The sequence below is a fragment of the Dermacentor albipictus genome, chromosome 2 (assembly GCF_038994185.2).
Source record: "Dermacentor albipictus isolate Rhodes 1998 colony chromosome 2, USDA_Dalb.pri_finalv2, whole genome shotgun sequence".
NCBI lineage: Eukaryota > Metazoa > Arthropoda > Arachnida > Ixodida > Ixodidae > Dermacentor > Dermacentor albipictus.
The window spans coordinates 90,483,382-90,627,560 of NC_091822.1; the positions used below are offsets into that span (position 1 = coordinate 90,483,382).

Here is a 144,179-nt window from a genome sequence, read left to right on the forward strand (position 1 = left end):
TTTCTGATTGTGAGGTAGAATTTCTGGGTGTAAGAGTATGGCGGCAGTGGTTTTCGATAGCCTATCGGCATGATGACCTCATTTTCATCATAGTAATTATATATCATACTTCACGCTATGAGCCCCCCCCCCCCCCCCCCAGTATTACAATATGAACTTCAACCAACTAGGACAGCCCGATATTTAAGAATCATATATACGAAGCCAACAAGGACACCAAAGGCAACGCAGGGGAAATTACTTGTGCATTCTAATTGAAATAAAGGAATGATAAATTAACGTAATTGAAATGGAATGAGAGACCAATTTGCCGCAGGTGGGGAACAATCCCACGTCTTCGCATTAGGTGTGCTATGCTATACCAATTAAGCTACCACGGTGCCATTTTCCAATCGACTTTTTGGGGTACCTATGTGTTACTACTAGAACTGTTTCTTCATTCACTTTTAATTTCATTATTTATCATTTTTTTCAATTAGTGAGCACAAGTAATATCCCCTGTGTTGTTTTTCACGTGTTTGTTTGTTGGCTTCTTAGGATATGATTAATAAAAATTGCGCCTTCCGATGAACCCCTTTCTTCTCCTTCATTTCATAACGAGGGTCTCGAATCCAGCAACATTGTTACCTTCAGGTAGCACGTGTGAGTTTATTGACCAGCTGTCTTCACCCAAAGTGATCACGTACTGGTGACGCCTGTGGCAGAAAGGATGTTCTACACACGCCGCCAAGGTTTGTGACTGGTGGCGCTGGCTAGTTCTAGTAGTTCACATGTATACCCGAGAAATTGGATTGGAAAACGGTGCCGCGGTAGATCAATTGGTAGAGGAATGCACGCGGAATGTGAAGACGTCGGATTGTTCTCCACCTGCCCCAAGTTTTTTAATTCACTTTCAAATCCAATAATTTATCATTTCCTTGTTTCAGTTAGTAAGCACAAATAAATTCCCCTGTATTGGCCTTAGTGCCTTTGTTTGTTTGGCCTTTCATGATGTAACCGCAAGGCTTGGATGACGAGAGAAATTTTCGCTCAACGGTTGCGGAAGTGGGACGATCAGCTGGGCAAGCAGACGCGAAAAATAGGCCTCCACCTGAAAAACTACGCGGCTCACCACACTGCAGCTTGGCTCAAGAACATCGAGGCAGGCTTTTTGCCGCCAAACTGCAATGAAGGTATGCAACCCTTCGACCAAGGTGTTATCTTCGTTTAAACCGGGCTACCGCAAGTGTGTGATCGACCTAATTCTACTCAATATGAGCGTGAAGCGCAAGACCACGATATACTTGTACGTGGCGTTCTAGGTGCTACAGGCTGGCTTGAATGGCTGTACTGGCGGGTACGATCGCCGATTGCTTGCAACATGCATCATTTAGCGTCAGCAGTGGCGGTTACATCTATGATCTCGGTGTTGCCACCAATGAGGGTGCCGCGGGCGACCAATCCCTATAGCATTGTAGGATGCTCTATGTTACGGCGGCGTTGTGCCCCACTGCGACGCCTTCTGCACTACTTCAGTGCTGTGCCGGTGCTGACGCGGTGTTGACCGAAGAGCTAACGGAGGCGGAAATTGTACACGCTGTGACGGGGGTGCTTAATGACGCCTGTGATGAATGTGTCGACGACAGCCCGGAGCCTAATGTGGCAAATTCGAAGTATCGAAGCCCGCATAAGCGCTGCATGTGGCAGACCCGCTGCGTCACTTCATTGGTGCTGCCCATGGTGGCGAGGGCAGACTCGAAATAGTGGCTGAAGCCGCAAAAGCCATCATTCGCCTGAAGAAGACGCGGCAAAAATCTATCAAGGGCTTTTTCCTGCATCTGAGCCGCCATCTGGTGTGCGGTTGATCGATAAGGGAGGGGTGAGCCGTTCGGCGTGAATAAAGTAACAATACCGTGTTGTTGTTTTTTTAAATATTTTTTTTTCTCAGTGGGGGAGCCGTCCTTCTTCGCGTGGCAGGCTGCTGCGCTATTCGGTGGTGCGTGCATCCTCTCGCTTACCAGTTGTGGGTAGAAATAGATAGTAGCCATAACGAGCTAAGGGTTATAACGAAGTAATTATGAGCTCTCTTCTACGTCGCTTTACTGTATGCTGAATGGAAGATGTTCAGGAAGTATAATAGTTGTTCCTGCCCCTCAGTACCCAAGTAGTTTCATGTGGTATATCTTTAAATTGCTGGCAGGCCGAAGGTTTTTAGTAATAAGTACAGCACGTCCCGGCATTGTACATATAATAGCAAGTTTTGTGCTCAATTTCTTATGCATTATCGTATTTGCATGCGTACCTTGCGAGTATATTACAGCTAAGGTGTTAGCCTCTAGTTCTTCAGCATTTGTTGTGGCGTGCTCAGTCCAAAAAATGGCAGCTGGAAAAGGCTATGCAGTTCATTGTCCGCGTAACACGATTATGTTTTGTTGCATATTCGAATTACCATCCGACGCTATCTCGACTGCAGTTTCTGTATAAGTCGTCGTACCTTACGAATTTTCTGACACATGTTACCTGGATATATTCAATTAGTTCAGTAACGCACTTGCACAAGGCGGAGGGCAGAAAAGCAAAAGGCAGCTGGAAGGCTTTGTGTTTGAGTTTCCGCGTTACGGAATTATGCTTTCACGTATATTCGAATTACAATACGATGCACCTGGATAAAAGAATTGAATGTTGGGCTCGTTCGTACTTCGATAAGAGAACCATCTTGAAATACAGCGCAACAGGATGGCACAACAGAAAGGAAGACAAACACAGGTGCAGGTGCTAACAACTGATTTCATTGAAGCCAGATCCACCGGCACATATATGTCCACAAACTGTGCAGACGCACCGTTACAAGGAAAAATGGAATTCATCGACCAGGAAGTGATGCTACAAGTAGTGATAAAAATTATGTTAGATGCTATCCACCCCTATCTATATTGCAAGTTTTTTTTTTTTGAAAGGGTTAGAAAAAGTTATGCACCGTCAACTGTACCAATTTCTTGAAAAACATAATGTGATTTCGCATACTCAGGTTGGTTTCAGAGAGCACCGATCTGCAGAAATGGCTTTAATGCAGCAAAAAGAGTTTATTCTGTTCTAGTTTGAAAACAAACATGTCGTATGTATGTTTGTAGACTTTACTAAAGCGTTTGATAACATTCAGCCTTCTACGTTGTTTCAGAAATTACAATTCTATGGAATAATCGAAAAGCTATCTAAATATCGCGAACAATTATTCGAGATCGTTAGGAACTGCTCGGAGATCATGTCTATATCTAAGGGCGTAGCGCAGGGAAGCATTCTTGGGTCAGTTCAATATATAGCCAACATAAATGACTTAATTCGCATTTATTCCGACGCTGCACACGTTCTATTTGCCAACGATGTCAGCATATTTGTTTCGGCTGAAGACACTATAACAGTCGTGGAAATAATAAACTAGATTGTTGCGAAAATGTAGCATTTGCATTGTTTTAATATTTAGGCGTTAACACAAGTAAAACAAATCCGGTATTATTTAGACAAAAAGTAAGCCAATAAACGATAATTTGCAACTTACGTATGCTGAACAGAAATTGAGCTGGTCAATTATATAAAAATTCTGGGAGTTACATTTTTAAGCAATATGCTTTGGGACGACCATATCCACAAGATGCTGAACCAGGTATTGCGCGTTGTGCGTATGACATATCGCTGTAAAGCATTGTTGCCAATTAACGTAAAGCTTTTGCTTTATAAATCACTATTTTATTCACTGCTAACCTATTGCTTTTTGGTACGGGGCTCCACAACTTCTGCGAACTAGCAAAAGCTATACCTGATACAAAAGAAGTATATCAGAATACTTTTTAACTTACGGTATGATGCCCACACGGGTAAATTTTTTTCACCAGTTTGGAATTTTAGGAGTACACAACTTCTACACTTATAAGTTAACCATAGCGATTAGGCGCGAAATGAACGAAAATTGACATTCTCTACATGACCTTTCACATCTACAACAAAACATTACACCGCTTAATAAACCATATAAAAGGAATGTGGAAAATTATAGCCCCGCGAGATAATTATTACACAGATCAGGTAAACTACATAATGATTACACTACTTTACAAATATGTGAAAGCTAGTATAGATTTTACGCAGTGTACACCGGTCGAAGTGCGAAAACTGCATACGCTAGGTTTTTAAATTCCATTGCTTCTCTGGTCCCCCTTATACTTGTTCCTGTGCTTTGTCGGTTTATGAAACTAAGATATGTTCTTTATTTCTTTTTCTTTTCTTCCTGTATGTTGTATGGTATTGCAATTGCCACTGCTGAGTATTTTGTGCAAAGGTAACTGTAGTCCTTTGTCAAGCAGCCTCTACGGAGAGCACCTTTTACCTACAGCTTCCTTCATTAGTGTGATGATGAAAAATGAACACCAATGTCACGATTATTATTAATATTAAACCAGATGCGAAAACAATCTTATTTCTGCCTTGTATGGTGGAATCAAAGTTTCGCTTACGCAATCCTGACCGGGTTTTCTGTATAAAAATGCCTCTAACGTTTCACGAACGGTTTTTAGCTTGCTCTTTCCTAAATTTTCAGCCTACGCAAACGTAGTTCACAAGTGGGACAGCTGCAGCAGTGGTCAGCTAGATGTGTTTTGTGGCTGTTAGCTAGATACGATAGACCAAAGGGAAGAGGTACCACGTGATGTGAGGAGACGCATCAACGTGTACCCCATTCCGCGGAACATGCATCCCGTATATAACATCGAAAGGAGAAAAGCAAGACGGGAAGCCCTGCAGAAGAAATGGGACGAGCAACCTAACACCCTCTATGTGGACGCCGCAGGGCCAAAGAATGGAGTGATGACTATTGTGGTCTCAACGCCTTCAGGATCGATGGTGAATTGCGCCTCGATGAAAACTTCCAACACCACTCACGCAGAGGAAGCAGCTATTGCATTAGCTATAGCATCTAACCCCAACGCCGATGTGCTCACTGACTCCCAGGACGCCTGTCGCAACTTCAATAACGGATTAATTCACAGGTCAGGGTTGTCATTGCTGACTAAGCATCCACCCAGCCAAGCCTCAGTCATCTGGTTTGCCGGTCACCTGGAACTACCAGGAGGAAACGAAGCCGCTCAAAGGCATGCCCGAGCTCTTCTATACAGCGCGTCTCCCCCTGATGACCGTGAAGAGTGCCGGGACCTAACTGCTTTAGCAGTGTATGCTGACATTCTCGCACCATACAGAACAGCCAGGAAGAAGTACCCAACACCAGATAAATCCCTCAGTAAGTTGCAAGAGAACACTCTTAGGAGGCTACAAACTAATACATACCCAACGCCAGCTAAGTTACACCAGTGGTACCCTACACTATACTCCCCGCAATGCCCACACTGTGGAGCGGTAGCTAACATCTACCACATGGTGTGGGCTTGCCAGTTTAATCCCATAGTTGACCCCATCCCAAATCCCTCAAAAGAGCAGTGGGAGGCTATTCTGCTCAGCGATGATCCTGACCGTCAGCACTGGCTGGTGGGGAAGGCCAGCGCAGCAGCAGTAACCAGTGGGCTACCGGAATTGGCGGCCCACCCACGAGTTCTACGAATATCCTGCAAATAAAGATGTTTTCAATCGTCAAAATCTTGCCTGCTCCCTGAGTGCACCTGCGTTCGTCTTCCTTTCTGTTGTGGCGTCCCGTCGCGCTGTATTTCAAGGTAATGCTATCGTGTTTGCAGGTTGTTTGTGCGCCGTACTTTACGGATATTCTGGCTCATTTACATTGAGAAATTCAACTATTTCGACAACGCAGTTGCGCTATAGGCAGAGGGCGTACATGAGCCAGGATGTATGCTGTGCCAGCGGTGCCGCCGTCTAGCGGCCGCGGCCACTAATGCTGACCTAAAATGGCAGCTGGAAAACATCTTTGCCTCTCTGTTTCCGCGTAACAAAGTTGCGCTTTCTCTCGTATAACATAACAATCCGAAGCTATCACGTCTGCAGCTTGTGTGTAAGTCGTAGTTCAAACAATTTATGACGTATTTTACTTTCAAACATTACTTCAGTAGGGCACTTGCGCTTGACGGGAGGCTTAGACAAATGATGGCCTCTGCTGCGCTTCCGCGCACGCGCATGCTCGCGTCACGTACATACGTCGCTTGTAACGGTGGTGCTAGTGTAAAGTCGCCTAACTTTAGTTGGGGTCGTGGTACTTTTCTAAGGTGCACACCAGTTTCCCTGCACATCGACTGTCAAAGAGTGGAATGGAGGCGGATTTTCTTAGAGCGAAGCTGTAAGCATAGAGAAAAGATTTATACAAGAAGGGACACTCGGCGAAAAGTGACAACGAGAAATATGCCACGCTATTATCAACGCTGACCGTTTGCTGCCGCGAGCATCGAAAAAATAAAGAGACTGTGAAATGAAGTTAACATTGTTTCATTTTTTATTGTTTCCCGCAAAACTGAAAATATCTGCGTATAAATCAAAATATACTTTGCGGCTTACTTCCATGGCTTAGCGAGAAGCGAATGACGCTCCAGATGCATGCGTCATTCGTCAGACACGCCGCCGAACAGAGCCAGACCGGCTCTGCGTTGATATGTTGATATGATCTCAGCGTTGATATGTTCGGCGTCCCGTCGGCCTGTGTTTCTATTTTTGGATTTAGCCTGGTTTGCAGGGCTCCCGGCGAATTCTTGCATTCCTTCTGCACAGGAACATGGCACCACTGCACTATTGGACTATGGCAAGGTGAGAAATATTGTTCGACAGTCTGCGACGCATTTCAAGCCAGTAAGCTTATGGCAGTGAACCCATAGACCTGTGACGCAGTTAGCGAATAACTGCTCCGCCATCGTGGCACAGAGTTCAGTGGAAATAATGACTTGTAATGGGAGATGTTTCTGACGCTTGCTAAGAGCCCCAACATTATTTTAACTTAGTTCGGTACTTATTGGGCACGCTGGTCGCACAGGGCGCTGTCACGCAGTTTCGCGCGCACTGAATCTTACTGGGACAGGTTTTGGAGCTTTCTCTATCCCCCAACATTATTTTAACTAATTTCGTTACTTTTTGGGGCTCCTTTCAAGCGCGTTGTGACGCGTCAGCGAAAAGCAGCTTGGCCCTGGTACGCAGTCACGTTTCGCGCTTTAGTGCACTGACAAGACGAGTTTGCGACGCTTTCTCTGACGCCCGACATTGTTGAAAATTTCGGTACCTTTTTTTTGCGTGTTGACTGATGGGGCACGCTAGCCGCTTCTGGCCGTGTGACGCAGTTAGCGAAAAGCGGCTCGGCTGTGTTGCACAGTTTTTTTTTATTTTGCGTGTTATGGATCTTACTGGGGCAAATTTATGACGCTTTCTGTGACCCCCAACATGACTGTAATTAATTTGGTTGCATTTTGGGATAATTTTGAGGAACACTCGCCGCGCCTGTCATGACACAGTGAAAACCAGCTCGGCTACGCTGACAAAGTTAGTTTGGCGTGTACTGAATCTTACTGGGATACGTTTGTGACAATATTGTTGGCCACGCAACTATATAAGCCTTTTTTCGGTACTCACGCTTGTCGAAAACACGACGAGCAATTGCCAAGAGTGATAAAACGGGAGTGTGCTACTTGCGCCGGCACAACGCGCAAAAGATAACGTCAAGGAGCTCAAACACCAGGAACTTGTAACTCGAAAATTCATTCGCAACGACTGAAGACAGGCTTTGGACGCACGCAATTGTCTTGAGTGCGAGTAGAAGGAATTCTGCGAGCGTCCTGCATGGCCTGGTTGAGAGCCTGTGTTGTGGCCACCTCTGTGTATCCGTAGCGTACTATCGCGTCGATTGCAACCAAGTTTTGGAAACGTGCAGCAGCCAATGTATTCGTGCTCCTAAAATGATGGAAATACGTCCCGGGGAGAGGGGAATGCTTCGAAATAGGACGTTTTCGTGGTATGTATGGTAGTGTTTGGGATGAGCCGGGTATTTTATGCGCCGTGTATGTAAAAGCGAACCGCGTTCGTTTGTGGTGTAACCCATTCACCACTTTCGGACGCTTACACGCATTATTCGTATGTGTTAATACCAAAATGGCATATGCTTATAACTTACTTTTTTTTTTTCAGCTGACGTCATGCGGTGGAGCTTCGCATGGGAATTATTGCTCATTACCTGATGCCACAAAGTTGGATGAATGCATAAATTGCTCGCAACGAGCACTTACATAGAGTGAAATGAACATTTGCTACCCGCCGTGGTTGCTCAGTGGCTATGGTGTTGGGCTGCTGAGCACGAGGTCGCGGGATCGAATCCCGGCCACGGCGGCCGCATTTCGATGGGGGCGAAATGCGAAAACACCCGTGTACTTAGATTTAGGTGCACGTTAAAGATCCCCAGGTGGTCGAAATTTCCGGAGTCCTCCACTACGGCGTGCCTCATAATCAGAAAGTGGTTTTGGCACGTAAAATCCCAAATATTATTATTATGAACATTTGCTCCTTTGGTGTCTTGCGTCTTTATGAAATTGCATGTTGCACATATTCGATGGAGGCTTGTAAAGATCGTGCGCAATCGTTTTACCTAACAATAAAACAATTTCGCAGAAAGACCATGCGCGCTTGAGCTGTAGAAGCGAAACAAAAAAATGACCAGGCTTAGCTTGGTTAAGCCAAGAATGCCTTGCATATTGCGCGGCCGCGCAATATGCGGCCGCACGCGACCACGCCACTTGAGGCCCAGCTTTTCCTCCGTGACGTCACGCACCGGCGCAGCGCCCCTAGCGGGAGGAGCGGGAGTCAGGTGGTGGCTGCGCCCGCGCGCGACCGCGCGAGTTGGGGCCCAGCTTTTCCTCCGTGACGTGGATGGATGGATGGATGGATGGATGGATGGATGTTATGAGCGCCCCCTTTGGAACGGGGCGGTGGGTTGCGCCACCAAGCTCTTGCTACTATACTGCCTAATATTCTACCTAGGTTAAACAATGAAAAAAGACACAAAAAACACTATGAACTACAACGCCCAATTTTTCTGATCCCCTATTGCGAACTGTGCTTTTGTACGTCTCCGTCTTTTGTCGTTTCCCTACTTTTCTTCCACCAATCCTCCAGTCGTCTCTTACTAATGTCTATTGCGGACATGTTTGCTTCACCACTGCTCCCTCCGAACCCAAGGGCTTCAAGGAGGCCAGTGGTGCCTAAATCGACCGCTGGGTAGACGTCTTAACATTCTAATAAAACATGCTCCGTAGTTTCCCTAGCTTTACCACAGCAAGCACATGCTTCTTCTTCCTTCTTATATCTCGATTAATAGGTGCGTGTTCTAAGACATCCTGATCGCGCTTCGAAAAGTAATGAGCTTCCCTTTGAGTTATCATAAATGGTTTCTTTCCTGATTTCGTTTTTTCCTCTTAAGTAGTTACACATGGCAGGTTTCTTTTCCATTGCCACCACCCATGAGATTAATTCAGCTTCTCTGACTTTCCGCTTGACCTTTGGTGTTGTGTTGTCCACCCTACAGGCCGCATACTTGCTGGTAAGCTTCCTAGTTCTTTTCCTCCACTGTGTATCAATGTTTTTCCTGTACAGATACCTGAACACTCTCCCAGCCCATTTACTTTCTTCCATATTCCTCAGCCGTTCTTCATACTCAATTTTACTGCAAGCTTCCCTCACTTCAAAACTAGTGTAGCCCATATCACCCTGCACAGCTTCATTTGTAGTCTTCCCGTGAGCGCCCAATGCGAGGCGACCCGCTGACCTTTGGTTCCCGTCGAGTCCTGATTGTACCCCTGATTTATAGCAAACAACCGCATTTTCAAAAGTAAGTCCTGGAACCATTACACCTTTCCACATACCTCGGAGGACCTCGTACCTATTGTATCCCCATAGCTCTTTGTGCTTCATTATGGCTGCATTTCTCTTCCCCTTTACTGTTATGGTTTTTTCCTGTGTTTCCATATATCCATTGCCTCAGTTTATCCATAAACCAAGGTATTTATATTCTGTTACCCGAGGTATTTCTTGGCCCTGTATCTCCACTGTCTGTTCACTATTTTCATTGAATACCATAACACCTGATTTTCTAACACTAAACTTCAAGCCTAAATCGTTGCCTTCCTGTCCACAGATATTAGCCAGACGTTGCAAATCACTTTGCTTGTTAGCTAGCAACGCAATGTCGTCCGCATAAAATAAACCTGGGAGTTTCTGCTCTCTTACTGTACCCGCCTGTTTGTATGAGAGATTAAACCCGATATTACTTCCTTCTAGCGCCCTCTCCATCCTCACCATGTACATCATAAACAACAGCAGGGATAAAGGGCACCCCTGCCTCAGTCCCTTGTTGATATGAACTTTCTCCTCGCTCCTCATCCCTTCCCATTCAACGCAAACCGTATTTTCTAGGTAAATCTCTCTCAAAAGCTGTATACACGTCACGCGCCAGCGCAGCGCCCCTAGCGGGAGGAGCGCGAGTCAGGTGGTGGCTGCGGCCGCGCGCGACCGCGCGAGTTGGGGCCCAGCTTTTCCGCCGGCTGTCGTGACGTCACGTCACGTGTTTAAATGGTGGCTGCCCGGCCGCGCCCAAGGGCTGAACTGAGTGATTGCAATATGCAACGCATAAAAATAAATAAACGCGTCCATCAGCGCAGCCGGAGCAACAAGTACCAGCTAGGGTTCAAAACGCGCGCCCAAAACCGAAACCGGAAGTGTGGCTCAGGTGTCAACGCCGACGGACTGACGGGCTGCAGTCAATTCGGCCGCTGGGCTCCATGAGAGTGTCTGCTCTTGGTGGATCCTTGCTCTTTGTTGTTACCCCCCAGTTGATAGTTTTTTTTGCGTGGCCGCGCGCGCGGTGCTCACACAGAAATGTTGTCCTATTCTAGAGATAAGGCAAAGCAGCGGAAAGTGCAATGTGTTCTGCATCTCTGAAAGACAATACATGACGTTTTTAGGTAACATCATCACTTGACAAATATGTCAGCGGCCGTTTTCAAGATTTACGTGACGCCATCATCACTTGATATCGGGACGGGAGGATCCCTTAATTGCATAGCGTAACGCTTGACGTTAACATGTCATCTCGCCACCTTTGATGCGGGCCGTCATCACACTACGTTTGACACGAGACGTAATCACGTTACGTAGGTGTAGGTAGCTCCCGGAGATAGTGCAAAGAAGCGCGAAGCGCGCAGCGTGCTTCTCCAAGAGGTAGCATACGGTGTCATCGAATGACGTCCCATTCGACGTCATCGCATGACATCATCAGGCAGTATCGCGACGTGGCGATGCCCTTGTCACGCAACGTAACATTTGACGTGATGACGTGCGACAGCATCACGCGACATTTGAGGCAAAGAAAAAATCACATTGCGGAACGTCCCAACTTGGTCACATGGGTTTTGCTACCATCGGATGTTTTATTTCGTATCGATAACGATTGATAATGATTTCCTATTAATAAAGATACCATCCTCGACAATTGTAGCGTTGCTTTTCCAGAACGTCGCTGGAAATCCACTTTCGCAGGGCCGGGATGGCGAGTCATTTTTAACTGGGAAGCATTTCTTGGCGAACATCAGCAACTTTGACAGTATCTGTCTAGTTGCCCACGTCTTCGTACCCTCATGTTCGTTTGATTAACATGGTATGTACTAAAATTTGCAAACTATGAGAAGAGTCTACACGAACATAAATGATCGGTGATGACATGAATACTATGACATGTATGTCATGTATGCCGTGAAACAGCTGCCGATGTCTTGAGGCTCTTATGGTCGTCTTCTTAGTTTGGTGGGTGGTACGCTGCTTTGCATATCAACAATTCCCACAGGGCGTGAGATCTGCCCGATCTCTTTCTTTTCGTGTTTATGCTATTTTTTGTGCATTTTTAACGCTCCCAGCGTTATATTGGGTTGGTAACATGAATATAACGAAATTTATTCATTTTCACTTTCAGCTGCTCTCCGTGCTTTTCGTGCCTCATGCTTCCCGTTCCTCATAGATTATTGCTATTGCAGTAAAAACTAAAGTCCACCCTAGCGTAAGGCGCAAAGAAGCACATGGCACGAAACCGCCTATTATTTACAAAGCTTTCCCCGTCATGGGGACTTTTCGGTCCGATTTGTTTTGAAGAAAGAGCCATCCACACTCACCGTGCTAGTTCGTTTTCGCTCATTGTTGCACGAGAGCGGCATGATATTCTGGATTCCTTTCGTCAGGGCGTCCTTCCCCGTGAGCGAGTCGCCTCCCGCCGAGAACGCACACTCCGACTGCGCAGTAACCTCACTCTTGCGAGCCAATAACTGCGTCGTACGACATCCGGCTCTAGTCCAGTGATCCTTCTGCAAGTGACATGCTGGCGCTACAATGTGACGCTGTGCCTTTCTGTGCTGCACCTGTCAGGGGCCATTCGTAAGCTGCAATAAACCATGTCACAAGTGAGGGGAAACGATGCACGCTCTCTTAGTAACCTAGTTTTTGTTCGCTTTTAGGAGGTATTGGAAAAGTAGTAAGGGTGTGTTTGCTGCCTTCGTATAAACCGTTTACAGAGTGACTGCGAGATACCTTTATGATCGTACTTCAAATACGATAATAATTCACTCTATTTATGTGATCGCTCCGCCGCCTTCACGTTTGCAATTCCATGGTGATTTCGGTAAAAGCATTCCAGCAATCCTTTAAGCAAACAATGCCTACACGCGAAACGACGCATAAGAATATCGAATATGTTAAAAATTGGTGTGATTCAACCCAATTTTTATAGCAGCTAATGTGTGAACAGTCTAAGCAATTGCATTCTTTATCTTTTGGCAAGCATAGTGACATCGATTCCTCGAGTTTTTTTTTTCATATACCGATGCCGAGTACAGAGAGTGCCGAAAAGATATTAGTGCAGTTCAGGGGGCCTGCAAAGAAGCGCGAGGAGACTAAACATGCACCTCATGTATTGCTGATGGAGAATCATCACGCTTGGTGACGTTAAAACTCTCTGACAAAAACATTCTGTCTGCTAGATTTGACAGTACTTGAAAGCGTGCACCCCAAGTACTGGTTTATAGTTACTGCATTGCTAATATATACTACATCGAGTCGAGGATGGTAGAAAACTAGGTGGGGTGGTGAAATGAGGAAATTCGCAGACGCAAGCTGCAATCAGTTGGCACAGGACGGGGTTGATTGCAGATCGCAAGATCGCAGGGATAGGCCTTCATTCCACACTCTAAGAACAGTTTACACCCTTTGGCTTGCCCCTTCTGCCACACAAAAATAATCGTCATCTGCCTTGATGCGTTTCCTTTCTTTATCGCTGCAAGCCCGGAACTTTCCAGTGATGAACGGCACGCGCCTTATCAGAAGAGGCACTCCAATGGGTGTAAACTGTTCTATGCTGATAACGCGCGTGCCGTTCGTTACTGGAAAGTTCCGGGCTCGCAGCGATAAAGAAAGGAAACGCATCAAGGCAGATGACGATTATTTTTGTGTGGCAGAAGGGGCAAGCCAAAGGGTGTAAACTGTTCTTAGAATGTACAGTGGACATGAAATAGACTGATAATGATGTTAATGACTTCTCCGACGAGGATACCCATTCCACTCTCTTAGACTCTTTCAGTGAGTAGCATACTGCCTTTTGAGATTTTTTAGCGCGCATGATAGAGAGATTGCATCGCCAATGTATCTCGATAAGGCATACTTCTAAAGGTGCACATAGTATTTAGGAATCTAATCTTTTTAAACCAAGGCCATTACAGGGAAACACAAATATATTGTTGCAAAATATTGTACATTGCTACTCCACTTTATAAGGTGATTCAGAAGAGCTCTCTAACTACATTTACTAATTTAACAGAGGTCCTCAATAATCGCAGTGATTGATTCCCCACTGGTTGCATTAAGTTAAAAAAAAGGTAAATTATGGGGTTTCACGTGCCAGAACTACGATGTGTATACGAGGCACGCCGTAGGAGGACTCTGGAAGAATTTGGATCAGCAGGGCTTCTTCAACATGCACATAAATCGAAGTACACGGGTGTTTTCGCATTTCACCTACATCGAAATGAAGTGCGCGTGGCCGGACTACGTTAAGGAACTCTGGTAGTGTATAGTCTGCTGCTTACTGTTGGTGATGTACATAACATACCAGTTCTGGCACTAAAATTTCGACAGCCAAGAGACATGTCATGAGTGACGTAATTATGGAATTTCTGAAAAAGATGTTTTGTCACGCTTAGAATGTATCAACCTGCATGTCACCATCAGTACGTATGTGAAAAGGTGGTAATGTCGTGTCGTGGCACCCAGAATGCCTGGCCGGCGGCATTCTTTGTTCAACCGACCATTCAGGCCTCCCCAGTTGCTAAATAGTACAGGTACTACAGCCAGTGTCTCCTCCATGCTGGGCTCACGGTTTATCAGCTTTTATTCGAAACAAGCTTTCAACTCATTGTCCTTTTCTTCTGCTGTAACTATTCTGACGACCTGTTTTTAATGGACACATAGTTTTGATTAAAATGTCCTTCAATTTTCTTCCATATAAGCCAACATGACCTCTCGTGACGTGAAAGAGAAATATCCGCCAACTCACTCCATTGAGCGCGGTTGGTCAGCGAAGCTGCATACATGTTGCACGTAATGTAGGGCAGCTTGTCAAACACTGATCTCAAGATGTGCGCCCACTGCTCCATTACTCTTCAAACCAATATACAACGCAAACAGACGTCTCAATGCAGTGTAAAAACCTTTACGCTATTTATTACTTTGAAATTACTGCTTTAACTGCTTTGTGGCTCCTAGGATATACACAGATGTTTGACGTTCTTACTTGAGAAATGATATGGCCAAAGTTAAGTCGATGCTTGACCCGTCTACGGTATTTGGTTGAACCAGATTTTCGAAGTAATCGAAGGCAATGTGTTCCACGAAGTAAGGGAACCACTGCTTTATTTCCGGTTTCTATATGTCTCCGTTAATGTTTCCGACTACAACCGCCGGTAAGGGAGTGCCAGCAACGTACGTTGACGAATACGGTAGTACACGCGCCTCGCCACCAATCGTGTGGTTTGACGTTCTTGCTTTTTCTTATTTGCCCTTTAGCAGTGCAAAGAAACCTTGGCTGAATATTCGCTTCACGCCTCTGCCTTAGGGGGGTTTGAGCCTCTGCTCGTGGCCCTATACTGCCGCCGGGATCAGCCCACTGAGTTTCCTGTCGACGTGATGGACACGAAAGAAATACAAGATTCTAACCATACACAGCTTCATTATAATATGGAATGAGTATGCATATGGGCAGACGTGTGTACAGTGACTTGAAAAGTCACCTGTTAATGTTAAAAATTTGGTTACTCAGTGGACCAAATAAACTCAGTTGGAAAACAACATGAAGTGTGTTCCTATATCTCTCGATCATCTTCAATGTGTGCTAGGTACCTACATTTCTGTACACAGAAATGTATGTTGTCTAACGAACCAACCTTCAGGCTTTCAGAACCAACCTCATGGGCACGGTTAAGTGTAACGGTTTCAGCCAAATTTTGAGAATAGAACCAATAATAAAATGACCAAGCTAGAGAGAACTGATGCCGTGTTTGATTTCTGGTGTTGAGACTCGCGGTAGTGTTTAGGCCTGGAATCCTCACGCCGTAGGGATTAGTACGGCGGGAGTAAGAGTGAAAGATAAGGGGTTTATTTTACAATATTTATATATGAAAAGAGCTGACAGATTCCAGTCAGAACACACGTGTCTGCAGACGTCAAGAGACCTTAGCACATCTCTCAGTGCACCAAAGATCCGCTTTTAAAACATTATTCTTCCCTAGTTCCCTACACAAGGGAATTCGATGTCCTTGTTGTGGCCAATCAGAGGGTTGCTACAGTTCACAAAACGCCGCCTCTGTCATCCAACCTCCCAAGAAAAGCCGAAGCAATCCGGCAAGACATGAAATTCCCGCTCCTTCTGCGAAAGTCATCGAATGGGTTCCTTGCTCTCCCTGACGGTTGTCTTTGCAGGGTCAGGAGAATACACTTCGCTCTCATTACTGCTTGGATGGAAGGCAACAGGTGCGGTCGCTTCCACGTGAGTCGCTTCTTTTCCCGTCGCGGTCGGTGTGGTTCCCGGTCACCAGGTAGGCGGGCATCGATGCAGGGGGCTGCCTCGGGGAAAAGAATGCCGACTGTTTATTTGGGATGCAACAGATTCCTGCACCGCCGGAATATCCACAGGTTGCCCGAAGCTCCTGTGCTCTATCGCGATCTCAGCGGTTATTCATATCTGAATGCTGATGGCACACTGCAGCTTGCAGTCCCAGCAATCGCTTCATTGTTGGCTTATTCCAGGCGCAAGCACACACATAACCACAGGGCACATAAAAGCGCCGTGCTCGCATCCAGAGCCATCGGGTCTAGAGAATAAATCAACTCACCTGTCATAAGTAATTAATACCCAAACGCAGCCATCAAATTGCTAAACGTTCGCTGAAGTGTAAAGTTTTGTGATTAAACCAGGTATCACAATCTTCTCGCAACATATTATACGGAAAAGTCATCCCCCAAGGGCAAAGCGCTACATGGTGCGCAAGCGGGCGAAATTAGCTCAAATCCACCAGGCTTCGCTTGATGCATTATTTTGGGCACGGTTGCATCGATAAGAGCATGTGGCTGACAAACCCTTTTGCTCCAGGTCCTTCATGTTTTCCTGCTGGCTGGACCAAGTGTCTTCCTTGTCAACCTCTCAATCTACATCGACGAGCTTCACAGTGGTGGCCACGTGCTTACGGACGATTCCTGGGCTGTGCAGGACCGTTTGCGCAATGACATTCAGGTTTCCATTCCGGTGAGCATGGACCATTACTTTTTCGAAGCTGCACCGATATCGGCAACCTCATCGATATCAACCGCCTTAAATAGCGGCTGCTTTCACGACTGCAGCATTGTAGATGGTGGCATTGGAAAGAACATGTAGCTGACAAACCCTGTTGTCTTCATGCTCCGTGTGAACAAATATATTGTCAAATGTAAGGTAGTAATACCGTGATTCTACTTGTGCTGCCGTACCCAAGGCAAATGTGTTCTTTCCTTCGTAATTCCATAGTACTCTTAAGATAACTGTTGTTGCTGGGAAGGGATCACTGGACCCACCAGTCACGATCTTTCTGCCGAAATGAAAAAAATGGCTGCCGACATCAGTGCTATCAGAAACGAAAATGTTTCAAGTGAGTCGTTAACATATATTCACTCCAAACTAGTACGCTTAGAACAACTTTAAAGTCGTATGTCAACCATGGAGGAAAAGTGCAGGCAGCTGGAATAGAGCATGAAATCATTTTCACGGCAGATTTGTGATATAGAGAACCATGCAGACAGTCGAGCCTAATTAAATACGGTTGAACGAACCCGCAGAGGAAATACCAGAAAGCCTAGACCACGAGGAAAGCATTAAACTAATAAAATATGTGCTTGGTGTAACGCTTTCCGGTTTCGAGAGAATTCACCGCTTGGGTGTGAAAGAGGCTAACAAAACACGTCCTGTTATCTTCGAGTTCTTCGACTAGTGAGAAACTCACGATACCTAAGAAGTGTCTTATACTGAAGGGTTCCAAAACCTTTGTCAGCAAAGATTTTTCGCTGGTGCTACGCAACATAAGAAAAAAACATTGGGATAGTTGCAAACTTGATCGAGAAAGCATCAAAAGGTCAGACTCGTCTACGACAAGATCAATCTAACTGATGAACTTTTTGCATGGGTTGAAGAAATAAACGAGAAAATACCACTAAAAGACATCTCCGCACATTCGAACGGCAACATGCTAAGTTCAGGAAAAAACTAAATATTCATAATATTAACGCAAGGAGTACCGTTAATGAGACGGTAGAACTTGTGGTACTTTTTCTTGAACATGAACTTGATATCGTGACTATTAGTGAAACTTGGCTGTCATCTCATATCTTGACCCGCAATAGATTCCCCAGTGCTATGTATTTCCTCGTGAGGATAGATGTACAGGTGGCGGTGTCATCGCGTTTTTAGTACCAGACGACATTCAGTCTACACTTCTACTCCACATTACCGGCGCAGAAGCACTGTTTTGTAAAACCACGATTTGCTTATATTCCCTTTAGCTGGCGCAGTGAACAGAGCTCCGAGTTCTGGCCAATTCCCATTACATATCTGATTTCATGCACCGTCACCTTCAAGGGGATAGAAAGGTTGTCCTTACAGGATATTGCAATTCACCAGGTATAAAATGGGAATCATACTGTGTTGGTGTTGTCTATAAAGGCAGCGCTGAGGTTATACTTCATATGGCCTTCAATAATGGCTTAAAGCAAACAATTAGGCAACAAACACGTGTCACATCTATGAGCAGCAAAACACTAGATCTAAAGTTTGTCAGTGAAAACATTCTGGTAGAGAATTCATCATCATCATCATCATCATCATCATCATCATCATCATCATCATCATATCTTATGTTCAGTGCAGGAGGGAGGCATCTCCATGCGATCTTGTATTAGCCCTGTTCTGCGCCAAACGATTCCTTGTAGCGCCCGCGAATTTCCCAATTTCATCGCCCCACCTAGTCTTCTGCCGTTCTCGACTGCGCTTACCTTCTCGTGGTACCCATTCTGTAATCCTAATGGTCCAATGGTTATGTGACCTGCACATTACTTCACTTGGCCAGGTCATTTTTTTCCTCCTAATGCCAATAAGAATATTGGCTATACCCGTTTGCTCTCACATCCAAACCACTCTCTTTCTGTATCTTAACGTTATCCTAGCATTCTTCATCCCTCGCTCTTTGCGCGGTCTTAAATTTTTTCACAAGATTCTTTGTCAGTCTCCAACTGTCTGCGCCATATGTCAGCACCGGTAAAATGCACTGATTGTGACACCTTCCTTTTCAATGATAATGGTAATCCTCCAGTCAGAGGCTGACAGTGTCTGCCGTAGGAGCTCCAACTCATATTTATTCTTCTGTGAATTTCCTTCTCATGATAAGGCTTCCCTCTAATTAATTGACCTAGGCAAACGTACTCCTCACAGGATGTAGAGGTTCGCTGCCGACCCTGAACTCTTGTTCCCTTGCCCGGATATTCAGTGTTATCTTAGTCTCCTGCATATTAATCTTCAACCCAACTCTTACCCTCTCACTGCTGAGGCCCTCAATCATTAGTTGTAAATCGTCTGCAGTGCTGCTGAATAAAACAATATCTGCAAAGCGAAGGTAGCTCACATGTTCGCCCTCGATCCTTACTCTTAAGTCTTCCCGGTTTAATAGCTTCAATAATTCTTCTAAACATGCACTCAATAACATTGCACAGATTGTGTCTCCTGGTATCACCTCCATATTTATGGATAACTTCCTACTCTTACTGTGTAGAATTAAGGTAGCGGTGGAATCTGCAGATATTTTCCAATATATTTTTGTTAGCGGTCTGTACTCCTTGATTGCGTAATGCCTCTATGACTGCTGGTATCTCTACCGAATCAAATGCCTTTTTCGTAATCTATGAAAGCCATATAGAAAGGCTCATTGTACTCCGCGGATTTCTCGATTACCTGATTAATGACATGAAGGTCATCCATTATACAGTATCCCTTCCTATAGCCGGCATGTTCCCTTGGTTGACTAAAGTCCAATGTTGCCCTCATTCTATTGCAAATTACCTTGATAAATATTTTATATATTACTGGGAGTAAGCTAATTCGCGTATAATTTTTTATTCTGTAAGGTCTCCTTTTTGGTGGATTAGTATAATAGGGGCATTAGTCCAGTTTTCTTTGACCTTTGAAGCCGATAGACACATCCTATAAAGAGCTGACAGCTTTTCCAGCATTTTACCTTCTCTATCTTTCAATAAATCGACTGTTATTGCATTTTCTCTTGCTGTTTTTTTTTTCATTTCATGTCTTGCAAGGTCTTTGTGACCTCATTGCTAGTTATAGGAGGAGTTTCTGCAACTTGTTCATTACTGCTTCAAAGGGAGCTACCGTGAATCCTCTGGGTACTGTACAAGTTAATACAGAAGTCTTGCGCTGCTTTTACTATACATTCTAAGTTGCTGATGATATTACCCTGCTTCTCTTTCAGTACATACATCTTGGTTTTTCCTGTTCCAAGTTTTCTTACCTAGCACATTCGCAGATCTAGTAGCATAATAACCTCCACAAAAGCTCATCTTTCAGGTCGACAGCAATTCGTAGAAATAGAACATAAGCAATCCGATTTTGTAGAGCTGTCAACTGGCGAACCTCAAGAGACCGTCAATACAATACATCAATGACATGGTAGAAAACCTGAAATCCATGGTGCGCATGTTTGCAGAAGATATTATTATATATAGGAAAATTAGGAACCATACTGATCAGGTAGCACTAAATTACAAACTTGAGTAAATAGCAAATTGGTGTCACGCATGGCAACTGTAGATTAGTTTAGACACGACTGTGTTAATGGGAGTAAGCAGACAAAAAGAGCGTCTCTAGAATTTGCCTACGTGACCCAACAGCCAAAATAAAAATTTTCTATATTTTTTAAATACCTGGGCCTTATTCTGTCGTCAGATGTGAAATAGGACAAACATGTGTGATACATGTCTTCTAAAGCATTTCCAGCGCTTTCTTCGCTTAAACTATCTCTAAAGTCTGCCTCACCTGACACTTAGATGCTAGCCTACACCTCATTTGTTCGTCATGTACTAGACGAATTGTGCATGGCTCGGCTATCGCAAGCAACAGAGGCCAGTGGAACTGGGGGAAGGTCCGTAAAGTAGTGTGAAACCGCACACAATACACAAGCGCCGGCAACACGTCACTACGGCGTTCAACAAAGGCGTCTACTACGACGTCTGCGATTCACGTGGCCAATGCCGTGGTAGGGTTCTCTCCACTGTGTGCGGAGCGGCTGGTGAAGAGGACATCGAGGCACCCTAGCTGCCGGCGGAGAACACTCTTCTTCCGTCGCTTGAGCCAAGAAGTAAACACCAGAACACTAGAACTAAACACCCTATACATTACTATGAATTGAACCTCAAAAACAAGAAAGGGGCTGGCAGATGGAATGGCACACTGTGGTATAAAATTTTTTAAACAGGGTTGAAGTACCTCAGACAGGCTGGCCAACGTTTCGATAGGTGGACCTATCTTCGTCAAAGGCGGCCTCGTCATCCTCGGCGTGTTAGTTTTAAAGGGTTAGTGCAGTGACGTCACGTGCGGGTGTTGTCGCTGGCGGCTGGTTTTAAAGAGAGAGATTACAAGAGGGAACAGGCGCTGTCGTCCGACGTCTGTGAGCCTCATTCTCAAGACGAAGGGACAAGAGCGCGAGAGTGGGCACGCGGGGAGGAAAGAAAAGAAATAGAAGCAGAAAAAAGGGGAAAAAAGGGGAAAAAAAGGAGGGGGGAGCCAGGGCCGTACCAAGACACAACAAAAGGGGGGGGGTTAAAGAAAAAGAAAAAAAACGAAATCTTTAAGAAATACGGGGGCTTGGGAGCGTGTTGGGGATGCGAAAGGTTAGGAGGTGTTCAGGGGGAGACGTTGGCGGCATGTTTTTGAGGCATTAGAACGGCCGGTCAAGCAATAGGTCGAGTAATTTTGAAATAGTTAAGGTGGCGACGAGGAGTCTGCGGTGCAATGTGTGAGGTGACTGAAAGGCAGCGGCATGGTCTTTCAAGGGGCGCTGCCCCACGCGCTTAACGTAGGTGTCGTTACGGCGGCATCCAGAAGGCGAAAAAGGCATATTGACTTCGGAATGTGTTGTCGAGGGGGTTTCAAAAAAAGGACTAAAAAAGGGGGGCAGGGGGAAGGGGGGGGCGAAATCGGTATAGCAAACAGGAGGGTGACGCGTGCAGAAGCGGGCGCGGGCAAGTGTACATGGAAGAAGGGGATCGTACAGTTGGTATAGACGTAAAATCCTGAAAGAGTACATTAAATTGAGTAGTAGGCAGGAAATTTTTTCCCTTCCCTTTCCTTTTCCTCCGAAATGAAAGAGTAGGTGAGGTTGAAAATTAAAGTTGGCTGGTGGCCTAATGTGTTTTGTGTATTGGTTGGTGATATGAGAGTTTCAGATTTAAGTTACAGCTTTTAAAGATTCTAAGTTGCCGCGTGCCAAATTAATTCCTGTCGGGTGTAGGCAATTAAACTTGTGTATGAGGTATGATTCCGTGTACTTCCTTTCGCGAGGGGAACGGAAATGTGTTTGTAGTATATAGAGCCTTGCTTTGTCAAACATATGTCCATGTTCATTAAAGTGGCTGGCTACTGCTTTGGGTAAATTGTGTTTTGTGTCCGCGCGGTGACCATTGAGTCTTGTATTGATTTGTTGTCCGGTCTCACCTATGTATTGTTTGCTACAAGCGGCGCATTCTAGACAGTAGACTACATTGCTTGATGTGCAGGTGAAAGCCGAAGTTACCTTGTGTGTGTAATTCGACGCTGTACTTTTTACTGTAGTAGTGGATTGTATGTGTTTGCATGTAGAGCACCTGGGGCGACCACAGGGATTGGTTCCCAACTTCTTCTTTTTCTGTAGTTTGGCGTGCACAAGAACATCTTTAAAATTAGTGTTGCGTCTGTAGGCCACTCTGGGAGGGTCGGGAAAAATCTTCTTAAGTTTCTGGTTGCTGGTGAGAATCGGGTAGTATTTACTTAGGATGTTATTCACGTTTGGGAGTGCGTTTGAGAATTTAGTAGTAAGAAGAGGCGTTGTTGTTCTTGTGATCTTCGGGCGGGGCTTGAGGACCTCGGCTCGATCAAGTTTGGTTGCAGCGATGTAAGCTGTTTGAAGGTCACTGTTTGGGTGGTTCCTGTTTGATAGCGTTTCTTTAAGGTGATCGAGTCTATCTATGTAGTCTTGGTTTTCAACGCAAATGCGACGTAGTCGTGTGGCTTGGCCTTTAAAGATGCCTTGTTTGCAATGTCTGGGATGGTGGCTGGTATATTCTAGGTACTGTTGTTTGTCGAAAGGTTTCCTATACAGCGTTGTCTTTAGTTCACCATTGTCAATGTATATTGTTGTGTCCAGAAAGTTTATGCGCTCAGTTGAGGATTCTGATGCGAATTTTATTGTTGGATGAACCGAATTTAGAAAGGATACATATTTATCTAGACTGTCTTGGCCATGTCCCCAGATTATGAGTATGTCGTCTATGTATCGTAGGTATGTGTGGGGCTTGGTAGTGCAGCGCGATAGGAAATCTGTTTCTAGAATCCCCATAAATATGTTCGCGTAGGTTGGTGCAAAAGGCGTACCCATGCTTGTACCATGTATCTGTAGGTAGGAACTCTCTTCAAATTCGAAGTAGTTATGTGTGAGAACTAATTCAAGGAGAGACAGGTAAACTTCAGTAGAGTGTTGTGCACTGTGTTTAGACAGCGTTTGTTTTATCGAAGATAAACCATCAGGGATTGGAGTGCTGGTGTACAGCGCCGTGACGTCTAGTGTTGCGAGAATTGTGTTGTGGGGTAGTGTGCCTTTAGTATTAATGTCTTCTATAATTCTCAGCAGGTGGGGCGTATCTTGTACAAATGACGGAAGTGTTTTCGGCAAGTTACCAAGGTAGTGGTTAAGGAATGTGGAGATGCTCTCTGTCGGGGTGTTGTTGTTTGATACTATCGGACGGCCTGGGATAATAGCAGTGTATAGTTGAGCGGATGGAATTTTATGAATTTTCGGAAGGAGGTAAAAACGTTCGGCAGTTTCGTTGTTTGGTTTAAGAAATTTGTATTCTGATGGTGTTATCAATTCATCAGCCAAAAGTGATTTCAGCCTGTTGGTAATTGTCCCTGTATAGGACAATGTCGGATCGTTATCTAGTTTGCGGTAATGTTCTGGGTTGTTTAGTTGTCTGTAAGCCTCGTGCTTGTATTTTTCTATTGGCCAAATAACTATACTTCCACCTTTATCTGCTTCCTTAATAACAATGTCATTCCGGCAGCTCAGATTTGAAATGATATGACTCTCCAACGCAGTTATGTTTTTAGGTCGCTTAGATGTCTTGGATTGGCTTATAATTTCTTTAGTGATAGTTTTAAGGTATATGTCAAGTTCTATGGCTTGTTCTGGTTCGGGAGTCCAAGTGGATTGGGCTCTAAGTGGTGTCGTCCCGGTGTCTGGTGTGTCTGCAAAAAAGTGTCGGATACGCATTCGTCGGGAGAATTCTGAGAGGTCCTTGTGAAGCTCGAATTCATTTATTGTGTTGTTCGTGGGGCAAAAGTTTAAGCCCTTGCTGAGTACGGCTATTTCTTTTTGACTTAATGTTTTAGAAATGTCTATAACATTGGAGCGGTTTAGTTCTGTGCAAATTTCCTTACTGTCTGGTCCTTCTAAGCTCGAGGTCCCTCTTGTCTGGGTGTGGTGGCTGTTTGGCTGGAAGGTTGTTTTTTGATTAAAATTTGCTTTTTTCCTTTGTTTTTGAACCAATTTTCTAGATTGTTTTTGAGGCTCACAGACGTCGAACGACAGCGCCTGTTCCCTCTTGTAATCTCTCTCTTTAAAACCAGCCGCCAGCGACAAGACCCGCACGTGACGTCACTGCACTAACCCTTTAAAACTAACACGCCGCGGATGACGAGGCCGCCTTTGACGAAGATAGGTCCACCTATCGAAACGTTGGCCAGCCTGTCTGAGGTACTTCAACCCTGTTTAAAAAATTTTATACCACTATGAATTGAACCTGACACATTCAGGTATTCGTTCACCCCCTGAGAATGATTTATTGAAATTCCATACCCAGAAATATTATAATTTTCTCACCTGACAATTTTCATCCTATGCTCTAGCAATATGTCTATTATATGTATCGTGATTTTGAAGATCGCCTGTAGACATCGAATTTTCTTCCCGGTTGTTTTCTGTGGGCGTTTTGTTGTTCATTTTGTCCTTTATTGTTCAGTTTAAGGTCGGGTCCAGGGTGGTCTAAGCCTCTTACTTTACAGCTTAACTACGTATTCTTGTTGACTGCAATAGTAACAAATGTACAAGTTAGTTATTCATATTTTGGTGCAATATTTTTCCCATGTCCTGCAACGGCCTCCATGTGGAGGATATCAGTATCTATCAAATGAAATGAACATGTTAAAAATATATAATTTTGGCACAATATTTTCTGCCGCCAACGCTAGCTCTCATGTTCCTTTGAGTTCAACTAAGCCAGACAGTCGAGCTGGAAGAGAACAAAGGTAAGATAGACAATAATGCTCCAAAGAAATGATAACCAAAATATCATGCGCAGCACAAATCCATGAAAGCCATGTTCGTACTCTATTTCCGTTATCAACGCACGTGCTAGTGCCTCTGAAAGCCACGCTTGCTCCACGGATGAAATATCAGACTAGCTCTCACTTGCCAGTCAAAACTCACACGTGCGAATCACGCACTAACATTTGTTTGTCTTGCTCATAAACGACATACTCTAAAGAAACAACACAAATCTTGCGTAGATTACGCGCTCGAAACTACAACGCGAGTCTCACGTATTTCTTAATACCTCAAGAAATAAAAGAAACTCGAAATGCTTAGCGTGGAACCTTAGGCTTGTTGGTGAATAATTCGAAAAAGGACGCAGTGCAAAAAAGACAAGGACACGAGAGAGTGACATGCGCGCAGCGCTGACTTACAACAGTTTATTCACGAAGCCACGAAGGAATAAATATATAGGGTGCTACCATGCGCAGTATGTGAATGAGCAGCAAAAGAACATGGAACATGAATTGCAATGCTGATAATGATAGCACGTACCAACAGAGCAACATTGCTTGCCTTTCAAACCCTGTCAAAATACGCCATTTCCGGAGATGAAACTGTAATAAAAGGAGAACTTACGCTGAGCTATCAAACTTCCTAGTGAAATCTGCCTCAATGATTTCACGTGTCAGCTGTGAACTATGTTTAGCCAGCACTTCGCTTTTTTCCAAGTATGGCTTACAGCCGTTGACGCGGCAATGAATACCCAGATGGCCCTGTACCGCGTTGTACACATTGTTCTGGTTTTCATTGATACGATCATTTAAGCACCTTCCTGCTTGTCCCGCCTACTTTTTTCCACAAGAGAGGGAACTCACATACACCAAGCTCATGATTGAAGGCACTAGACTGTTCCAGTGTTTCACAGTACAGTGGCCGCACCTGGCTTGTGAAGCAAACTTGAAAAGCTTTGCTAGTTTTTCCGTAGTGGGAAAAAAAACACCGCACCACCAGCGCGTTGCCCTACCCCCTCCGTTTCTGGGACACATCATGTATATACGGAAGTACTAAAAGTTTCCTTTTTTCTTTTGCACTCGCAGACGCGGTGCCCGATCGGCTTCGGCGTGCTTGATTTGCTTAAAAATATTTCCCGCGACAGCTGATACTGAAGCCTTCGTGTGTTCGGCAGACAACAAGCGGTCAACCTGAGCATCATTACTTTTTTGCATAGAGTGCGAACATGAACTTCTGAAAGCGCTGACGAGGCACACATTAACGACTCCTCTTTTTACTAATTTCTGATGTGCTAAGTTGAAAGAGAGAAGTGGTGTCACGCTCTTTGATTCAAACGACGAGCACAAATGTCCACAGGACATGAACAGCCTGACGTCCAAAAACCTTAAACAGTTGTTTTCGGGTAGCTCAACCGGCAGCTATAACGGATGCATTTCTTTTCTGAATACATCTAACAATTTTCCTGCAGCCTGGCCAAACACCTCCTCCGGACATTCAATAAGAACTAAAATATTGTCTACATATTTTCACACTTTGTAACCAGGGTCATATCAACATTTTATGGGTGCGCCAACCACCTCTCTGACAGAAATCACCGCCCCTTCCAGTCCGTGATGATTGTCGAGAAGCGAAGGTGTGTTAGCTACACGGAGTATTCCAGCATGCAAGAAAAACTTTGCGAGCAGTCTATACTGTAAACCATTGTAGATAAAGCGATTGAGTGGGGTAGCAGGTCCTGAAAGTGTTACCAGGGATCGCAAGTCAAGGTATCACGTATGGTTTCCAATGACACGGCGGGTCGATGAATCACCGTCGATGCCGCCTGAGAGGCCCGTCGCGGTGACGCAAGAAGCGATCTTCTTCTGAAGGGTCGTCGTTGGGACCTCTTCTATGTTGTAGCCTTCCTTTAGACGGATGGCAGCCTTATAGGATCCAGGGGGGCTGTTATATGGGCCTACCGGGAGAGCGTCTAGTCAAACCACAGTCATCACGTAGTTGTCTCCGTTCCGTCATGCTCGTTCTATCTTCTCACTCCAGTTGCGTCATGCTGTCGTCGTCACACCACCGTTGTCATTACATCGCCGCAATAGCATGGTCATAATATTATGTCATCATGCGAGGGATCTATATCTTCGAGAGCCAGAACTTTACGTTGAGCTGGTGTGTCACAGTGAAATTGTGTCATAGTGGGTAACGTGGAAATGGCCTTTGAAAACAAGAGTCCTGGCAAATGAAAGCTTCGCCTGAGCCCCTTTCCACATTCTGCAAACCACGAAAGCGACGCTTATCTTTTTCCGAATCCACGAGGTCACTTATGACCGTTGCTGAGTACCGCTGCCTTGCCGAATACCTCACACGCAGGACAGCACTACCAATGGTACTACCTTTACTGATGTCCTTGCCGCTTTACATCGCTGTCTATCGAATTACTCGGTGATTCAGCATATCACATCAAAATATCCTCACTGCAATACATATACGTCGTAAAGAGCACACTTCCTTTGTAAGAATAAACATCTGATGCCTAGTTTGCTAGAGTTTGGGATCTGGCACGTCTGGTTTGTCGTTATTTCGCCCAGTAAAGTGCAGTTTACTATTCTTCTATTTCCAGAATTTGTCCACTCCCCAGGATACGTCGTCATAACGGGAGCTCCTCCCGGATACACTGCAATGTGAGTTCACGGGGCCATGTGTTGCGGGTCTCCGCGTCTTGCCTCCTCCATTGACAGAGAGTTAATTGTTCTGGTGAAAAACGCTGTGAAATATACAAGTAGCTGCATGCAATTCCCTTACAGGCTTCCTGAAAACTTCCGTTTCCAGATTCCAAAGTGTAGGTTTGAAATTGATATTTTTATCCAAGGTGTGCTTATTTTTTCCAATGCTATTGCCGGCCACCTGTTTAAAAGCCTCACATTTGCTCGCAAGCATAAAACAGTTCATTCACTTTGCGCCGTGCTGCTTGGAGATTTATTCTATGTGGTAAATTCTGCTCTTTCTGATTTCAACTTCAGAGCAATCTTGGTGAACACTAACATGCACTGCCTTGCCTAGGCACTTATGCCAAGTTCAGTATATTCTACTTATACACTCCAGGGACTACCAAATTCAAAGAATAGAAGGATCGGAAGTGGTTGTTAGAAAATTACAGTAGAAATGTTTTGAGGAAGGTAATCCACATCTTACAGCTATTACACAATGTGTGAAACAGGCAAGGGGCACGTCAAAAAGGACACTAAAAAGAAAACCGATTTCACCGGTGTTAGTGAATTACCTTTCCACATACGAAAAACCACATTCTTACCGAGACACGACTGTTGCTACGCCAGAGAAGACGCAACAACAAAATCCGCGACTTCAAATTGGTGACGCCACCTTTAGCTATCGGCACCAGCTACCCATCACGTCATCGCTTTTGACGCCATCTGCTCAGGCGTACCAAACTTGCATCAGAAAAAAAAATTAACTACATCGTATGCTAAAAAAGAAAACTGCTAAACTTACGATGTTTCAAGAACTTTTATTTAACCACAACCGCCGAAATTCGAAAAGGATACTTTCCAACCAGTGACTGGGCAATGAAGTATAGTCCCTGAGATTTCGGCGCGACATTTAAAGTTGGAACATTCACCACCTTTCTTGCTTATAATAATCAACCTGTTGCCGCAATATCAATCAAAGTACAGTCCTTCAAGAGTACCTCTTCAACCCAAACTACTTCAGTGTTCTTTTTCAATGTTTCTTCAAGCACTCCATCTTCTACGCAGGTATACATTTGAGAACATATACAAAATTCATGAGTCGCTCCACTCTGTGAAGGTGGTTGACCAGTAAAGCAGCTTTACACCTGACACGGAGGTAACTCATAATTTTGAAGAAAGGTAAGAATTCATTTATTTGATGGGTGGTCATCGTGATGAAAGCTACGCACACATTGTTTGATAATGTCACATCGATACACGAATTCTACTAGGTGGTCGATAGGGCCGGGTCGGTGTGGCGTCGGAATGGATGTGTCTCCAACACGGAACGAGTAAACTGCTCTATTTCCGCTACCGACACCGACACATGGAAATCACCGACAATGCCAACAGGGGTAGTGTCATCGCAGCTAACTTAAGCAAGGTCAGTAGCCATGAACCTTGCCGGACTATGAGTCAGTGAATTTTTTTTGTATATACGCATCTCTTCCTTATACCATCATCATTCATCCGCTCTTTCCCTCCCCATCCCTTTTCCCCAGCGTAGAGTAGCAGGCAAGAGCAAGTTATAGCGCAGGCCGACCGCTCTGCCTTTCTGTAAATAAATTTCTATCTCTCTCTCTCTTGCTTGCTGATGGGGGTGCCATTGATGATGCTGATGCTTGCTGATGGATGTGCCATTGCTCACGGGGTATGAGCCATTCACGATGACAGTTTTCGACATGCTCTTCTGTATGTTGTATGCATGATTAGAAAGAATATAGCACTCTTCGTTTAACTTTGCTGGGTGCTTGTAGCCTCTGCCTTACGCCGCTACTAGTATTGCATTTTTTTCCTTGCCTACGGGCGTATGAGCCATAGATGATGATAGTTTTTGTTCAAGTAGAGCAAAAAATAATGGAACCCTAGCCATATATAGCTTCAATGTAATATATTTTCATATTTACCACGACAGCATTGGCAATCCCAACTAAGTAGAAATTATTTTCTAGCAGCATGCTACGATGCAGTCCCACAAGTCCATAATAGGTGTAACACCCTATTTTATAGAACATTTTTAAATGCTCCCGCATTTAAAAATAAAAGCATCAAAAGTATTTACTAGTCTTACCATGAAAGCTCGGCAATAATTCATATTTTCTCAAATTATTACCCTATACTGCCATAGTTCGTCACGATTTTTGCTCCGAGCCCTCGTGCGCAATGTCTGGCTGCCACCTGCGAGCTCTCTTTCTATCGACCAAGGACACGAACGTCCACTGAACGCTCACAAAAAAGCTGAAGCCTCCAAGGACCCAGAACATCCCGTTGTACGAACCAAGGTCATCCCTGAAGAACCCTGAAAAAGAAAATGAGAAAGACATATGCGGTAGTCCAACAGAAACAGCTAGTTATTTTGGACTTGAATCAATACTATAGGCTCTACAAGAAATGAAATAACCTATGGGCAAGAATTGGAAGTTTCACATGAAAGGCACAGCACTGACTGCGAGAACAAGGTTCAGCGTAACGCATGACAACGTCGCCCAGTGTTGGAACAACACGTGGGTCAGACTAACGAAAAAGAGATACGCAGCTGCGCCAAAATTTGTGGCGCCCTTACGAGCTTTAATACGCCATGTACGACCTGTAATGCAATAGCACAGGCGTCACTACGTTGCCCGTAAGGAGCCGTTCCAGTAAAATTGCATAACGTTCAGGTTTGAGCACTCATATTGCTCTGCCATTTTATCATTTCAAATTCTGAGATGATTTAAAATAAAAGTCGTGCGCTGTAAATTGTATGTTTCATCAAGTGTGTTTAGCAAGTATAATTAGTGTTATTGTAATAGCAGTTATATGGACACCATAGGCGTACTTTTGCCGTCACCATCGCCGTGACCTTCCGGATAAAGTCGAAGGGCGATAACACCGCCGCGCGTCGTATGCTGTATGTGCAAGTGGAAGTACGCGAGGAAAGCCGACGATCACGGCACAATCTGGCGCGCGCGAAGGAAAATGTGGAGAGCAAACACGCCGTCTTCCATCGCGCCTAAGACCGCGGCGGGATCAGAGAGAGAGAGGTGGGCGCACTTGTGCTCCGGCAGCAGCTAAGGTCCTTGAATGAAACCAATAGGTACCGCCATACTTTTATGTTGCAGCTGCCGCTACTACGAGGAGCATGCAAGGAGCAGGAGAGAAGGTCTGCATCTCCGAATTGGTTGAGCGCCATCGCGTGGTATTTCTCGCGTGCTTTTCTCTATTTATTTCTTATTTTCCACTCCTTGCCGCAATCCCCACCTTGACAGTTGGCTGCCGTGTTTCCGCGGCAAGGCTTTCACAAAGTATATAAGATTTTTTCGCTAAGTTCCGTGGCTATCTTCGTCATTGAAGAACTCAGTTCTTGTTTTGATGTGTGTTAGGTATTTATTTTAAGAGTACCAGAAGTGCAAACGTGTATGAACGAAACTTTCTTCTTTGTTGAAGGGATACGGAGCTCACGCATGGGTTAAGCTTATCCGTGCCTGAGCTCCATACCGTTTCAACAATAGCAGGGGTCCTATTCTCGGTGCTCATTCAGAATTGTTTTCCTGCTCGCGCTGTCGTCAACAGGTGCATGAAGCTATGGGGTGCGTAGGCTCTGTAATGTCATAAATCGTGCTAGAAACGTAACGCGTATCATTGTTGTAGTACTGAAAGAGCGTAACTTTGTCAGTCCATGCCTTCGTTAGGCGCTGCGAATATATTTTGCGAGGAAAAGGTGTTCACTACCAGTGCAAGTGATTTTGATTGACTAATGTGCGTAGGCTTTCTCCGCTTCGCCGTCTCGGCAGGATAAAATGGCGCACGAATGCTTTGCTTCATATTGACTTGACACTTTGCAAAAGCGAAAAGTGATCATTGATGAAAACCATTTCTATGTGTAACTTTCGCCTCTGCATACGCTTTGATCACAAATAATGTACAAGTTCCGCTGTAATGTTTGCGCTTGAGAGACAATGGCACCAGTTTACCATAAAAGTGTAGGACCACTTTAACTGTATAATGAGATGCCAGCGTCATGACGAAACGACGACAATAGCTTAGATTCCCCCCGTTGACCGGGAACGTTTCTGCATGACGTTCACATTATCCAGGCGAATATGTCACGTGCCTTGTGTTCAGTGATCATGGCACTCAGATTATTTTTTTATTGCGAGGCTAAAAGCCTCAGGGAAGACAGGGATATGGGCTGGGGGTGAATAAGGATGACTAAATGAATAAAAAAAGATTAGCGGATCTAATGAAGCCTAAGAGGGATCGATAATGTGGTCCCTGCGTCCACGCAGTGTAATTATTGGATTATGCGGCGAAAGTCCCGCTACTGCGAGGTGCCGGAGCCTCTTCGGTTTGAGGGCAGGACAGACCCACAGCAGGTGGTGGATGTCGGCTTCAGCATTTCGCGACTTGCAGACTGAACTCTCAGGGCGAAGATACAACTGGCGAAAGTGCGGCCACTTCCATGTCACGGCAGGAGTGAGGGAAACCCCGACCCGGATCCTCCAATGCGCTACCTCCTCTGCACGTGTAAGAGCACGGGGGAGGTTTACAACACGGAGGTATGAGAGCACGTGTGCGGCGCGGGAGGTGCTCCTTTCTTGTTAAAAGGAGGGTGGCATCATTTAGGTGAAAGAGCTGAGGCAGTGACGATGGAGAGGTAGCTAGACGAGTGGAAGAATGCGCACGGCTTTGGAAGCTTAGACGGTTGCGTGGGATCCACTCTATAGATTTTGGCTGCGGGATGCGTGCCGCCAGAAGATCAATCTGCTGACATATTTCACGGCTGCGAGTGACGCGTCGCAGAAGCCGCGTCACGTGGAGGGTATCAGTGCGGATGACGATACAGGCCGTAGGGACCATGGGAAAGGCGGCCACAGAGCGCAACGCTTCTCGAACAGCAAGGAGCTCAGCACAAAAGGAAGTAAGAGGCTCTTGTATTTGAAACCGGAACGTCACGGGCAGGTGCGCAAGGGCAATGAAGTACGCTGGTCGTTTCACTATCCTAAATGCTTGCATCAACGTAAAGCACGATGGAACCAAGCGGCAGGTGGGCCTCTTGAGCTATAATTCGGTCACGAAGCGATGCCGCCGCGTGAGCGACGGCGTCGCATGGCTATACAGTGCAAGCTCGTTAATTCGAACTTCAATAATTCGAATTTACGGATAATTCGAACTGTACGATTTGGTCCGGCCAAGCTCCACAGAAGTCTGTGTATAAAAAAGTCCGTTAATTCGAACGCGAGAAGGTTCCCTCATGGATAATTCGAACTACGCTCGCCTGGCACACGTCTAAAGAAACGCGCCTACTGCCTACACACAAGGCTGTACTGCCTCCGAAACGGAGAGAACGGCGAGAGAAGGCAAAATCGGAAAAAAATCTAACCGACGCGGGGTCAGCCAGAAGGCAGCGGCGGCTGCCGCCTCTCCGTTCTACGTAACCTCCGAGACTTCTTGCCCATTGCGAATCTCGGAGGCTTTGCAAATCTTGTACAGCTGCTAATGTGCGGAGATGGCACGGCAAGCTCCAAAACACAGCGAATGAAGTACGTCGCAGCTGCGCTTGCAATCAAGAACCAAAGAATCCGGGCCTTCGCCACCTTCACATGTTCAGCGTCTTTGTCTCGGCAGTCTTCCTTGGTTGTGCACCTCTGTTTTCAGCTTAGGAGGTATCGGCCGTCGCGATTCATTGTGATGGTGTTAAGCTTCGCGGCTAACGTTCGTTTCGGCGGACATCGGTGGTGTGGCACAGTCGGACCCAGAGCTTCGACTTGAAGATGGCGTGTGCCCGCGGCACACGCCATCACTTTCTGACACGCCAAATTCCTGACATGCCCTACTGCTTCCAAATCGCAGTGTACTGTTGCCCTCCTTCACTTTCGTTAGTTCGAACTTTCGTTAATTCGAACTGAAGCGGCTTCCCCTTGCGGTTCGAATTAACGAGCTTTTACTGTATGTCAAGCGACGTATGTCGGTTGGCTTGTCATCGCTAAGCTGTACAAAACTCCAGGCAGGAAGAGCTGGCGATGGTGGTGGTAGAAGGGAGTGCGAGAAAGCGTAAGCTCTGAGAGCACACGTTGCGTGTGAAAGGCTGACCTTAAGCCTGCGAGCATCACATCGCTGTTTCACCAGCTCATCTAGTGTGTTCAGCTGTGCATTCTCTTGGAGAGCCACGATCGGGTTGATGCGGGGAAGGCAAGGGATGACCCTCATTGCCTTGCGATTAACAGCTTCAAGGCGATCCCATTGTGCCCTCGTAAAATGCTGGAATTTGGATTGATAGACAACGCGTGCTTGCGCTACCGCCTTCACCAACTGTCACGCCAGATATGAGCGGGCGCCGCCAGTTTTAGGAGCAATGCGCCTAATCAGACCCAATGTCTGAATCGCCTGCTTTTTAGCGCTGGAGAGCCAAGCAGTTCCGTCCGGTTCGCGACTCGTGGACCGTCAGACCCAGAATTTTTATATTGAACATTTTTGAAGTGACGTGGAAGTGCAGCGCAAACAACATCCGAGTTGTTGAATCGGCAGCTACATAGTGCTGCCCACACGCAAGCGCATCGAATTTGGCGTCTACCGGCGAAACCTTCATCACACCCCTTTCACTTCGAGCAAGTGTCATTAAAAATCAAAATAAAGAGTTTAATCAATGCCACAAAAATAGCTGGTGAAGCAGGTTGATCCGTGCAAGCAGCGACAGTGTTTTCGCCTACGAGTACAATGCATGGCCGTGGACGACATATATATACATTCAAACAAAGCTCTGGCATGTATGTAAAGACCATTTACATTACGTATACGTTATTGGGTAGACAAAGAAATATGATGTTTGTGTTGTACTCGACAGTAAAAGGAATTTGTCCAGCAAACTAGCCTCAAAAGCCTTCTAACTGAAATTAGGCAGCCAACCCCAAGCCACAAAAAAGGCGCGCAGTTACGCGCCGAAAAAACACAAAGGACGTCTGCTCTTGCCAGTGTCATGGCGTTCCATCATCGCTCTTTTCAGGGCACACATAATCACGTCCTAAATAGGGTAAAAATTCATGCGGAAACACCGAACAACAATTTTAATATTTCACCTCCTGTAACTCTATGAGCGGCTTCCGAGCGAACGACCAAACAGCGAGGGCAAGCTACGACAGAAAAAGCGAGCTGCGAGAAGGCCAGGGGGTGCAAGAGTAAGATTTTTTGTTTTGTGTTACAAAAGAGTTAGACAATCTAGGAAAAAAAGTCGCACTTTCGCACGACAGGCGATTCTTGATAGCGATAGCAAAGTATTTTACCTTTACATGTTGTATAGCTCTTAGTTTCATCTTCCTGGTAAACTGCACTAAGTATTCGCCTAATAGTTAAATTATCAAGCATGGTGGCAGGCTCTCACACGCAAACATATACGGATCTCACTCGACCACCCAAAACATTCGCTCTCACAACGCTGGTGTGATGAATAGCGCCGGCTGTGGGGATCGAACACTTCGGGCTTCTTCTCGCAACAATGCGTGCCGGAAAGTTGAGATTACGCGGCTTTCCACAGCACGCGCACGAGAACACAGCGCGCATGAAGCCACCGGCGCCCTCCCTTAACCTTCGCACCCGGCGCTGATAAAAACCCTGATACCGCCCGTAGAAAGTGTATGCCCTCAGCAGCCACGGCCGAGATCGACGAGACGGGCGTTCACACACACCCTGGATTGTGCCTGATCAAGTTACCGGGCGCACACTTACCCGCGCCCCCTAGCACACGCATGATCATGTGACCAAAAATTGAGCTCGCCGGAAGATGCGCGCATCAAAGCACCATCTTGCTCGGCTCACACTCGCACGCTTTTCCTCGCACCCACAGGGTGCGGCACGCTGGGAGTGTAAGGCTTTTATTCCACTTGGTATCTGCACGGAACGCCATGATGACGGGGAAGATTTGCCTCTAGTGCCCATAAAATTGATATCGCAATAAAAAAGACGCAGCTCGAAAAATTACAGGAACAGCGAACACACTGAGAACCAAGCTAGCAAACACAAGTGTCCAATATAGGTATTCAGTCCCGTAGCGATTTTCACGTGCATGCGCAATAAACATGTAAGCAGCAGATTTCGACAGCGTGTATAGCGGTGTTTCAGCAGAGCACTATGGCACGCCGACCGCAGTTGACCATTGTGCAAGGTTTTGTGCTCTACACAGACTCCCAGAACAATGGCGTCTGCGCGTGTTTTTAAGGGGCCACTGCAGGCAATACTGTAGAGGATGCGGATAACGTGCGCATCACATAAAAGCTGTCTTTGACAAAATGACGGTTCTACAGAGCACAATTCTCTGTCATCATGGTTATGGATAAAGCGTCGATGCTACGGAAAGGAACATACAAGAACGATCAACAAAGAAACGTGGCACATATCCACAATCGAGAAAGCGCCTAGAGTCGGACGGTCTGCGGAAAAGAAAGTCGAAAGCATCAACGGCGTCCCTCCAAGCAAGGCGTGACAACAAGAATGACATATAACTTTATTACGATTAGCATTCCTAGGGTACTTACCACACTTTCGGGTGGCTGATGATCTATCTATCTATCTATCTATCTATCTATCTATCTATCTATCTATCTATCTATCTATCTATCTATCTATCTATCTATCTATCTATCTATCTATCTATCTATCTATCTATCTATCTATCTATCTATCTATCTATCTATCTATCTATCTATCTATCTATCTATCTATCTATCTATCTATCTATCTATCTATCTATCTATCTATCTATCTATCTATCTATCTATCTATCTATCTATCTATCTATTTTTGTATGTACGCCTCAAACCCTTTTTCCGCCAAGCTATATCACCAGGCAGTCCATGGTCAAATGGATGGCACATCGGGCTACTGTACCGAGAGACGATAGATTGGGACCAACCATTGGACCAACCCAAGTCACTGCATATGTGGCAATATGCACCTAAGTGCCGCTCTTCAATGAACCTATTTGGCGCCGACATAGGTACATGGGGATGCGGCACTGGATATGAACCTCTTTGACGCCGTCATGGAGTACTGGGCACGTTCCGCACAGTCTGCACTGCTTTTAAATGAACATCTTTGGTACCAAATTGAATCACTCGCGATGTGCCAATAGGTATCTAGAGCTCTTCAATAAACATATTTGACGCCAGTTTAGGTAAGCCCGCATATGCCAGTGGATTATGTGCCGTTCTAGAACGGCAAAAAAGCATGCACTAATTTTCTTCGATGGTCCGAGGAATCGAACACATGACACGTGTGGACATTACGACGGTGCTGCTAGATGGAACAGCGAGTGCAGTGCGAGTTTACAGTGGGAACCAGCACTCGATTTAATGTTGATGAAAGCATCATACGATCAGCCGTCGAGATAAGCAAGAGTTAGAGTATGGGCGGAAAAAAAACAAAAAACCTGATTTGTTACTGGCATAGGCAGCGGTGAAAGGTAGATGGAGAAGTTACGAAGACGAGAAAACACTTTATGGAAATGTACACCAAAGTAGCAGAATGAAAAGCATGTATAGCATCCCCGATTAACTCAAGCAGCTAACTGACGATTTGTCATCGCAAAGATCCAAAAGACGTGCGAATAAATCGTCATCGTCATCATGATCATCATCATCGTCGAGTGCGCGAGAGAAGAACAAGGCTGCACAAACGTTTCATTGTTTCCATTACAGTACGTATCTTCACTGCTTCAGTGCTAATCACATTAGCGTCGACATTCTTCGTGAGGTGGCTTATGCCGATTTCTTAAAAATTAGAAGCATGTATTTGCGCAGTCAGAGGGAATGTCAAAGGAGAGGCCATCCGACCCAACTGGAAAATGCTATTTGTTTTCAAACACATCTCGTGAAGTAGGAATATAGAATGGGGCCCCGTTTGTACCAGGTGCTGTTTGTGTCACTTTCAACTCGTTAACTGCAGTCCCATTTGATCATGTTCAGTCTTGCCCTGTTTAACAGCGTTCTGTTTGATCTCGGTTAGTTCCGGCCTGTTAGCCCGTTTCAGACCTACTTATTCCCCAATTCCGACCACGTTTGTTCAGTATGCTTTGATGTCGCTTAAATAATTCCCTCTTCAAACCTATTTGCTGCACTTATGGAATTACGATCAGCCTTGAAGACAAATGGATCTGCAAGTTTACTCCAAGAATACCACTGCCACATATAGGTTTGCAGTTACGTTGCTTGATAGAAAGATGAACACGATTTCCGGCATACATTATATACCTTAAGCATCACTGGCGCGATACATCATGAACGAGTTTTGTGTAACCTATGAGTGCGTTCGCCATCGATGACCTGCGAGAGTGTGCACCCTGAAAAAAACTGGTGCCCCATATTGATATTTTCTACTAGTATTCAAATGTCATTCTTTTAAGTTTACTACATGCCTGATAATTCGTACTCATCTGATTGCTGTGTTGTGTTACTCTAGTGGTTAGTTGAAAAATCTAAAAGAAAGCGTAATTTTGAGGTGGAAAGACTAAAGGCTTGCACGTGTACATAGAAGAGATAATAGAAGTAATGGCTTGCACTCTTACATCATATAAATAAATGTACATTGCGTATGTGTTTTGTCCAACCACTTCAGCTTTCATTAATCCTCAAGTCTTCCGGTTGAAGCAAGAGCACGTCATACATCTCGCAAGCATTGTTTATTGGGCCTTCTAATGGTATTTAGATAAACGCAGTCTGCTGACAGAGACCATTGGAATGTGTGGCATTTTTTGAGAGCTTGCAGGGCACCTGAAAAAGTAAAGCCAAGAAATTATTTTCAGTAATCCAATAGGTGAACATAAATGCAAAAGCAGCATTGCCTATGTTCGCACAGGTGATGATGGTTCAGCATTCAGAATATAGGAGATATTGAAGATATCTTATCAAAATTAAGTGCTTTAATGCAATGCGGATTATCCATAAAGGAACCTTCACTACTGTGGTAGAGTTAGTGGTCGTAATTAGCGGGCAACTGAAACAAGAGTCCACTGGTAACCCGGGCGGCGCGTCACTATTACCACTGACGAAGCATGATAAGAAATGACATCGGAAATAGGCACTCCTACGAAATCACGGTCCTGAACTTGCTAATAGAAAAAGTTCCCGAAGCATAGCAAACATTAGGCGCAGCTGGCGAAGCGCGTGGCATTCTCTAGAGGGCAGACCTACATAGAAACGTAGAGCCGATCTCACAAGAAAGCTGACAGCTCTCTGCGCATACTTGAACACGCGTGTTGTGGAAGTTACGTCTACCTTCTCGTGCTCATCACGCCTTGTCATGGATCAGAGGGATATTCTACCAGGATTATCAATGAGATCGCAACCACCCATGAACAGTGGATAATAAGAGCGGCGTAGAATGAAGCGGAATCTGGTACAAACTTGCGGTCTTGTCGCTTTCTGGCAATATCGCAGATGCGCACAAAGTTTGGAAAGCTTTCGGTGATGACTGTTTCACGACTTCTTCACAGTCAAGATTTTGAGATATCAGGAACACAGCCCAAAGGCATCGCGTGATAAAATGCGAAATATACATACAGCTGACACCGAGTTAAACGATTTTCCTTGATATCAGAGGTTGAGTTAACCAGGGTTTACTGGGGAATCCGGAGTTCTCACTACAGCATTCATCGATAATTATATCATGGTTTTAGCATGTAAAACTCAATAATTTATTCTGTCAAACCAAACAGCATATGCATAAGACAAAATACTGATATTGACTAAGCTGACATCAGCTGCATTTCGCAAATTTCATACTTTCCAGGACATGAAATTGGTAAATGGTCTGAGCAATGATCTACTAATGCCCAGGTTATTGCCATCTGATATAAATAGCCTATTCTGCGTTACCTTCCTTACTTTAACGAAAATGATAGGTGCAGTGTGCATTCGTGGTGCTGACTACAGGAAACAATATTAAGGCATCATCCACGTTGCCGGTCACTCTCGGCAGGATCGGTTGAAACATCCTGCAGTGTTGCAGTTCAGTTGACAAAATGGCAGCTTCAGGCTTACAGGGCTTACAACACGGCAAGCTGAACATAACTTCTTGGTTTGAGCGCACTCTTTTAATTTCATTACATCAAACATTCTTGTGGCGCCCTGTACAGATGGTCTTTTAACGTCACCGCGAAGCTTATATGACATTGTACGACCCGGAAGATACGAACAATGTCCTGCTCTAGTTGGAATCCTGTGAATGATTCGTGAAGTTCCAAGCCCTTGATTTCCTGTCAATATCCTTGAACGCGTGCTTCGAGTAATTCCTTCCAGGCTAGCCAAATTATTTTAAAACCTCACATTAACGCTATACCTATGTCTTCACTGACAGACTTTTTGGGATAAGGTGCTCAGCTTTGCAAATCTGGTTGAAGGAAAGGTGGAACAAACAGGTGGCTATTCTGGACGCGAGTAAGACAAAGCAGCGAGCCTTAGTTAGAACGGGGTGGCCTTAGGTTGTATAGGAGAGTCTGTGAAAAGTTCGACTACAATTAATCTCATCAGGTTACATGATGATGGAAGTTGCAATCACTGACCATGTGACTATCATCTTACCAGTGAGATCAATCTCCTCAATCCTTGACTAACTGCTACAGAACTAGAGACAAGATGTAACCAATATTCATCACTTTGTCTCACTAATGTCTAGGATAGCTACTTGTAAGTGCCTCATTTGCTTCAACCACCCTTGCAAAGCAAAGAAACTTAACCTCAAAAGTCTCCACTTGAACAAATCAGTAACATTAGCGTGAGGCCTAAAGATAATTCGGCAAGCCGAGAAATTGATGAATTTGCTATGTTCAGGCGCGAGGGACAAGTATGGCCAAACGGCGCCAAAACAGTGCCAATGAGTTGGCAATATGGCGATAAAGTATGAGATAGACGTGGCGTGGCTGTATATCGAATCTTAGGAACAGTCATTTAGAAGTGCGTAAAATGGGCGGGTAATAAAATTATGGCAATGCCAGTCAAGTAGTATCAATAGAAAAGTGACACTGCTGATGGATATGATTAAGTAAAATATGTCAGTGCTGAAAATCTGTGAGAAGCACTACTGCATTAACAAAATCCTCGAATCTCAAGGATTTGCAGGCATGTGCTTTACGAAAATACTGTCAGCATCATCTGGTTAGAGGGTGTGCTACGATCGTGGTGGATGTTGTTTTTGGCGCAAGGGCCAGAAATGGCCAAATGGCGCCATGACACTTGTTGATGGAGCCGAAAAATTACTGACAGCATGAGTACTAGTATGCCAGCAGAAAATCAAGAGCTTGGCAGCCGATGCATTCTTCGCAAAGCGCGAGGTACAGCAGGTTATTGTTCAGGACTTCCCGGGTGCACAATTCTATGCCAACTCCACGCAGACACTGGAGAAACACCCCTGTAGACAGTTGCAAGATAAAAAGGTTGATTTTCCAAGACAACTGCGACCACTCAAACCATGAAAGTTATACTTAAATTGTCATCCTACAACTAGACTGAACCTAAACCTGTTATTTCGCGTAAAAGAAAAACATCAACACTGGTGCCTCGACCAGCTCGAGTGATACGCGCCGTGGAAGGCGCCGACACAGTTTCTTTCCGGATACGACACCCGCACCTGCATATTCCTGTGCTGTACAAATTGCAGAAGCACAGCCCAGAACCTTTTCTACCTTAGTGTGAGCAAGGAACATGTATGGGCTCCAAACCCCATCGAGACAATGAACCCAAAACCACGACCCAAGTTTGTTCCGCGCCGAGAAAAGTTTCTTATGTTGGCTTTTCCTACAATTATTTATCGTCAAAGAAAAAGCTTGTTTTTTTGTGTACGAACGTAAATAATGAAAAGCATGCACAACCACCCGCGAAAGAAAGCATGCAGTAAAAGCCCTATTAAGGATCGTTCACACAGGAGCGTGGAGTTAGCATGGGCCTGGCAGTATAGTGTTTGGCCAGCATGGAGGGGCACAGGCGGAGACGAAAGGCGACCCAGGTGGCGAGTAACAAAAAACGTTAAATAGGTCGTTATGGAGCGGTCAGCTCTACAAGCTCCTCACAGAGAGCGACACAGTCAACCTTGCTCAGTGAAGCCCGTTGGCGAGGGCATACTTTATACAGTGCGGAACGCCCTCACTCAGAAGAGTGAACGCTCTCCACGCTCGAGGCCGCCGCTCGGTCCACATACAACAGCTCAACGGCTCCTCTAAACAGCACTGACCCAACAGAGGGGAAAGTCACTGACGCGCACACAGACACCACTGGCGTCATCGTTGCGGATGAATGCAGGAATGAATGCACGCGCGTAGCCTGGCTGCCCCGCTCGCTGAACGGAGACAGCACTGCGCAGCCTCTGGGCAGATATCAGGGCGCCAAAGCGTCTCCCTAGCTCGGTCAATCCTGACACCATTCTATGTCATGCACCTTACAAAGGTTTGAATGTGTTCTGTAAGGATGGACATCCTGCGTGGAGTGCAAAATGACAGCGTCAATAAGGCTAATAACATTACATGATACCGCTAACCAATAAGTGTCCCCAGAATCATAACTTAGCATGTCTACCTGTACGCCATCATTACACTTAGAAAAGAATCCTCGTATTGTTTCTACCCAATTTTTTTCAATCTAGTACGAAGTTTAAGCATGTGCAGAAGCTTAATCAACCAGTGCGCCATAAAAATTACCCCTATAGATTCCTGTCCACTTCAGCCTTTAAAATAAATACTGCAAAGTTCATTGCCGCGTGTAGGACAAATTAGAGTGTTCTGGAATTGAATACGCCTTTTTCATAAATGCATAAATCACTTGCTCTGCGACTTGCATATGGGCCTTTTGTCGAGAAAGAATACCACTACAATAGTTGATGCTTGGGCAAGTTCGTAACAGTTTATTTCGATGGTGCTTGCAACGACTACATGCGAAGGAAATAAGCGACAGACAGACAGACAGTCAAAGAATGGTGCGCTCTTTCGCGCTTTGTCTGATCTTTAGCTGTTGGATATGTGTGCGCTGTGATTGCCATGTCGGTCTGTCCCTTATATCTTTAGTATGTGTGCACTGAGAATAACATTGTAAAGAACATTGTGAGCAGATACTGGTACAATAAAAACAATGAGCAAGAAACATGCCTTATGATGCAGTACATCACCTTTTTAACACAATACACACACAATAAACCCGCTACTGCACTGAAAAGGACTTATTAGAGTTGCTGTGCAAAGGAACAGCTTGATTTCACATAAAAACTAATGACATTTGTTCAATTATCTGGACGAACTCGAGGTTATGTAGTATTGTGAAGAGGTGTTATCCTTGAAAACGACCTTCATTTATTGTAAGAAATAATCATACCGTCCACTCCAAAGATCAGGCTATAGGTATAAATATGCAACAGCCAACATGGTGAACCAATATTTGGATGATTGTTGAAGTAAAACAAATGGCCGAAACATTCCCGACGAAATCAATATCTTTTGTAGACGACAGCATATGAGAGTTAAAAATGTTCAAAAGCAAAGGAGTGCTTTTCTGCTGCGATCGTTTGTCAATGCTTCAGAGAGCACAGTATGGTTGAGTTTACGGCGTAACATTATAGATGCATCCTCTTTATGGCTTCTCAGGGGCTGATTACAATGAGTAGTAAGTGACGTGACATGTCTGAGCAGTTGAAAGATAGTGCTGAAGATTACATAGCATAAGATATTGTTTAGATGCAAATGAACCTTCCGGCAGTATCATCTCATGCAACGTCACTCAGACAAACCTTTAAAGGTGCACTCAAGAGGAAAATAATCATTTGTGCTGCCCCATTAGTAACTTACTCTACTGCAATACAAAAAATTACCCACCCGACGATTACGGTAATCTCCAATATGAAATTTGAGCGCCGCTCTGTATGCGTTTTCGCGATATATTCGCTGGCCCCGACAATCTGTCGCATGCGGCACACTGCAAACGGAGTGAAGTGGGGCGCGATTACTTCGCTGGTCGGTAGACCGCAAGACGCAGCGCGTAGGTGACGCGTTGGCACGATTCACAGCAGCCGCCGCAGATAGAACTCCACTCTTGCAGTGCTTTGTTTCCATATATGATATTGGTGGACGAGCTCCCCGTATGCCATTGGCAAACAGACGACGGCGTGCTACTATGGCGCCATATCGTAGCGGTCGTCGCGATAAAGCCCATCCTGTGCGGCAATATGCTTTTCTTTCGCTTTCGCCATGCCTTCCTCCTACGCTTTCCGCCTCATGGTCCCGCACGACCCCTATCCCCTTTCGTCCTCGCGCTCTCTTTGCTAACGCCCTCTCTCCACCCCCACTGTGCTCTGTGTTCGCTTTTTCATCCTTCGCTGTGCTCGATCACTCGGTTACGCGCAGGGACAATGACTACGGGCAACGGAGGAACTGGCGTCTAAGCACTGTGCTCCAGAACCAACTGCACTTACAAAAAGACGAGGCCGAAGAATGAAAGATGGGTGATGAACCCACAATGAAGTCCACGCACCAGCTAACCGTGATGTTATGTATTTTGAAGCAGTGTGCTAGGGATGGTGCTAATTCGATTTTGGGAAGTATTGACTATATTGCATTTTAAATGAGCTGAGGAACTGAACTTAGCAATCTTTAAGCAAGCGAACTGAACCGCAATTGGCAGAATACAAGGAAGTATGGTGGAATGCATGATGCCCCCCTGACGTGCAGGCGGTGATGTTCTGGCACAAAATTCTAAAATTGAAATTTGACCTTTATTTGATCTAATAATTGAACTCTCATCAAAAAAACTTAACACAGCGAGAGTCCTCAAAGACTACTTAATCCGTCTAAACTGGTTTACTGTTTCGCTTTAGGGTTCATTTAATGCCATACCTCTAAGTGTAATCACCGAGTGATGTTTCCCGAGTCACCCACATTCACACCACTTATATTTGTTCCTTAACCACTACAACCACTACAAAACGCCTTTCAATTCAATGCAACAAGAAATGGAGCAACACGGGGTATTGTAAATGGAGAAACTATCGTGAGGCATTAGCGCAGGCTTAAATGGACTGACAACACATGTTTTAAGGACCAGTTTATTTAAGCCACATTGAAACGCTCATCCTCGGAAGTAGTTATACCTGCACCTGTTCCAAAAGCGTGTAGAAATTTTGCGCGAAAGAAATGTTGAATCAGAGCAATCTCACAAGAATTAAAAATCCCGGCGTCAGCAAAACTGAGAAGTCAGAGCTACTTGTAAGCCTACGTCACCAATCGGAAAAGCATAAGGATAGTTGGCGTCTGCGGAATTTCTGTCAACGTTAATTAACCATCCGCAAAGACGCTTTCCACAAATGAAATGCTGCTTTAACAACTTGCTGCACCTGTGGCGGTTGCGAATCCTTCTACTCGGTAATCATAATGTGTTGCTGTATTTTTGACATGGTTGCATGTTCTGGAAGCTCCACTATGGCCTCCGAGAATGGTCTACAGCGCACTGCTCGATCTCGGAGACCGTGGCGGCACTTTTCTACTCATAACTGAAGATTTAGATACGGATTACAATGTGCAGAAAATGTTATATAAGAAAAAAATTACTGCGTTTCATTATTAAACAACATTGCAGTGAGGACGTCGAAGGGACTTCGGCTGCATGACACACTCCTGTAACATGTGAAGGCCAAAGGCTGCTGCGCACGTGGTGAAGCATTAAGTTATCCGATCGGAGGGTTCGGACTTCTTGCAAGACATAGCGAGCTACAGTGTGAACTAGGCGTATCGCGTTGTCTTTCTTTCGGTCTTTCTCTTTTTTCTTTCCTGTCTTCATTCATTTCAATCATTGCATCTTGCTTGCGCGATTGTGAGACATTCCGGATTATGTTAATTTTTTTCAGGTATGATCCATTGTTGATGATATTTTTTGCACAACTCGTCAACTTTTTTCTATTACTGGACCAGACGCCGCTTTTTAAATATGAGCCATTGCAACGAGCCGCCTAAGCCCTTCTCCTTTAATAGACCAAGAGAAGCCGCATACATTAACAGAACGTCAAATAATAGGGTATCCTAATTTGTGTGACGATTTATGCCCACGCCGTTCCCAAAGGGGATGTCAATTAATAATAATCGTCACTATTTGTTGTGATGTAATAAAAAGGGAAATCCTCGTCCTATGATGAAAACAGGGCTCGTTTCAGTCAATACGAGACACAATCTTTCCATCAGCTAGGCTACCTCGATTTGCGTTCTCAAAGGTTGTCCATCCCTTTAGGATAAATGTCACTTCGTGGCTTAAATGGACAAAGGAAAGAGAGCTTTGTATCACGCTCATTATGGTGCTACCTAAAAAATTAAACCAGCTTCTGTTCAGCCTGTACTTATCCCAGAAGCTTGCTAACGACATATACCTCGCTTTGTGCCACAATGGCATATATGCGAAAATAGAGTCGAAGGCTAGAATTTGAGTGGTTGCACATATTTGAACCGTCAAGTTACGGTGTGGTATGATCTTTGTTACCCACTTTTAACAGTTTGTAACTTTATCGACATAACTTGCTATAATGTGATTCTTTAAAGAAAGCATGGCATGCCTAAACCACCTTTAGGTTAGAAAATATTGTTTCGGGTCCTCCTTAGGGGAGCTGTCCCCTGCGTGTTATTCACAACACAATACCTTGTTTCCGTGAGAATATCATAGAAAATTCCATATTTTCTATTGACCATATTAAAATGCACCCAAGGTAGAGCGTGACCACAACGCACCGCTATTCATTCCGGCATACACACATAAGCAAAGTTCAGCACTCTCCAGAAGTCATCCATGTTAACCAGTCGACAGAATAATAAAGGCTGGAAGGCGAGAGGGATTCTTCTGTGATAAGAGAAACAATAGCAGATTTCAAGCTTTATCCTGTGTCATATGCGGAAGAGCCGAGCGTGCCCAGCTTGCGGGTACACAATTTTTTGCGACCATTCCAACAGGCTGACCGAAATGCCTAACCGGAAATTTGTTAGACCACATTTGCAGGATATTTAATGAAGTTGTCACACACAAACTCACATTATTACAACCGACAATTTTTGTGGGATATGAGGAGACCAGCCTCAAGGTTGATAATGCACTGCACTCGGCAGGCCTTATAAACTTGCCACATTTAAATATTATGCTTTATGGTTTGTGGCCTGCTTCAGTAATATAAATATTTTTTGTACACGATCGCCATAGGCTCTAGCTAGAGTATTCCGTGCGGCGGTAGGAAAAAAATTCTGAAGAAGAACATTCTACAGAAGAAGTCAAACAAAAGAAGAAAAACAGTATATCCTCTGATATTGCGACAATGCATTCGGCAGCTAGCTTATAAAAACAAATCTTTTAATAAAGCGCGCATAAATGTAGTGGTTTACGAGATGGAATGCTGAATTGCAGGCTTGGTACACTTTTAAGCTACCTCTTGTGGCTTTTCGCTCTAAGGTTCCTTTGTCAGTATGTTGAGAATCAATAACCTTCGCCCCCCCCCCCTCCAAAATAGAAAGAAAGTAGTGTAATACGTATTTCTGACTACTTATGGCTATACAATTAAGAACAGAGGATCTGTGCCGGCGCAGATGTTTGAAAAGAAGTGTACAAAAAGCGTACTAATAAAGTTGAGCAAAGCGGTTCTGTTTATATCTCACAACAGAGCCCCTAAAAATTTTCGTCACAATACAGCCATTATGGAGCATATCATCGATATTCATTCTACCCCTAACTATGTTTAAATCAGAGTAGGCTACTTATGTAAACCAGTTAAAATGAACGTAGGCGAGACTTTAAAATAACGATTCGTGATGACCGAAAGGGGAATTTATGAATATGGCATCCAGAGCAAAAGTGTTGTACATTATGTCATAGCCGACAAACTGCCAACTTCATACTTGAGAAAAATGTTGCAGTCACGCAATTCTTTGTTGAGGGGATAGCCCTAGATTTCTGAAAGCTCACTTTCAGTGCCCACATGATAGAATACGTACCTTATTATTCATTATTTAACTTTATATGCAACACGCGGAACAACAGCGAACTTGAGAAACACGGGAAACTGACAACCACGTATTTAGATCACAGGGAGCCTCATTGCTTTTGCTCGTGCAAATTTAGACTGCTTCAAGAATTTATGCACATCAACCTGTCTAATAAATGTGCTCCCTGTAGTATGCTCGTTAGAGACTTCCCGGTGCCAGTAAGAAGGCAGGGCAATTACCGTCACAATTAATTTTACATGCAATTTAGCAACCTCATGTCACCCATCTCTTAACAGCTTTAAAGCATTTTAAAGGAACATAACTTCACTGTCGTAAAACTTAATGCAGCATTCGTAAAATTGTAGAATGTACCCAAATTAGTACACATCATCAAAAATTCAGGAGAGTTGCCTGGTAAAAAAGTTACAAAAAAGTCCCACAATTCGTGTAAGTGGCAGTGACCGCTTCGTACACACCTGGTCGCAGCATGCAGATCAGATGCTTTGTCGGGGTGTTCAGGTGGCAGAAGTGCTGCAAGTCCCTGCGGGATCGCATAGGAACCAAAGGCTCACAAGTGAGCCAAAATCGTGACACCCCTAGACAATAAGAAACGTTTAATATTTTTGTTGCCTCTGCTGAAACTGCAAACTTGTGATTTAACAAGATCGTGTTAGATTGTGAAAAGATCCTCAAAAAGTCAGCTGCATGAAGCTAGGTCTGATTTTAAAGCACAGGTATATGGAACTGGAAAATAACATGTATATGGAACTGCAGCAAACATCAGTCTGCTATCAAAAGCTTGACACTGATGTGCATGTGTAGTAACTGAAACGTGGATTGTACTATGAAGAAAATTCTTTAAAACATGAGAAGGGGCGTTCAAAAAGCTAATTTCTTGTGCGGTGCAACAAAGCACTGCCCCAAACTACGGTGCACTCAAAATTACAAAAACAGACTCCACCATTTTCAAGGCAGATTTAAATAGGAGGTTTCGTATAAAAAAAATAATATTGCTGCTTTAAACTCGGCTTTCTGGCTAAATCAGAAACCTTTACAAATGCACGACGATGCACAGGACACCTAACACAAGAATGGCAGGTTGTCTGCCGACACTGTATAAACGGAAGAATTTGCATACAAGCTAAAATCTGGCCATACATCAGGCAGTGCAATCTGGTCATCTCGCGCTGCCGTTCGCTGTGAAGACGGCACATCGACGTACCCCTGTAGGACCTATACGATTTGTCGCTGAGAAATAATACACACACACACAGTGACTTCCCTTGCTTAAATTTTTTGAGCCTATTCATCTCAAAGAATCATTCACGCTAGCATACCTCATAACTATAACAAATAAATGATAAATAAGGCTCTTCGCCAGATCAACACGTTCGAGGGCAATTTTTATATAACTGTTGGATAATGTGCAGTATAACATGAACAACGAACATTAGAAATGTAAATTAATTATTTTTCTCGCTTTACGAATCATCTTCTGATCCATACAACAAGGCGCACTTCACGAACGAGAGACTAAAGGAATGCGCTCAACCGCCACTTACCTTTCCAGGCGTACTGGGCAAACGTTCCTTCGTGTCCCAGGTAGACCGGCATAATACAGGTACCATGCAAAGGACTGTCGGTGCAGGATCCATCCGTCGTAAACATTGTAGAACTACGGATGAACTACAGTGCCTGATAGGACCACTTTCAACAAATCTTTCCGAGCACTCTGCCCCAAGGCTATCACTGTGAGAGTACCAGATACTTTTCATGAACCGGGAACAAAGAAAGCGCAAACGGGCCATGATTACGATGGTCGACACCGGGGACAAACATGAAAGATATGTTGCATGTGGTGCATGTGGTACCTCGTATCGAAAGATATGGCGAGCCATGTTATACAATCCCAGGGGTTTTATGGTCATCATTGCATGCAGAAAGCACCATATTTTTTCAGCACAGCGTACCCATAATTGAACTACCACATCGGCCGGCCTTAATGCAGCGCGCAAGCACAGTGACAGAGAGAGGTAACACAGAGATACACACAAAGAGAAAGGTAATTCCAATTGTAGCTTGACCACCATTCTGCAGTAATAATAATAATAATAATAATAATAATAATAATAATAATAATAATAATAATAATAATAATAATCCAGGCACGACCGAGTTGAGACATTAAAGAAAATCACGGCGTATTTTTTTGCGTAGTGTTATTCTCCGGGGGCGCCTCTATAGCTGCAGCTGGCTCTTATGCAAGACGAAAACGAAGTGATCTCAACAAGCGTAGCTCATTTACCTTGCGGCGATAGTTTTGTACTAGCGGAGGCCTAATTGTGCTTCTTGGAGGAGATGTCGTCCGAGGCGATGAAAGACGGTGTGCCATCACTTGCATCGAAGAGGCCTCTTCGCACTGTATCCCGCAAGGATATAGTGTAAGGCTTGCCACGTGGACATGGCGATGTCCGTTTCCTGTTTCTCCAACAGCGAGCCAATGGACTCCGACAACGACTACACCTTCGTGGAGGGCTAGCGACTGAAAAGAAAATACTGCAAGACAACCGAAGACGTGAGTGAGCAGGGCCACAACGGACCGCCAACCCCACCTCACAGGATTGCGTTTGTGCCTCTCGACGTCTCTAAGAATTTACATTCTGTACACGGACACGTTCTAATCAACTACTTTGGTAATGTGGCTGCAAAAGGAATTGACAAAGTGCGTTTGAGCACCAAGAAAAACGCAGTCACAGCGTAAGTTGCGCGACAGGCCGCCTTAGAAAAATTAGAAATCTGGTCGTTCATCGCACACAGTCGTAGATCTAGGGCAGATGTTATGTCCAATGTAGTGACTGACATCCACGTCGAAGAGCTACAAGGGCTTCTGTCTGCAACAGGGAAGGTCATCGATTTTCACCGCTTCGGTCGCTCGACGAGCGTCAAGCTTCCTTTCGAGGGAGATACACTACCTGATCATGTCAAGGTGGGATACGGCAGTCACCCTGTGCGTCCTTATGTGCTCACTGCAATGTCACAAGTGCCCGAAGATAGGCCATGTCAGTGCTGTCTGCACAGGCCAGACAGCATGCCTCCGCTGTGCCGGCAGTCATAACATATCTCCATGCACAATAAAAGAAATGAAGTGCTGGAATTGCGATGAATCTCACGAGGCCAATTCCAAGGATTGTCACAAAGAGAAAAAGGAGATCCTGACCCATATGAGCAAGACAAGTATTTTCTCCAATGAGGCGGCAGCGTCAGTGCAACACCGGCGGGGACGAACGCGTCGTCGCTGTGGACAAGCTGTAGGTCCAAATGAGAGCTCTCTGGCTCTAACCACGCAGGTCCTACAGAAGTTAGTTTAATCGGCATCGACAGATCTCTCTAAACTATTGTTTCAAGCCAGCCGCGCAAACTTGGTATCGAATGTATGGCCACGCTTGCCGATGCGCACACGGGCCTTAGATTGTCAGCGCGAGCCAGGACAGTGCACTTAGATCTCACTCTCAGGCTCTGTCCTCAAATCCATGCTGCGACAAATAACCGACGCCCTGCATCTGCTACTGTCTGGTTTAAATGCGCCAGTGGCGCTAACACCGACCAAATTATAAAAGCTATAGACAGTCTCCTAGCTACTCTGCACTAACTTCTACCTCTGCCCACGAAGAAAGCTGTGCTGCGCTGTGAAGCGTACACGTGCGCGTTGCAGAGAAACAGCATGTTGTACGGTCCTCATCATATTCATCATACCATCACCATCCTTCCTCTTCACATCATATCTCTGGTATTGCCCCGAAACCCTTTCCCAGCGTGGAGTAGCAGGCTAGAGGGACTTCCCTCAGGCCAATGTCTCCACCTTTCTGTCATTGAATATTCTCTCACTCTCTCTTATATTGACTGGCGGCCAAGTTCTGAAACGCGCGAGCATTCGCTTCGCAATGATTTGGGCGGCGGCTGCACTCAGTGGCAGAGCACACGAGCCGAGCTTTGCTCACGACATTTAGTGCTCTCGTGCGGTGTCGTCAAGTAGCCGACACCAGAGGACGAAGCGCTCTGTGGATCCGTTCCATATTGGACCAATTTGCGTACTATATTTTTGTTTCGGGTGACCGTTTCTCACAGGCTAACTGTTGCAATGTTATCACTCGGCGCAACGTACGCCTTTTTGTATTGTAACTATCTTGCATTCCGTAGCTGATTTCATAGCGGAGGAGTCTCGTCTAATCAAATTGCGTGCGCGACGCTAATAGTGGTCTATATTCTGCGACATACGCAAGCACCAGGAGTTCCGCTGGAATGTACGATAAATCATCGTTAAGTGGCCGACGCGCTCGACCCGTAGTTCATATTTCGACAAACGGCTACTGTGCTGACCGCTTTCATCACGCCTTTTATAGCGAAAGCCTTAGACGTGTATGCTGACGCTGCCCTTGGTGAAACTGCGCCGTGACGAAAAATGGCCGACGATGCAAAGAGTAAAAAAAAGAAAAAGAAATGTACTCGAATTCACCTGAAATTTGTCAGGGTTGTTCCCGGAGTGAAATAAATTAGTGTCTTCGAAAAGAAAATTTGATACACTTCGCTCTGGGCGGGAATAGAACCGCTGCCACTGGGGTGCGAGGTGAGGACACTGTTCTAGGTGTCTGGGGCACTAAAGGTGTGCCTAGTGTGTGCCTACCTGCTCAGGTCACGTCGCAGCCCTCTCACCGTCTAGGGCGTGTGTCATTGGGAGACGCACGCGACTGCGGAGGAGTTGACGCCACGTCATGAGTGTGTAGGATGAGCACGTTGATGACGTTTCGAGGTCCAAAAAACGGCATGTTTTCGCATTCCCATAGAGACGAACTCTTAAGTATCTGCCGAATTTCAGGTTTAGCAATTGCTCACGCGTAAAGTGTGCCACAGAAAATCAGTCGCGCGCATTCTGCGCATTGACGTCGCATTCGGAGTGGTGGCGGCTATCGGCGGCCGGCCATGGAGGAGCCTGCACGCTCTTGCTGCTCGCCGGGACAGCCGCGGAAGTAAGCAACTGTGGAGGAAGCGCGAGCTGCTGCGCCGTAGTTAAAAGATTGCCTTAGTTCGACACGTGTACTTCCCTATGCGGTTCCTTATATCTTGCAATAAATCTAGCCCCGATTGTACAACTTGATGCATTACCAATATGTCATACAAAGAAGTGTAACGTCGAGCGCATAACTGTGTGTATTACCGTGTGTGCATCAGGCTTTCGCCTTCCTTTGTTACAAGAGTGTAACAGCTTCCGAACGTTTAATGTTTCTTTTGCTGAGCACAAGTTCGCCCAATCAGGAGTTCAGTCTTGAACTAACCCTCCGGCAGTGGTATCGGAGGAGCAACCAGATAAGCGCTTCGTCCGTCTCAGTCACGCCCCGTTGTCAAGAGCTGCTACTCGTTTTCTTCACACAGGTACCAACCCAACCCAAGTCAGCGCGTTATTGCGTGATTAAAATGTACTGTGTAAGCCACTGCCGTGAGTCAATTTACAAGCGTGTTAGTAAGCAACACACAACGTTTCTCCACATTCCTTACAACTGCTCTTCGTTCGTCTGCACGGCAAGACAAGCTTTTCAGTCCTATTACCACCAATGCAAACTAAACAACACTCCCACATGTCGGTCGTTCACACTTTCCTAAACGGCATCAGTTATGCACTGTTCATGCAAGTAGCAACAAATGAGAAAATGACGCTCACCTACGAAAGGGGCATTTGCTAAGAGTGCTGGTCCACTTAGGGCGCTCAGAACGGTATACCCTGCTGCAAGTTTTTCGATTCCCAAATACTGGGCCATCAGAACGCTGTGCATGGTAATGGCACAGCCGAGGAATAAGGCCACGCCTAGACACGCCACAAGCAGGACCCAGTAGGAGTCGCAGAATGGCAGTGACACAGTGCACAAGCCAAGGAGAAAGTAGTTCAATACGATTAACGTCGACCGCTGCAGGAGCCCACGATCAGTGAAAATAGGAAGGACAACCCTTCCCACGAGATCCGTGATAGCCGTGTAGGCGATGAAAGACACGGTGTCCTCCAGGGGCATCCCTTTGTCCATGGCGAAGTCCACGATCGTGGAGAAGAAAATGCCGTAGTTGAAGCAGAACGCTAGCCACGTGGTCGTGAGAACGTACACCATGGGACACTTGAGCACTCCGAGAATGTTTCTTAGCATTATCACAGTGGCGGAAACGTTTTTCCCATGCTTTGAATCCGCTGTGAATATCGATGGCCTCCTTGTCCCCTGTGCGCCTTTTCTCCTCTTGATTCTGTCTCTCTTAACCCATGGTGGCTCTTGAAAAGCGAGACTCAAGGCGACCAAGTTCATGAGAACGGCACCAAACAGCAGCAGGCTGCCTCGGAAGCCGTAGGTGTCTCTAAAGTACAGCAGCATATGGGTGAAGATGAACGCAGAGGCAGTGGATCCGGCGAACATGATGCCGTTGGCGGCTCCACGGTACCGCTCGAAGTACATGCTGATGAGTACCTGCAGCATGGTTATCACCATGCCAAGGCCGAGACCTGCACATAGCGCGAGCAAAACAATGTCATGAAACCAATACGACACTATGAGAGAATCTGCAGCACAAATGATGTCTAGCTATACAAAAAACAGTTCCTTGTCTGTATGCGCGCAGAGAAGTCCTTCGCGGCATTATACGTTCAAATTTGCATTGACCAGCCTTGCTCACAGGCGTAGCTTTCTACAAGTCCAGAGACATGCAGGGTGGCATACTCAAGGTGGTTTATGTACGTCACTTGCTCCCCATTTTTAGAACTTCCGTAGCCACTCCTCTACCCTCATTTGGCATACCAGAACCTTATACAGGATGCGACCGACAGTACGATACACAAACCAATTGTGCGGGGACGAGGAGGCATTGTAAAAAGAACATGGAGGCAGAATAGAACAGAAAACAAAACTCAGTGAAGAGAACGGTTACAATGCAGAGGTTTAGCTTCACTCGTTTACGCGCATGTATTTACACGTTGCTAAATATAGTAATCACTCATTCACAGTCGCCCAATTTTGCTTTTTTTCTAGCAATGCACTAACTGGTCCTGACGCCGGTGTCCTGCCACTCATCAACGCTCACTTGTGCTCAGGAATACTTACTGAGACCAGCCGCAGTGGCCCAGTGGCTATGGAATTGCGCTGGTGAGCTCGAGTACGCGGGTTTTATCTAGTCCACTGCGGCTGCATTTCATTGGCGACGAAATGCGTAAACACCCCTAGTATCTAAAATAATTAACAACCTAGCTTTTAGGTAGCTTGCTTAACTTGTTTTTAGGTTTTGCGAGGTTATGCTAGGTTTTTCTAAGTTGTTGGTAGGCTTGGCTAAGTCGTGTCTAGGGTCTTCGAGGTAATAATAGATTGGCGAAGTTGTTTCTAGGTGTTGTGAGGTTAGTGTCTCGGCGGGCTTGAGGCTGAAAGTTTCCGAGCAGTCGCAGGCTGTGATCACTTTCTCGGCGACGCCGAGCGTTCAGGCGCAGATCCTTGCGTTCCCTTGACTGAAACTCGGGATCCTTGACTCGGCATCGCCTCTTCTCAGCCGCAGTTTTGGTGCAGTGTTCCGGATCGCTTTCGCAACGACGCGTCACTTCTTGCTTGGCAGTACGGGGCTCTTCCTGTTAAGCCGCTCCTTCGGGCGTCCGCGATTTGCTCCGTCTACCCATGGCAGCAGCACGTACGCACGGAGTAGTAGAGGAGAGAGGTGTGTCGCGTGCCGACATCCTTTTTATTGCGACAGCGTGCCTTTTGGCATAAAGAAACATTTAAACGTGCAGATACACGCCAAACTCTTGGAAGAAGTCCAGCAATGTCCGGTGATGGGGCCCCAAGATCCAACTGTCTACATCTGGCGGCCGGCCTGGGGGTGGTCCACATCGAACGAAGCAGGTGTTTCTGGCGGAGGGCATGTAGAGAGGAGCAAGTCCACAGGAGGTGCCCATTGTCCACCTCGCAGATGGGAGCGGGACAGAAGGGGCAGGAATCGCTGATGGAGGCACGGTACTGTGCCGACCACGACTAGGTTACCGCATATGTGAGGGCGACACGGAGACGTAACCTTCGTAGCAAGACCTCTCTCGAGCGCGCTAGGCCGCCAGGGAGGTCGGTGCCACACGGTGAGAGAAGTGCTCGCGTGGCGCGCTGAAGGTGTTCTTTTTCTGTGAGGAGCCTAGTCTGTGGAGAGGTGGGGGCTAATGGAAGTGGACGAGAAGTTTTGTTATGACTTGCTGCATCCACTAAGGCTTGTTTGGGATGTGCATTGCGACGTATCCATTGTACACGCACTGTAACGGGTAATTTCTCAACTGTGTCCTGAATCTCCTGCGCCAAAACGTCGCAATTCAGAACAAGCCGCAGGAAACGGATGGCAGCTGGGGTATCGGTGAAGATGTCAATGTGCCTACTAGACGGTGGAAGCAGCGGACAGGGGATGGATATTGCGTCTCAGATTGCCAAGAGCTCCGCCTGTCTCGACGGCCAGGCAGGGGAGCAAGCACACGAGCAGGTTGCTATTCATGACAATATTTCCGGGCTACCGATAACTCTGGTGACGCGATCATCACGCACGCTAGACTCGAGATACGCTACATGTCTGCAGGAAGAGCTCGCACTCGTAGTTGATGAGCTATTTGCTATTATACTTGACTCACTCAGGTGGCCAACGGATCGTGTGTGTATGGGAGTCAGAGGCCGATTGTTCCTAACTTGCTGATAAAGCCATGGTGGTCGTGCCAGGCAGGCATCGCAGGGAATCACTGAACCGTCCGCCATATTCTTCTCAAGAGTTGCGGCTTCAGCGATATCATAGAAATTTGCAGAACGATCTCGGCGACGTTGGCGGACCAGTTCATCTAGCGTATTTATGTGCGCTTCGGCCTCGAGTGCGTGAATAGGCGTAATTTGTGGGACGCCCGTAATAACCCGCATTGCGGCTCGATTGATAGATTCCAAGCAGACCCACTCTGCTCGTGTCATGTGGTGAAACTGGGCTTGGTATATCAATTTTGGCTGCAGCACAGTACGTATGAGGAGGCGGGCGATGGTGGTTGTGGCAGCACCCTACTTTTGAGAAATCCTACGGATAAGTTGCAGCATTTGGGATGTCTTCTGATATGCTGTGCGAATTCAGGGGCCGGCGGAGCCGGAATCGTACAGGTCCGGGCCGAGGACTCGGAGTGAGTTGATGACTGAAATTCTGCTTCCGTGCAAGCGAAGGGTGATATGGCTGGTGTTAAACGCACGGCGGCCGCGCGCATTCGCGAATGAAAGCAGAGCCGTCTTTTGAGGCGACAACGTGAGTCCAACAAAAGAACACCATCGATCTATGTAAAAGCGAGATGTAACCTTGTGGCTTGAATTTGGAGAGACGGGTGGACGGTCCAGACTGTGATGTCATCCGCATAAATGAGTGCGTGCAGGTCAGTAATGTCGCGCAATCGCCATGCCAAAGGTAGGAGGCTAAAGTTGAAAACTATGGGGGCCAACACTGACAGTTGCGGTACACCGCGATGTGGCGCAAAGGATCCCACATTGTCTTTGTTGATCCGGATGGCGAATTAACGAGATGTAAGAAAGGTATGAATAAACTTGCATATGTGGGCGGGTAAGAGAATCCAGCGTAGCACTTCATCGAGGGCAGCGTGGCTGACGTGGTCGTATACCTTGTGCACATCCACGTCAAGAATGGACCTCACTTGGGTCGATCGGCTTCCAATCAAAACTATAGAGGACAAGCGACCTAGGGTGCCTTCAGCACCAAGGTGGGGGCGGAAGCCAACTTGCGAGGAATGATACCAGTGATTTACGTCTTGCCACCACTGCAGATGGTTAGCCACCATGCGTTCCAACAATTTCCATAATGTACACATAAGGAGAAAGCGGTCGAAGATTTGATATGTTGTCGTGAGGTTTGCTGGGCTTTGGGATGGCGATTATAGCTGCTTGCAGCCAGGGCTCCGGTACTCTCTTGACAGCCACGCAGCGTTTATCGAGCTGAGAACAGCTTTCAAGGTGGCTTTTTATAAGTTTCTAAACGCTCCATAGGTCACGCCGTCAGGACCCGGCGCAGTCTTCAATTTGGCTTGGTCTATTGCAGCGAGATATTAAGCAACCGTGAACAGAGACTGTATCCCAGCCATAACATGAGCTGATGAGAGCGCCCTGTACTCGGCGGAAGCGTAAATCGGGCGGAGACCCCAGGTGGTTGCGTATCCTAACCGGGAAATAATGCCTGCGCCAAGTCAAATGCCAAGACGTCTGCGATTTTGCCAGACGCGAGGCACGCGCTGGAACCCGGGTCAGGAGATCATCCACCAACTTCCACTGCTCGGAACTTTCTCCAAATTGAGGTGGCGCTGGTGGTCGGATCTAGCGAAGAACACCACGCCAACCAGCGTTGACGTGAGAAGCGGAGTTCGTGGCATCTAGCTGCAGCGGTTAGCTGACGGTGGCGGCGTTGAGCCTCCACGGAATCTGGGTGTCGCCTGGCATGAACCTCTGCCTGGCGGCGTTGTGCTCAAAGCTGTAAGAGTCGAAGAACGGGTGCCGGACAAGATTCTTCAACCCATGACGTTAAAGCGGCTGGTTTGACCGCCGATTGTAACATTGGAATGGGGTCGCATAGAGGGGCGAGAGCGTCCCTTGATAAGGAAGCACGAAACGTGTCCCATTCGATCCCCCTACATTGGCGACGGAGGCGGTCGGTTTTCATAGGGGCTAGGCCGAGCCGAATGAGATGTTGATCACTCCCCCAGCAGTCTGGTTCCCGATGCCCGGTAACTGTCGGATGGCCCAACCACCCGGCCAGGTCTGGTGAATATGGTGGCATACATGGGTGGGTGCAACGCCTTGTAGGCACTGATACGTCATTAATCTGACTAAAATTGTTCTGGGTGAGAGTATCAACGATGACACGTCCACGTTTACTGGACACAGAGTACCCCCACTCACGGTGAGGAGCATTGAAATCTGAGAATACGATAGCCAAGATGATGCCGGCGAAGCCAGGTGATCCACCCTACACGAAGGCCTCTCCCGAGTGGACACGCACATAACCCGATACAAGCACTTTGGCAGACTGAGAGAGTTGCACCTCTGCAGCGACGACCTCTTGCCACGCAGTCCACCATGTCACCATAGTTATAGCCGTCTGAACGAGAGCGGTTCGAACATATATAGTTGATTTGCCAGGTTTATCACCTTACAGGCACGCACGGCGATCTGGAAAGGAAGGTCTTGCGTAGCTAGTAAACCCCGAGATTCGAGGAAGAGAATTCTGCTCCTGCAGGACGAACGCCCAAGCTCGAAGTGAGCCCAAGTGAATGCGTTCTCGGAGCTCACCAACGTTGTTAGCGAGACCCCGACAGTTTCATTGAACTACGTATGAAGGCGGGTTAGAGGCCATTGTGACAGCCATCATAATAAGTGCTCCGAAAGAGTGGCAGTTAGGGCCTGTAACTGTTGCACGACATAACGCAGACGCGATGCCGGGTCATAGGCGAGTTTAGGCGCAGGTTCACGCACAGACGCAGTACTTGACGCCGGCACTGTTGGAGGAGATTTATGAGGCATTTGCGCCGCCGATGACCTACTTGTTGTCGACGAAGTGCTCGCAGTGACAAGGCGGTTGCAGCGAGAGTTGAGTTCGGATAATTCCGTTTGCAATCTTTCAATGTTGCGATCGATGCCACCCAATTCCTTTAGAAGTTTCTCCTGGGCCGTTGTTGTAGACGGACGATATATGTGACCAGTCCGGCTAGCAACATCTCTGTATGTTGCCTGAGAGTAGATACCTCCTTAGGTTTTGAAGGGTCATCTTCCTCGATGGCTTCATCCTCTTCTGGTAGTGGAGCGAAGGGGTTGGGAGACACCAACAGGTCCTGGGTATGTGGAGTAGGGCGAAAAGTGCGAAATTTGCCTTTACTTTTCTGAGCCTTACGTTTCGTTGGGCAAGCGCGATTCCTTATTGAATGGTCATTGGATTTGAATAGACCACATCGAGAGGCTTGGGAGGTGTTTGGCTCATTTGTCGGCACTGGAGCCGGGTTACCGCACTATGCACGCATGTGGCGTTGTTGTAGGCACTGATAACAGTCTACTACGCTTGGGCGGTATGAACGAGGTCAAAAGACGCACCCATTGTAGATGAACCAGTTCGGTGTGGTAGCGGGTCCTGAAACTGTTACCAGGCATGTGCGACCACGCCCTAGTTTGCGAGATAGCAGCACATGATGAGTGTCACAAGTCAAAGCATCACATAGGGTTTCCGGCGATTCATCCGGATCGACCCCTGTTACCACGGAGCGACAGATGTCCGTGCCAAAGGGCAGGTATGCTTGAATGGGCAGGACGCGTCCATAGGGAAAGGTGATTGCTGTTAATGTGCACAAATGTGCGCTCATTTTTTCTAAGGACGGCACCCACACGGACGCCGTGTTAAAGGCTCGGTGATATGTGTAGCCTGAGAAGCCCGTCGCGGTGATGCAAGAAACGAGCGTCTTCTGAAGCGTCGTCATAGGAATCTCTTCTCTCTTGTAGCCTTCCTTTGGATGGATTGCAACATAGTACGATCTAGGGGGGCTGTTAGATGGGCGTTCCGGGAGAGCGTCAGCATTCAGCAGACACAGACGCTTTTGGGCAGGAGCAACTGACGAGGCAAGCATGGGAGACGCGCCCGGTGATGCAGCGTTGCACTGAGGCGCCGGTGTTCGCGGGTCTTCTACCTCGTCTTCCATGGTCTCTTCGTTGGTGGCGGTTATCATCTCAGCAGCAGGAATAGTCGCAATAATCTCCACAGGTAACTGCTGCCGCAGCTGCTGTTTCATGTGTGGCATTATTGCGCCTTGGCGGGATCGCTGTTCGCGCGATGAGATGACTAAGCCTAAAGAATTCTGACTCGCTTTAGGCGACGCTGTCTTGCCCTCGGGATGCTCCCGGATTCCTCCATGGCTCGGTTCGGTGCCACAGGTGGACTGGCTACGAGGAACGGCCAAAGGTGCCAGAATTCCACAGTTCAGTTCCAAAGGGAAAAAACACTTCAAAAGCCGGAGCTGCAGGAACGCACGTCCGACGAAATCAAGCGTTGCAGCTCCCTCACCGCGCCGGCTGTTCCGTGCGTTTATTCACCTGTGACGTCACGACTCCGCCCCACGCGCGTGGGTTGCGAGGAGGTTACGTCGCTTGGTGCTCTCGCAGGTGGTCGCTAGGCAACGAAGTCAGCCCACACCTGGGCCAAAGCCACCTGCCTGGGCTCAGTTTTGCGGTAACGCTCCACGGCGGAACTAAAGCTTAAACAGCTCCGCTGCTAAAATATAAATATATATTTATGTTAAAGAACCCTAGTTAGTCAAAAGTAAACCGGAGTATCCCACTGCGGCGTGCTTCATAAGCAGATCATGGTTTTAGCACGTAATGTCCCTGAATGTATTATTTACATCTCGGAATTACTCTTGTATTTACGTCCCCTATTTCGCACATACATTCAAACTCTTACTCGGACTTGCACTACAGTAGGAGAAATGTGTGTGAGTGAACATGAATAACGTCACTCATGTGAACATGGCGACCTCAGAGTATTTTACACAGCTCGTGACAATGGGCACGCATTAAGAATATCAGCAACGATTCAAGTGCACTCGTGCTGTTCTTCGTGTGGCGACGCCCAGGTTTTCTCATCTGGTTCGTTCCATTTATAAAAGTTTTTCGGAAATAAGCATACATCACTTACACTACGAATCACTATTGAAGAAAGTAAACGAGAAGAAAGGAGGTTAACTCAGGGGTCCGATTTTTATTAGTCATATCATGCGAACCCAACGAAGACTGACACCAAGGACATACCAAGGTCCTTGGTGTCAGTCTTTGTGAAGGACTGAGTCGTTGCTCTCATGGCAGTGCTTCCTTTTTCCAAGTGTTTCGTTTGTTCAATATACCTGACGCTGAAGGCCAACGGCATGCTTTAGCAGTTTTGAGACGTAAGCAGCAGACTGCATGGCAGTCTGACTTCCCTCGAACCAGAGCCATGTAACCAATTTACCAGACCACGTGAAGTGGCTCTCTATAGCGAAATAAAGTTCCCATTCCATGCGCATTGTTGTTACGACTGACGCGTGTGATGAACAAAACAATCTGTGTCACGCTGCCAATACCACGGCGAAATCCGCAATATTCCAAGTACGCCGAGCAGCGACAACTGTTGAAAAACGCCTAGAAGGCAACACCCGCCGTGCTTTCTTAGTGGCTGTGGTGTTCGGCTGCTAAGCACGAGGTCGCGGAAAGTCGCGGGCCCGGCAGCCGCATTTTGATGTGGGCGAAATGCAAAAATACCTGTGTACATAAATGTATGTGTGCGTTAAAAAAACACCAGGTGGTCCGAATTTCCGGTGTCCCCCATTACGGTGGGCCTCATAGTCAGATCATGGTTTTGGCACGTAGAACACCATATTTTATTTATTTATTTATTTAATAGGCTACAATGGCGAACAGACGTTCCTTAGCCATCGCGCGCATTCTCGCCTCCTTCCACTCGGCGCGCGCGACCCTCCTATGTCTGCGTCGGTTCGGCACTGTTTTCTCTTTTCAGCGACCGAGCGAGACGGTTAACGTATGCGCATTCGCTCCTTCCAAACAGTGGTCAAGAAAGCTTCTCAACTGAAGATGATATCCTAAAGGTGAAGCTAGCCGACTCCATCTTACCATGGGAGTCGATTAACATTTGGCAGAGAACAGAAAGCGTTTCCTGCCCGCATTCCATTATATTCACAAGGCCTGTTTTGCCGCACAGATCCTTCTCGATGTGTCTGTCTTTGCCGCTGGTTTTAGGTTGAAGCTTGAACGTCTTGGTAACTTGCACGGGAGATCATGTTGTCATGACGCAGCCTACGGCAATATTTTTGCCAGAGACATCATTCTGGTGTCTTCCAATTAGCCTAAAAGTTATATTACCAGATCAAGAGTGGTTTAACTGCGACTGTTCTCCGCGTAGTTAGGCACGCTTTCATGGGTGAAGTAACGAAAAGCGCTGGCTTCGCTTCTGATGGTAAGAATCTGTGAGGGCTGCCACTCCATAATTTATTTTGATAACCTCTTTTCTCCTTCTACTCGGCGAAGGAGACTCCCGCGGTGCATGAGTGTGCGTGTGTACGCGTCAGTGTCCTTCCTTCGGCCGCGCGAACGGTACTCGGAAAATATGTTGTGCTTAATAACTAAGATACCGAGTGGCAGCCGCAACTGTGGGTGTTCCCGAAAGGCTATAAAATATGTCGCCGCAAATCGACTTCAGCATTCAGCACAAGTTTATATAGTGTCTGTCGCTCTCCGTTACGAAGCTTGTAGGGCTTACCGCTCAGTAGTGATGTAATTAAAGTCCGTGTTACTCGTTACGTCGATCGTCTTGCGTTTCTCCCTGGGCCTAACGTCCTGGTCAAGCTCCAGACAGCTAGGACCGCGCTACCTCCATGGTACTGGGTGCACATGCGGTTGTAAAAACTGGTGCCAGCAGTGCGAATTGATATCCACTGGTTGTCTGCATGAGATGCAACAACACGTGTAACTACACGCGCTGGCTTGGTCTTGGCCGGATTTCCTGTGGCGAGGTTTAGTTAGCTCATTGCATTTGTCTGCAGAGTTTAACCGGTGGTTTCTCAGTGTGACAAAGTCGGTAAAAGCTGTCGTTTTCGCCTAGTTTGTGTGAGGATTGTCAGGAGCTCGGTTTAGCCGAATCAAGCAATGCACGTTTTGACAGCTTGAGAAAGGAGAGTCGCCTGGCTTTATTCAAAAGTAAAAGAGGGTTTGCCGAGTGGCACTGGTGGCGCTCTAGTTAGGCAGCCGCTTCAGTTCCAATAAAGAGCAAGAGACCATAATCCCCATGGCTAGGCACGGCGAGGTAAGCTGGATTTTCAGAGCGAGGGGCAATGGCCCCCATGGTGGGAACAATGACCTGACGGACGGTCGCTACAAGGGTTCGTTCGCCGTAGAATGACGGAGGCTTATGCGTGAATGGCGGAAGGAACCAAGAGGTAATGTTCAAGATACGCTGGTTGCACGCGGTCGCACCACAGTTTTCTTTGCCGTGAACGTCAACCTTCAAGGTTTTCTCTGAACGTGAAACCACACGAAAGGGGCCTTCGAAGGAAGGAGTCAATGGTGGCTTGATAGACTCGTGTCGCAGAAAGGCGTGCGTGGTTGTGTCCATTGTCAGGAAACTAAACACAGGTAGCCGGCGGGCGATATATTGGGTAGTCGGTCGAAGCTGGTTGATCAAGGAATACAGGCTTAATGCTGCGCGGCCGCTGGTGAAGTGCCTTGCTGGGCGCACAAAAACTGGCCTGGAACGCGGATTTCTGACCCATAGAGCATCTCGGCTGCGCTGACACCCAGGGTATGCTTGATTGTTGTTCTCAGACCCAGTAGTACTACAGATGGCCTTTCCACCCAGTGCTGTCTGTCGAGCGGGGCGGTCAATGACGCCTTCAGTTGTCGGTGGAGACGCTCGACCATGCCGTTGCTCTGTGGGTGGTAAGCCGAGGCGTTATGAAGGCACGTGCCATGCAGTCAATCGGATATTGGCGCCATATTTGATGGGGCACAAACGGACGAGGAGCTGCCTGCGATATGTCGCACTTGACCAATGTTGCGTAGGAAAGTGGCAACTCCACAGGCTGAAGAGACGAGGCTGTTTCCAGTAATTGTCGCAGCTGGGGGTCGTTTTCCTGGGCGGAGGCTAGAGCGTGAAAATCCGCAGAGCCAGTAGGCAGAGAGCCAAGCGGCGACAATTTCTCAGCTGCCTGATTTTCAGTTCCAGACATATGGCGTAGTATGGAGATAAAGCAAAGTTGCCGAAGCTCACGTTCTGAGTACGAGGAACTGTTGTTCTTAAAAATGAACGTTAATGGCTTGTGGTCGGTCAAAATATTAAAGCTATAGCCTTCAATAAAACACGGTAATTCTTGGCAGCGCAATAGGTGGCCAACATCTCCCTCCTGATAGTGCTGTAGCGAGATTCTATATGTTCGAGGCACATTAGGAAGAAACCCAGCAGCTTCCAGTCTGTACCATCGTGCTGCTGTAGTACTGCACCCACTGCCCTGGTCAACGCTTCTACCATAAGGCGAGCGGGCGCGTTGGGCAACGGATGAATCAGCAACACTGCAGTTGCCAACTATATTTTGGTTTCCTGGAAGGAGAGTTCGTGCTGGGAGGATAAGTGGAAGATAGGCATTTATTTATTTATTTATTTTTTATTTGTTTGTACTGGAGTCGCGACGCAGTAGATCAATTATTGGCTGGAGAACTTGCGCACAGGATGGTAAGAAGCCCTGTGAAAATTCGTGAGCCCCAGAAACTCCCGCAACTTTCGGAAGATGTTGGAAAGGGGAAGTCCTCGATTGCACGCACCCGTGATTCCAGTGGCTTCATGCCTTGGGGGGAAATGTGATGGTTGATGAAATCCATGGCTTAAACACCGACAATGAATTTCTGGGACTTTAGGACCAGGACGTGTTCATCCAGTCGCTCAAATAGAAGGCGAAGGTGCTCTTCGTGCTCTTCGTCCCTGTGACTTGCAACTGGAATGTGGTCAACGTAGAAGAAAATGGATGGGAGTCCGTGCGTAACCTCGTCCATGAGCCTTTGAGAAGTTTGCCCGCATTCACCAAACCGTAAGACACAAGGGCAAACTCAAGTAGGTAATTGGTTCCTTCGGAGTGTCGCTAGGCTCGACCGAAACCTGGTGCTACGCACTCATCAAATTGATCTTGCTGTAGATTTTGGTTCTTGCGAGACGGGTGCCGAAATCATGTATGTGGGGAAGCGGATATTGATTCTGAGTAGGGATGGCATTCAAAGCTCGGTAGTCACCTCAAGTGCACCTGTCGCCACTGTCCTTCTTTGGAACCAGATGTGGGGGTGAAGCCAATTGCTGTAGGACGACATTGCCAAACGCGTCATTGTGAGAATGGCGGTTGCTTAGGACATTCGATGGGGGGCGGTGTAGTGAGGTACGCCGACAAACTACGACACCACATTAGACCTAAGAATCATTATTTGCAGGAGCGTATCATAGACTCCACAGAATTCCTTGATGCGTGAAGTGATTTTTCAGTAGTTAATGCGGCGTAGCCAAGCACAATGAACATCTTTTATCTCACTGACGAGACGACATGTTTCCAGTCATCTGAGAAGAGCGAGGAGACCGAGTGAGCAGCTGCCGCTGAGTAACGCCGAGTCATCTGCGTATGTGAAGCCAGCGAACGACAACAGTGCCACTGCCTGCAGGTTTTGTTATTGGTGCAACCTGCTCAGCTGTGTAGCCACACAGTGAAGTGCATACACCTGTGCATGTCGATGGCGCGCTTACTAGCCTGTAGACAATGGTTGGGAAACGCCATGCCCTAGGATACGTTGGTGCTTGTTGAGTATAGTGACAGCCCAAGTACTTCAAAGCAACCAAGAAAGGGAAGTGTTGGCGTTTCAGATCCAAGAGGGCGGGTGCTCGTGCAAGATAGCCTTTGACCCGCTACATCTGACCACATTGAAGAATGAAACACTGTGTAGAGCCACCTTGGCGCCATCGTTACACGCCTCTGCAACTTAAAAGGAAGAGGTCTGGACACCGACCAAAAATGGTTTAAAAGAGTTATTTACGTTTCGGCTCCCCCGGCGCCCCCTCTGCAACCTCACGAGTTTAATTACAAAAGGTATCCATCGGCAACAGTTTCGTCATGCTGAGCGCTACACACCCAAAATGTTAAGCAGTGATGACTATAACAGGTTCGCCGTATTTTGTCACATTGGTTACAATCTGTAATGTCAACCCTAATTGGGTCTCTTCAAACGTAGGGAATAAGCGGCGGCTAAATACAAACTAACATCAATAAATTTCGGTACAATGTTTTATTTTCGCTCAAACTCTTCAAATCAACTCACGTTACTTCCAGAATACTTCGACAAAATATTTCATCGTGTCTCTAGACCATTTCTACTCAATCTTGCTGCTTTTTGGACGTACTGCTCCATGTAGTGGTATCGCCGAGAAAAGGAGTGTGGTGCGCCGATGGGTGAGAGCATTGAGAATTATTATCTAGCTTGTGGCCCACAGAGTCGCACTTACTCAGTGGCCGAAGTTCGCGAGAGACAAATGGAAGGGAGGCACATACCCTGGCAATTCATGTTGCAACTCGCTAAGGCATTGGTGTCAACGGCGTCCACTGGAAGGGGCACATAATCAGAAAACTTGTGGCACGGCCTCTTAATGCGTCGAGTTGCTCTCTTTGAGGGTAACTTGTGACGGGATTTCGATGCCGCTCATCATCCGAGAAATTAAAAGAATATGCTTCGCTATTGTAGAGCGACACATTTCTTGTGGCACATACCTAGTTACCCAAATTGGCGTCAAGTACGTTCATTGAAGAGCGGCACACACTTCCTCGCACAGGTCCAGTGACCAAAGCTGCCATCAGAGGTTTATTGAAAACCAGCACAGACCCATTGCCACGTAGCGAGTGCTCCAAGCCGTTGTCAGAGATTCTTCTAACAGCGGTACCTACAAAGATACACATCTACAGTGCCCCATGTCGCCGTAAAAGAGGTTCGTTGAAGTGCGGCACATATATGCACATTGCCGAATCCTTGTGAGCCAAGTTAGTCCGATGGTTGATTTCGTACCCTGTTCTCTCAGCACAGCAGCCAGATGCGCTACCCTTTTGGCCACTGACTGCTCAATGGACTAGGTAGCAGGGGAAACGGTTACAAACATACATGCGTCCAGAAATACATACACATCCCCCGGAATGTGCGTGAAGTAGCCTAACAACGCTAACGCAAATAAAGTCCAAGTCTGAGGTTTTAGCCATGGTGTTCTGCACCTACTCCGTTCAGTGGAACGAGGTAGTCTGTGGTGCCACGAAGGGGTCGTTGTACTCCATTAAATACACACATTTTCACAATATGGCAAAGGGAGGGATCCAAACTTGGAAAGTTGCGCAAAATTTCTTGCAAAGCCCACCCTTTGAATTGTTCTGAAGGTTAAGGCGTGCAGCTTGTTCTTGGCAATGCCTCCACATGTAGTATAAGTGATTCTCTATGCCGGATTCTCTGAGTGAACTTATGGAGCTATGAGTTCAGGTAATCTTTTCAGGCGGCTTAGTGCCGTTGGCTTGGGCTTAGCGCACCTAAACGTATGGCAACGGGTACCTAAAGTGTTCTTTCTTTTCGTGACGCTTTTCACTCAATAGTTCGAGCTTCCTTCTAGCTCAACTTGGTGCATGTTCTATCTAACATAGTAGTTCATGAAATTTTTCTTTGCAGCCAAGTCGTTGTGGGTTTATGAAGGAAGTGTACTTCTCCCTTAGAGTTTTAACGGTGAGCTTCACAAACGATAACGTGTGCTCTGTATCACGAAGGAACCTATTCAGCGATTTGTTATTAATGTTGTTCCCGCCCCCAAATCACCGCGCAAAATATTTCAACATGCAAGGACTGATATACTAGCTCGTATGTGTAAAATGCCACTGCCTCCATGTGGAAAAAGCGTTCTTCTTTCAATCAGGTGTGGAAACCTTGCCTGTGAGGACTCGGCTACATTGAAGAGATATTTGCGTGACAGCAATTATTTTCCGCTAGTTTATGCACCCACACCAAGAGAGCGTTGTTTGAGAAGCTACAGAAAATATATATTGTTTTGGTGCGTGCTTCAATGAACTCCTTAAATAGACCTTGATCTAAATCCTAATTAGGTGCATTAGCTGGTGCCGACAAGCTTTAAGAATGTACCCTTTCATATGGTTTTACTTATTGAAATTGCGTAACCATGCAAAACTTTAATGTTGGATCGAAATTCTAAGCCTGTAATTTCATCAGCAACTCATTTTATTCAAATGATTGTCCAACTAAAAATATATGTTAACAAATCAAATTTTTTTCTAAATTGCTTGTCTGTATTGTTATGGTGCTTACCTTTACCACTATTTTTTGCTGTTTTTGTGGAGATCGGCCATGTCCTAAGCAGCAGTTTTCACGAATGAATAGGTACTCTATGCTGTTCTGTCTATGTGTCTTCCTCTCCGTGCGAGTGGAAAACGTTTCTTAGCTTGTTAATTGCTTTTCCTAAGATGAATCACGTGTGCTACACTGAAACCTCGAGGTTCGAATTGTGCCAAGGACGCCCTTTATTCTTTTTAGATCAATGAGAAATTTATTCGGTGAGAATCCAACCAGCGCCCTACGTGGTGAAACCATACAAAGACGCATAAAGAAAACTTCGCTCTAAAAACACTCCTCTTTTCAAAACAGTGTCTTTTATCTTTCATTCAGACGTATGTTTACATTTGAAGCCTTCAAAAATATCTGATCTCACTTTGTGTCCTCGCTCAATGAGTTCAGAACGCCACTTCGCTCAACCACTCTCTCAGTGACAGACGCGGATTCAATGAAATCGGAAACAAATCATACGGCATGAAGAGCTCTTAAATTACCATGGACAGCTCCCAGCGTGACGCTAAGCCATGTGATATCCGGGGCAAATGAAGATGCTATGACGCCGGCTGCAGCCAGCACGGATCCCCCAACCAGCACGGGAACTGTGGTGAAGACTTCGCTTAGAGGTCCAGAGATTAGGCCTGGAAAAAATGTAAACGGCGTAATGTTTATTTTAATGTGCTAGCAATTATGGGGACACTCGAAGACAACTTCGGCCGTCGTCATCGGCGTGAAAATCCGTATATATTTAGGTATTCGTATGCCATATAGGCCATGCCATGCCATATAACAAGTGACATTTGCCGGTTATGTCGAGACAGTCACAAGGCTGCTCTACCACATCTTACGTTCTTGAGAAAACTATTTCTCAGATTTCTGAAAATCGCATCCCGCTAACAAATGTCATAAAACATAGCGCTGACAATGTGAATGGATATTGGCGCCGTTACGCTCACTTTATTACAGTCACTCTCGGATGACTGCTAACTTCTCGCTGTACGTTAACTAAGCGCGACGGCGCAGGCCGTGTGCTCAGTAGCCATGAATAGAATACCTTCACTCTTTTGGATTCGCTTCGAGACTGGTTTATTGTGCAGCAAACTACCAGAGCGGGCAAATGAAAGTGGGGAAAGAGATATAGAAATAACTAAGCAAGGAGGAATGAGACAGGCAGCAGAAGCCTCGCGGATCCGAGTGGCCGCAATGGCCACTGTCGGGTCAGCGAAACGGGGGCGCGGTGGAATTGTATTGTTCAGACGGTTTTTTTTAGGTGTCCCCCTCGGATATTGATGCGATCGCGTGGCACATTCCCCCCTTCTTCTCTTTAGTAGCGTTTTCGTTGTGTAATGTGCGTTGTGCTGTCGTCTAAATTCTCCACACTATCCCCCGTAAGGAGCACCCGCTCATTACTGTCAGCGATTGTCCATACAGATTAGCTATTCGTTGTGCTTGAGTGGGTGCAACAGTTTACAAGCGCTTATTCGTCTGTCTGTTCCTGGGAAGGCTTCCACAACACGACACATCTTGCACATCTCGCGAGGAACCCGATCGTACCCGAAAAGAACTCTGTCTCTCTCAATGATACCTCTTCCCCTGCCTGGCTTTCTGGCGACGTCTTCCCACTGCGATTACTAGAGAAAGTTCTGGCACTGCCATCGTTCAGCCGCAATGGGAGAGATCATTCTGACCTTTTTGCTTTTGGCTTAAGACGTTATTGTGGCATAAATTAATATGCCTAATCTATCTTCATAGGCATACATTTTAAAGCTATTTACACTTTTCTTTAAATGCAGAAGGACTTTGCGAGCACGTATAATCACTGCACATTGCAGCGATTCCGATTGGGCCGCGTCCCTGCTGTAATGGCTTCAGTTTCCTCCTTCTGTGCTAGAGGTCTTGTTTTCGAATCCACCAATCGGACAAGCGTTTGTATGAATATTTAATTATTGAAAACTCAGTACGTTCGTGACAATGATCAGTTTGTAAAGTCACAATGTCATTGAAAGCCAGAAGGACGAAGTCTAGGCAAATTCCTGTGCTAGTCATCATCCCCACGCTGGCTGAACCACCCGTTCGCAGCTCCCATTAAAACTAGTGCCACAGTTCCGTGTAGTACAGGCATAAATGTGTGAGGCACGGGCGCCCAGGATTTGGGCAGGATTGTGTAAGGAAGCTCTCTCTCCAGGCGGGGACGGCACCAGGACACGGTAACCGCTCCGTACCGTACCAGGAACGGCACAGTGACGTGATGAACAGTCTCTGTGCGGTTCAAGCTTCCCGCAACCTGCAAACTCGAAGTTCTCACCTCCGCAGTCGATAAGGGAGCCGATGAGGCTGACAGGCCAGGAGGCGAGGCCGCGTTCGACGTTCATCTGCTCCATGATTCCGACCATGAGGAAGCCGGAGCAGCGGCTGGACGACGACTCCATGACGGTCATGAGAAAGGCCAGCACCGCCACCCACCAGCATTTGTCAATACCGGCCGCGTAGGACTTCTTTTCTGCCTGTACACGGCTCGGCTTTAAAGCGATGGGGTCACAGCCGCCCAAAGAAAGTCTTCCAGCCGCAGTTAAGCGCCTTGGTGGAGATGGCGTGAGCTCCTGTGACTCCGGCTCCAACCTGCAGTTCATATTTAACTGCGTGTATATAAAAGGAAGCTCCACCGCAAGAGCGACAGAGATATATTTGTTACTATGTGCTCAAGATGTTTGCTGAACGATATGCCTAGCAAGCTACTCCAGGTTGTAATGATTATGCATGAAATGACCAACTTCTACACAGTACGCACGCACACAAATGCACGACTAACGATGACAAGGATACGCTGTAGCAAGCATCTAGAGCGTCTCGTTAAAGCCAGTGCGATGGTGGACAACTCGCCTGACTCGAATACGCCGGTACGAAGAAATCACTACAGCAATCTCCACTATGTTTGTTGCATTTTAAATAAAGCTGCTATCTACCAACTGCAGGCAGCAATTTTTTTACATCAATTTAAGCAGGCAGATGAGGCAGTAAAATCCGCAAAACATGAAAATAATGAACTAGAGAATAAGGTTTACGAGGCGCTAATTAAGAAATAAATCATAATATCATTATATTTAGGCTGCAGCTTCTGTGACCTCTTTAACGAACATATACGCAACTCCAAAGTATATCACTAAGCTAATACCTAAATTTTCGTGATGCCATTGTAAGCATCGTAACGATTCCACGTAAGCTGTCCGTTGTGTTCGTGCGTTTTGCTCTAACACATGGCGTAATATAAATTGCGGTGCGTGTTCATGGTGCAGAGTTAAGGATCTGTAAACTGTGTGATTCAATTTTCTTAGTTTGTCAGTTTCCGGCAACATTGCAACAATATTGAAGCTCTATTTCAAAATTTGCTTTCTACGGTCGGTAAATTCGGCTTTCTATCGTAAATGCAACAAATTGTGTTGTCATCGGTTGTGCGCTTCTCTGATGAGCGTAATAACGCTTTTTCCATGTATTTGAATTCGTAATGCGAATCTATCATGAGTCACACATAAAGCAAGAAAGTGAGCAACTCAAGTCGGAGATGAGTAGAATTACCGAGTAGGTTCCCCTAACTTGCTCAAGCATTATGCGAGCATGCTCGTCTAACCTTATTTGACCCCTGCTACAATACATTGGAGATGGCATTGTGTCCTTTTCAAAGGTAACTCTGAAGTAGTCAAGCCAAATATTCTTCTCGAATTGAACGTCAGTGGGAGGCGATACCTTACTAAAGCAGTTTAGTGCTATTCCTGCCATCAACGTTTCTTAAAATGGACACTAACTTGTCCCTGACCTCTCTGTTGGAGCAGACGACAAAAAGCATCCTTGAAATACGTTTGTAGTACTGCTAACCAGAATGACACATCGACATAATATTACTATGCACAATGTTACATATTCTTCAGGCAAAGATAAGTGGTTGCTATGAGAACAAGCATTACTGCAGTATCTCAAACATCACTAAAGCGCATACGCAGACAAGGGAGCAAAAGAACGACGAAGACAGGCGCTGGTTCTATAAATCTTGCCGCCCTTAAAATCTTAGTGTGTACTTAAGAGGGCCTGTTTTCGTCGTTCTTTTGGTCCCTTGTCTTTGTATGCGCTGTAACTACCCCATACCCAAACCTTGCTTCAGTATATTACTGCAGTAAACGGTTACTGTCTCGGCGTACATAAAGAGGCTACTCTCAGCATCTAGCCACTGTATATATGAACAACAGTCCTGTTTTTGAAGTTTATAATACGCAAGTAGGTATTACGAACTAACTTGAAATAGTATTCGACTTCTGAGCTGTATTCAGATATCAGCAGGTTAAAGCCAACTTCGTGTGCCAACCTTAGTCTTTATAATTTACGAGGAAACAAGTGCTGAATTTATTGGAAAGCTCAATATCTGTGTCTCGCTGGATCCTGGTATTATGTAAGGCATACAGTATCTTCGAGCTCACCTGTGCAAGTTGTCAAAAAATATGAAATTTTGCATACACGAACGCAACTTGCAAGAATTGCTGACTGTCAACTTGAACTACTCAAACACATATTAATGTTAGCTGATGCCATTCATTATCAAAATATATTCAGGCAGTTCATCAAGTATTGATTCGAACGCAAAACTTCGATGGCTAATTATTCGACCCTGTTATAAAGCACCAGACGGATTGCTTTCCACGAGGACAATTGCTGTGATTTGGAGTTCTTTGGGGCTGCAATAACTGCACGCGATATATATTTTTTAAGTGTCCATCAGCAACAGTAGCTTTCTATGCTGCATGGTGGAGATGTGCTCGTATCCATCCGCATGGAAAATGTTGACCACCTTTAGAGTCTCTGTCACATAAAAGGATTGGATTGAAAGAAGGCCTAATCATGAGTAAAATATTGAAATTTCTAAAAATGTATCATTCAGCGCTCAACAAGACCATCCATTACAAACAAACGAGCAGCAGCAACAAAACAACATGAGAAAGAATACTTTAGTCAAAGCCATCGGCCAGAAAGCAGTGGAGTATTGTCTTACAACCAGCTACTGGTTGTCCTAAGTTCTAGTTGCTGCATGGAACTACCCCAAAGATGTGGCTGATAATTTCATTTTGTCATGCAAAAGCAATTATCGCTTGCTCATGGGCTTGCCATCTTATTGTTATAAGGAGTCGTAGCTTAGATTGGTCAAACTAGTAGCAGTGTCTTGCCGCGTATAGCATAATGCGAAATACGGGTCTTGCAATATCCTCTCCACCCGGAACACTCATTCCTTTTTCAGAATGTGAAACTTCTGCTTGGGAAAACTTTGCAGTTGATGGAGGGTGAGCAAGCTGGAGCGTATAGTTAGGCTAAATAGTTATTATAGTTAAATAGTTAAATAGTTATTATAGTTATAATATCTTCAGTTTCACGTAAAACTCATTCAATTCATTTCCTATAGCAAATCTATAAAACTTATGGCCCTTAAGATACCTAACTGCTAGGGCAGAAATGAGGCAGAAGAAGACAGGGCACAATTGCAATAAAATTTCTATTTTTGTCTATATTTTTGACAAACCAAAACTGTATTCCAATTTAGGGAGTGGGAAAATTACGATATGATCCTTTAGAAATAGTTACTTCAAAGAAATAATGTAGTAGCTATGTGACTTTTTCACAATGTTCATATTCATATTTTAGAATATGAATATTCAATATTCATATTATAAACACACACAGAAACCTCAGTTTGGAGCACACAGTGGCGTCCATCAATCTTTAGCGAGAGCATGAGAAGGAGATGCTAGACTTCAATGGCCTAATTATGCTCTTTTCTATAGCAAAATTTTAGGAACACCGAGTCTGGTAGCAGAAAATAATGTCCAAAGCATTATGAATTATCGTTCCATCACGGAAATAAAGAAGGACTAGCAGAGAGAGACAAAAAGAACGCCGGAACGCCGTCCCTCTCTGCTTCTACTTGTTCATTTACGCGCTGGAACGATATTCCCTAGTGCAATTCACAGCCAACTAGCCCAGCTATCTATGCTTTGGACAATGTGCGAATTGCTCCCATTTGACGCTTCCACTATTTTATCGTCAATCAAGAATGAAACAATAAACGATGATTCGAATAGTATGCAATCGTTGTTTCCTTCGAGTCTTCCTTACAAATCTTATGAGAAGAGTCATTTGCTGAATAAATGTTAGACAGTAACATTGAATATTTACTTACTTGGAAATTGTGAAAATTTCACTTGAAGTTGGACGTCTTGTGTTTGCATCTTCCATTCTTTGTGAATGCCGTCGTTGTTCCATATGTAGTTTGTGAGAGCCCTGCGAGAATACACATATGAACTAAGGATTTATGTATTCAGTTGCACTCCTGAATGGGAACATATATGAAAACAATGTATATTCCACAAGGCGAAGCACGTGAAGGTAAATGAGGTAATGAATGAAGAATGCGCTCATCTCATGACAACATGAAATGCGAAAGACAAGCTCACCATAGACAATGAAAACCCTGTTTTCAGTACTGTCTTGCAAATTCACATCACAGAAGAGATCACAAAACATCGCTAAGAATCAAGTATTTAGTAGAAAGGCACCGTAATGTGCAAAGTTCTACTCGTATACGGAACACAAAAGTGTTACACTTCTCCGTCCTAACCTCACTTAACATTCATCACAAGAACCGTTCATAGCATATTCTAATATGTGTCTCATCTGCGATTCCTGGTATCATGCAGAGGGTGACGAAAGTACACATCTCTTGTACATGTTTTTTGCAAGCCGCGTTAATGCAGGGGCCAGCCAAATACCCTGCAATGTTTACCTACGAAATTGTTTCGCAGTAATTTGTATGTACATTTCCGAGCGTTCGTTCTTGCAAAAGATCTTTTGTCGCCCATTCCTCTTTTGCCATCAATGCAGCTACACACTACGCACTCGGCAGCTCAATCAGACTTGCACGGAATAGCATGGCGACTATACCCGTTGACAACTTTCTGTGGCCGCACAGCCAAGCTACGCATCCAAAACGCACTTCTATTACAACGTACCTGTATGTACACTGCAAATGCAATCATCTGTAGGCTTCGTCGCATTTAACAAAGCATACAATCCATTATTTCTTTCGTGATAAAAATGTCCTTCTTGTAGTAAATAAAAATTTCGCGCGTAAAAGATTTTCGTTTTTGCCTTGGAGCCGTAAGCTCATCTGAATTCATCTATCAGAGAAAGTCATGGCAATGGCGTGTTAGCGGAATATTTCGTTGGCAGCATACGAAAACTGCGAAAGATGTGCAACGTTAAACTCATGCCAGAAGCGCAAGTTGATCGCTGGTCGCGATAAGCCGCCTTGACGCCGTCAACCTGGTCGTCATGCACGAGTCCGCCAGCTGTACAAGCCCAACAGCAATTCCGAACTTTATGTTTCATTTCATAAGTTCGTAAATTTTATGGCATACAGAGTTGGTATTCTCGGTCGTTCACTGTGAAGGATGTTCTCATTTTGGCAACATTTCGAGTGTATATAGCCCCGCAAGCGTCCGCGCTTGCGGGAGACAGTGCTGCCGGTGCGTTGTGACGACCGCGTTCAGCGTCAGGGATGCAATCACGCTTTCGCTTGTAGCAGCACACACATCGAAGGTCGCGCTAGAATGCTGGCAGCGTCATTTGCACGCACGCGTACCAGCGTAGCGGCGGTCCACTACTGGGTCCGCAGTTTTCGGTCAAGTGAGCGAAAAACAGCGTGCCAAGAATGGTGCTTCCCATAGACGCGAATGGCTTCTCTCGCCCACTGTACTAACCCCCGTATTCGGAAATACATCTTAACTTGAAGCCCATGCTTTCGCTGATCTAAATACCTCCTGGCGTGAACATGCCCGAGACGATCATTGCGTTTCCTTCAGCACGTTCACGACAGCCGTCATTTAAAGGCGGCATGACGCGGCCACTCTACATTTTGCGGTTTTTCGCGAGCAATTGTAGTAGAGGGCCCATTATGGCTGCAAACGTGCAAAAACTGGGGAGTAAAGGCGCATTTCTGTCCAAAATATTAGCTAAAACTCGTCGACTCTACGCACCGCTCTCCGGCGCCTAGAGCCATTTTGCCGAGCCACGTGTCACGCCATGTGTGGAATGTACGAGACATTGGTCGAGTGGAACGACGAGCGCTCTTCAGATTAGGCGCCCCGTGTCGAAAAATTGTGTGAGGGCGCTGCGAGCCAGCTAGACGGGGGCGAAGGTGTGCTTCGCAATATATTCAACGTAATTTTGGTGCGGGCGCTGAGACCGATCGAGCCCATACGCCCTTGTAATGGTACTTTATTTCATCCGCAAATTTATATTGACAGCTTTCTGCTGCGTATACATATTAAAGTAGGGGTTATACAAGATGACATCTTCAATTTTGCTGTCGGTGTCAAGTGCGTTGTCTGCTTGCGAGCTCGCGTTCGCGTCCAGGACACTAGGGGACGCCCAGTTTTTCTCGCAGGAAGTCTGTCCACTAAAATGTTTTTATGGTTTTTCTTACTCTGGTGTGCCTGCGACTCTTGTTGACCGGTACCAATTGTAGTTTCCGCCAGTTGAACTGCCATTTTTAACATTGTTTTCTAAATGTAACACGCTATTTTTGCCACAGAAGCTGCTTATATTCATCATGCAGCTAATTAAGAAACCTTTATTGATTTCGTGTCATTTTACGCACACTTCTTGTTGATGGAATATTGATCAGGGACAATGTTCAAAGGAAACGGTATTGTAGTGAAATAAACCAGGGTTATTAATGGCGTGGCTCGAAGAGACGCAGATGACCAATGTAATTCTAAGTTAATTTAAGGATATATATATATATATATATATATATATATATATATATATATATATATATATATATATATATATCCACCACCACATATATGTAAGAGAAAAATTATCAAATACATACTAAATGTGCAGATTCAAAAACTGGAAACACCCGAACGGAATAAGCGTGTTTCATTATAAAGCTGCACCAGGCCCAGGTGAACAAATTAACTTCCCGAGAAAAGAATTCTAGGCAATTATTGGACATTAAAATGAACAACAATGTTAGGGAATAGATATTGTCTATGTGCTCAGATGGAAGCGGCAAGGTAGGGAAGTCTTTACCAATGTAAATCTCTGTAGCCTGTCTGGCTATCTCCTTCAACGTGCCAGCAGACAAACTGAAATAGAAACATATATTCTAATCGAATGATATTTGCTGAATGATATCGTATGCGACTTCAGAATTCACTATTAAATATTCAGACCCATTCCACTCTGTGAAAGCGGATGACCAGCGGAGCTCTTTGTAACTATTGTAAAGGGGGTTTATTCGGCTCGTAGAGCAGCAGCGACAAACTCAGCACCAGCAGGTAGGGCGCAGCCAGCGAACGAACTAGGTACGTGCCACGCGATGGCAACGGGGCTTTTCAGCCTGCCGATCTTTTTCGTCACACTATAAACAAAATAAACAACAAAACAATATAACCGATATATGCACGTTGTTAAGGTTATTTGTAATGGTGTTTATGCCACGACCACACTAATTATGGCTTTGTGGTCGCTATAATAGACAGCCATGCGCTCTATGGTTACACTGGAGATCTTAGCGAACCTGAGGACCAATGTCGTGTCGCGGAGACATTGGTCTTGGTGTACCATTGAAGGCCGAACTTTTCCAAGAGAAGCGCCAAGAACCACTATTCGTTGGGGCGAGACGCATCGACGCTAAATGACGATGGAATAGGGGCCCACCGCGAGGACTCACCCACATGTGATGATCTTAATGTCTTCGGGGTCCCTCTCTGACGTTCCGGCATGAACTTGCGCAATGGCGACAACGATTCCGTCCCCACTCTGTACAGGGCACACGTCGCCACATTGCAAATCAAGGCTCTCGCCCGTCGTCGGTTAGGCCTAGGGCGCAACGGCCAAGCTGTCGTTATTTGCGTAGAACCATCATCCACCATCGATCACCGGTTTTGCCACATCTGGCCTCAATCGCAGCTGGGACATATACGCCGATACGTCTTTGCCTCATGCTTAAGCTATTTTATCTTTATAAACGGCGCCATCGTTTTTTCCTACGCACACCACGAAACGCTGGAAACTAGCATATGACAGCTCCGCCGTGAAATTATCGAATAGCCGTTTTCGTTCGAACGCAACGCGTAACAACACTTTTGAAGTCTCGAAGTTGAGGGGCCGATGAAAGTGAGAACTCTCGTTCAGAATGATTGCACTTCAAGAGAGTGGCGTCTATGGCGCAGAGGCGCACCAGTTCCTGAGAGTTAACGCACGGGTTCTAATCAGTTCTGCTGAAAAGTTCCCAGCTGTCATTGAATATAAATGCCCCGTTTTGGAGCAGCTTGTAAATCTGCTGACTTGATTCAGGCAAGCAAAACATTTTTCCGGCGGTCTCACCATGTCTGCCACCAGATTAAAACTTGGTGCCCAATGGGGCACGACACTCATCTTCTTCAATGAACACAGCAGGTTTACAAATATCTCTACGTGTACGTGAGGAATACCGTTCCTTTGCTTCATTATTGTCCTTATGGTAGTGCACCGGATAACTGGAAGCAGCCGTTTAAAATACAGAAGTTGCTTAGTTTAGCGGACGCACAGTTGAGAGTGACATTACATTTAGGTGTGAAATATAAAATAAGCGTAACATGTTTTTTTCAGAAATTTCCTAGTATAATTTTTTTTCTTTACACCCCTAGAAAAAGCCGATGGACGCAGCTACCTTGTTTTCACTAAGCAAATTCTGGCGTTTCGCGTCTGTCAGTATGATAATGAGGCGCCTGTTCAGTTCTGACCAACTGGGGTACCTTAACGTGTACCTAAAGAAAACTACACAAGTATTTTGCTATTTCGTTTTCATCAAATTCTGCGAACGGGTCTGAAATCGTGAGCACGAGGTTAGCAGCGCAACGCCATATCCACTATGTAGCCACTAATCAAGCTACAGTGTTCCATGACATGACAAGAACTTTATTTGAGTCCTCAGGGACTGAGACCTCGGGGAGCCAAACCGAAGGCTCCCGAAGATCAAGTCGGTGGCTCCGCCCACGATGGAACCGGGAGATCAAGTCCCGCGGCAACGTAGTGGGCCCTCTGGACAGCCTGGAGTTGAATGCTGAGATTGCTGCTCTTGAGAGAGTCCTGCCATTGTTCATTCATGATGGGTGGAGAGGCGTTAAGGGCTGGGCACAGCCAGAGCATGTGGTCACAGAAGCATGAGTCATGACCACATTTGGGGCACGACGGTGAGTGTTCAGGATCTATCCTGTGAATAGAACGAGGAGTGGGATATGTACGGGTTTGCAGGAGTCTTAGTGTGGTAGACTGAGGTTTGTTCAATTTGGGGTGAGGGGGTGGAAATGTCCTCCTGCCTAGTTGATAATGGGAAACAATTTCGTGGAATGTACTTAATGGATCTTTGTGGATGTTAACCTCGTTCCAAGCCTGGCTACCCCCGACAGCGCGGTGTGTGAAATCGCGCGCTCTCCGGTGGGCCTGCTCATTAAGATTACATCCAAGCGGGTTAATTGAGCTATCTAGATGGGCTGGGAACCACGAGATTTGGTATCCTCCTTCGGTACTCTCCCTGGTCCTTTGAAGTGCTTTGATGACAATACTGTAGGCCTGTTCAGATATGAGGGCGGACGAGAAGGATCTAACCGCTGTGCGCGAGTCCGAGAAGACGATAGCGGGAACTTTTGAGCTGTGAAAAAGCCAGAGTGATCGCTGCTTCCTCCGCCACATGGGCAAACTTAGTATAAACAGAGGCTGCATTGACCAGGTTGCCCCCCGCGTCTACCAACGAGACAGCGAACTTATCCCCGCTGTCATATTTGGTAGCATCGACAAAAAGGGCATCTAGCTTCTGCTGATTGATCTTTTTAAGGATGGACTTGGCTCTCGCGAATCTTCTTCCCTGGTTATGCACTGGGTGAATGTGTCGCGGGACGGGGTCAACCAGGATTCGAGCTCTGGTTTCCCGGGTCAAGCTAACTTTCGTCGCCGGTTCATGTCTGGGTTGGATTCCTGCTTCTCCTAAAATCTTAATCCCTGGCTTAGTGGATGAAAGTCTCATTATCTGAGCCGCTGTGTGAGATTCTATTAGCTCATCGATGATGTTATGGAGTCCTAGCTCCAGCAGCTTCTCAGTGCTTGTGGACTGCGGAAGGCCGAGCACGCGCTTGAGGCCGGTTCTGATTACGGAGTCGAGCTTGGCCTTTTCCGCTTTACCCCAATTAAGGTACGGCGCGATGTAGGTGACATGACTCAGGAAGAATGCCTGATAAGCTCTGAGCAAATTATCATCTTAAAGACCGCCTCTTCGATTTGAGACGCGGGCTACAAGTCTTAGGACATTACTAGCCTGTCCAGTGAGCCTGTTCGAGGCCGTGGAGTTACAGCCCTTGGCATCAATGAGGAGACCTAGTATCTTGACCGAGTCCTTCCTCGGTATGGGATGCCCATTTTCAGCTCGAATTTCTACCGGCAAAGTTTCCAGAGGGGCAAGATTTCTGACCCCCTGTCTGGACTGGTGGTAGAACAGTAGCTCTGATTTAGCGGGGGAGAGTTTAAGGCCCGTGTTTTTAAGAAAATCTTCGGTAGCCTCCAACACGCTTTGTAACGAGTGTTCGAGCATGGCTAGCGATGCGCCCGGCGCCCAGGTCGTAATATCGTCCGCATAAATGGCGTGACCCACGTTCGGGATTGCAGCGAGGCGAGTGGAGAGTTTGTGCATGGCTATATTAAATAAGAGTGGGGAGAGGACTGAGCCCTGCGGGGTGCCGCAGGTGCCTAGTTCGTAGGGTCCTCCCGTGACCATGCCTAGTCGGAGGTGTGCCTTGCGATCCGCGAGGAGGGATCTGGTGTAATCACAGTTCGGCAGCAGTGCACTACGGAGCCACATCTAAATTTTGCCTCTGCTTTTGCAGCCCGAAACCGGACTCGACCAACGTGCTATCGCCCCTTCTGACGTCTACAGTGCCGCGTGTGTCTGCACCACAACAGTGATTGGAGTCACGTGGCCGGAGCTACTCTTCTGCGACTGCGCAAGGGTCGGACGAGCGCCAGACCACAGCATAAAACCGTCAACGGAGCGAGCACCTGTTACAGTTCGGCAGCAGTGCACTACGGAGCCACATCTAAATTTTGCCTCTGCTTTTGCAGGTGAGCGGAATATCCTGATTTAGTCAATAAGTCATAGAATCTGTGCACTGCTGCCGAACCTATCAGCTTTCTTGTACTTGTTCGATTCTTGTTACTGGTGTTGTTGGTGTATTGACGTACACTTTTGTTGTGTAATGTCGAAAGAGGCTAAGGCCATCGAATACTTAAGGCGGGAGCTCAGGGCAGACTTGAGGACCATAAAAGATAAGTTCCAAGAGGTCACTGAGCTGAAAACAGAAATACAGCAGGTTCTAAAACTAAACCAGGATCTTCGCGCTGAGAATGCCAAGCTATCACACAGAATTGAGGAACTGGAACAATATCAACGTTCAAATAACATTGAGATAAAGGGCATTCCACTTGAAGGCGAACCACTAGTCGTCGTGAAGAAAATTGGTGAGCTGATTAAGGAAGAGGTCTCGGAGGCTGATATCGACATCTGCCACCGAGTGCCTACTGCTCGACATGATGAAGCAAATATAATTGTTCGGTTTGTCCGCAGAACCAAGAGGAATGCCTTCCTTAGTAAAGCTAAAAAAAGCAGAATGGATACAATCACGCTGGGCTTTCAATCGTCCTCAAAGGTGTTCGTAAACGAACACCTCACACGGTATGGCAAACGACTTCTTGGTGCCGCAGTAGAAAGAAAAAAGGAATTGAGATGGCGGTTCGTATGGACGGCTGGCGGCAAAGTGTTCGTACGCAAGGACGAAAATTCACCAGCTATTCGAATCGCCAGTATGGAAGACATTGATAAGATGACAACGTGAGCGTCTTGGCCTGCTTCTCTTCTTTCCTTTTTTTAGTTAGTTTCATCGTATGAATTGCACATATTATGATGTTCAGTCTTTCAATAAATTAGTGTCTCATACCAGTAAACTGCTAAAAATATTTCACCTAAACGTGCGGAGCATAAAAAACAAAGAGGACAAACTGAACTGCTTATTTGCGTCAATCGCCCATAATTTTGACATCTTGTTCTATTGTGAAACATGGCTTACTGTGAATGACAACCCCCCGTACTGTGAAAATTACACATACCATGGGTTAGTAAGAACAAAGTGCAGAGGAGGTGGCGTGGCTGTCTATGTTAAACAGTGTCTTGTACATGAGATTATTTCAGAATTTTCACTTGTAACGAACAATATAGAATGTATAATGGTACGCTTAGAATATGTCACAGTTGTGGTTATGTATCGCCCATCATTGGGAAACAAACTGACGTTCTTTGATTTCCTAGAACAGGTACTACATTTCCTTAGCCATTCGTCCTCCCCCTTTATCATAATGGGTGACGTAAATATAGATATGTTGTCGGACGACATATCATCTAGACAGTTTGCTGGTCTTATCAATTCGTTCATGTGCACAATCGTAATCTCAGAACCCACTAGGCTAACGGCGCAAACGGCTACCTTGCTTGATATATGCATAACCAATGTACACCCGACTGACTGCCTTGCGGGACTGTTATCCGCTGATATAAGTGATCATCTACCTGTATTTTGTTTCATCCCTCACGCGCACAAACGAGTGGAAGGAGGAAAAAAAGCGCAGATTCGCAGTTTCCACGCAAGCGCATTAGAAAATTTTCGTGCTCTGATCCTATCAACAGACTGGTCATCTGTATTTGAAAAACAAGATCCAAATGCAGCCTACGAATTGTTCTTTCATAAAATGATCACGTGCTACGACCTAGCGTTTCCGTTGAAATTTTGCAATCAGAGGAGCAAGAAAATACGAAAACCCTGGATAAACGCTGCTTTGCTAAAAATGATAACAAGGAAAAATAAAATGTATCACTTGTTCGTAAAATGTAGGAGTGTGCAATTGTTGACTGATTACAAAAAATACAGAAATCAGGTCAACAGTGCATTAAAGCAAGCAAAAATTAAGTACTATGAACGGCTATTTGCTAAAATAAAAAATGACCCTAGGAAAGTTTGGAATGAAGTTAGAGACTTAACGTCTACGAAAAGACAGAATACGGAGATTAACATAAAGACAGCCACTGGCCTGTTGACAGGCAGAGAAGCAGCAGCTGCTCTGAATGAATATTTCGTCTCCAGCACCCAGTATCCAGACAGGACGGAGCCCACGGCCACATCTATAGTGAATAAATGCAGTCTTACTAACTCAGTGATACTTACACCTGTTACACCTGCTGAAGTTGTGCAACTGCTGTTCAAAGTAAAAAACACCGTCTCTGCTGGGTACGATGATGTGAAACCAGTACCAATGAAATACATTGCGGATATAATTGCACCTGTCCTTGTTCACATCATAAACAGAATGTTTGAAACTGGTATATTTCCTGATCGTCTAAAAATAGCACGTGTATGCCCTATTTACAAAGGAGGTGATAAACATTTAATGACAAATTTCCGGCCGATATCTGTCTTACCTGTTCTATCAAAAGTATTCGAGAGTGCCCTGAATGTTAGACTACAAACATTTTTTAGTAAATATAGTGTAATTAGTGACATGCAGTATGGATTCCAAAAAAAATAAATCTTGTGAAGTAGCTCTCCTTAATATCAAACATAAAATAATAACAAATATGGAAAATCAAAATGTACACATTAGGTTTATTTGTAGACTTTAGGAAAGCCTTCGATTCAGTATGCCACAGTTTATTAATTAGCAAATTGGAGCAGTGCGGTGTACGAGGTATCGTATTGGAACTTTTACGACATTACTTAACCAATCGCTATCAATATGTCAGTATAAATAATGATGTTTCATCTTACGCGGAAATCGTAACGGGTGTTCCACAAGGATCAATACTTGGACCTCTTCTATTTATAATATATATTAATGATCTGTGTGACATACCCGACTCTCCCGAATTAGTTATGTATGCAGATGACACTAACATATTCTTTAAAGCTGCTACTATAACAGAGCTCGAATCAAAAGTTAACAATTACCTGAAGCAACTCTCTTGCTGGTTACAACATAATAAGCTACAAATGAATTCATCCAAAACGAAATATATGATATTTGCTCCTACTAATAAACCACGTAACTGCACTGCAACTATTCTCTTTGAAGACGGGCTGATAGAACAGGTAAAATGTCAAAAATTTCTAGGAGTGTGGTTCCAAGAAGATTTGGCCTGGAATATGCACATCGACAAACTTGCTATCGAACTAAGCAGAAGTGTTGGCTGCTTATACAGACTCAGTACTCTGATCCCTGCATGGTTGAAAAGTTCTTTATACTACGCACTCTTTTATTCTAGATTAACCTACTGTATTTTAATTTGGGGCACTACTTCGCAAAAAAATTATAATAAACTGATAGTGCTACAAAAAAGAGTCCTACGCGCATTCGAGGGATACTATGGCCCTGTACAAAACTTTAGAACCACACCATATTTTATAAAACACTCTATGTTAAAGGCAAACCAGGTGTATTATTACAAGTTGCTGCAATACATTAAACAGAACAAATCGCAGTACATCTTGAATGTACCCCCCAATCCGCATTACAGCCTTCGACAACATAACATCAGAACACCAAAAATACGAACCAATTACGGAAAACAACTAGTCAGTTACCAGGCACCTGCACTACTAAACCGCCTACGTGATTTTGAAGATGAAATTATAGAATATTCGAATAAATCACTCAAACATTTTCTCATCCTGAACAATATAGAGTTCGTCTGATTAGAACCACACTATAAATTGTCAGTCTTTTGTTTCTTTTGTTCTTTGGTTGTGGTTGTTTGCTTACAAAATGCATCGTACTTTGAGTATCCTATTCGTTTCTCATATTTCTTGTATACATGTTTTGTCTCACGAAAACAATATTGTCTCGTGACTATTTCAGTTGATTTCAGTATGTATGTATGATACATGTTGCTGCGTACGGCCTGCGTGCCGAATTGTTGCGGGAGCAGAAGCCTTCGTCAGGCCACATGGCCTTTAGCTTCTGCTTCCTTTCTGTTGTAAACAGGAGAAATAAAAATTCATTCATTCATTCATTCATTCATTCATTCATTCATTCATTCATTCATGAAACCGCTGGCCCAGGTTGAGAGACGAAATCTCTATCAGGATGTGTTTATGGGCGACCCTGTCGAAGGCCTTGGAGAGGTCCAGTGCGAGGATCCCTCTCACGTCGCGAGTAGGGTTATTAAATATTGCTTTCTTAAGCAACAGCATAGCGTCCTGCGTGGACAACGCCTGTCTAAAGCCGATTAGTCTGTACCTAAAGAGCTCCTTCTTTTCAATATGTTCAGTGATCCTGTTATGTATCGCGTGCTCCGCAACCTTGGCGATGCATGATGCAAGGGAAATAGGCCGCAGTTTATTTATATGTGAAGGTTTTCCTGGTTTGGGTATGAGTACTACTTTTGCGGTACGCCAGTCTATCGGGACCTGTCCACTTTTCCATACCTCATTTATTTTGGCCGTGACTATCTCGATTGCCCTATAGTCTAGGTTCCTCGAGAGTTTGTTCGTGATGCCATCAGGTCCCGGGGCTGATCTGCCATTTAGATTGAAGAGAACTTGTCTGATCTCTGACACGGTGAAAGGTTCGTCTAGATCAGGTGCCGAGAATCCCATGTAGTTCACACGCTCTACCGGGCGATCCGCGTCTTCGGCGACGGGGGGATAAGTAGGTGCTAAGTTGTTGGCTAATTTCCTGTCGGTGAGACCGATTGCGGTTTGCTTTTTAATGAGCCTATCCGTTGCAAGGCTAAGGGTGTCCTTACACTGTTTATCGTTGAGGAGACTTTTAAGTAAGCTCCATTTGCTACCTCTTCGCATACGCCCGTCCGTTTTGCTACACATCTCATCCCATTGCTGCCGGGCGAGCTGGGCCGAATAGGTTTCAATCTCCTTGTTAAGAAGCGCGATTTTTGATCTGAGTCTACGATTAAGCTTTTGGGTCTTCCACCTGGCTGAGAGGGCGTGTTTAGCCTCCAGAAGGCGAGCAAGTGTCGAGTCCATTTTAGGAATTTCACCATCTGTAATGATTTCTTTGGTTGCTCCTTTAACCGCTTTGTTCAGATTATCTTGCAGATCCTCATACGTTTCGTCTGGCGGGACTGTTTCATTTCTGATTTTTCGAAACAGGTCCCAGTCCATATACTCATATCTTGCGGGTGGTCTGGGTTTGACACGCAACAGAATTTCAAGTTTGTAATGGTCACTGCCTAGCCCCTCCTGGAGGTTGTCCCACGTGCCCTCGATACCAAGGAGGAAGGTGAGATCGGAAGTCGTATCTCGACTGACCGAATTACCGGATCTGGTGGGGAGCCTTGGGTCTGTGACGTGTATTAAGCCGAGCTCTGCAGCGTTGAAGGCCAAGTTCGTCCCTTTTGCACTTTTGTAAATGTACCCCCATTCCGCATTGGGCGCGTTAAAGTCACCCGCAACAACGAGAGGCACGCTTCTCGCCGCCCTAGACGTGGTGCCTAGTAATGTTTTAAAGTCTCTTTTCCTGTCCGATGGCGCGCTGTACACGTTGAGAATTAAAATTTTAGAATTGATTGTTCTGTTGGGTACGATCTCTATTAACTGGGCCTCGAGGCCCGCTTTGTACGCGCGGACCTCATGCTAAACGAACGAGATGTTCTTTCTGATTAGGGTAGCGATACCTCTTCCCTTTTCTCTCCTGTATGCTACCGTGTGGTACCCCAAGAGGAAAATTTCAGCTGTACATAGCGTTTCCTGTAACAATATAACGTGCGGCTTGTGCGTAATAGACCTGATAAACTGTCCTAATGGGGCCTTCCACCTCTGGAAACTTGCGCAGTTCCACTGCCAGATTTTCAGATTCGTGCTGTTTGCGTTCGCCATTTTGCCTACTGAGTATGATGAATTAGCCCTTTAGCCCCACTTTCGGGATTAGGCTTTGCCTGATTCTGCACTGTCGACACCATAAGCCTGCCTTTGGCTTGAACCTTGGGTCTCTCTAGTTGAGTTAATCTCGTCTCCATCCCGGAGAGCATTTCCATCATGCGTCCTAGGGTCTTTTCTATGGCAGCTAGCTTGCCTCTGCTGTTTATTTTGGCAGGAGGATCCGCGGCGATAGCTATGGCTTCGCTCGGCTCAGCCATCTCATCCTCCTCTTCTGTCTCGCTCACGGGTTCTGGGTTGGGAGCTTTACGCTTGGATTTACCAGCAAGTGGGCCTGGATCTTTATTGTTATCCTCATCGCGGTTCCAGATTTGCCCTCTAATGCTATTTAACGCTTCTTTAAGCTCTGCAGGTTCGCGCCTGAGCTGTTATTTTCCGCCTCAAGTGATTGGGTTCGGGGATCGTAGCCTTCTTTCCCATCGACGGTGTTGTGCCGGAGCCCTCGACTTTGTCGGCCCACGTGTCCTGTTTCGCGGGCTGGGAGCGAGACCGGGACGGGGATCTCGACCTGGATGCGCTGGAATTCCCACCTTTCCCTGAGCTGGTTCGCCTCCTGGAGCGAGAGCGCCCCCTCGATTGTGAGCGGGATTGCAGGTTGGAGCCACCATATGCTGCCGCACATGTCGCCGAGCTCTGTGCGTAGGAGATACTGATGTCATCGCCGCTGGCCATCTGTGCTTTTTGCAACATTCGTCGTCGCCTTCGACGCCGACGCCTAACAATGTATGGGATCTGGTAGCGTTGTTTGCATGTCCTATCCCCGGTGATATGGGGGCCGCCGTATGCTTCACATTTGGGTGGGCATTGGTGTTCCTCCTCTTGTGACTCTGATGACTTCATTTTCCCACAGCCGTGGCACTTCTTTTCCTCTTCGCTACCGGGGCACGCGTCGGCTCGGTGACCCAGGTGGCCACACGCGTAGCATACATCCATCTGCCGTTTGTACAGAAAGCATGGAACGAGGGCGGCTCCACACATGACCGTGTTGGGCAATCGCATGCCATCGAACAGTACAACAACTACTTGTGTGTTCTTAATTCTTCTGACTTCCAATGCCGTAGGGTTTCTTGGGTTCAGAATCATCCTCCTAAGGGCTCCTTCGTCAAATGAAGGGTCGGTGTTTCTTATTACACCTTTGCACGTGTCATCAGGGGCAGAAATGTAGGCTGAGACCTCAAAGGCGCCGAGCTTAGTATATATCTTGCTGATTCTAGCATACGCCCTCGCGTTTTGATCGTGAGGGGTAGAGATAACCAAAATGTTCTGCATCTTGTTTGGGCACACGGTGTCCTCGGCGGTCCGCTGTTCCGTCAAGGCCGCCACCATGGCCAGGGCTTGGGCGAGGAGTATGATATCCGTTTTGGAAACGTCGAGGCCTCCTTTGGGGTGCACGATGATCGTGATTTGGTCCTGGGGTACTTTCGGTAGCCTCGAGGCTGCCGTTACCTGCTTCATGAACCTTTTGGCCGGCGAGCTGGCCGTGCGGCTGCCAGCCGGCATATTCTTGGTGACACGTTGCCCGCCATATGAAGGCGTACTCGTTGGTTGTTTTCGTTTGCTGCCGAGGGCGGTCGTCCATCCCGCTTCATCGAGCTCCTCCGGGGCGATTTTCATCCCCTCGACGACTACGGTCCCGGGCATGGTTTCTGTTGGTCAGTAGTTCACTTGGAAAGCCGGTCGCCCGCGCCGGAGGGTGGTTAGGCCTACGCCTTCTCGCGCTGCCGCGCCTAAGTAGGCGCAGCCCGTTAGGCTTGGCGCTCTCGTGGCGTAGTCGGAGATTCAAGGACTCACAAAATGGTGAAAAGTCCACCCACCGATAAGAGTCCACTCGGAACCTCGGAATCCTCGGAACTTTTCGCTTCATAAAAGGTATAGGTTCCGTGGGTCGGCTTGGCAAAACAGCCGAAAACCTTGGAAAAAGGGAGCCGATGTGGGCACGTCCGCACTGCTCTGCGACTTCTTCTTCGTCCTCCAACTGTCGAAGTCTACCTTTTTGCTTCTGTCTACCGAAGACAGAAGCATGAGAGCAATGTTGAACTGCAGGTTTCTTTTTTCCTATGAGAATGCCTCCCGTAAACCGTTGTGTACATGGTGTCGAGTCGGCCACACATGTTTTATATGTTTGAAGCGGAAAGCAGGAAGTTTGCGTCCGTTTTTTTTCCCCTGCGTTTCGCCAGACCTACTGATGGAAACCTGTATGCGCAAAAATACACACCAGAGATACATGCTGCTTCAAGAAGAAAAATATTTTTTCTCCAGACGGAACCGTACAATAACATAGCAGAATGAAAGCCGACAATGTGGCAGCAATGCACGCGAAATCACCGAGGGGCATTAACAAGAATAAAACGAAACAAAAAAAAAGAAAGGTACTTACTCCTGAGGCATAAATAGACGTCATATGCAATCATAAACACCGTTCGAGCTGTCTGAACGCATATACCAGCGTGCGGAGTAGTACGAATTATCCTTCCGAGAAGTAGCGCCAGCAGTTTCCAACGGCGCGACCTTGATGCTGCGGCTTGCAGCGCCGCCGCAGCATTTTTTTTTTTTTGTCGTCGAGCGCCTCACCATAGAGTAAGAAATTCAACAAGAGGTGAAACTCGGCAAAAACTGGCAACAGGAATCGCGTCACGCCCAGTATCAACTCCATCCGTTAGTTGACGCGAGCATCAGAAAAAAAGAATGCGAAATGAACTTACAAAGTTTTATTTTTATTATTCTTCCCCACTAAAACTAAAAAGAAGTTTTGAGTGTAAATGAACTTATACTTTGCGACTTATTATTCTTGCGTTGCCCAGCAACAAGCTAGCGGCACTCCAGACACGCGTGCATGCGTCATGCGCCAGACAAGCCACAGGAGCCAGCGTGGCCGGCAGCGCATGTGAAACTCGCGCGCTCGGCGACTCGTTTGTTTTGTGTTCCGCCTGCATTTCGACATGGCACCGCTGCACTACTGGACTACAGCAAGGTCAGAAATTTTGTTTTACGGTCTTCGATGCACTTCAAGCACGCAGACCGCACGCATATTGCACGCATATTACCGCAGTTATCGAAAAACAGCGCCGCCGTCCAGGCATAATTAATTTGTGTTAATTACTCGTACTGGGAGGTGTTTGCGACGCTTTCTATGAGCCCAATCGTTATAACTTATTTCAGTAGTTTTCTGAGCACGCTCGCCGCACCTGGCTTCTTGACGAAAAGCACCTCGGATGTGGAACGCAGTTTCCCGTGTGCTGAATCTTCCGGGACAAGTTTTGGCGCTTTTTCTGACTACAGACATCATTGTAACTAATTTCGCTACTTTTGGGGGTGGTTTTGAAGCACAGTGACCGCGCTCGGCGTAGTAGCGCAGCTCGTTGTGTGCCGCAGAGGGTTTCGCGTGTACTAAATCTTACTGGGACAAGTTCGTGACGCATTCTCTGACCCCCAAAATTATTGTAATCCATGTCGTAACTTTTTTGGGATACTTTTAAGGCATGCTCCCCACGCCTGGGGTTTTGAAACTGTTAGGAAGAAAGCAAGCCTGTCATGGTGTTAGTTTTGCGTGTACGGAATTTTAGTGGGACAAGTTTGTGACGCTTTTTATGGCCCTGCAACAACGTATGCCTTATTTCGGTGCTCACGCTTGTCAAAAACGCGACGAGCGATTGCCGAGAGTGATAACACGGGAGTGTGTTGCTTGAACTGGCAGGACGCGTGAAAGATAACACCGAGGAGCTCAATAACTTGACATTTCTGTCTTCCGAGTGACTGGAAACAGGCCTTGCACCCGCGAATCTGTCTTGAGTGCGACTAGAAGGCATTCTGCGAGCGTGTAACATGGTCTGGCTCAGAGCCTCTGTTGTAGCCACCTCTCTGTATATGGCGTACCAACGCGTCGACTGAGGCAATTGGAAACGCGCAGTCACCCGTGTATTTCTGCTCTTAAATTGCAGGGAGTAATACAGGGGAAGGAAGGGATGCTTCAAGATGGGAAGTTTTCTTCAGATGTTATTGTGCTCTTTGGGAGGGGTCTATTTGCTACGAAATGCACGTAAAAGTGAATTTATCTGTAATGCCGCTCGTTCACCACTTAGGCACGTTTCGCCTTTACATGCAATATGCCTGTTAGGTCAATATACCAAAATCATACATTCTTGTAATTTACTTTTCTTTTAGCTGATGGCATCCGGTGGAGCTTCGTACGGCAACGAGTGCTGCTTACCTGGTGCCATAAGTTTGGATGAATGCACAAGAAGCCCAGAACGAGGATTTATATAGAGCAAAGTAAACATTTCATCATTTCAGAAGACGTCTTGCGTTTTCTTTGTGAAATTGCACGTGACACAGATTCATTGGATGCTTGAAATATCGTTCCGAATCATTTTTCCTAAATAATACAAGGATTCCGCGACATGTCCGCAGTTGGTTCAGCAGTAGAAGCGAAAAAAAATTGCCGCTCCGATCAGCGGAGCCGCCCGGGCCAAAACCGAAACCTGAAGGTGTTAATACCATTCGCTTGGGACGCTACAGTCAATTCGGCCGCTGGGCTCTATGGGAGTGTCCGCTCTTGTTGAAAGTTCTTTCTCTATGGTCTCACTGCAAAGCATGCGTCGCCCCAGCGATTCGTCCCATTCAACCGTAATCTAGTACCTTGTGCTGCATGCAACCGAGCCTTCCTCTGCTGTAAAATCAGCCGCCACACCACGTGAGCTCGGAGCATAGCTGCCTTTTTTTTCCGTACTTCTCTCAGATATAGGGTTGCATGTCTTCTACAACTCCAACTTCGCGTTGTTAAGCAAGCGACGAATCTTAGAGCAGCAGAAGCAGCGATGGTGCTACACCCCTCCCCCAGTTTGAGTTCGACTTCATCGCCACCAGCTTAGTGACCGTAAAGAACACAGTAGCAATGCTGTGAAAGACGAAACTAACTTTTATTCGGCGAACCTGTGCCCACAAAAACAGGCTACGCTCAAAGAATGGCGACAGCGGTGAACGAAGTTGGAGATCGTCGAAATGTGATCAGCGGGTCAAGCGCGTCGGCTTTTATGCATCAGTCGTCGAATGTTTCAGAGTAATCAAGGGGACCCGTGTACCTGCCACAAAGTTCTACGCTGTTCGCGTCGCGCGTACATGCAAACAGATTACACAAGGTTCCGTGACAGACATCGGATGGAACCATCGATAACATTCCAAAAACTTTCGATACATGCAGGCGTGTCCTGCGTTGTGCGATAACCTTTGTTGGGCGATGAAATGCGGTCGCCCGATAACGAAAATCAAGTACAAAGCTGGCGCGCGCGCACCTTGTAGGCCATGGACGAAGACATCCTAGTGAGCGTGGTCAACATAATATAGCGACATTGGTTTTGCGCGAAATACTGCTGTCTTTCCTCACTCTTATTTCATGCGTGCAGCGCTGCTTATCCAGCCGTTGACGGAAGGGCAAGGTTCGTGGTACTTAGCACAGTGAAAATTGTTACGCTCATAGATTGTTTGCTGGCATGCATTTTATGTATGCATGCTTCTCTATCTGTAGTCAACAAAACATTTTTTTTAAGCTCTCGCGCGTTACCACAAGCTTTTTTTTCCCTCTGATGTTGCGTGAGGCATATTTAAAGAAATGCCCGCGCACATGTGTCCGCGGCGCAAGGATTTAGGGCGATCTACACTTTACCTGAACCGTTACTTGGACCCAATTTGTTACGCCCGATACTGCAAAAAAAAAAAAAATAAGGCTCACGTTTTTCCGGGGGACTGCCTGCCGGATGGCTTGGTGCGCGAAAACGGTTGGCTTCGCGCCTGACGGCAGCCTCAGTTTTTTCACAGGTATCCCGTACTCGGTGAGCAGGCGCGTATCGCCGCTGTAGTTGTCAGGCTTGAAGCGTTCCGAGAAGAAAAAAAAAAAAAGGGTCACATGAGCGCCGGTTCTTTCTCCTCACATTCATCTCCCAAGCCTTACGCTTGACGGGCTGGAACCTGATGTACGATAAGGAGTACTCCTGCCTTCGTTCGCTCTCGCACCCACAGAACTACATAGGCGCCCCGATGGCATTGTTTCAGCCACTGAGTTGAAAAATTGCAATGGCAAGCCGAACAAAGAACTTTTCCATATGCCCACAGATTTGGAACGCCGATTCTTCGTCGTATTATTCATGCTCTCCCGGCAGGCATGCTGCGTGGGACGTCAAGGCTCGTGATCGTGCCAGTGTTGCTCAATTGTTATGCCATTTGTGTGTAATTTAAAGAAAAACATTTACAAATTGCTTGCTGTCACAAATGCGCTCAAATTTCGTCAACGTGTCCTTGAAGGCACAAGGATTATCTCACACAATACAGATTATGATCGAACATTTGGTGTCATCCCCATTTATATCAAGTCAGGCGTGGGCTTCAATTTAAGATGCGTTGCTCAATACGGGGCTAAGTCTCCTAAAGGTTCATGTATAAAACAGCGGCCTTCGGCCCTCCCTTCCCTCTATAAATGTGTACATTTATTAATTCCCCGAGAATGGACAATAAAGAGCGCCAACTTTGTATGGCATATAATCTATGAAATGGCTTGTTTCATTTACGTATGACTTCTAAATGCGTCATTCCTGTGCATTCTAGCGTTTTTTAAACCGAAAAGATGGTTCAATTGAATTGAATTCTCAGGTTTTACGTGCCAAAAGAGAAAAAAAAAAGATGTTGCTCAAATAAGACTACTTCCTACGTTCCTGCTCTATATATATATTATTGATTACCACAGAAAATAATTGCAATGCATTCGTACGCGTCAGTAAAAACCATACGGTTATGTGTCAAATCGGCGAGGACTTCGAAGTAATGTGTTCACGAGAAGAGAAGAGCTTCACTAACTCCGCTAACATAGCGGAAACTGAAGCCGCCAGCAAAACGCTGGAACCACATGGCGTAGTAACACAACCACGGCAGCTCCATCCACGTTGCTTTCGCTGTGCTGCTACGGAACTGTACACATTGCCCATGGGTACGTGCTACGTGTAAATGTTCCTGTTTAGATTTTATTTTGAATATATTTTATTGTTACCAAAATGACAGGCTGAAACATGGCAGCGCCTTTGTAGTAGCCCCTTTTTTCACCCAGGTCTTCCTCCATGGTTAGTATACTATCTCTGTGGATTCAGGCTTGATGTACCCCTAAGTCGCTTCAGTGCTTAGGCGAGCCGCGATGGATGATCGCTTTATGTGGCCTACCTTCCCGCGCACGTAGTGCTCGAGTTCATGTTAGTGCAAGTCTCGGAAATGCGTTGGAGCGAAAGCCCGCAAGAAGTGTGCGGTCCGTGATGCCGGTTCTCTTCATCGCGCATGCGCTGTGGCAGCTAGTGTTCTCGGTCATCGGTCATCAATAGATATCTGTTCGCGTTTGCTTTTCTGCGTGACATCACTCTTCGAAATGTAATTAGTAAGTGAAGGTTTACTGCAGTTCATACGGTCGGTAAAAGTATAAACATTACTTCGTGTAGTTGTAGAATACTTTGCTATCGCTGTCCCCGCTTCACCTTTCTTGTGATACTAAGTTTTGTTTCTATTGCATCTTGGAAAACACATAGAGGGGTGTAATTCACACTAATAAGTCACTACTAGTGGGCAGTTGCGACAGCGCTCGTGGATCTATTGAGTTTAAGCGCCTTTATCAGTACATGCGAGTGGCACTGACTGCGAGGCAGAACAGGCAGCCGCCGAGGGGCAGTAAACTGTGTATCTTTACCTATTGTACCAATGTTCAGTCGCGGACAAGCCTGCAGTGAGAGGGACATTTAATGTGAAGCACTTTTTCTCCTGGAATTTCTATATCTCCTGGATTGTCAAACTTCCGGAGTGGAACGCGTTGTATGCCTATCTTGTAGAGTAAACTGCGCTGATCTTGTAGGTGGTGTAGCTAGAACAGGGTCAATCTGCGGTCTTAGTCTTTACGTTCGTCCTCACAAGGATTTTAGTGTAATTGCAACACGGCCCAATTCTGCAGGCAGTGCAAAGGCCCATGAATGGGCCAATCCAGAAATTTATATCGCAATCACTGCCCATATGTAGTATGTACTCATAGCTTCTTCGCCTGTTGTTCCCGTTCGCCGTCATTTTTTCATCGAATAGACGTGGCAGGGCGTCTCTCATATAACTGAGGCTCTGCAACGGAAAGCACGAAGAACAGCTATGAGGTTAGCACGGCCCGTACAAAAATGACTGCTCATTAACCACTGATATATTGTTAAGGAATTGTTGAAGCAACGGACTTCAACAAATTTTCAAAAGCAATTGAGTTCACTCAACACTTGCACAACAATATTACCGTTGAGTGTTCTCAATAAACAATTTATTGGGTAATTTCTGTTGATTTTTGTAGTTGTTTTTTTGTGCTGCAGTTGAGTTCTGTATCAATAATTACGACTCGCATATGAAGATATCCGAAAAATATAATGCGAAGCGTTCCAACCTCATTACTTTCGCTTTGCGGCAGGTAGGTTCTTCTTTCGCCTCGTTTTCATTAAAAGAAAATAATGTGTGACTGATGGGTGGCTTTGAACGTCGGCCGTTGAGCCCGGTGCTCTAACCATTAGGCCACGAACCCGCGCATGCTCCTCTCGTTCGACAGCCAGTAAGTTCTGAAATGCTTGGCGCGTGCGCAGTGTGCCACTTCCTCGTGCTGTAGCTAAAGCTGGCGCTTTCAAGCGCCTATCTCCGGGACCGCTTCACTTTCGTAGCCGTTTTCTCTCTCTAAAAACTGCAGCGTTAGACTAGCTTCATGAGCGCCCAAATTCATAACGACTTATTTCTTCGCCGGTGTACAAATGCCATCGTCGTTTAAGCATACAGTAGATGACATAGCAATTGGTACGATCCAAAACGAGCACGTTTCCGCGAGCAGAAGAATGCGAAGTTCACTCGCAAACACGGTGACTACGCACATGTGGAGTTCCCCAAAAGTAGACACGGCGGCAGCGCGGCCGGCGATAAGACAGGCGCCGACACGCGACGACGCTACCTTCGAGCATACAACGTGCTGTGGGGACCGTAGGATGCAAGCGGCGCACATGCTGCAAACATACACGTCAGAGATCTTCGAAATTCCTGCGACGCACCCTCTGTCCGGAAAGTAAATATAGCTATTTTTATCCAACGGCCGTGGTACTAGAGATAAAACAACGAACACGCTTTGAGATCGCAGCGCGCAGCCGCTTTAACCTTTGACTTCAAAGAGCTTCTGATTCAGAAACAGCCGCAAAAGTATCGCAGCTAATCGCTGTATCTGCGGCTGCTCCCGACTCTCGCCTTGCAAGAATCATGCGATTTATTTGAGCCTCGCCGAACTGTCGTCCTCTCCCAAGCCTGCAGGACAGGTCCCGTAGGTTCAGCTAGATAGAACACCAAAGGGAAATGAAAGAAATACAGGTAACGGACTCTTATCACACCTTACTTGTCACCTCGTCATCTGCAAAGGTGCTATAAACTATTGCAGTATCATTACTTTTGTAAAAATAATAAAATTAGTAGAAATTTTTATTTCTAGGTGGCGCTACCAACGTCAAGGCAGCGTTCGGGTGTGTGCGTGTGCGCACGCGGTTGCAACCGTTGTAGTTTCGTTTTGAGCACACTTTTGCAATAGTACACATAGTTACCACTAGTTTCGTAGCCGCATATTTTGGTCGTAGTATTTGTTGTTTACGCTACAAATTAGGTTGTTCTTGAAACTTCATGAAGGTTAGCGGATGAAAAATTAGTACTAATTAATTAGTCGTTTTTCCGGACGGTTATTTGGTGTTTGCAATGTTTTTATAACTCCATACTATAGTGAAGCTGTGAACGGGTTACGGGCTCAGTTGGTTACCTTGTGTGGTGGTTCGCCTTTTGTGCTTTTCGATGAAAGTATTTTTTTTCTTTTCGGACATCATGACGCACATTTTAGTGAAATGCTTTAACGACCATAAGTGGGACGTTTATCCGTTGGAGTCGTTGGCTGACTCAGCTACTAGTCTTCAACTGATGTCCGAGCCTGGCTGTTTTGATGAGTTGCGCGGCAGAGGTCATGATGCCTGTTGGAGAGAAGGCACCTCGAAAGAGTCGCAGCCGAGCTTCTGCAGATAGGTAAGTAATCTCGTTTTCTTGGGCACGTAGCCTTTTTTCCTATTTTTACATTGACATGTGTGAGATGTTAAGCACACCGTTCACTTTCTTCAAGCAAACCGTATGCCCCGGAGCGAAAGCGCGCGATACTAACGCTCGCTGCCGCTGTCACTTCGTTCGAAACAATAGTAAGCGAAGAGACAGCGGCGCCCCACGTGCGTAAAATTGCATTGCTTCATTTGTTCCTGCCTAATGACCTTTCCTTAATTATATGAGAGAACACAATTGGAACATAAGGATCAGCTTCTCTGAGCAGTGATAATTTTGTACAGTGGCCGCGCCATCTTTCATAGGGGCTCACGTGGGTCGTCTAAGCGCTTGTGATCGCGTTCCGATACGATAGAGGCGCGCTGCCTTTCAAGGTATTTAGGCAGACACTACGAGCTTAGGAGAACCGCGACAGGAGTGCAGCTGCTGTGACAGCAGGTGTGCAGCTGTGCTACGTTTGTATCACACTCGTACCGGAAGGCAGTGTTGCACGTCACGCTTACGCATTTCGTAACTATGGCGGCCGCCGTGGCAATTTGGGGCTCGAGGTCGTGGATACGATCCCTGGAGCGGCCGCATTCCAAAGGTGCGGAATGCCAAAACGCTCGTGCAGTGTGCATTGTATACACGTAAAAATTTCCAGGCAGTCAAAATTAATACGGAGTCCCCAACTAGGACCTGCCTCATAATCAGAGCGTTGGTTTCGGACGTAAGACATCATAATGATTTCTTTTAATCAGTAGTGGCTCACCGTATACCATACGGTTAGTGTGATCACCTTTTGTGACGTAGCGGTTAAGCGTGCCTCGATTTACGTTGCGCCTAATGGTGCGGCGCGCCGCAAAATATATTTCGCCTCTTTGGGATTTGTGGAGAACGGCCAACCGATAAGTCGCAGCTTCCGCGCGGTAACTGTTCAGATACACAGCGCAAATGAACAGAGGTGTGGTGACGACGTCGGCAAAGAACACAGCCGCCTACGGGCTCGCCTTATCGCCTATCACTGCCAAAACTACCGCAGTAAGCATCTTCATCTAGCGCGGCGCGTTTCTGTTGAAGGCGCACTGTACAATTTTAATTCTCGATAACTGAAACACGCCATGGTTCTCTGCTGCTTCTTTGAGCTGGACCGATCCGAATGTACGTTGCTTGCAGAAACGAAAGGAGCGCCAATCGGCGCGTTGTCGCCTCGAGCACCGTTTGCGCGGTGAAGAATGACGCGTGCATGAAGCTAGCTCACTGCGCAGACGCTACCGCGCAAAACGCGCGAGAGCGTGTACGCGACGTTCTGCACACAAATCGCGTGGGATGATCGCAGACACGCCGGAGCGGCTAGCTTCAAAGCAGCAGTGCTTGTTCTCACTCGTACAGGCACGCTCACGCTCGCATCGCTCTCGGCGTATCTTTAGGTCATTCCTGCTGCTGTACTTCTACCCAAAGATTCGATATCTGCTTGGTGTTGGCTATGCACTGTCGCGTGCTCTTTGGTTCTGCGAGAGAGCCAGGAATATTTGTCCCCGCTGTGAAACATCACTGTGCGTGTCTTAGCTAACATTTACAGTAGTGACCCATTTCTTCCTTTTCTAGAGAGCACTCGTAGAGAGTCGCAAATTCTTACTTGCCAGTATAGTGTGTACTTCTATTTCGTGCATAGTTATGTGCAGTGTGTGGCAGATTCTTAATCCGCGCAATCTCATTTTCTGTCCACATTCCATTCTCGCAGGTTACACATGCAGCAAATGCCTAGATGCTAAAATGTCCTACGTCAAGAGCAGCTTGGCATCGGGCAAGAGACACCCGTTGATATGTGGCTGATTCACTAGCAAGCTCGCATTTCTGTTGCCACTCTCCATCAAGTGGGATTTTTAACTATTTTTTGTGCTGCTATGTGGTGTACTAGCTGCCGCATGGACGCTGCGAAGGCTTACTTTCGATTTGCTCTCTCTTTTAGTAGTGAAGGACGGGCTACCTTTCGAGGGAGGTATTTCCTTTTGCTTGCGAGAATGTTTACCAGCCTAACCAAGTGGTACGTGCGTACTGGAAGCAGCAACGCGAACAGAGGCGGACGACGAAATAGGTAGGAGCACACACGAGCGCAAGTTCAGCTAGGTTTATTTTTGAAGACAGGGTATTAAAGGCACTGGTCAACTTGACAAAGGTAAAAAGCCGTGCATGCGTGGCAGAAACAGCCACGTGCGACAAGAAAGAAATATGAAAAAGCCATGCCATGTAAAATAAACGTGCGTAAAAAACGAACTACCGGACAAATCTTTCGAAAAAGCGAAAGATTTGTCCGATAAGTGATACTACACAACGAGAAATACTCTTGAGAACTGCAACTTTTTCCCACTAAAGGCAACAGATAACTTGGTTATGCATTTGTTTCGTTTGTGATCAATAAATATTGCTTCTGGAACTGCTCTGGTGTTGAGGTATAGAGCAGAAAGAACGGTTGTTTCATCACGAAGACCAGAACACAAGAGGACTTATGGCCGAATTATTTATTGATCACGAAGAAAAATTTATAAGCAAGATTTCTGTGACTCTTAGTGGGAAAGAGTTGCTGCAGTATTTCACGTTAATATCACTTGCAGGACAAACCTTTCAGTTTTCATGTTTTTTTTTATTTTTGACGCACATGTTTCTTCTACAGGACATGTCTTTCGGTTCTTTTTTGATCTGCCGGGCTGTTTCTGCTGCGCATCCATGGCTTTTTCTCTGTGAAGTTGGCCAATGTGTTTAAAATCTTTGTCTTCAGGAATAAACTTCTAGTTGAGTCACCGTTCATGTGTGTTCCTACCTTAATTCATCCTTCTCGTATCTGTTTTGGTGGTTGTCAAATATAAATGTACACCGAATTGGCGAAGTGTCCATAGAATTGATACAAGAAATATTTGCGCTGTTTATTTCAGGAAGAACGCTATAGGGTCTTATCTTCTGTTTTTAACACTGATGTACATTTTTCTAGTTCAACTTCAAGGAGTCCCCTGAGGAAGCCAATAAGAGTGATGGTAACTTCATTTGTGTGAGATTTATGAATTCCGTCCATTCAAGGCATGACATGTCACAAGCCTGTAGGTATGCAAGTATTCGTAAGTTTTAAACATACTAAGCTCTAGTTTTCGGTTCTCATGACGCTGCTTTGTACTGTGCTGCATTTTCCAGGCGTAGGAACCTTCTTTTATGCCTTCAGTGCATGGGCTCTTCTTGTAAATACTGGAGAAAAAATTGTCTTGAGCTTAAATATGCACGTATATCACTTGTAATTTCATTTCAACACGGGTGCTGTATCTCCCTCCGTCTTTGTTACTGCTTTGTCCCAATTTTTTTGCAACTTCTATGTATTTTATGCAATCAAATTCTGGTAGCATTTTAATATTTTACCTGCGCAATTGAGGTCATTGGTTTTTCGTATACGCATTTATTTGCGTTTTTCACTGTCTCACCAAACTGGCTGTCCAGTCATCGAAACCTTTTCCCATCCTTTATGACGATTTCTGGGGCACTTGATATTGCAAGTGCAGGTGACCATCTATTTGGCTCTTTGGAATTGTGTTAGCCATGTGTTACTACCAATTTTCTGTGGTAAATAATTACGTTTTCTCTTATCGTTCAAGGTATTATCCTTGCCTTATCTCTTTATTGACTGAGGTACCACTTAGTTGCTGGGTGTAGTGGAAAAAGCCCCAATAAGTGCTCTAATTAGCTTTGTGCAAGTCCAGAAAAATTAACTGAAAATTAGCTCACTAAATTGAGGAAATACCACAAACAAACTCTTCTGTACCTCAATTTATTATATAAAAATGGTGTACGGTTCTTGCAAACCTGGCTTGTGAAAAACATGATTCAGGTGTTCACCATGCCAGACAACTTTCTAAATGATGTCTCATCAATTAATAGCGAAGTTGAGTGATGCTATTTTATAAGATAATCGGGCTACCTGAAAATATATACATCTCGAAGACAAAAAGCTCAGACAAGTCTACTTTGGTACTTCATTAAATTTTAATCGAGGTGAAGACGTGTGCTAAACCTTGTATATATTTACATGAGGTCGTTTGTTTCAAGTCTGTTATTTTGCCTTCTCACAATCAGCCGTAACTGTTCCTGTGATGGGTTAGTGTGCGAGACTATTTAATCTAACGTATTCAGATGTCTTGTGTGTGTTAACACGCAAGCAGCTTCAAGTGTTCATGTGTTCAAAATTGGTTGTTAAAATGGTATGCTTAAGCTCTGCCTTTTGAGTCGCTTTGCCTTCTAGTCGTAAACTTAAGTCGCAAGGGAAGACCACAATGATCGTTTTGATTTAATTCATATGCATAGGTATTTTCAGATGTATTTACTCTGTTAAGAGTGCTGTAGGTACTAGCCTATGTCGCTAGGTTTGATGTAGTGGTGCCTTATGTACTGTAATAACGTTTCATCGGCACGCATCTTTAGTGTAAAGGTACTTCAATTTGATCAGTCTCTCCTTTGCTTTTGTTTGTGAAAGTTATGACCAGGCACCGGGGCATGAAAGTATGAATAGCAAAGCAATTTCAATATGTGAATAAAAATCCACTATCCCAACGAAATGTCAATCATATTTCAATGGCCACTTCTGAAATCTCAATGCTATCTCAACTGTGCCACAACGTACTTTTCAGTGCTGTGACAACAATAACTCAGCAGGTCAACAGAATGACCCCAACGTCAGTTCAATGCATTATCAATGGTAACCCAACAACCATTCAACAAAATGAACACAACGAGCCGTCTAAGCGCAATGGAATTTCAATGGTAATTTAACAATTATTCAACATTGAGGTACCCAATGGTGTTCCAAATAAATTTTAGTGGCCAATATTCAAGACCACTCAACAATCAGCCCAGCAATTCTCCAACAAAATTTCCACAATTCTTCAATGAAAAACTCAACATTGATCAATAATAATTCAATGCCTTCTCAATAATTTTTTTTTCTACGGGGAGGAGTTTATGGAAGACGCACTTGCATTGTGACGGAGCTCTATATGTCACGAACAGTGCCCTCATAGTACAGCACGATCCCGAAGGACATTTACCTCCCGAAAGGGTGACATAAGGACTTCTGTGCAGCGATGCCAAGCCCGCGGGCTTGGAATAGAATCCCTGCCATGGCGGCCGCAGTTCGATGGAGGCGAAATGAAAGAACGCCGGTGTACCGTACATTGGGTGCACGGTAAAAGCTACAGTTGGCCGAAATGAATCCGGCGTCCTTTTTTACGGCCCGCCTTATAAATATACAGTGTTTTTGGCACGTAGAAAACCTACCATTTATAGAAGCACATTTACGAACGTCTCGACTAGGATGTGCCATTGATCAAGTATTTACAAACTGTATGAGCGCATTAAACATCGGGTTGCATTTACGTTTGGTACTTCTTAGCACATACATTCGTGCTTACAATTTTACCTGCACCATGAATTCAACATCGTCGTCGTACTGACTGCGTTACGTCGACTGATTTCCACAGTGCTTAAGGTGACACTAAAGCGGAACAATAAATCGATTTAGGGTAATAAAGCATTGTTTGGGAACCCTGCAGGCAGTCATTTCAAAATAATAGTTCGAATATAAGATGAGAAAATCAAGGTCTAAGTATGAGTATTTGAATTTCGCGCCGAAAGCCCACCGTCGGCACGTCAGTATGACGCTAGGGATTCCAAAGTATGCTTTCACATTTGGGCCACGTTGCCTGAGTAAAGGTTCTCGAAACTTGCCATGTTTAATATTCGGTTTCTTTAGGACACAATGCAGTAAGTCTGTACTGCTATATAATTAGGTAGGCCCTAGAAGGTGCCATCAAAATCCATGACGTCACAGCGACCAGGTGCGGGAACTTGAAGAACGCGTCGCCACCCGTCTTTCGCTCTTGTGCTTTTTCTGGCTTACCAAGAGTCTTATCGTGGTAAGACTGGTGTGTTTGATCTTGCAGAAAGGTAATTTACTGATGCAGAAGAAATCTTTCTCTTTAGTGTCCCTTTAAGATCTTATCCACAAAGCTTTCGTCTACTCTCGACACGATAAGTCTTTGGAAACGTGTGCGCGAATATGTGAAAATTTTCACGTGGTGGCGGAACGTGACATGACAGTAATTTCAAGACGGCTCGTCCATTTGAGAATCTACCCAGCGACATAATCATTAAGGCCAGCTGTCATTCACGTATTGCGACAAAAGTTCTAACTCATGCTCCGGTCGATCCCTCCGACGCAAGAGAGACTGAATGTTTTAGTTATATTCGAAGACATAAAAAGGCCTTACAAAAGCTCTGAAGTGTAGGAACGCTTCCGAGAGCGCAACTTGCCAGTATCCCTTGCAAAGATTGATTTGGGAAAAGAAGAAACAGCAACCTGTTTCGTCGATTATATGATGTATTCATGTCATTGGGTAGGGAAATAAATGAGTATGACGGTTTACGAGTCTGTAGTCGGTAGACATTTTACATTTACCGTCGTCTTTGTGCACTATAATAGTTGGAACATGAATGAAGATGTAGAAGGCTGAATAATCCCAGCGTCGATCAAACCAGTAATTGTTGCTTCAGCGAATTATTATTTTCGTAGGACTTGCCGTATGGGTTCTTCCGGACATCAATAGTGTCAATGAGCTTGAAAGGCACTTTGGAACGTTGGTTGCTGTTGGATACTGTTCGACGCATATGAGTTCTGAATACTGGTTTGGCGCTTCTTCACTTGCAGTTACCAGATTCGCTTTCACTCGAGCACTGTACACATTGTTTCGACCAAGTGCTCCACCTCTACATCATTGAGACACAATATATTCATTCGCATCCTTTTCATGTCAAGACGAGACAAGAGAACAACAGTATGCGGCATCCTGTACGAGTGCCTCGACATCTATCTTGCTTCCTTGGTATTTCACGGATGCTCTCACCCATCTGTCAATCATTTAAGAGCTTCCGTCGTAGCGCCGCACGTTAACAACCTTGCCAGTCAATGTCGCTTCCGGAGAAATCAGTTCGGGGTTGACAATGCTCACCGAAGCCCCGGTGTCATCTTTGACTTCGGTTGGCCTTCCGTTGACAGTCATTCAGAAAAAGAACAAATTTTCTGCTCACCTTGCCAAATGAACTATTTCTTTCGGCGATGCCCGGTAGCATACAGCGGCCCGATATTGCCTGTCTTTCTGCTCGTGATTCACCTTGAATTCTGATTCTTGCACTCTGGCGCGGCCACAAGAAGCTTTGCAGCAAGAGCACCTCTGATCACACGTTAAGCTTCTGACGTACGGATGATCGGCCGCTGGTGTTACCTGGTTGGTTATGGGCTGGTAACACACCAGCGGAGAAATTCCTCAGAGAATGCAATAGTTGTTCTACTGTCGCGTTTCGTCCAGGAAGAACTTCGCACTGAGAATTCTTCGTCATCCCATGAATTATTAGCGCAACTCTAAATGGTTCAGATATGTTCAGGCCGGCAAGCTGCAAGACCCGTCCATTTTCAATGTAGTAGTCGACAGCTGTTCCTTCTCGATTGTCGACAAAACTAGCCCTGTCTCAACATTCAACAGAATTCTGTAGAAATGCGGACCGCTTACATCAAAACCCTCCGCAGCTGTTCACTTTGTTGCATTTGCTGCTCGTGCGTAAACTAAAAGTGTCGCACAACTAGGCTAACCTCTTGCTCCTTAATTGTCAGGGCGCAGTGGCTACTTGGTCTGCGGACCCACTGTTGGAACAGGACGACAAATGTCCACGGTGCAATGCGAAACCCTAAATATACCGCATAACACGGACATGTCAACAAACTGACGTAGTCCCAATCATATCACACCCAAGTGTGGAGCAATGGGAGGAAGTGCTGTCCAGTAATCGCTGCGAAAACAAGCTTCATCCAATGAGGCGTGGACGATGGACACAGAAGCCAGCGGTGCATCAGCATGGCCCCATGCTTACGGTTGCCAGAGCACGAGTGCCCGGGATTTATTGAGCAGTTATTTTATACAGTAAAATTGGGCAACGCCCCTCATATGGTCATGCGACGATATACAGAGAAGTGGGACTAGCCCCCTCAGCTTATCATGCTTAGCACACGTGTCAGACGTGATACGATATATCCTCTTTCATTACAAGAAAATAAAAAAAAAACAGCGCAATTATTTGCATATGTGGTATAGCGATGATTCCGAAGTTACACATTTGTAACGAATTAAAGCATATAAATATTGACACAGCGTGTTTAGGAAATCTGTTCGATGTTCTGATCATACTGAAGTCGTGGAGGTAGTCTTGGTTGCCTCAGGGACCTCCTCGGTGCTAGTGCAGGTGGCGATCTGTCCCTAGTTGCCGTAACACTGGCTGGCGTTGGCAGCCAGCCAACTTGTGGAACATGTCCGCGGCTGTCGTAACACTATTACTGGGCGCTGCGTCGTCGGTGCCGTGAGCAGATGTCGAGCACTCGGGTTCCGCGTCGCTGCCATTGGGAATGAAGTCACGTTCGAAGGTCTCCCTGGGCAATCGCCGCTTTACAGAGGAAAACGCTCTAGGACATTGGCCCAGACGGGCTTCGGCACTCAAGGCCTTAAGGGCTTTGTTGAAGTTTTCAAGGACATGCGAATTGTGCGACCGCCTTTGAACGTTGCAGCGCGTAGTTTCGCGTTACTGTGTGCATTTTCTTTTTTCCAATTTTTCCTCTTCTTTCTCATTTTTATCCCTTTACCCCTTCCCCAGCACAGGGTAGCCAGCCGGTACTTACACTGGCTAACCTCCCTGTCTTTCCTCTCCTTCGTCGCCTCTCCAGTCGGCAGTAAGTGTTTGCGATTGTGCCCAAAGGACCGCCCCTCCGGCGTGATGACATAGTACGACATGGGGTACGTCCACGGTTTCAGAACCTGTGCTTTCGTGGCCCACGTGGCGGTCTGGATTCGCATGACATCGTCTTCGTGGAGTGGTGCTAGTGCCTGCGCGGAAGTTTGAAGCTGATGGTGCCTGACAACTTGGTGGGCTAGACCACATTTGAAAGCAGGCAGCAGTGTTCGTAGGTGGCGGCCTTGGAGGATCTCTGCTGGTGACCGGCCACACTACAAGGAAGAAGTCCTGTAATCCAAAAGTGCCAACCAGAAATCCTGTTTAGCTTCAGTCGTTTTCTATAGGCCTGGTCACGCCCATATCAGCCTGGTTACGCCCACTGCAGGGCAAAGGCCTCTCCCGTACTTCTCCAACAATCGCGGTCATGTCGTAATTGTGGACATGTCGTCCGTGCAAACTTCTTAATCACATCCGCCCACCTAACTTTCTGCCGCCCCCTGCTACGCTTCCCTTCCCCATGAATCCAGTCCGTAACCCTTAATGACCATCGGTTATCTTCCCTACTCATTACATGTCCTGCCTAAGCTCATTTTTTTTCTTGATTTCGACTAAGACGTCATTAACTCGCGTTTGTTCCTTCACCCAATCTGCTCTTTTCTTATCCCTTAACGTTATACCCATCATTCTTCTTTCCATAGCTCGCTGCGTCGTTCTCAGTTTAAGCAGAAGCCTTTTCGTAAGCCTCCAGGTTTCTGCCCTGTACGTGAGTACTAGTAAGACACAGCTATTATACACTTTTCTCTGGAGGGATAATGCCAGCCTACTGTTCATGATCTGAGAAAGCCTGCCAAATGCACTCCAGCCCATTCTTATTCTTCTGATTATTTCCATCTCATGATCTGGATCCGCCGTCACTACCTGCCCTAAGTAGATGTATTCCCTTACCATTTCCAGTGCCTCGCTACCTATTCTAAATTGCTGCTCTCGTCCGAGACTGTTAAACATTGCTTTAGTTTTCTGTAGATTATTTTTTTTGACCCATTCTTCTGCTTTGCCTCTCCAGGTCAGTGAGCATGCATTGCAATTGGCCCCATGAGTTACTAAGCAAGGCAATATCATCAGCGAATCGCAAGTTACTAAGGTATTCTCCATTAACTTTTATCGCCAAGTCTTCCCAATCGAGGTCTCTGAATACCTCCTGTAAGCACGCTGTGAATAGCATTGGAGAGATCGTATCTCTATGCCTGACGCCTTTCTTTATTGGGATTTTGTTGCTTTTTCAACGGAAGACTATGGCTGCTGTGGAGCCGCTATAAATATCTTTCAGTATTTTTAAATACGGCTCGTCTACACCCTGATTCCGCAATGCCTCCATGACTGCTTAGGTTTCGACAGAATCAAACGCTTTCTCGTAATCAATGAAAGCTATTAATAATGGTTGGTTATATTCCGCACATTTCTCTATAACCTGATAGATAGTGTGAATATAGTCTATTGTTGAGTAGCCCTTACGGAATCCTGCCTGGTCCTTTGCTGGACAGAAGTCTAAGATGTCCCTGATTCTATTTGCGATTACCTTAGTGAATAGTTTGTAGGCAAATGAAGGTAAGCTGATCGGCCTATAATTGTTTAAGTCTTTGGCGTCCCCTTTCTTATCGATGAGGATTACGTCAGCGTTCTTCCAAGATTCCTGTACGCACGAGGTCGTGAGGCATTGCTTATACAGGGTGGCCAGTTTCTCTAGAACAACCTGCCCACCATCCTTCAACAAATCTGCTGTTACCTGATCCTCCCCAGCTGCCTGCCCCCTTTGCATAGCTCCCAAGGCTTTCTTTACTTCTTCCGGTGTTACCTGTTATATTTCGAATTCCTCTAGACTATTCTCTGTTCCGTTATCGTCGTGGGTGCCAGTGGTACCCTATAAATTTCTATAGAACTCCTCAGCCACCTGAACTATCTCATCCATATTAGTAATGATATTGCTGGCTTTGTCTCTTAACGCATACATGTGATTCTTGCCGATTCCTAGTTAATTCTTCACTGCCTTTAGTCTTCTTTCGTTCGTGAGAGCATGTTCAATTCTATCCATATTTTACTTCCTTATGTCAGCTGTCTTACGGGGGTATGAGCCATCGGAGGTATGAGCCACTTAAGGCTTTCGCCTCAATAAATACCGTTATCTTGGCAGGTACTGGTCGTTCCACTCAGACCAGCACATGGAGCTAGCAGCTCAGGAGGGACGCTGGTGTGCTTATAGGGTGTGTGTTCCCAACGCTCGCAACAGCAGTGGAGCGCAGAGCGCTCCCTTGGCTCCTTCACCGAGCCTGTTGAGCGCAGCGTGACGCCGCTTTCACTTCCCATCGTCGTTTTATTGCGACAGGTATTGTATACACGCTCCAGGCGCATTTTAGCCACGCCGTGATGCTCCGCATAAAGTCTAAGGGCGATAACACCGTCCCAGCGCGTCGTATGCTGTATGTCCGACTGAAAGAAAATGAGGGAAGCAGACGATCGCGGCTCTATCTGGTGCGCGAAAGAAAAAACGGATAGCAAACGCGCCATCTTCCGTCGCGCGAATGGCCGTGGCGGGATGTGACGCACGGAGGGAGGCCGGCGTTGTGCTCCGGCAGCAAATATGTATTTCGCTACAGGGCGCAAGGGGAACTGGCAATCGAGGCTCAATCTTGTTCGCCATATATGGAGCCAGGCCCGCAGTCTTCTTGGTGGCAAGGCAATCACGCACCACTTCATTTATTGGTTTCCCGCACATCAGGGTCAGACAAAGCGTGCTCCTCTCAACTTCAACGAGTCGGCTCACGGGGCTGCGCGTGAACTTTCCCACCGCGCTACCCTCGACCAATCGGAAGCAGACTCCCCAGAGAACAGAGACACGCCCTCCACCTGCAACGAGATTACTAAACACTACTATCTCAGCCGTAGAACCTACTTTGTTCCTCATCCGCAGCTCAATAGAGCTCAAGCATTAACGCTCCGTCTACTACAAACGAATACGTATCGAAATCCGTCGCTCTTACATAAAGTATATCCGGATACTTACACCAGTGCTACCTGCCATGATTGTGAAGAAACAGCCACGTTAGACCACATGCTCTGGGGGTGTGCACGGTCCCACTCTATCATCGATAACAGCTCGGCCAGATGGGAGGCGGTTCTCCGCAGCCCTGTGGCTGACCAACTCTGACTCTGACCAACTGTGACCAATTCAGCAGGCCCGCGATGCGGCTGAGAGGCTCGGCCTTCCGTTTCCCACGTGGGAGCGGCCCGCTTCGTGAAGACTCATGATCTGCAGGACTTAATTAAAGTTTTGCGTTACTATACCATACCATATACGGAGCGAAGCGGGGAGACAGCGCAGGAGGGAGGGCGGGGGGAGGGCAGCTTCGACTTCGCCAACAGAACCGCGCGCGGTCACATGCGCCGTATCTTCAGAGGAATCTGCAGACGGTTCATACCTTTGTGTGTGCTGTGTTCTAGTCGCTCTTGCGTTCAAGCGATAGACGGCACAAAGGTCACTCCGCTCGCTGCTGCTGCTACCGCACTTGTTCACGCCATCGTTCTGACAGCGAGTGTCCGCGGTCATAGAGGGTGCTGATATGTTGATTTTTCCCTGAACGCGCTGACGCCATACTTGTTAATTCAGTTATTAAGGGAATATTTCCAAGTGTATGCGGCCGCCAAAGCTACTATCCTCACTTCGTATGGCTGGCGATTAATTTGCTATCGCAATCGACGCTTCGTCTTTCGGACGAAGCTGCGACTATTTTTCACAGCCAAACGCTCTCCGTGTCTCCCGAGTACATCCACCGCTCGCCGGCCGCGCGTTCGCCGTCAATAGCGGGATAGCATGATGGCGGCAGTAGTGCCGTGAATGCACCTTTAGCGGCCATACAATTGCTATTGCAATAAAAACGGAAGTTCTCCCTTGCATAAGGAGCGAAGAAGCGCACGGCACGAAACGCCCTATTAGGCACATTACTCACCCAATCACGGAACTTTTCTGTCCAAATTTTTCAACGAGCCATCCACACTCACCTCGCTCTTTCCGCTAATTGTTCCACGATGACGTCATCATTTCGTGGATGCCTTTAACCAGGGCGGCGTTCCGCATGCGTGAGCTGCCGCCCGGCGATGACGCGCACTTGCACTGCGCAGTAAATTCCCTTTCCTGAGCCACTAATCACGTCGTGTGACGTCCGGCGCGAGTAAAGTGATCCTTCTGCGAGTGATATGCTGCCACTGCAATGGGAAGCTGCGCCTCTCTGTGCTGCTCCTGTCGGGGCGTCTCGTGAGCTCCAATAAACGATGTCACAAGCGGCGGCAAACGAGGTACGCTCTCTTAGCAGCCTTGCTTTTGTGCATCTCTTTTTTTATATAATGGAAAAGGAGGAAGTGAGTGTGTTTAGTGCCTTCGGATGAACATCGCATTTAGCGTACTTTTACGATCGTACGCTAAATGCGATGATAATTCACGGTGTACGTTTGATCGCTCCGCGACTTTCACCCTTGCAATTCCATAGTGATTTCATTAAAATCACTTGAGCAATGTTTTGAGCAGACAATGCGTACATAGGAAAAGGTGCATAATAATGTCGACTATGTTAAAATAGTTGTCATGCAATTTTACAGCAGCTGAAGTCTGGACAGCCTAAGCAGCTACATTCGTTATCTTTTTGGAAGCACCGTGTAACATTTATTCCTTCAGTTCTTTCTATTTCTATATATAGAGGTGCAGAGCACAGAGTATTCCGAAAAGATCCTAGTGCAGTTCTGGGAGCCGGAAACCAAGTGCCAGGAGACTGAACATGCACCTCATGTATCGATGATGGAATATCATCACGCTTGTTGACGCCACAACTCTCAGACGAAAACATTGTCGGCTAGCTTTGAGAGTACTTGAAAGTGTGCACCCCAAATGCATTTTTAGAGTTGGTGGCATACCAGCATTGCTAATATATATTTCATCAAGTAGAGGATGGCGGAAAACTTAGTGGGGTGATGAAATCAGGAAATTCGCAGGTGCATGTTGGAATGAGTTGGCGCAGGAAAGGGGCAATTGGAGATCGCAGGGATTGGCCTCCGTCCTGCAGTGAACCTAAAATAGGCGGATGATTATGATGACGACGACGATGATGACGATGACGACTTCGCCGATGAGGCTACCCGTTGAACTCTTTCAGCATCTTTCAGTGAGTAGCATTTTGCCTTATGAGAGTTTTTACCATCCTAGGTGGAGAGATCATATTGCCAATGTATCTCGGTAAGGGATGCTTTTAAAGGGACAGATTATATTTACTAGTCTAAATTTTTGAAACCATTTCAAGGCCATTTCAGGAAATGACAAATATATTGTTTCAAGATATTGTACACATGCGAGTCCAGTTTTAGAAAGGAGATTAAGAAAAGATCTCTAACACTATTCACTATTTTAACACAGGTCCTCAGTCATCACAACAATTGATTCGCTAGTGACTCCATTAGGTTAAGTAAAAGCTAAATTATACCGTTTTACGCGCCAAAACGAAGAGTTGATTATGATGCACGCCGTAGTGGAGGACTCTGGAATAATATGTACCACTAGGGGTTCTTTACCGAGCACCTAAATCTAAGTACATAGGTGTTTTCTCATTTCAGCCCCATGTAAATGCGGCCGCCATCGCCGAACTATATTAACTCCGGTGTTGTTAGCCTGTTGCATACTGTTGGTGACACACAACATACTACTTTGGAGCTCAAATTTTAAGAGCTAACAGACATGTCATGGACGACCTTAACATTGAATTTCTCAAACAGATCATTTTGTCATACCAACAGTGTATCAAAAGCATTTCACCATCCGTACGGCTGTGAAAAGGTGGCAGTGTCGTGTCGTGGCTTCCAAAATGCCTGGCCAGTGACATTCTTTGTTTAGCCGACCATTCAGGCCTCCTCAGCGTCTGAATCATCGACGCCATAGGTTGTCTCTTCATGCTGGGCAACCAGCTTATCAGCCTTTATTCCAAACAAGCTTTCAATTTCTTTTTGTTTGTTTCTGCTGCTGTTATTCTGACTACCTGTTTTCAAAATACCATATTGTTGTGATTAAGACGGCCTCCATTGATTACATTTACTTGACGTGTAAAATCCCACAGCATCCAACACGTATACATGTAGAAGCGATTGAAAAATTTCCGCCAATCCGTTCCTTCAAGGTGGTTCGTCAGCGCAATTCTACATATGTTGCACGTAATGTGGGGCAGATTGTCAAATGCTGATACCATGATGTACAACTATTACGCACATTGCTTCTGAACGTGCTATATTGACCCAAACACACGTTTCAGTGCAGTTTACAAAACAATCATTTAGATATTACTGTAAAATTACGGCTACATCTGCTTTGCGATAGCTGTAATACACATCTGTCTTCCATTCTAATTTCAGAAATATTTTTGGCCAAGGTTAAATCGAAGCATGACCAGTGTGCGGTAGTTGGTCGAATCCCACTGTTGAAGCAACCGAAGCCAACGTCTTCCACGAAGTGGGTGAACCACTGCTTTGTTCCTGGTTTCTAGAATTCTCGGACAACGACCACCGGCGTGGGAGCGGGAATTGTGTCCGAACGGCGCAGCTAATTATATTCTGCCCCTAGTGTCGCCAGCCGCTGCCTGGGACACCGAGAACGTCAGGCTATAAATTGGTGACCTTTGTCGTATTTGCTGGAGCGTTGCGCATAGGCATGAGTTGCGAAAGGAACATCTGGGGACTTCCTGCTTCCCGGAGTCCGCCTTTCCTAAGATACAACCATTCGCACATTATAACAACGTTCTCGCTCATGACTGGGCGGCGCATACGCAGAACATGCCCACGTGTCACATACTCCTCCCGTCGCCGACGACTGTGCCATTGAGAAAGCGCCGGACACGTACTACGAAGCGGTAAACCTAATGCTACATGCTCCACAGTTACACGGACTACCCACTCACGACAAGCAACTGCCGTTTCGCCATTAGGGACTGTGTATCGGCTGTTATTATTCGCTTAGACGGAAGTTTACGTAGTGCTTACAAGGAGGCATTGAGCAAAGCGCGCCGTCCTCCGTAGTACCTAGGTGAACGCACCATTACAAGCAAAGCCCCCCAGCAAAAAGCTCTCACGTCTCATGCAAGTGCATAGCAAAAGTTCCCAGATGACCCTCTTGCAACTCCCTCATGCGCACGATACTCAGGAAAAAACGGGAAGACGCTCTCTAAAGATATCCCTGAAGGATTCGTAACAGCAGCAAGCCGCCGTGTCGGAAGGCAGCTGTTGACCCTGAATAGAGGAAATGGAAAGCGCGACGAGGCTAATAGACAGCTTTAGTACTGCGTACGCTGCGTATGTAAGGGGGCTACGTTCTGCATAGTTTTCATGCGTAGAACTCAATACGAACGGTACGTGATCCATATGTGGCCACCACGTGCGCACGCATCCCATTCTTGCGCACGTACGTACGTTGCCTCGCACTCGAATTAACATGTGTGACACTACTTTTGCGAAATGGCGGCTACTGTGTCGTAATCTGGCTAGAAATCGAGCTAGCACGTTTGGATTGGCTTGGCTTAACCGTAGACAACAATGCATTTTATTTTTGTTCTAAAGATGGCGCAACAAGTTTGCGTACATTTCCACATCTACTTTCCATGTACCAAAAGCCCTTTAGTGACATGCTGTCACGTTCCGCAGAGCACTTGCGCGCTCCCTACGCATCGTCATGGCACAGTACTAAAATTGCTTAATGCGATTGCCGACACACGTTAAGCACGCGTAAGCCACACCAACAAGACAATCGAAGCTCGCGACGTCCATCTCGCCAAATGCATCATTCGTATCGTGCCCATCAGAAGCCGCAGCACGTCGAGCAGTGTTGGCGGAAATGGGGGAAATAGCGGAAGAGATTCGTGCAAAGCAGATGCGCGGCTGCCGAGACTGAAGAAGGCAACGAGCGCCACCTACGGTGCAGCATGACCGAGAAGATCCCCATTGTGCACCATCGTGATTGTGCATGAAATCCGATAAGACTAAGAAATAAACTCGCTGAATAATTACCATGAAAAAGAGACAGTATGCCAACTTACAATGAACATTGAATATCGAATCGTTGAACAACCATGTGTACCTCGCATGCTTCAGCATCGACAGGTGGTTGTAGCTTTCCCTTTTTATTAGGCAGGATAGTGGTAGAATAGAATATATATATATATATATATATATATATATATATATATATATATATATATATATATATATATATATATGTGGCAACATCCGCCAAAATACCCCGACCGACACAGCAGGAGACAGCAATATAGCAGTGGCGGGAATCTCAGGATGCTAGACAAAGAGGTCTCAGCTTTAAGACGGTATTTCTGCTTAAAAGGGTCCACTGCCCATTGGCGAGAGCACGGAGATATTAGCAGAAGCAATGCGAGCGCTCATCAACTCCCGCATCCAGCAAGCCAGTTAGCAGGCGTACGAAGATCTATTCCAAGGCCAAGCAACATCAACAAAATGCGACTGATATCGCACATAACGCCTAAGACGAACAAAAACATGCACACATTAAAGCAAGACGGTCCCGCGGTGCGCAGTATAGGCAGAACAAGCTAACCTGTAGCAAATCATACGGTAATGGTCATGCCTTAGTGATTTCTCGCAAGCCGGTAATCACTGATTTGCCCATCACACAACGCACCCAATCATACAGTACATTCACCCCGCTGGAACACCACCGAAATGAAAGAAGCAATTCAGCTTCCTAATGGACACTTCATTTGGGCGGCACAGCTGCAGCATTTCGCTTGATTCACACAGCACGGTCAAAGCGCAAAGCACTAGGAGCGTGGTCCATAGTAGTTATCCCGGTCAACAAAGTCGTTTACAGTTTATTGGTCAATTCAGCTGGCGTGCCTTCGCTCGCCGCCATTGCTGTGTGGTGATGTAATTTCGTTTTTTAAGCGAAGCTTTCTTTGTATCTTCTGCCCAGTTAGCGGGTACTGGCTGAATGCGGTTGACTCTTGCCGCTTATACAACGCGTTGTATCACTGGGTTATTAGGCTGTTTTAGCAGAGCGTTTTTGACGGTCCGCTCCGCTCAGCGGGCTAGCGGAAGCGCAAGTGCGCATGCGCGACCCGTTCAGCAGTGAGCGGGCGAGCGGACGGGAGCCCCCCCTCCGCTAGAAAGCTTTCTCAGCGGAGCGCGGCGAGCGCGTCAAGCGGGTCTAGCGAAGCAAAATGGCTGCCCCCAGTGCTGATGGCCCGTCCACGAGGTCGTTTGAATCGGGATTTGTAAAGCGCAAACCTAGAGTACACTTTAGGAGACACGAAGATCTTCTATTCGGGAGGTTGTGGCTATGAACCCGTTTCAGAACCATGCCATGTGTGTACGTTTTTTTATGCGGACCACGTTTTGGGTGTACTGAAAGAGCAAAAAACCTTGTCTTGGCTACAACACAGCGTAACGGCTTTGTTAATGTAAGAATTATATATATATATATATATATATATATATATATATATATATATATATATATATATATATATATATATATATATGAAAATGCAATGTATTGCGTGAAATGCCTTCAGACACTTGAGCAATTCCACATATATTATTTTATTGCGGCAATTCTTACAACTTGAGTATTATGTTCATAGCGGTTTTACCTTCCGCGGCAAGGTGGCGCGTCAGGCAAGCACATGCCTTTCGGACGCAGCCGGGCGCTCCGCTAAAACTGATTCTTCGTCCGGCGCTCCGCTCTGTGAGCAGGTACGCGAGAGCGGACCGGACCGTCAAAAACGTTCTGCTAAAACACTCTATTGCCACTGAGAAATTGCCGGAATAGACACCTTGGGTCCCTGGGTATGTGCAACAGAGATGTACCTCTTCGTATGTGAACACTCTTAGCGGATACTTCAGAATGGTTCATGTGCAAGTGCAAGGTGGCCGATTAGACATGCATGAGCACGAAGCCTGAAGAAGTTGGCAACAGAGGTATGAAGAAGTGCACATCAAAACAATTAAGCGTGGAGAAGGAAGTAAAGGGAACAACATGCAACAAGATCGTTCATTTGGCGACAAGTGTTACACTAGGGAATAAAGAAGTCATAAACAAAAAATTGAAAATGTCGGCTATGGAACTGATGAAGAAGTCGGCAACAAAAGCAGCTGAGTGTTGAAAAACAAGTTAAAGGAACAAACTTGGACCAGGGCATGCGTGGAGCAAGCAAAGTTCCAGTTCATAAAAGTTTAAAAGGAGGAGAAGCGAATGAAAACATTTCTGTACGCATTAAGGAAAGCTTTGATGAGTTGACAAAGTTTTAAGTGCATCAGTTCATTTCCCATATTGCGAACGAGAAATACTTTAATGAAGTGCCGAAAATCGTCGCGTGGCCGTTGTACGCCGTTTTCCAGTTTCCTGGGTTAACCGCATTTTTTCTTTTCGTTTCATCACAATTGAAGGTTGAAAGTTACAAATTGCGGGGAATAGTAACGGTGCAGTAACTTCAGCAAGTTATGGAGAAGGTTTAAAGCTTCTGGCTCAATGTATAATATTCCAAGTAATTTCTAAATACTCGTTTTCGACGAAATTTCAGGCAAACAAATAAACAGTGCCTAGATGGTTTGCCGGCTTCCCTTCGAGAACTAAGAGGTACATCGACCTCATCTTTAGCGGAAATAGAAGACGGGTTGTGTCTGTAGTGCGTTCAACGTTTAATGTTTACATGCTTACTACGAAGAGCGCTATAGAAACGATTGGCTCATGTTTTTTCGTGATGCGGAAAAACTTATACTGGCATGGAATTTAATTCGCTGTGAGATGGGGTTCATGTTATTACTCACATGCGGAAAATTAATCATTCAGTCAATCAATCAATCACTCAACGAATTTTTAATATTTCACAGAAACAGTTTACAGATAGAGGTTTACAGAAGGAGATGCCAAGTAAAAACTGAATTGGGACCTCCTGTTCACGGTTATTACACTTGCAATAAAGAGCAGCTGAAACAGTACAATTACAAAAATGATAAATAATGAAATACACATATTTAATAAGTGAAAATACTAATAGACAACAATGTACAAGCTGTAAGTTACATTACGAAACTATATGAAACTAATATAGAAGAGGAGAAAAAAAAAGAAAGACAGTCAGTCAGTCAGTCAGTCAAGAACTTTATTGAGGTCCTGAGGAGGTTTAAGCCATTGGAGATCGCACGCGCGTAGCTCCCCGGGCCGAAAGCGTAGGCGACGCGCAAGTCGGGACGTTGAGTTTGAGGTCCGGGCATTTAGGGCTTCTTTCCATTTGGACTCACTGTAGAGAAGGCCCTCTTGTAACGCGGTTCATTGCCCAAGCATGTGCGAGAGCGAGCCATAGAGTTCTGGGCAGTCTGAGCAATGTGCCAGATTTCTGAGTTTAGTGGCTTAGTAGGCCTCGTGACGGATACGAGTCCGTTTGCAGCATTCGAAACGCGGCCGCCTGCGCGCGTTCGAGTTTGGCGTGCGGGAGCGGGTATTTCATTCTGCCTTTTCGATAGTGTGAGCTGATTTCTTGGTAAGTGAGTAGCGGGTCATTAAACTAAATGTCCAGCCCTTCGGAAGCCGTGGGGACGTCGCGGCGGGCAAGTTCTCGCGCACGGTCGTGGGCCGTTTCATTGAGGTTGGGTTTTTGCGGGTGAATGTCTTTCCCCATGTGAGCGGGGAAACAGGAGAGGCATCGTTTGCACTCTTTTGAGCTCGCTAGTAGTATATGCGCTACCTCTTTCGATACGTTGCCACTTTCGTAAGCACGAATTGCACGCGAATTCGTGAGGACATGGGCGAATGTGGGGTCTGCCATGGCGATGGCTACGGCTATCTGTTCTGCTTTAGCGCTGGTGGTCGATTTAACCGATGCGGATTATCATAACGTTCCGTTGCCGTCCAAAACTGCTATCGCGAAATTTGATGTATTGCCGTACTGGGCCGCGTCCACAAATGCGGTGGCTTCACGATCCGCGTCGGTGCGGTAGAGAATCGCGCGGGCGTGGGCCCGGCGCCTACCCACGTTGTATAGTCGGCGGACGTTTCTGGGAAACGGTGAGGCTCTGTAGTTGGGGGGGTCTCTAATTTCACTCGGTAGGGCAACCGCGTGCTCGAGATAGGGAGATGTGGAGACATTAGCCTCGCTTAGAATTAGTCTACCGGCTTTGGACGAGGATAGATGGAGTACTTGCACCATAGTCTGGGCCTCGATCACTTCGTCGATGTTGTTGTGCATGCCTAGCTGATCAACCTTTGCTGTACTTGCTCTTTGCGGAATGCCCAAGACCTGTTCGATGCTCTTGCGCGTGAGTGTGTGTAGTTTCGTCTTTTCTATTTTCGTCCAATTGTGGGCAGAGGCGACGTAATTAATGTGGCTCATAAGGAACCTGTGGTCTACGCGCAGGAGGTTATCTTCGCAGAGACCCTTCCTGTGCCCTGAGACTCTGTGGATGAGTCTGATCATGTTTTCGGTTTTCGCGGTTAAGTGTTTGATCGTGTGTCCGTGGCATCCGGTGGCTTCGATTAGGAGCCCAAGAATGCGTATGTGGTTGACTCGCGGAATCTGTTGTCCGTCTCTTGTGTGTAGTGCGATCGGAAGTTCATCTAGAGGAGTTAGGTAGCGGACTCCTTGGCAAGACTTGCGATTTAGTAAGAGTTCCGATTTCTTGGAGGATAGTTTCATCCCTGTATCTAGTAGGTACTCCTCCGTGGCATCTTGGGCAGACTGTAATGCCTGCTCCATGTCTGCCAGGGAGCCTCCCGGGCTCCAGATGATGTCATCTGCATATAGAGCGCAGTTTACGTTCGGGATGTCTCGTAGTTTGTCTGCGAGTCCCTTCATCACTATGTTAAATAGTAATGGAGAGATGACTGAGCCTTGCGGTGTAGCGATGGAGCCCACCATGTAGCAGACCGACTTAAGTTGCGAGATCGCAGTCGGGCTTCTCTGTCTTTTAGGAAGGAGCGCACGTACTCCTAAAATCTCTGGCCGAGGCCGAGGCCTGCCACCGACTTCAATATGAAGCGGTGCGAGACGGTGTCGAAGGCTTTCGTGAGATCGAGGGCGAGGATGCCTCGAACGTTTCTTGTTTTAACGTTCAAGACCTGTCTCTTTAGGAGTAGCATGACATCCTGCGTCGATAGGTGGGATCGAAACACTACCATGTTGTGTGGGAGGACTTCCTGTTCCTCAATGTAGCGTGACACTCGGTTTTGAATGACGTGCTCGGCTACTTTACCCACGCATGAAGTAAGAGAGATAGGGCGTAAATTGTCGAGGTTAAGTGGTTTGCTGTGTTAGGGGTAAGGACAACCGTGGCCGCGCGCCATTGCGTTGGTACCTCTCCTGTTTCTCACATGTGGTTGATGTCTTTAGTGAGTAATGTAATGGCCTGGCCGTCTGAGTTTCATAATATTCGGTTGGTTACACCGTCGGGTCCTGAGGCCGACCTGCTGTTTAGGTTGTGTAGCGCCTCTCGGACTTCTGCTTCCGTGAAGGCACCGTCTAGTTTTGGAGTGGTTTCGCACTTGATGCTCGTGTAATGGTTGGGGTGAGCGTCGCCTAGCGGAAGGTAACGTTTGGCAATTTCTTCCAGGAAGGACTCTTCCATTCCCCCTTTCTCAATGTGTGAGTGTAAATGTCGGTCTAGCGCGTGGCTTTGATTATCCTTTCTTTGGCTGTCGTCTAACATGCGTTTCAGGAGGTTCCGCTTACCTGCGGTCCGCATGCGGCCGTCGACCGCCGAACATAGTTCGAGCCATTGGAGTCTTGTAAGCTCCGTACAGTATTGTTCGATGTATCGGTTGAGTATCGCAATGCGTTTGCGCAGGCGTCTGTTGAGACGTTGCTTTCTCCATCGCGCAAGTATCGAGGCCTTGGCCTCGAGTAAGTGTGCGAGGTGAGGGTCGACCCTTGGGACCTCCATTTCCGTTTGTATGGTTTTCGTGGCTCTAGTTACGTGGCCCTTTATCGCAGAGAGGAGCACCGCGAAGGAGTCGTCGTTTAGCGCTGTTTTTATTGCTCGTAATCATGAACCAACCAGCCCAAATGCGTACTCTTTTGGAGTCGTACGTGTTCGTGTCTTCCTTCCGTAACTGGCGGAAGGTATCCCAGTCTGTGAGGTTGAAAGACCGGGGTGGGGCCATCGTGTTTGATATTTCTGTGCGTATGACGAAGTGATCACTGCCCAGGTTCTCTTGCGTGTTCGTCCATGTGTAGTTTGCTACATTTTGGAGTAACTTGAGGTCCGGTGTAGTATCGCGTCGGGTCGGCGTACCCAATCTGGTGGGGAACCTATGGTCCGTCACCAGGGTGAGGGACAGGTCGTCGATCGCGCGCGAGAGGTTGTTGCCGCTAGGCTTGATTTTGGGGTAACCCCAGGACGGGCGGGGGGTGTTGAAGTCTCTTGCGATAATGAGCGGTGTGTTTTGTGCCAATGATGTGGCTTTAGTTAGGATCGCATGGAAAGATTGTTTGTAGTACGCGGGGGAGCTGTAGACGTTTGGAACAAAAACGCTTTGTTTTAAAGGCGGTTAGGTACGAGCTCGATTAAGATCGCCTCGATGCGACTGTTTTTCGGCAATACGTTATGAACGATATGCGCGAATTTTCTATTAACGAGCGTGGCGCTGCCTCTCCTGGCCTCTCCTGCTCTTTGGGAGACGGGGCTGTACCCTGAGAGCGTGAGGGTTTCGCATACGGCTTCTTGTAATAGTATTACGTGCGGCTTTTTGGGTTGAATTTTAAGGTACTCTTGCAGCGAGGATTTGCGTTTCGCGTAGCTAGCGCAATTCCACTGCCAAATTTCTAAGGTATCCCGTGTCGTGTTAGCTATGATGCTTCTGCGTGGAAATTATTGGTGGCGAAGGGTGCGCCGTCGTGTCCATCTGTTGTGGCTGACTAGCTTTGTTTTTAATTTTATGGCGACTTTATTTTCGACCACCTCTACACGATTCTTTAGGATACGAATACTTTCAAGGTTCTCTCGTGTGAGACTCAGAATTTCGCCTAGGGTGTCTTGCGGTGCATTACTCTTCTTCCGTCTCTGGGAGCGGAGGGGGACGGTTGTCTCTTGGGATGGTGCTTGTTTGGGAGATTTAAGGTTTTGAATCTGCTGTTTTGCATCATTAAGCTGCGCTGTAAGCACTTTTATGGTAACCCGGAGACCCGCTGGTTCCTGTCGTAGGGCTGTGATATCTCTCTCATGCTCGCGCAATGAAGACCGCGTTACCTGTCTGGTAGATGAGGCGTCCCGTTGCTGCTGCTGGTGTTGTCTCCCTCGCACTCGGTCTGCCCACGTCAGTTCGGTGTGGCCGGATGTAGGGCGCCCCCAGAGCAGGAGTGGCTATTGCGTCATCCCCTGTAGCGGGAGCGGCTGCTGCGGAGGGCGCTGCAGCGCTCGGGTGTGGGCGTGACCGAACGACTCCTTGTGGTCGATACAGGAATACCCGAGGTGACACTCGAGTCGCTGTGACTGACGCCGCTCGGTTGCGGCCGCGTCGGTTGCGTTTGCGGCGGCGCCTCTGTCGCACGATGTAAGGGACTTGAAATTTGCGTTTGCAGTCCTTGTCGGTGCTGGTGCTCTTCTGCTGGCATTCTGAGGCCACACTTCCGGCACCACGTGGTGCTGGAGTTAGGGCAGACATCCGTGCGGTGACCGATGTTCCCACAGTTGTAGCAAACTTCTGCGTGTCTGCGAAAGCGTGTGCATCGAACAATACTTGCTCCGCAGTAGATGTAATTTGGTACTTGCATTCCTTGGAAAAGGATTGTCACGGCTGTGGTGTTCTTGATTCTCTTCACCTCCAAGGCATTGGGGTTGCGTTTCGTGACGATCAGTTCTCGGAGTTGGGAGTCGTTGAGCTCGAGGTCAATGCCTCGGACTACGCCGTTGCAGGTGTCATCGGGTGGCGCCGGGTATACTGCGACCCGATACGTAGTACCTTTCATGCGAATCTGTTGCACCGTGGCGTGTGCTATTGCGTTACGTTCGCTGGGGGTACAGATGATGAAGATATTCTGAGTTACGTTGGGGCAGATGGAGTCTTCCGTGAGGTCTTGAGGAGCCAGGGCTGCCGCCATTGCCAGGGCTTGCTCATCCTGCACTGGTGTAGATTTGGCCACGCTAAGACCGTCTCGGGGTCTCACGATGATACGGAACGCGTCGGTTGGCGGTTATATGCCGCAATCCAGCCCGGCTCATTGGCGTCTTCCGGCGATATCGTCTCACCGGTGACGATTTCTACGGTGGCAATGACAGACTTGCGGTGTTTGGCCTAGGCCTACCCGCCTTTGAACGCCGAGGTTGAGGATGCGAATGCAGAAAATGTTGAGGAAGAGTCCCCCCACCGAATTAAATCCGATATCCACGGAATCCGGGTATATTCCTGCTTTCGTTGGTATGCAATTCACTTCGATTTAGGCTAAATAAGCTCGTGAAATCATTCATGATATCGGAAGCCAATGTTTGCACATCCGCACTAGTCGGCGCCCCACTACTCGTCGAAAAACAAAGAAATAATAAAAATAATTTAAGCAACATGTTGAAGTACGTAATACTGGCAGGTCTAAAATGAAAATCGGGTTATACAGTACACTGTGTCGCATACATGTCACAGTAAAAAAGTTAAGTTCACGCAAAATGGAAGAAGAGGTGCCGAGCAGTGCAGACGTATCCACGTCGGCTCCCGCGTTCTTAAATATTTTTGGGCGTCTTTCCAAGAAGAAGCCTGGATATATATACCTCCTCGGAACCTCCAAGTTTCAAGGAATCCACCGATGGCAGAGTTTTATCAGTGGGTGCACTTTCCGTCATATTCTGAGGCTTTTGCTCTACGATCACGCCGACGAGGGAGCTACCCCTAACGGGCACAGCCTGCTCTCGGCGCGGCGGTGCAGGCAGGCCTGCCTGTGGAGGCAGTCCCACGCTTGCGTTTTCCCGTCTGTATGCTCGACTGAAGCGACAACACGTGCATTCATCGAAAGCGATGCCATGCCCGAAGTCGTAATTGAGGAAGGTATGCACGTAGCCCAAGAACTCAACGGTGCGGCGTGGATCACTGCCCTCAGCAACCGCAAAAAGCAGGAGACGAAGAGGCCGCCATTATGAGATGGCCAACGTGGTACCGTGAACAAGACGGCTGGCTACCGCACTGCCAAGGGACCGGCTAAAAGTCTGTTGTCGCAAGTAACGGCAGCTTCGCGACTTCCGAAGCTCCCGAAGGAACAGATCAGGGTTATCGTGCGCCCCAAGGGAGGGCTCGACGTATCAAAAGCCGGCGTAGTACTGCTCGCTCAAGCCCTGGCCATGGCGGCGACCTTTCCTGAGCATCAAATGAAGGAAGACACCATGTGCCCAAACAAGGTACAGAATATTTTAATCATCGCCACTCCACACGCCTCTAATGCTAGGGCCTATGCGAGACTAAATAAAATCCATACCAAGTACGGCGCCTACGAAGTCTCAGCGTGCGTCGCCGCCCCCGAAGATGCGTGCAAAGGCGTAATAAAGCACATCGACCCCTGTCACGATGAAGGCACGCTTAGAAACATGATTGTGAATGAAAGAAATCCCACGGCACTAGAAGCCAGATGAATCAAGGACTCGCACGTAGTCATGATTTTATTCAGAGGCATGCGTGTGCCCAACCACGTGATCTGCGGCACGGCCTTGTTACCACGTTCTTTATACCGACGCCAAGTCGACATTTGCCATGCTTGTGGCCACATAGGCCACCGTGCCGACGTTTGCATCAGCAGCGAGGAAGAGAGAAATAAATCTCGCGGTTGCGGAAAAGCAAAATTTGGACAACAAAGAAGAACATCAATGCACCCCCAAATGCGAGGCGTGAAACGTGCAAAAAGCGCTGTCAAATCCCATACATCGTGTGACGCCGACGCCGAAGACGCCGACAAAGAGCAAGGAAGGCACAACTGGACGAAGAATCTGACGTCACCGACGTAATTTGCGACATCTCGTCTGCTGCGCCAGCTGCGCGGAGTGATTCCATCCTAGGTACCCGATCTCTATCCGGAGGGCGCTCACGCTCGACATGGAGAGAACCCAAACCGAGGCAAGGCTCCTCTAGATCGAGACCCCGGTCTCGCTCCCAGTCCGTCAGCGGGCCACGTGGGCGGACAAGGTCAAGGGAGTGACGCAGCCGCCTAGGAAGAAGAACGCATGAAGCAAAAAACGACAGGTGAGGCACAGCCAGAGCATAGGATCGATCCCCGTATCGAAGCGCTCGAAGCGGAATATAGGAAACTTAGACGCGAGCTCGCAGCGCTTAAGGAATCCTTTAACAGCATGAAAGGAAAACTTATAAACGGGCGTGAGGTTAGCAACAGCAACCCAGGCTCGTTAGCCCTGCAGCCGAAACGCAAAGCGCCCAACCCTGAACCTTTTAGTGACACAGAGGAGGAAGAAGAGGGCGACATAACCGAGGTCAACGAGACCCCGTCCGCCGCCTCGGCTTACCCCGTCAAAAACGAGGGTAAACTGGAAAATACCCTGAGTAGGATTATGGAAATGCTCTCCGCCATAGAGTCGAGAGTAACGCTATTAGAAAGACCTAGGGCTTAGCCCAAAAGTAGACAAACAATACATACTGAACCGCTCCCGACTGGATCAAATCCCGACGAGGACGCCAAAGGTTTCTAAAATTTCACAGTAAACAAGATGGCTATCACAAATAACAATACTGTTAAAATTTGGCAGTGGAACTGCGCTAGCTTCCAGAGGCGTAAGGCTCCGTTAGGTCAGCTTGTCAGATCGGTGACAGACAAGCCACAAGCCAATTTACTGCAGCAGACACTCGCGGAGAAGGAGATTACTCTGTCGGGGTATCGTGCAGTACCGTACAAAGGCGAAACGGGGAGAGGCATTGCCGCCTTAGTTAAATAGAGCGTTTCCTTTGTGGAGCACACTGTTCCAAAATATTGTAGCGGACTAGAAGCACAACTGACCGAGCTCGTGCCCAGTAGATCGAGCAACGCGAATGTCTTTATTCTTAACGTCTACAGTTCGCCTGCAGATAAGAACAGGGACTTTAATGCATTAGTCCATTCCGCAATCAGGGCAGCCAGAGACGCATCCCTCTTAATTGCGAGGGACTTCGACGCTCCGAACACAGAATGGGGTTATGGGTTTAACAGCAAGAAGGGCCCTAACTTAGCCAGATGTGCAGCCTATTTTAACCTCACGCTTGTTACAGATCCTAGGTTTCCCACTAGGAGGGGTAATTCGGTCAGTCGAGACACAACGCCAGACCTCAGATTCTTCTGAAATATCGAGGACACGTGGGATAATCTCCAAGAGGACTTGGGTAGTGACCACTACGTTCTCGATATCGCGGTGCAGGTCAAACCCAAACCTCCGGTCAAATACGAATACGTAGATTGGGATCTTTTCGGAAAATTCTAGCCGAAACGGTCCCCTCAAGCGAATCCTATAAAGAACTAATTGCCAATCTTAAACAGGCCGTCAAAAACGCGACCAAAGAAATTAGCACAGAACTTGAAGTCCCCAAAATGGACTCGTGGTTAGCGCATCTCCTGGAGGCTAAACACGCTCTTAGAGAGAGGTGGAAAATACGGAAATGAAATCGCCGACTGCGAGCAAAACTAACGTCACTAAACAAGGAAATAGAGTGCTATTCCAAGCAACTGGCCTTGCAGCAGTGGGATGAAACGTGCAACGAAACGGATGGTCGCATGAGAAGAGGTAGTAAGTGGAATCTGCTTAAAAGCCTCCCAAACGACAAACAGTCCCAGAATGCGCTAAATCTCGCCGTTGATAGGCTCGTACATAAACAGGTCACCTCGGGTCTCCCAAACCATGTAAGTGTCAACGACCTGGCGCGAACTTACCTACCCATCAAGGAAGGAGATTCGCAAGGCATAAGCGCGAGAGCGGTTTACACGGGGCTAGACAGGCCAGAATCAGACCAACCTTTTACGATTTCAGAAATCATAGACGTACTCTTCAACCTAAATGGAAGATCAGCCCCGGGGCCAGACGGGGTCACCAACAAGCTCCTCCGGAACCTGGACGACAAGGCCATCGAAATCCTAACGGCAGAGATAAACGAGGTGTGGAGCTCGGGGCAGGTCCCGTCGAAATGGCGCACCGCCAAGGTGGTGCTCAAGCCCAAACCTGGGAAACCTCCGCACATAAATAACCTGCGTCCCATCTCTCCAACATCGTGCATTTGCAAAGGGGCAGAACATGAAGTACACAATCGAATCGTCGAACACGTAGAAAAACACGAACTATTTAGGCATAATCTAATAGGTTTTAGAAAGGGACTCTCAACACAGGACGCAATGCTCCTCCTGAAAAGATCTATATTCGATAACGAGACGCGGGACGTACGAGGTATCATTGCACTCGACCTCGCTAAGGCCTTTGATAGGGTGGCTCACGAACACATCTTGACCGAAATTTCCAATCTCAAACTAGGGCGGAAATTCTTTAATTTCAGTCTCTCGTTCCTATCGGAATGGAAAGCGTTCCTTCGACTGGGCACGATCTTGGGAGATCCTTACGAACTGGGCAACCGCGGAACCCCTGAGGGCTCGGTCCTTTCCCACCTGCTATTTAATATCGCCATGCATAAGCTCTCCGAAAGGCTGGCCGCACTCCCAAAAATAGGCCACGCAATCTATGCATACGATATCACAATCTGGTCCCCGGGGGGATCTCTGGCCGATCTAGATAATCTCTCCAGGCGGCCATAGATGTAACGGAATAATTTTTTACAAGCACGGGTCTCCGATCCGAACTCCTCCTCTACAGAAAGTCGAGGCAGGGCATTAGGAACCGCGAGCCTCTGGAAAGGCTGCCAGTCGAAATTACAACACGAGAAGGGCACCCCATTCCGAGGGTGAATTCCATCAAACTTTTAAGACCTTTAATCAACGCCAAAGGCTGTAATTCAGAAGCTCTAAACAAGCTGGGTGGGCAGGCGAAAAACATATTAAGACTCATAACTAGAATCGCTAGCAAAAGGGGGTGACTCAAGGAGGACAACCTACTCAGGATCTTCCAAGCTTTCTTCAACGGTAACATTACTTGCACGGCACCGTACCTCAAAAGGAGCAAAATTGAAAAGAATAAACTCGACACGCTCATCAGGTCCGGCATCAAAAGAATACTCGGTATTCCACAATCCGCTAGCACAGTAAAACTACTTCAACTCGGAATGTACAATACCACAGAAGAATTAATTGAAGCGCAGTTTATTGCACAGATCTCCAGGCTTTCGTCAACTAAGCCGGGAACCAAAATTCTTGATGAAGCTGGTCAACTCTCTATACAGGCACCGCACGACAGACACCCCCTAAATAAGCCCGTGAAGGTATAAAGGTTGAGCCCGTGCCGAGGAGCATCCACCCAATATATAACGAAGGTCGCAGAAGTGCGCGGGCTAGAACCATCCTTCGACGAATCGATCCTTACGGGGCAGATGCATTCTTCGTCGGCGCCGCCAAATATGGCAGCGAAGACAGGTTTGCAATCACGGTCGTTGACGCACGGGAACACTTAGGAGCGCCGCATCAATTTACGCTAAACACGCGAACAAGGCGGAGGAAACCGCGATAGCCTTGGCTCTTCAAGCCGCAAAAGGCGCGGCGACCATTTTCTCCGACTCGCGCACGGCGGTCAGGGCTTTCTCGTCCGCTCTAGTTTGTAAACACGCAGCCGACATCGTCAACAGATCATTTTGTATTACTACGCGAGAAGACATTGGAGGTCATACATTAGCGTGGTTCCCGGCGCACATGAACGATGTAAATAACCAAGCGGGTTGCAACCCTAACGAGCGGGCCAACTGTCTGGCGCGTGAATTGACGAACCGCGCCCGACCTAACGGTCCGGCTCTCCCGCAGGATTGCCCCTTCAAAGATAATCTTACGACCTTTCATGAAATTACGTCTCATTACAGACACAGCAGGAGAAAATTCCCTCCCCCCAGCCCGAAACTGAACAGGGCTCAGGCTGTTACTTTCAGGCTTTTACAGACGAGATCCTACCCCACCCTGAGAGCGCTTAGTTGGATAGACGCGAACTTCCCGCAGTCGTGCTCCAAATGTGGTCACGCGTGCTGCTCCTTCGACCACATGCTCTGGCTGTGCCCGTGTGCCCGTACAACGCGGGCTCCGACTTTCATAACAAGCCCCAGTGGGACGCCTTGCTGAAGAGCTCGGATTTCACAAACCAACTACAGGCCATCCAGAGTGCCCGTGACATCGCGGAGAGTCACCACCTCCCTGTCCCGTCGTGGGCGGAGCCACCAACTTGATCGGGGAGCTTTCGGTCCCCCCAATCGAGTTCCTCGGGACACTCTAATAAAGTTCTTGTCACTGTCACGTCCGATTGTATGAAGGACTCACAATGCACTGTACACGAGCACTTTTGCATTACGCCAACAATAGAATGCGGCCGCCGTTGCCGGGATCGAAACGGCTGCCTCGAACTCAGGAGCGAAATGTCGTAGCCACTAAGCTACCACGGCAAATAAAAGGAAGCTGTTCGCGACAATGGTATTCACAACTTATATTCCCACCCCAAAGATTGACTTCGATGAGAAGAAAGCACAAGGCGATTATTCGAACCTTACCCATTTATACCTTTGCTCCTTTTATTCTGCGTCTTCTTTCGAAATATACATTCATTGTAAGAAAGCTTTACGCAGGTTCGAAGAGATAATTATATGCGCCTTTCATCCACGCCAGTTTATGTCTCATACGTGTCTTTGTCTTTTCAGAAACATCTGGGAATCGCTTGAAAGAGCGTTCGCACTTATTTGCCAGGTTAGGGTGTCGCAAACGTAATCGTCAAGCCATCGTCCTTATCCTGAGCTTCACCATCGTTGCAGAGGGCAAGAAACGAAAAATTGGCCCACAACCACCGCCACGGGATTTCGAACTTATGTCGCAGCAGCAAAGACGACTTGGGAACCGGACGCGATGACTGCTGCGCAGGCGTAAAATTTTTTGTTTTGTGTTACAAAGGAGTGAAATAATATAGAAAAAAAGTTGCACTTGCACACGATAGGCGAGTGTTGATAGCCATAGCAATTATATTGACCCTACATGTTTTATGCAACCCAGAAAGATGAGATTGCGTGGCTTTCCACAATAGGCGCGGGAGCACAGCGCGCATGAAATCGCCAGTCATTTGTCCTTCCCTTAACCTTCGCCCCTGCCGCTGATAAAATCCATGATACAGCGCGTAGACAGTGTAGGCGTTCAGCAGCCATGGCTGACCTAGACGAGATCGCGATCACAAAACCCCTAGAATGTGCCTGCTCAAGTTACCGCGCGCACACCTACCTGTACCCCCTAGCACGCGTTTGATCATGTGACTTCAAAAATTGCGCTCGCTGAAAGATGCGTGCATTAAGGTACCACCTTGCTCGGCTCCCACTCTTATTTTATTCCATTGGGTCTCTACACCGAACATCGTGATTCCAGCTAGGATTCGCCTGTAGTGTCCATAAAATTGATATCGCCATAAAAACACCCAGCTCCAAAAATTGCAGTGACAGCAAGTAAAGTCGGAATCAGGCTGGAAAACGTAAGCATCCAACATAGATATTCAGTCCCGCAGTGATTCTGACGTCCATGCGCCTTAAACAAGTAAGCCGCAGATTTAATAAAAAACGACAGGGTATTTAGCGATATTTAAGCACAGTACAATTGCGCGACAACCGCAGTCCACCATTTAAGCAAGGTTTTGTGCTCCGCACAGACTGTAAGAGCAATGACGTCTGCGCGTCTTTTTTCAGAGGCCACTGCCCGCAGTACTATAGCGGATGCTAAGGACGTGCGCATCACATAAAAGTCGTCCTTGGCAAAATGGCGGTTCGATAGAGCACAATTCTCCGTCTTCACGGTTATGAAGAAAGTGTAGACGGCGAAGAAAAGAACGTACAAGAGCGATCATGATCAACCAGATCTATGGCATATATGCACAATGAAGCTAACGCTTAGAATGACACTTTGTGCAATGTCTTGAAATAGCCAACGGCGTCACTCCCATCAAGACACCCGCCGGGGTTTCTCAGTGGCTATGGTGTTAGGCTGCTGAGCACGAGGTCGCGGGATCGAATCCCGGCCGCGGCGGCCGCATTTGGATGGGGGCGAAAATGCCCACGTACTTAGATTTAAGTGCACGTTAAAGAAGCCCAGGTGGTCCAAATTTCCGGAGTCCTCCACGACGGCGTGCCTCATAATCAGAAAGTCGTTTTGGCACGTAAAACCCCAGAATTTATTTCAATTTAACTCCCAGCAAGACGTCACAGTAGTATGCCACATACAGTTATTGCGATTACCATTCCTACTTTACTTCTCGCACTTTTCGAAGTCGGACTATCTATCTATCTACGTTTATCTACCTATGTATTTACGTCTATAACCCTTTTTTGCCAACCTGTCACCAGGCAGTCCATGGTCAAATGGGTGGCACATCGGGCTACTGTGCTCAGAGCTAGGAGATAGCTAGATAGCTCGGGACGAACCATTGAACCCACTTAGGTCACTGGATATGTGGCAGTGTGTACCTAAGTCCCGCTCTTCAATGAACTTCTTCGCAATGAAAAAAAAAATCCTTCGGTGCTGACATGGGTCACTGGGGATGCGGCACTGAATATGTGCCGCTCATAAATGAACATCTTCGATGCATTCTCGAAGTACTGTGCATGTTCCACTCGGCCTGTTGAATTTGAATTCCGGCGTTCGCGTTGTTCTTCTCTTCTCATCCATGTTCAATTGTGCGCTGACACGATGTTTCGATATATCAGGAGGCTCTGTGCCGTTCTATAACGACGCAAAAACATCTGCTAACTTTCTTCGATAGTTCGCGGAATCGAACGCGTGACAGGCGTGGACTTTACGGTGGCGCCGCTAGTTGGAACAGGGAGTGCAGTAGGAGTTGCGCAGTGGGAACCATTGGTTGGATTTAATATTGATGAAAGCATCAAACGTTCAGCCGTCGAGATAAGCAAGAGTTTACAGTATCGGTGGAAACATTGCAAAGACCTGATTCGTTACAGTGGTAGTGGTATAAGGTAGATGGAGAATTTATGAAGACGAGAAAGCAATTAATGGAAATGTGCACAAACATTCCACAATAAAAAGCATGTACAGCATCCTCGAGCACCTCAAGCAGCTAGGTTAACATTTTTCATCGCAAAGATTCAAAGGGCATGCGAATATACCATCAACGTTATCATGGTCATCGTCGTCGTCCGGCGCGAGAGAAAACAGCAAGCCTGCACACAAGTTTCATCGTTTCCATTACAGCCTGTATCTTCATTGCTTCAATGCTAATCACATCAACGTCAACATACTTCGTGAGATGGGTTATGCCGATTTTTTTTTTAATGTTCGAAGCATGTATTTGCTTAGTAACAGGGAATGTCGAACGGGAGGCCATCCGACCCTGTTAGAAGAGGCTACTCATTTTCAAACGCATCTCATGAAAAATGAATATGGAAAGGGACCGCTTTCTACCAGGTCTAGTTTGTCCCGATCGCACCCTTGGGGTGCGATCGGAGATCGTTGTTCGGCTCGTTTGTTCGGTTAAGGCCGATCCACACGACGGACCAAATTGCTCTTTTGGACCGCGGTCCGCGCATCACGTGATAGGACGTCACCAGTTCGTGCGTACCGCCGTTGGCCCGCGCAAGACCGCGGCCCTCGCGGTCCAACAAATCGCCGAGGCTTTTCCCGCTTCCGTATTGGCGGCGGACCGCATGCAAACCGCAGCGATTTTGGCTTAGCCAACTAATGTTGTCCAGCAACGGGGTGTCTTCAGCCAAATCCAATATAGTTTTCGGCTCAGCAAAAGCCAGTCAAGCCAGTCGTTTCATGTCCGCCGTTTCGCCTACACGTGCGTGCAGCAGATATATATTTTTAAACACCGTGTCCTCTTGGATTGACGAGGTTTTTTTCATCTTGTATGCCTCGTTGAGCAGTTCCCGGCTTTGTGGGACTCGAGCCGGAATGATAACAATGATAACACTCTGGCCGAGAGTGTAGCTGGTTGGTCCGCTCTGCCGTCTGCTATGGCGGTCCGCCGTGTGGATGTGCTCTGCGCCGGACCAGACCACTGCGGGCCGTGACGTCGCATCACGTGACCGATCGGCCCGCGCACTTGGTCCGTCGTGTGGATCGGCCTTTACCGGCGCGCGCGCGAGTGGCCTACTCCGCGCCGACAATGCCAGCCGCTGGGCGCGGCCACGTTTTTGGTGACGTCAAAATGACGACACGCTCCTGTCAATCATCTTACCACCGAGCACGTCGTCTGCTAGGCGCCGAACGCAACGGGAGTTGGGAAGTTTGGAGCGATCATACGCTCGTTAAGGCCGATCCACACGACTGACCAAATTGCTCTTTTGGACCGCGGTCCGCGCATCACGTGATAGGACGTCACCAGTTCGTGCGTACCACCGTTGGCCCGCGCAAGACCGCGGCCCTCGCGGTCCAACAAATCGCCGAGGTTTTTCCCGCTTCAGTTTTGGCGGTGGACCGCATGCAAACTGCAGCGATTTTGGCGTAGCAAACGAATGTTGTCCGGCAACAGAGTGTCTTCAGCCAAATCCAATCTAGTTTTCGGCTCAGCAAAAGCCAGTCAAGCCAGTCGTTCCGCCTACACATGCGTGCAGCAGATATATTTTTTTAAACACCGTGTCCTCTTGAAGTGACGAGGAGGTTTTTTTCATTTTGTATACCTCGTTGAGCAGTTCCCGGCTTTGTGGGATTCGAGCCGGAATGATAACAATGATAACACTCTGGCCGAGAGTGTAGCTGGTTGGGCTGCTCTGCCGTCTGCTATGGCGGTCCGCCGTGTGGATGGGCTCTGCGCCGGACCGGACCGTGCCGGTCCGTGACGTCGCATCACGTGACCGAGCTGCCCGCGGTCTTGGTCCGTAGTGTGGATCGGCCTTTACGAGACCGGCTTCGCATGGCGCGTCTGCTAGATTGGATTGGATCCAAATGGCGGCTTCGGCAGCTGAATAGCACGTTTGGATTAAATCAATAGTTTATTTAGACAAAAATCGCGCTTGTGTTGGGACCATAGGTTGTTGCGCTGGCGTTGCTCAAGGCGGAAAGAGAGCGGGTGGCGGTGTGAAACGCGTTTGAAGAAATAGCCGAAAGCGGATTCCGGCGTCCTTTTCGTTCCTCGAAACAAATGGTGCGTTCGTTGTACAGCAAAATCGGCCCCATTCAATACAAGCGAGGCGCTGGAATGTTGTTCCTGCCTCTTGAGAAGTGCGCCACTGTTCCCGTCGTTCCTTTTTTTTTACTTCTCGCTGTGCGCGACACCACCTAGGAACGACGCAGAGAAACTTATAGTTATAAATTGCAGTGGTCACACGTACTACTATTTGAAAACGTGTTCGAGCTTCAGAAGAAAAACATTCATTTTTTAGATAAAGATTTCATTCGCTGGAAGACGAAAAAAAGTTCGCTTTGTGGTATACTGTCTGCAAGCAGATGACAAACGAGGGATGAAAACTTCCTGGAGTTCCCCGCTTGCCGATTGGCTGCGCTGTCCGCGCCGTTCTCAGAAATTTTGCATACTGCCACTTAGTGACGTTGGAGGAACCAAATGGAACGCGTATCAAACAAAGGTCTCCACTCGTGCCCCATGTCATCGGATGCCAAGCCTGCCGGCCAGCACAGTCACACGCAAAAAACAAAGCAATTATCTGGCGGTCGTAACTCGTTAATTTTGACTGAACAGGGTAAGAAGCGATGAAGCTACCCGCGTCGCCAAGTTCAGGCAAACTTCGACAAGCAAAAAAGCACAACATGTGAGGGGGACCTATTTAAACAGGTGAACTTTACGAGTGCGCCTTTCTGCCCATTTCAAGATGTGCATTGCATTGCGAGTGATAGTGGCGTCAACGCCTCCTCTAACTGTGGGCGTTGAAAATAAATGCATTTATTAACAATATTAAAATTGAATAAACCTGTATTTTCTTAACTCGTCACGAATATAATAAATTAACCAGGAATTTTATTTTCATTGCATGAATCTAATGTGTCTCGTTTGAACTAAAAAAAATGCTTTATTCTTTCCCAATGTTTGTACCCTCCAAACATAGTCGCGCTTCAATCGCTGCTCCCATAACCCGTCTTGCTGATGTCTGTGACATTTTGTACTGAACCGCTTTTCGCCCAAAGTTTCGTGACCTATTAGCATCGACCTTGCGTGCTTGAGTGCGCATGTAAAGTCATAGCCATTTCACCGACTAGTGTCTGCATCACTGAACAGCCCACGTGACTGCGGAAGAGGTGGAGCCGTGTCAGGAGTATAAAACGAGCTCATTCACGACGTTGCCAGGTCTAAAAACGGTATAATATTTTCGCGGTGTCATACGAAAGCAGTCATAAGTACCTGCGGGATTTTAGGTTTAATTTGTGCAAGAAGCTGTTGCGCCGAAAAGCAGTCACGTGCATATTGCGCATTGACGTCGCAGTCGGAGTTGCAGCGGCGGCGGCTGCTGCTGTCGGTGGCTAGCCATGGAGGAGCCTGCACGCCTTGCTGCTTGCAAGGATATCCGCGAAAGTAAGCCATTGTGGAAGAACCGCATGCCGCTTCGCCACGTTCAGGTGACCGCTAGTGCCCCACATGTAGTTGCGATTGCGGTTCGTTATGTCTTGCAAGAAATCTAGCCTCAATTGTACAGCTTAACGCATTACCAACATGTCTTACAAAGAAGTCTAACCCCCGATTGTGTTAGTTCATGTATTACCGTGTGTGCGGCAGGCTTTCGTCTTCTTCTGTTACAAGGGTGTAACACCTTACGAACTTATAATGTTGGTTTTGCTGAGCAAAAGTTCGCCCAATCAGGACTTCAGCCGGGAACTAACCCTTCCGCAGTAGTATCACAGGAGCGCCCAGATAAGCACTTCGTCTGTCTTAGTCACGTCCCGTTGTCCAGCGCTGCTACAAGTTTTCTTCAGACATGTACCAACCAGCACAAGTTAGCACGTTATTGCGTGAATAAAATGTATTTTCGCACCCACTGCTGTGAGAAATTCTCAAGCGTTTTAGTAAGCGTTGCACAACCTTTCTCAAGCTTCCATTCAACTGTTATTCGTTCTTCTGCACGGCAGGACAAGCTTTTCTATCTTATTACCACCAATGCAAACTCACCAATCTCCTTACATCTTTGTCGCTCTCACTTCTCTAAACGGCGCCACCTACGCACTGTGCATGCAAGCAGCAATAAATGAGAAAACGACGCTCACCTACGAAAGGGGCCTTTCCTAAGAGTGCTGGTCCACATAGGCCGCCCAGGACGGTATACCCGGCAGCAAGTTTCTCGATTCCCAAATACTGTGCCATCAGAACGCTCTGCATGGTGATGGCACAGCCGAGGAATAAGGCCATGCCTAGACATGACACCAGCAGGACCCAGTAGGACTCGCAGAATGGCAGTGATATAGTGCACAAGCCCAGAAGAAAGTAGTTCAATATCATTAACGTGGAGCGCTGCAGCAGCCCACGGTCAGTAAAAATAGGAAGGACAACCCTTCCCACGAGATCCGTGATAGACGTGTAGGTGATGAAAAATAAGGTGTCCTCTAGGGGCATCCCCTTGTCCATGACAAAGTCCACGATCGTGGAGAAGAAAATGTCGTAGTTGTAGCAGAACGCTAGCCACGTGATCGCGAGAACGTACAGCATGGTGCACTTGAGAACTCCACGAATATTTCTTAGAACTACCTCGGTGGCGGACATCTTTTTTGTGCCACGCTTTGAGCCCACTGTGAATATCGATGGCCTCATTGACCCCTGTAAGCCCTTTATATCCGCGTTTCTGTCCCTCCTAATCCAAGGTGGCTCCTGGAAGGCGAGACTCAGGGCGACCAAGTTCATGAGAATGCCACCAAACAGCAGCAGGCTGCCTTGGAAGCCATAGGTTTCTCTAAAGTACAGCAGCAGATGGGAGAAGATGAACGCAGAGGCAGTGGAGCCGGCGTACATGATGCCGTTGGCGGCACCACGGTACCGCTCGAAGTACATGCTGATGAGGACTTGCAGCATGGTTATCACCATGCCAAGGCCGAGACCTGCGCATAGCGTGCACAAAACATGTCAGGAAACTAACAGTTCTTTGTCTTTATGCACGTAGAGGAGTGCTTCACGGCATTACATGTTCAAATTTGCAATGACAGGCCTTGTTTCCGGGCATAGGCTTTCCGCAACAAGTTCACAGACATGCAGGGTGTCACACTCAAGGTGATTTCTGTACATCACTTGCTCCCCATATTTGCGGCTTCCGTAGCCACTTCACTGCCCTCCAATCACATACCAGAACTTTATACAGGTCACCACCGACGACGAGGCATTTTAAAAGGAACATGGAACCCGAATTTAACAGATAACATAACTCGGTGAACAGAACGGGGAAAACGCAGACCTTTAATTTAAACTTGTTTACGCGCATATATATACAGGTTTATAAATATAGTAAGCACACAGTCATAGTCGCTTACCTTTACTTTTTTTTCTAGCTGTGCACTAACTGTTCCTTACACTGCTGTCCTCTCACTCATCGACGCTCATTGTTGCTTGCCAACGCTTACTGACACTAGCCGCAGTGGCCCAGTGGCTATGGAATTACGCTGGTGATCTCGAGGATGCGGTTCCGATATAGTCCGCTGCGGCTGCATTTCGTTGGCGACGAAATGTGTAAACACCCTGTATTTAAAATAAAAGAAATGATAAATATACGCGTAGGGTAAAGAACCCCAATTGGTCAAAAGTAATCTGTGTCCCGCACCGCGGCGTGCCTCATAATGAGATTATGGTTTTGACACAAAAAATCGCTGATTGTGTTATTTATATTTCACTAATTACTCTTGTATTTGCGCCCCCTCTTTCACCCGTATATTCAAATCCCTCACTCTAACTTGCACGATCGTATGAAAAATGAGTGTGAGTGGGCATGAATAACGTCACTCGTATAAACCTGCCGACATCTGTGTATCTTACACAGCTCGTGGCAATGGGCAACTATTCAGAATATCGCCAATGACGCAACTCCTCTAGTGTTGTTATTGGTGTGGCCAGGCCCAGGTTTTCTCATCTGGTTCCAGTTAAAGAAGTTTCTTGGGAAGAATCATACATCACTTACAGTACGAACCACTGTTGAAAGGAGTGGTTATGCATTATTCGGCTACCAATTAGTGCGCGATGAATACAAAAAGGCATGCGTTGTTTTATCTATGAATGCCAAGCTAATGCATCCTATAAGGTTTTTTTTTTAGTTTTGATAAAACACAAGTGTTCTAGATACATTGATCTTAGCACCAGCTAGGCATTCAATTTAGACAAGACAGGTGTACGTTGTTCTCGGGGCAGTGCTTTTCACTCTCTTCCAAATGTTGTGTTTGTTCAAATTACCCGACGCTGACGGCCAAGGACACGTTTTTACCGTTCTAAGCAGCAGGCTGCTGGCAGTATGACTTCCCTCAAACTAGAGCCCTATACCAAATGTACTGAATCATGGGACGTGGTTCCTTATAGCAAAATCAAGTTCCGATGTTATACGCATTATTGTTACGACTAACCCATGAGATGAACAATGTGTCATGCTGCCGATACGACGGCGACAGCCCAAATATTTTAAATACCCAGAACAGCCCGCAACTCTTGAAAAACACTTAGAAATGTCACATCCAACGTGGTTTCTTAGTGTATGTGGTATTCGGCTCCTAAGCACGCGGTCACAGGGTCGAATCTCAGCCCCGACAGCCGCATTTAAATGTTGGCGAAATGCGAAAACGCCCATTTACTTAGATTATGTGCGCGTCGAAGAACACCAGGTGGTGCAAATTTCCGGAGTCCCCGATCGTTGTTTGTCACGTAAAACTCCATAATTTATTTAATAATTTAAGAGGCTACAACGGCGAACAAACATTTCTTAGCCATTGCGCGCGCATTCTCGCCTCAATCCCCACGGCGCGTGCGACCCTCTGCGTCGGTTCGCCCACTGCTGTCTCTTCGGCTATCGAGCGGGACGGTTACCGTGCGTGCATTCGCTCCTTCTAAAGGAGGTTTTTCTAAAAAAAAACTATTGGAGTGTAGATGATGTCCGAAAGATGACACTGGCCACCTCCATCTTACCAGGGGGCCCGAAGAGCATTGCCATTTGGCGGGGAACAGGATGCGTTTCCTGCTCCCTTCCAATGACTTTCACAAGGCCAGTTCTGTCGTACAGATGCTTCTCGAAATATATGTCTGTGCCGCTGGTTTTAGGATAAAACTTCAAAGCATTGGCAACTTGTACGAGAGATCAGTATGTCACTACTCAGCCTAGAGCAATATTTTAGCCCGTGACAACGTTTGGCTATCTTCCAATTAGTCTGAAATTTATATTAACAGATAAAGAGCCGTTCAACTGCGGCTCCTCGCCATGTAGTTCAGTACGATTTCAAGGGTGATGTAGGTGAAAGCGCTGGCTTCGACTCTGCTGGTAAGGATGTGTGAGGGCTGCCACTCCAGAATTTGTTTTTACAACCTCTTTGCTCCTGCTACTCGGCAAGGAAGACACCAGCAGTGTATGAGTGTGCTTTTGCGCGCGTCAGTATCTTTGCCTCTGCTGCGCGAGTGGTGGTTGGAAAATCTGTTTAACTTAACCCAGGTGCCGAGCGACGGTCGCAAGAGTAGCAAGCGCTCGCTTCTTCCTTCTCTTGGCCGAAGGCGTTCCGGAGAGGCTATAAAATACGCCCCCGCCATTGAACATCAGCCTTCAGCACAAGCTTATACAGTGTGCGTCGCTCTCCGTCACGAGGGTTGTAGAGCTCACCGCTCCGTAGCAATGTAATTAAAAGTGCATGTTACTCGTTATGTCGATCAACCTGCGTTTCTGCCTGGGCCGAACGTTCTGACGAAGCTCCAGGCTGCTGCGACCGCACTACCTCCATGGTACTGGGTGCATACGCAGTTGTAGCAACTAGTGTGAGCAGTGTGACATAATATCCACTGGTTGCCTGCATGAGATGCAAGAGCCTTGGGGCTGATCTAGGCCGCATTCTTTGTAGCGAGGTTTAGGAAGTTCGTTACAGTTCTCTACTAAGTTTAACCGATGCTTTTCAGTGCAGATGACAAAGCAAGTAAAAGCTGCCATTGTTGCCTAGTTTGAGTGAGGATCGTCAGGAGCTCAGTTTGGCGGAGGCAGGGAATACACATTTTGACAGCTTGAGAACGGCGAGTCAACTGGCTTTATTCAAAAGTAAAAGCACGTTTGCCCAGTGGCACTGGTGGTGCCCCGGTCAGGCAGCCGCTTCGGTTCCAAGCAAGAAAAGGGGCAATAACCCCCACGGCTAGGCACGGAGAGGTAGCCTGTATTTCCAGAGCAAGGGGCAATGACCACCATGGCGGGGATAACGACGTGACGGACGGCCGCTACAAGGGCTCCCCCGCCATTGAATTACGGAGGTTTATGCACGAATTGCAGAAGTAAAGAAGTATTAATGTTCAAGATAGGCTGGTTTCACGTGGTCGCACGACTCTCTCTTCTTTGCCGTGAACGTCAAACTTCAAGATTTTCTCTGAACAGGAAGCCACACGAAAGCGGCTTTCGTAAGAAGGAGTCAATGGTGGCTTGATAGACCAGGGTCGCAGAAAGGTGTGCGTGGTTGAGTTCATTGTCGGGAAACTAAACAAAGGCTTCCCGCGGGCGATACGGCGGGTGTAGGTCAAAGCTGGTCGAGCAAGGCATAAAGGCTCTCCCTTGTTCGGTGCCGCGAAACTGGCTTGGAACACAGATTGCTGACCCATAGAGTATCTCGGCTGCGCTGAGTCTGAAATCATCCCTTATTGTTGCTCGCAGCACCAGTAATACTAGTGGTAGCCTTTGCGTCCAGTGCTGTTTGTTCAATGACGCCTTCAGTTGTCGGTGGAGACGCTCGATCACGCCGTTCTCTGTGGGTGGTAAGTCGTGGTGTCATGAAGATGCGTGCCGAGCAGACGCGTGCCGTGCAATGAATCGAATACTGGCCGCCGACACTGATGGGGCACGAACGGGCACGAAGCTGCCTGGGATGTGTCGCACGTGACCAATGTTGTCGCGCACGCAAGCGGCATTTCCACAAGCTGAAGCGACGAGTGTATTTTCTGCAATTCGCGCAGCTCAGGGTCGTTTTTCTGGGTGTGGGCTAGTGCTTGGACATCAGCAAGGCTAGCAGGCACAGCTCCGATCGGCGACAGTTCCTCAGCTGCCTGAGTTTTGGTCCCAGAGATACGGCGTATAATATTCGAAGATAACGGAATGTTCCTGAAGCTCACGTTCTGATTGCGAGGAACTGTTCTTGAACACGAAGGTTAACGGCTTGTGGTCGGTCAAATTGTAAAAGCTCTATTCTTCAAGAAAGAAACCTAAAAGCTTGGCTTCGCAATACATGGCCAACATCCCCCTCGCGAAGGTAGTGTAGCGAGCTTCTGTAGGTTTCAGGTGCTTTGAAACGAAGCATAGCGGCCTCCACTCTGTACCATCGTGCTACTGCAGTACTGGAGTACCCAACCCACTACCATGGTTGACGCGTCTACCATACGGAGAGTTGGCGCGTCGGGCAACGGATGAATCAGCAACACTGCAGTCGCCGATCACACTTTGACTTCTTGGATAGAGTGTTCATGCTCCGAGGACCAGTACAAGGTAAGCGTTTTTTTGGAGTCGCGAGGCAGGATGTTGATAAGCGGCTGAAGAACTTGCGCATAAGATGGTACGAAGCACCTGTCAATCTGTCAATTTTTATGATCCCCAGAATCTCGCGTAATTTCGGAAGCAGGTTGAAGACGGGAAGTCTTCGATTACCCTCACTCGTTATACTAGCAGCTAGAATCCGTGATGATGCGATTGCCGAGAAAATATAAGGTTCCAACGACGAAAATATATTTCTCGGACTTTCTGACCAAACTGTTTTCATGCAGTAGCTCAAATAGAAGGCAAACATGCTCTTGGTCCTCTTCATCTATGTGACTTGCAACCATAATGTCGTGAAGGTAGAAGAAAATGAACGGGAGTCCATGCGTAACCTCTTCCATGAGCCTTTGAGAAGCATTCAACAAACCGTAAGGCATAAGGACAAACTCAAATAGGCCAAACGGAGTAATGATTGGTGCCTTCGGAGGGCCGTTTGTCTCGACAGGAACCTGGTGCTACGCGCTCATCAAATTGGTCTTGCTGCACATTTTGGTTCCTGCAAGACGGGCGCCGAAGTCATGTATGTGGGGAAGTGGATATTGATCCTGAGTAGTGATGGCATTAAAAGCTCGGTAATCACCACAAGTGCATCTGTCGCCACTATCATGGGGCCCTATAACGAAAAACTATTCCAATATAGTCTTATTCCAGTCTCCTGACGTCAAATTTGCGTAACCACCAACGCAAGCATCGGGCGTTGGCCCGCAGGGTTGTCTGCACAGACCAATCAAACGGTCTCCTCATTCACAGGAGGCCAATTTTGTTTGCTTGAAAAACAAATACCATTGCCTACACTGAGCGGCCTGTCTTTTCTAATTGGCTGACAAGAGGCGAGGAGCACGCTCAAGTGGAGAGAGAGTCGATGGGGCCGAGCCAGTGCACTGAAACTCGATAACCGGAGAAGAGTGAGGGTGGGGCCGGTGTCTGCAAGTGGTCTGTTTTCCCTTATTTAGCTTGTGGTGGCTGGTTCAAAATCGCGGTGGTATGCAACGGAAGCTTAAGAATGACGCTAAAACAGATCCTCAGCAAGGAAGAGTGGGCAGAACGAAGTTTTAAACCTGCCGAAAGTGCTCGATAACGTTACACGGCCACTCAACAGTTTTATTGTAAGCAAATAAACCCATGCTCTCCGGCAGGTGCGAATAGCCAGTGCCTGAGCGATCGGTGGCCACCATCTTTTATTCCTTTCAGAACACGGTAGCCTGCAGCTATGCAGAAAAAAATTCTGTTCTATTGCGGCATATTAATTCACCTTTAACTCGTAGGCATCACTTTGACGAGGTGAGTTTTCGTGGCTTTGTCACGTCGTGTGACAGGCACATGAAGTGCGTGCCGCCCGAAAACTTTTGACCAATAGCCGAGGGCTAATGGCGAAAAGGCATCGAATAGAGAACAATTTTTCTTTTGTTCAGTACAAGCATGCATAATCACTATGTACACGTCATATGAGATGGGGAGCTATCGCTGTTTTCATGACGTCACGTGACCGACAGGCGAAGTGCGGGTGGTCCAAAAAATTTTCCACCAATCGCGGAGGGCTGATTGCAGAATTGGAGTAGAAAAGTTTGGAATAACTTTACGTTATAGTGCCCCTACTTTGGAACCAGATGTACGGGCGAAGACCAATTGATGTACGACGACATTGCCGAACGCCTCGTTGTGAGATTGGCGGTCGGTTAGGACATTCGACGGCGGATGGTGTAGTGAAGTACGCTGACAAACTACAACACCACATTAGACCTAAGAATGATGCTTTGCAGGAGCGTATCACAGACTCCACACAAGTCCTTGATGCGTCAAGTCATTTTTCAGTGTGTAATACAGCGAAGCCAAGCACAGCGAACACCTTTTTACTCACTGACGGGACGACAACGTGTCTCCAGTAATCTGAGAAGAGCGGGGAGAACGAGTGAGCTGCTGCCGCTGCGTAATGGCGAGTCGTATCCGGATGTGAAGCCAGCGAACGACAAGAGGGTCGCTGCAGTTGCTGTTACTGGTGCGACTAGCGCTGCTGCGTAACTACACAGCCGAATTCATACACCTCTTCACGTAGATGGTCCGCTGACAAGCCTATAGACAATGCTTGGGAAAATGCATGCCCTTCGATATGCCGGTGTATTTTGAGAAAAGTGACAATGCAAGTACTTCAAAGCAATTAAGAAAGGGAAGTGTCGGCGTTTGAGATCCAGGAGGCTGGGGGCTGGTGCAAGTGAGTCTTTGGCCCGCTACACACGACAACATAGAATAATAATATACTGTGCAGCCACCATGGCACCTAGGCTACGCGCTTCTGCAACCTCACGATTTTGATTCCAAAAGGCATCAGTAGACGACAGTTTTGTCGTGCTGAGGGCTAAAGACCCATAACATTAAGCAATGCTGAATATAACACGTTTGCCGCATTTTGTCACATCCGTTTTAATCTGTAATGTCAATCCTAATTGGGCCTCTTCACACGTAGAGAACAAAGGGCCGCTCAATAAAAACTAACATCCATTAATAGCACCTACCATGTCTGATTATCGCTCAAATCCTTATGAGCAACTGAAATTACTTCCAGATGACTTCG

At 46.7% G+C, this 144,179-nt stretch overlaps 1 protein-coding gene across 2 annotated transcripts; it reads right to left on the minus strand.

Annotated features, from left to right (window-relative positions):
• Positions 1–29,762: 29,762 nt before the first annotated feature.
• Positions 29,763–90,427, minus strand: LOC135901023 (monocarboxylate transporter 12-like). Of its 2 annotated transcripts, none has more exons than XM_065430654.1 (6): positions 90,293–90,427; positions 75,054–75,154; positions 71,145–71,458; positions 69,337–69,480; positions 53,557–54,378; positions 29,763–30,191 (listed from the first exon to the last, which is right to left on the minus strand). In XM_065430654.1, exons 1-6 carry the CDS (start codon positions 90,314–90,316, stop codon positions 30,025–30,027), a joined length of 1,572 nt encoding a protein of 523 aa, XP_065286726.1. In that variant the 5' UTR covers positions 90,317–90,427; the 3' UTR covers positions 29,763–30,024. The 2 variants fall into 2 exon arrangements, with proteins under 2 accessions (XP_065286726.1, XP_065286727.1); XM_065430655.2 differs by having other exon boundaries at positions 71,145–71,475; positions 90,293–90,309.
• Positions 90,428–144,179: the final 53,752 nt, after the last annotated feature.

What these genes read in the sequence shown, in the direction of transcription:
- LOC135901023 (XM_065430654.1), bottom strand. Translation starts at nt 90,316, where the DNA reads ATGACGTCTATTTATGCCTCAGGA. An exon ending in CGTCTATTTATGCCTCAGGA is followed by an intron (nt 75,155 to 90,292) that starts GTAAGTACCTTT and finishes GTATTCTCGCAG; the next exon opens with GGCTCTCACAAACTACATAT. An exon ending in CTCCCTTATCGACTGCGGAG is followed by an intron (nt 69,481 to 71,144) that starts GTGAGAACTTCG and finishes CATTTTTTCCAG; the next exon opens with GCCTAATCTCTGGACCTCTA.